This window comes from Taudactylus pleione, unplaced genomic scaffold (assembly GCF_031769625.1).
Source record: "Taudactylus pleione unplaced genomic scaffold, aTauple2 ptg000004l, whole genome shotgun sequence".
NCBI lineage: Eukaryota > Metazoa > Chordata > Amphibia > Anura > Myobatrachidae > Taudactylus > Taudactylus pleione.
Genome location: NW_028284407.1, coordinates 5,863,986 through 5,985,881, shown reverse-complemented (window position 1 = coordinate 5,985,881; position 121,896 = coordinate 5,863,986). Strand labels below are relative to the sequence as shown.

At 44.9% G+C, this 121,896-nt stretch overlaps 1 protein-coding gene across 2 annotated transcripts; it reads left to right on the top strand.

Moving 5' to 3' along the window:
* Positions 1-7,051: 7,051 nt before the first annotated feature.
* Positions 7,052-64,460, top strand: SP3 (Sp3 transcription factor). Of its 2 annotated transcripts, XM_088472117.1 has the most exons (7): positions 7,053-7,344; positions 7,528-7,643; positions 27,034-27,096; positions 28,314-29,646; positions 53,182-53,374; positions 54,600-54,796; positions 63,139-64,460. In XM_088472117.1, exons 1-7 carry the CDS (start codon positions 7,338-7,340, stop codon positions 63,450-63,452), a joined length of 2,223 nt encoding a protein of 740 aa, XP_088328243.1. In that variant the 5' UTR covers positions 7,053-7,337; the 3' UTR covers positions 63,453-64,460. The 2 variants fall into 2 exon arrangements, with proteins under 2 accessions (XP_088328321.1, XP_088328243.1); XM_088472195.1 differs by lacking the exon at positions 27,034-27,096 and having other exon boundaries at positions 7,052-7,344.
* Positions 64,461-121,896: the final 57,436 nt, after the last annotated feature.

Below are 121,896 nucleotides of genomic sequence, written 5' to 3'. Positions count from 1 at the left end.
TATTTATTAATTATTGGGTCTTAGTCCCGATAATATTTTTTTATTGCCGCTATTCGCATGAACACGGATTTATATAGATAGATATTTATGCACCTTATTTATTTTCCCTTTTCTCAGGGGGGGGGGCGCACAACTCTAACTTGCCTCCGGGCGACTGGGATGAACTTACGCCACAGGGGGTAGGTTGGGCAGCCCCCTTTCACTCAGTGCTCTGCTTAGCAAAGTGGTGAATAGAGGCTGTGCACATGTGTGCGGCATCTATTCACTGAAGAGAGGTACTAAGGGCATGCCCTGCAGTTCGCAGAGCGCTGGGCATAGGCCCAGCGTGATTAAAACGGGAGCGTGTCTTGCTTGCGCAGCATTTCCAGCTCGGCCACGCCCCTTTTTGCATGGCCATAACCCATACTTGCCTACTCTCCCGGGAGTCTCCCAATTTTTCAGGTAAAGCCCCGCACCCCCGAAAAAAGTGGCCAAATCTCCCGCATCCCGACCCACTTCTTAGTGAAGTGGGCAGGATGGGGAGATTTTCCGAGAAATTTGCGGGTCCGTAGGGAGGGGACGGGGCTAAATGACGTGAATTGCGCCATTTAGCCCGGCCCTTCCTAACGGACCTGTGAACAGCGGGGTTTTCCAGTAAAGGGGGCAGGGCCTAATTCCAGCTATAGTCAGGCCCTGCCCCCCGAAGATGAGCAGCAGCAGGTCCTCTCCAGCTGCTCCCGGAAAGGTACCCTGAAAAGTTGGTAAGTATTCCATGACCTCCCTCTGTACATTTGATAAAAGTTGGGGAAGGTATGTGGCGCAGTGATACAGCTCTGGGTGATTTGTCCTGTCAGAGAAAGAGGGGCAGAATGACTCCGGTCAGTGAGAAGTTAGGGGACATCTCAGCCGCCTCTCGATCCCCCAGCACCCTAAATTGTAGGAGAGGTAGACACCCCCAGTTATGTTGTGAGGGTGAAATAGCACACAGAGCATGGGCAAAGATCCCGTATATGAAGAGAGGAGATTCACCCATGCAAATAAGCATAAACCCAGTTATGGAGAGATGGAGTATGAGCCCCACATTATAATTAAAGGGGGGGGGTGGAAGTCCCCACATACAAAAGCCCCCGGCAGCCAGTATAGGGAGGGGGTCACTGCAGAGGCAGCGTAGCCAAGCTAAATAGGAAGTTGGAGGCCAAATAATACTATAAAAGAGGTGTTGAATCCCTAAGGGGTCTATTTACTAAGCAGTGTTAGGAGAAGTGAAGAGTGAAAAGTGAAAAGTGATAAGGTGCCAGCCAATCAGCTCCCAACTGCCATCTCACAGGCTGTGTTTGAAAAATGACAGTTGGGAGCTGATTGGCTGGCACCTTATCACTTTTCACTTCTCCTAACACTGCTTAGTAAATAGACCCCTAAGTGAGGGAGGGCTGAGCAGCAGAAGAGCCCCATAGTCTGACGGGGAGTGCTGCAGGCATGTGAGGGCTGGGCCAGAGCAATGATAAATAAAGAGATTGAGAGCTGGGAAAAAGTAAAGTGAAGCTGAGATAAAATCAGAGGCAGACTTATATAATGTCCTATGAGAAGAGCTGCATAATGAGAATGAGAAGCAGCTCTGTGTAAGTGCATACTGTATGTACGTATTGTATGCCTAGTGCCTATAAATCAGTGAGCGCCTGGTAAGAGGGGCAATATGTTTGGAATGGCAGCACTAACGGAGATTTATAGATTTGCGTTTTCATTCTCATAACCCGAGTACTGTACAGATCTAGAGAACGAGGTGTAGATATTTTACCTGTATCATTTAATAAAGAGATCATAGGGCCTGATTCAGCAAGGATCGCTGATGTAATCGCGTACGCACGCCTGCTGCGAAAGTATGCTAAGTTGTGCAATCGCAAATCACTCGCACGGACCGCATGCAGACGCCCATTTCCCCTCTCTTACATCCGTAATACCTTGCAATCCAGCCAAAACATCGGTAACATCAAAGTACATCAGAGCCGCTCGCACACTTACAGCAGGTCAGACCTCACTTATAAATTGCTAACTTTCCTGTACGCTGTGAGCACTCAAGTTGCGTATGCCATTGTAGTGGCTAATTTATGCACGCCCCTGTAACAGCGTTCAAACGCACTGGCACGCCTGCGTTTCTCCGACCACCCTCCCGTCACCACCCCCAAACGGTACTTCCTGTCAATTACTGCGATGGGTCTGTGTAGTCACTGCGATCACATGCGCAGTACACAAGCGGTCATCTGCGTGCGCGATATCATCAGCGATCCTTGCTGAATCAGGCCCATAGTTTGGAACGGAGTCAGTCTGGCACCCAACTTATTGTATTTACACTGCACACACACCATGGGGTAGATGTATTATAGCGGCACTTACCGTGCCGCTATAACACTTCCCGCTTCGCCTCTTTACCGAGGCAAAGCAGAAAGCACTACCGATGAGATAAACATCTCATCGGCCGGAGAGGGGGAGCGTTAACTCCCCCCTCCGGCGCTACCCGCTAGAGACAGCAGCGCATCAGCCTAGTGCTGATGCGCTGTGTCTCTCTCCCGGCCGGCTCCACTGAGCATGCGCGGGATCTCGCAAGTATCGCGAGATCCCCGCGTGGAGCCCTGGAGCCGGTAGCCGCCGCACCAGGGACAGCGCTCTCCCTGCTGTGGGGATAGGCTAGCGCCAGGCTGTAGCTGTCGATAACGACAGCTACAGCCGGCCGAACGGTCAGACGATCTGACCGTTCGTACATAGCCCAGCATAGCACCCCTGTCATTTACCGCCCAGACCCCCATTCATACATCGGGGAAAAGCGGTATCAGCGCACATAACGTGCGCTGATACCGCTTCTGGGCTTCGTACATCTACCCCCATATAACATAACCTGTATCCACACAAGGATAAACTTTGCTGTAAAGCCTGCATGAGCAGGGACCCTTTAGTCATTGATTGCCCGCACCTGTGCTAGCCAGGGTGGAAGCAGGCATTAGCGAGGAGGTGAGCCATGTACTCATATCAGCTACACAGTGACCAGGGGTTACATTACGATTAATCAAAAACAGTTAAGAGGGCGGCATTATGTCTTCTGTACTATTGCCTGGCTATAGGATTTTTGGAGTACTGTAATTTGACACAGTAAATAGCCTCATCTATGGAACTACAAACATGCAGGTTCGTGAGATCATGCACCAATTTTACTGGGGTTTTGATCTGATCTGCAGGAGTACAAAATTTGCACCATTAATGGAAGTAGCAAGTTTATTTACATAAGATACAGTGGTGGAGAAGGTACATTTAGCAGGAGCAAATACAGGTTTTATAAAAGGTGTTTCCAAATGGTTGATTTTGGGAAAAAAGTTTTTTAAGTTATGTGACGCAGCCACCTGCCTAGCTGAGCAAATGTATTCCAGGCTGGCCACAGAGATATAATTAGTTGCAGAATTGGCTAGACTAAAAAAATAAGAGAAAAAAAGCTTTTTCATGGTGTGACGTAGCCGCCTGCGGAGCTGTGCTGAGCGAACAGTCCATTGCCTGCTGCCCAGAGCCGATGAGTGAGTCGCTGTCACACAAAGGCTCATGGGAGCTGGGAGGAGCTCCACTGGACTTTGCCATCTCCAAGAGGAGCTGCTATGCCTGAGCAGCAGCTCCGATCTCTGGGCCTAATTCAGAGACGGACGCATTGCCGATAATTATGCAGTTGAACGATATTTTGCTACTGTGCATGCGCAAAGTCTACAAAATTCTTACTGTGCACGTGCGGACCAATGTGTGCGATGCCTTTTGCAATTGTATACAGTATAGCTAACACTTGGAAGGGGTTTGCAATCCCTAGGCATATCAGGGTGGAGACTGGGAAGTGACCTAAAGTGATTGCATAAAGGGGCCGTTTCATGGGCGAGTTATGGGAGTGTCACAGGCGTGTCTGGGTACACTGCTGCGTTCCCAATAGCAAATCCAATGCTTCAGAGGCCATGTTTATTTGGATTTGCGGAGAACAGCTAGAGTGGACCCTAGGCTGCCGCAAATGTCGATGGTGCGACCGATGTTGCGTCAATGTTGGTGTGTTTACAATGTCCATCGCATGCACAGACCACACATCCTGAAAGTGGGCGTCTCACCGCTCGTACACATCATGGCACAGTGGAGCACAAAGGGAACGCTGAGGTTAGCATTTGCATATTCTTGTTACCGTTATGGCGAGAGCGGCTGCAAGCGCAGTTGCATTAGCATCCATCTCTGAATCAAACCCGCTGCCCGTTCGGAGCTCGGAGCATGAAAAGCATGGTGGCCCAAAGAGACGGAGACAAAGATCTCTATATCGCAAACATTTTTTACTCAGAAACCCCCTCTGCCGGCACCTCTTCCTAGGGAGGCACTCTTCTCTCTTCCTAGGAAGGCACTCTACTTTCTTCCTAGGGAGGGCAACCAACACTTACTGTCCCACAAAAGGATCTGAGTTTCTGGTTTGTGTACCCACTCGCATGTGCAGAACGGGTCTCGCAACCTCCCATGCACAGCATCCCCATCAGGCAGTGGGACATATGCGCAGTGCAACTCGGACTCATATGCAGCCTGAAAAAATTGGGCGCTTGCGTCTGACATCCACACTGCGCCCCCGCCGGCTGGCCCTGAGCGAGTTTTATAATCAACAGTTCTTTGTGATGGAAACTGCTTAGATACCTAAAAGAACCTCCCTGCCACCCAAACCTTTGTGGGTTTGAATTAAGGACGATTACAGTACTATTATATTGGTCAGAGAGTTTAAAGGGGACCTGTCTCCAATTATTTTTTTTTTAATCAACTAGATAGTAATAGGATTCAAATCCAAAATTAAATATATATTTATTCCCCTACTCCACTTAATTTATCCTGTACAGCATCTGACTGGGGAGGGACAAGCATGCTAATTTATGTATGCCAGAACTCCCGACCAGTAAGAATAGCTGTCCGGAGCCATTGCTGGTGACAGCAATGATATGAGAAGGTGGAAAACTCACAAGATCTCTCAGCAAAACCTATTTGCATTCCACTATGCATCAACCACTTTATTCTCACTAGACTTGGTTTAGACATGTTACAAATGCGATCAGCCTAGGTGTGGCCATCGACTGGTTTGCCACCGATGGTCAATGGTTTTGCCACCAATATTTGAGATCCAATGGTTCTCTTCCATCGATGGCTGTCTGTCTTGGTTTTATTCTCTAACGCAGAGGGCACTCAGCTTAGTCTCGCCCCCATGTCACACTGCCCCTGAACCTGATTGGCCTTCAGCCTGCCATGAGGACTGGGATAACCATCGATGGCTCATTGTCGATAGTTTCATGCCATACATGTTAATTACTGATGGCCATCCCTAGATCAGATGACTCCTTCTGTGTAGAAAATAATTTTTGTTGGTGTGAACTTTACTATTAAAAGTAAGGTTACATATTCATGTGTTAGGCCTGATACACATGCAAATAAAAACATGAGTGCAAATGCATGCCAAAGGCAAAAGCATTTGCATGTGTTTATAGGTACTCATTGGGGGATTCTCCAATACATTGTGGGGTGAGGCCTGTCCTCATGAAAAGCACTCTGAGGAAGGAGCAAGTTGTGTGTTCTAATGCTGGGCAGCCACCTGGCTCTCCCTACACTAGAGAACAGATGCCATGTGCATGGCATCTATTCTACATCTGCTTGCCCACTGCTCTGCACCGCGGGACACTGTGTTCCGCAGGGGGGACAGTCCCAGAAAAACGGGCCTGTCCTGTTGAAAGCGGGACAGTTGGGAGGTATGCTTTTGGCCCGGGGGTGCGGTGGACAAAATGCTGATACTCTAGGGCACAGGTTCTCAAACTCGGTCCTCAGGACCCCAAACAGTGCATGTTTTGCAGGTCTCTTCACATAATTACTAGTGAAATAATTAGCTGCATCTGTTGATCTTTTAAAACATGTTAGTGAGTGATGTATACACCTGTGCACCTGCTGGGTGACCTGGAAAACGTGCCCTGTGTGGGGTCCTGAGGGCCGAGTTTGAGAACCACTGCTCTAGGGCGCCACGCTTCAAAAAAGTTTGGGAACCACTGCCCTATTTGCCTCAGGTCTTTCCATTTTCACTGACATCCCAACCCAAGTGCATCACATATGCAGCTCTGCAAAATGTTGGGAGAGCCTCTGGCTTCCAAAGCATGCTGGGACTTGTAGTGCCACGCCAAAGGTTGCTCATGTGTTTTTCTCTGTATATTTTATTGAATTGCATTATGTGCGAGTGGTTACTGTAAAGGTGCGTACACACGGACAGATAAATCGTTAAGATATGAACGATAACGATATATCGTTCATTTTTATTCAGTGAACGACCAACGATGCGCATTCTCGCATGTACGATAACGATATCTAAGATAGTCCGTACATGCAGGCCAATCTGGACGATATCGTCAACTTTGCATGTTCAGAGATGTGGTAGGATGACTCACTGAAAGATATCTTTCATGTCAAGGAAAGATATCTTTCATGTCGTTGGTGACCTACTATAGGCCTGATTGGTGCAGGACAAGGCCTGCTGTGCTGGCTGCTGAGACAGAAGGGGAGATGTACTAAGCCTTGAAAAGTGATAAAGTGGAAATAAAAGTACCAACCAATCAGCTCCTGACATTTTTCAAACACAGCGTGCCAGTTAGGAACTGATTGGTTGGTACTTTATCACTTTTCCAGGCTTAATACATCTCCCCCAGAGAGAGGAGGACTAGGCCGGCGCAGCGGCGGGAAGAGGACGTAGTAGCAGCACCAGAGCCCCAGTGCGGCTGCGTCTCTCTCGCTCATTGTCTGCGAAATACAGCGATCTTGTAAACATGGGGCGGGGGCGCGCGCACGTCACGGATGCGTGAGCCGCCCGCGTGCTCGGGGCCGTGTCGGAGGGAAGGAGGGGGGGGGGGGGGGGGGGGTGAGAGAGGGGGAATAATGGAGAAAAAAAAAAGCAACAGGAAATGACTGCCACTTCCGCTGGCCAATCAGCGTCACCCCAAGATTTCTCCACCTCCAATGGCCTACCGGAGGGGGGGCGGGCCTTTCCGTGCGTCTGACGTCACACGCTTTCCCCGTACTGGCTGCAGGCCCCACCTCTTGTGTTTCCCGCACCGTCAATCAAAAATAGGAAGAAAAAAAAAAAAAAAAAAAAAAAAAAAACGCGCCTGGTCCCGCTCCGTCCGCAGCGCGCCCGTGACGGCCCCACACTCCAACCATGTCACGCGTGTAACACGCCGAGAGCTCGGCCTGCCCCGCCCGCTCGGGCCCGCTCAGCGCTTTCCTGAGGAGAGTCAGTTTTTTTTTTTTTTTTTTCTATCTACCCCTCCAATCCTGCCGCCGACACCATGACCGGTACGTAGCCCACCCACCCCCCGCACCATCAGCGCCGGGGGAGCTCCCCTGGGCAGAGGCAGGAGGGCGACATGACCGTCTGGGTGTGAGGGAAGAGGGGGGGGAGGGAAAGGGAAGCCCCGCAGGGCTCCAGCAATGGCGCTTCCCGTCCGCCTGACTCTCTTGTCCTTTCTCCCCTCCCAGCTCCGGAGCAGCCGGTCAAGAGAGAGGAGATGTCCGCAATGGAGATCGACGGGCAGAACGAGTACCTGCAGCACGGCCACAGCAGCGACGAGAGCGACCAAGGCGGTGGCGGGCAGGTAAGAGCTAGGCCCCAGGCCTCCCGGCCTCCTCCCCGCACACCCCCGCAGCACATACCGGGCACAAATAACACACAAAGCACCCGGGAACCGCACTTCCTGTGCCGGCTCCGGACTAACGGCCACCCACTTTTTTTTCCCCCCTCTGTACCCGCCCATTGTGGGTAGGACGCTCCCGCCGTCAGCGCCCGTTCTGCTGGCTGCCAGCTGCGGCGCGGTCCCCGGGTGGCGGTGCTGGTGCCGGAGCGGTAAGTAATGAGCCCAGGCTGGATCGTAGACAACCCCCCTAGGGGGAGGGAGGGCATCTGTCCTCCTGAACCCCCCCACCTCCTCGGCTCACCCTCCCACCGCTCCTCCTCCCTGGTGGCCGGCTCTGGAGGGGGTCACCCCTTTCGCGACCATCCCTTCGGGCACACGGGGGTAGCTCAAAGGCTCTCCCCGGTCCCCAAAGCCCATCCTGAGCGTGCCCGCTCTCCTGGATGATGGGGTGATGGTGCGATCACCTGCTGCAGGATACCTCTCATCACCCCCCCCCCCCCCCCCCCCCGCTATAACAGGCTCAGGCCCAGGTATTGTGCATGAAGGGCAACAGCAGGGTGATCGCCTGAGGAATCCACCTTGACATTGTTTTGTTTAGATTTGAAAGACCCCTCTCTCCCCCTTTGCATAGAGTAACCCATAAGGTGTGGGCAGTTTTCTGAAACGATGCACAGCAAAGGCTTCCTACAGGTGACATGTTACTGTACCCCTGTCTGATGGGGTGATTGCCCTGAGTAGCAATACTTGCTGTGCTACATTCACCCTTCCAGGTATTTTGTATTGGTTCATACGTGCTGTATATTTCACATTTACTCTACATGACCTACAACAGTTTTGAAAGAAATATAATCAAGTGATGCGACTGTTAATAACCGTCAAGGAATTGGTGGCATATATAGAGTATGTGTATCTTTATGTGCATTATTTTATTACATACATACGCTATTTTATATTTGAATACATTTTAGGCATAAATAAATAATACACAGAGATCTGCTAAACCGTGGGAGGATGCGTGTTGGTTGAGAGCTGTCCAGCTTCTACAGCAGTAATAGTCTCCAATCCTCCATATTCTAGTTGTACTTGCAGCATCTGGCACAGTTTACAGGGCAGATGTCCCTTGGGCATGGCTGAGATTCATTGGCAATTTTTCCAATGAATTTCAACATCTTGCAATTATGCTAAAACATATACATTTGGTACCTGTGCCTCATATCCTGTAGGTGTACCAGAGTCACAGCATGCAATATTGAGTTTTCAGCAGTTTGTGACCATTTTGGTTTTTTTAATCAATTCAGGTTTCAAGTTAAATTATGGTATAGGTCTATTCTTATATATTGCTTGGTGTTTCTATATTTAAAAAAAATATATATACTGTTAATATAAAAGTATTCTAGTTTAACTCAATTGTGTCAATTTAAAGTCACTGAATGAGTGGTTTGGTGTGGACTATGTTTTTTTGGGTCTGTTCGATCAGGGAAATTGCAGTACAATCATCAGCTGCACTTACAGTAGCCCCTAAATCAAGGAATAAGCAGTGTGCAGTAGTACACATAGCGCATGCCTTGCCACAGTTTTGCTGTTAGGACATGCAAAACCTGTGTCATGATATGCTGGAACATATATTTCCACAACATGTGGAGTGCCAAACGTTGCCTTACTCCAGTAATGGGCTATGAACCAAAAAGGAAAGTTTTAGAGGAGAGATCTGGGTAATTTAGGGTGCCATTGCTGGAGTTCCAGCACCTCGCCCACAATTCTCCCCTAATTGATTTTTAGTAAATTTGTTATATTAATGTGTATCTAATATACTTGTTTCAAGAATGAATCAAAACTTTTGACATTTCTAGAGTTCTGTTCTCATGTCATTTTACTGCATGTGAACTGGTTGTAGTGTATGTATGAGGTAAATACCATTTGGATTTATTTATGTATAATCACAACTATAATGTTTTTACTTATGTTTTAAAGGACTGCACTCAGGTTTTTGTTTGACTGTTTTCCAACCACCTGTGCCACAGCCACTTTATATAGAAGTTAGTTGCTGCTCATCAAGTCGCAAATGACACACAAGATGTAATATTTCAGTGAATAATCTTAAGTGCATATATCAGTCAAGGTTCAATTGGTAATCATATCACATTTTATACACATCATAGAATGTCACTATGGAATCCACAAACAAAATTAGTACTGCCCATACTTGGGTGCTGTAGTGTTGATGGAATTCAGTCTCCATTAGATGCAAAAGCTGAACAGTGTATTCTGAACATTGTACTATACCTTTGTACTGAAGCAATACAGATTGTATAATTTTACACTTTTACATTCCTTAATTCACTTGTTTAGTTTTTTTTTCTTTGTATTTTACTATAAAATTTTAAAGTGGCTTAGTAGAAAGAAACTAGCTGTCTGAGAAATAAGCTTGATACCAGGCTTCACGTATAAGGACTAATTCTGTGTGATGTGCTTCCGAGCATTGCCGCAACGCTTGGCCGCAAACATACGGTACCCATGACATCACAAGTTGTCCTATGCACCTCTATTGGCTGCATGAAAAAACTTGTTATGACGATGGTTGATATCAATAAGTGACAGGCCGTCGATGGATCACCTTGGACTTTAACGCACAGGGTTTACATTAAAATGGTTCGCAAAACAAAAAACATCCAGTGAGCTGCAATTCTGTGGGTGTAAACACTTTCTTATTGGGAGAGGCTAGCTTAGAATGGCCAGGCTGGTTAAAGCTGAGTATACATCAAGAATCGATGCATTACAACAGTGGAGTGATTTTTAACTGAGGCACACTACACAAAATGTAAAATTTCCAAGGCGCACTATCCAGCGATGTGGCGTGCGTGACCAATGAAAAAACATATATTGGCTCCAACATAAAAAAAATACACACACATTGGCCTCCACAGTAATAAAACACACTACATTGGCCTCCACAGGAATAAAACGCACTACATTGGCCTCCACAGGAATAAAACGCACTACATTGGCCTCCACAGGAATAAAACGCACTACATTGGCCTCCACAGGAATAAAACGCACTACATTGGCCTCCACAGGAATAAAACGCACTACATTGGCCTCCACAGGAATAAAACGCACTACATTGGCCTCCACAGGAATAAAACGCACTACATTGGCCTCCACAGGAATAAAACAAACTACAGTACAAGTAGTGTGCTGCGGCACAGTGGTTGAAAAACGCTGAAACAGTGGTATGCAGAAGAGCATCTCGGTCACAGTATGTCGAACCTTTGCAGTAGATGGGTTTACTGCAGCAGAAGACCAGCCCAGGTTTAACACCTGTTAGATTAGAACAGGAAACAGGCTACAGTGGGCACAGGCTCACCAATACTGGACATTGGAAGATCGGATTTGTTAACTCAAGCAATATTTTCCAAATTTCAGCTGCAACATGTAAACGGTAGTGTAAGAATATGGCTTAGTCAACATGAATCCATGGTTCATTCTGGTGGTGATGTAGTGGTGTGAGGAATGTTTTCTTGGCACATTAGGCCTCTTAATACCAATAAAGCACAGGTTCTCAAACTCAGTCCTCAGGACCCCAAACAGTTCATGCTTTCCAGGTCTCCTCACAGAATCACAAGTTTGAATAATCAGTTCCACCTGTGAATCTTTTAAAATGTTTCAGTGAGTAATGAATACACCTGTGCACCTGCTGGGTGACTTGAAAAACGTGACCTGTGTGGGGTCCTGAGAACTGAGTTTGAGAACCACTGCAATAGAGCATTGTTTGTGTCCTAGCCTACCTGATTATTGTTACTGACTGTGCATCCCTCTATGGCCACAGTTGCCTGATATTAATCCAATAGCGCACCTTAGGGATGTGGTGCAACGGGGTTTGCAGCGTGAATGTGTCGCTCACAAATCTGTAAGAACTGCGTGATGCTATTGGGTCATCGTTGATCAGAATTTCTCTGAAATATTTCCAGCAGCTTCTTGAATCCGTGCCATAAAGGGGGGAATACAATTGAAGGCGATGTTGAATAGCGCCGGGAATGAGTGACCAGAGCTATTCAATTGTCTGCATCGCGCCCGGCACTTAAGTTTGGAGATGCATTTTACCGCCTAATGCCAGTGGTTTCATCACAATAAATGGCATTCTCCGTCTTAAGGGCTAGGTGCGATGCTTTTAAAGCATGCGGTAAGTTTGTTTCACCTCAGGAGAGTGCAAGCAGAAATCCTCAAGTCGGGGTTTACAGCGCGTCCAATTGCATAGCTCTGGGCACTCTTTCCCGGCGCTATTCAACATTGCATTCAATTGAATTCCCATGGCCACTGTGTGTTCATATAAATGTATGAGCAATCTAGAAATATATGTATATAGTAAGGAGGGTTACAAGCTTCAAAACCAAGCAAATTGTGGCTTAGGTTTGAAACTTAGTTTGTGAAGCCATTTCGCAAATTCAGAGCTGTATCGTGCCTTGTAGTATGTGGCATTTTTTGTACATTGTACGCACTCTGCATTTGGTACTGTTAATGTAAGCCCCTGATCTTATAAAGTCATATAGAGAAGAATAGATTAGATTTCCTGTTATTAGATGTGCCCAAGCGCTGCACTGAGGGCCTGATTCAGAGCCGCTCGCTCTGAATCAGGGCCGGGCTTTTTTTTTTTCTTGAGCGGCCTCTTGGCCGCTCGCATAGCTGTGGTTGACCACCCACCGCTATAGCGAGCGGCCATGATGATGGTCAAGACGAGCCCCTTGTGGTAAGGTCTCGTGGCCGCAAGCCCCAGAGAGATTTCGGCTCTAACAGAGCCGGAATCTCTCCACTAACATCACTCGTGATGTCAGTGGGGCCGCCCCAAACAGCAGGTGTTCTCATGGGAACTCCTCCATTTGGGCAGCCACCCCCCTGGCCCGCCCACCAAAGGGGGCGAGCTGTCACTCAACATCGACAGCTCGCCCCCTTTGGTGCGAGACCCGGAGCGACGGATTGCCCGTCGATAGCCGGGTCTCGCGCATGCGCACAACGGAGCCGGTTCCGTCGTGCGCATGCGCTGTGGGCCACCATCGACCTGGTTGTGAGTGCTCAGCGCTTGCTGAATCAGGCCCTGAATGCTATGCTTGAACTGGTTGGTCGCATTTTGTGCATTTACACAGAATAATTGGGTTTTTGCATCTCTTAATGGACACAATCATTTAAAAAACAAACTTGCAGCTATCCAAAATAAGAGACCATATATTCTACTCCTAAATGCTGTGTCCCATTTGAACCGAAAACAGTGACAGATTAACTTTCTTTAAGTAGGTATCTCTATACACATAGTTTTAAGGTTTACATGTGGGTTAGGATGAAATGTAACGGGCAGCGTCATTGAAGTGCACTTCCCTCATATCCTATTTTATTACCTTTTTTAAGGATATGTTTTTACTAACTGTTAATTATAAATATCCCTGGATTGAACAGAAGTTACTTGGTATGTACCCAACTCACTGCACCATGTTGTGTTACCTTTATTTAGCCGAGAGAGGCACCTTGGACTCAAAGTGGAGCGATGATCAAGATGGTCTGTATTAAACGTTTGGAGCCCACAAATGTTTTCAGAACATTTCTTAAGTCCCCCATACATGGTGCGATATAACCGTGCGAGACGACAGGGGATCCGTCGTCCGACATATCGGGCGGTCTGCACACAGTGTGATCGGGTGGCCGACTGCTGATATGCCGACTCCCCCTGTCTCGCCTGCATAGCAATGAATGGGATCGCACATCGCATCCCCTGATCCTATGGTCCTGCAGAGAGATAAGGGGGTGCCATGCACGACCCCGCGGAGTGTGCTCGACCCAATATTGGGGCCATACACTGTGCGATATAGCAGGCAAATTGCACCAATCAGTCGGATTGCCTGCTATAATTGCCCCGTGTGTGGGGCCTTTAGTTTTCAGTGTAGACTTGATACTAAAGCTTGCAGGATAACCATTTTAGCGGTTCATGAAACATGTTCACGTATACAGAAACTGAGCTAGTTCCTGGCTCCAGGCAGTTTAAGGATCTAGTACTCCTTCTGTAGATATTTATTGTTCCAGGATTTATGTGGTACAGTGCTAGTTCCTCACTCACTGGTGGTTGCAGGCATGGATGTGTACAGATGCGTAATCTTTGATTATGCAAGTTTGTGTAGATTAAGGTATTTTGAGGTAACTTCTTTACAGATACCGATACTGTAAAGCAGACCCCAATTTGGGCTTCTAGAATGTTTTTGGGGTCCCCTTATTACTACCTATGCAATAGATTCAATTAGAAACGGCCTTATTTATTTTTGGCTCCAGAACATTATGCTCCTGGGTTCACACTTGGTCAGGCTTTTGGGCTCACAGGTTTTTCTCGTGCCCATAGCTTCCATCTAATCAGATGTGAGCTATTCAGTTGTTTGTGCGACCAGCCTCATGATGGCCGTCTCCTTGTTCCCAAAATACACGGGATTGGCTGCATAAAGTATAGCAGGCTGTGCCATAAGCAAAGTATTATAGTTTCTTAAAAGGTGTCAAATGACTGCGGTTTACAGTTTTTAAAAAAAAATTTTATTAACAGTAAAAAATTGATAGTAAAGTGGTTTTCTTCATATCAAAGCCTCTAGAATATGATGTTGGTATGGAGAAATGCCTGTATTGTGATTTTTTTTTTTTCTTTCTTTTTTTTAATTGTTGTAAGCAAGCAATTTTCAAAAATATTGGGAGAAACAATTGTGATTCCCCCGTGATCGTGCTGAGCAATAAAAATTGTGGCTGCCAGGGACCCCTCACTTTCAAAAATAGGGGTCCAACTCCACAGTTTCTTGGTTCCATCACATATTAGGGGGGGGGGGGGGATGGCAGTAGTTCGGACAGTGCTGGGGGCAGGTAGTAGTTGGTGTAGAGGGGATTTAGGGCATGCAGCAGTTGAAGTAGAGCTGGAGATCATAGGCAGAGAGAGGTTGGGGTAGAGCTGGGGATAGAGGGGAGTAAGGGCAGGCAGTACTGGGGGTAGAGAGGGGTAAAGTGTAGGCAACAGCTGGCACAGTACTGGGGAGCAATGAGGGGGTTAGGGGTAGGCTGTACTGGGGGTAGGGAGGGGGCAAAGGTAGATGGCAGCTGAGACAGTACTGCAGGCAAGGAGAGGGTTAGGGGCAAGCAGTAGTGGGGTAGGTAGGGACAAAGGTAGATAGCAGCTGGTGGAGTACTGGGGGGGCAAGGAGTGGATTTGGGCAGTCAGTAATGGGGTTTAAAGAGGAGGCAAAGGTAGATAGCAGTTTGGGCAGTAGTGGGGGGCAAGGAGGTCGTTTGATGCAGGCAGCACTGGTGGTAGGGAGGGGGTAAGGGTCGATAGCTGGGGCTGTACTGTGGGTAGGGATGAGGTTAGTGTCAGGTCAGGCAGTGCTTGGGGGGTAGGGAGGGCGTAACTGTAGATAGAAGGGGCACCTTAAAGTAGCAGTAAGCCCCCCACCAGCGCTACTGCTTTGCTAAATGGTGGTACCCCCTTCTAGCAGCCCGCTCCTCTTCACTGTTAGCAGCAGCATCCGTCATAGCACCACTACACCAACCCATTCCCCCACCCACTTAAACTTACCTGAATTATCCACCAGGTCAGTGCAGCCACACGCGCGGACAGTGTCTTCTCCTCACAGCTCCTCGTGTAGCCGGGTGCCTGGCCCACTTTCACAATATGCTGCCCGTGTCCTTGAAGTGCCGGGGACCGTCCTAATGCTGGGTGCCACCTTTTGTGCCTTCCTCACTCCGGGTGCCGCCGTGGTGTGCCTGGAGCTGTCTGGGTCTCTGTGGTGCAAGTAGCCATTCTCGCGCCTGTGCTGCCGGGAACCACTTGTGTGTCTGTGGTGCCAGGGGACACAGCATCCAGGTGGCAAGGCGCTAAAGGTCTGGCTCCACCTCCACTTTGATGTCTCCCTGTCCCGGCCAGGGAGGACTATACAATCATTGATTCAGAAGCAACAAGTTGGTCAGCGAAGCACGTCCCCGGCGACCCACCCAGGCGACCCACCCATTTTCCAAAACTGAGTTCCCCAATCCTCATATTCGGGTAAATTAAGCGCTATAGCGCGTATTTGCGGTCACTGTTCCCAATACATGTCCTACTGTACATAATTCAACTTTTTGCGTTTGTTACAGAAAATCACCTGGAAAATGACATGTCCTTTATTGGCCAAATACCTCTAAGTGCATGATTATTCATTGGGAGGGGTGTACCAAGGGTTCTGACATATTTACTAATAAAAAATAATTTGATTCCCTACTTTTCATCTACTCAGCTGCTGCACACTAAAATCCGCTTTAAATTCAGTTACCACCCGCGACTAGGGGATTTCTGCTCGCTCTCTCCTGAGATGTGAGCACAAATCCGACTTAACTAGTGCCTCGGGGCAGCATCATGTTTGGTAACAGTATTTACTGGCACTTAAGTTAGAAAATGCAGTTTAGCGCGACTAAGTCCCGGGCATTAGTCGTAGTATACTGCATCTCCCGACTTGAGTGCAGGGTGTGATGTGCAGGCAATTGAGCTGTGTTGCCGCGCTGGGAATTGAATTGCTCCCGTAGAGACCAGTGTTTAACTTAATGCAGATTTCTAATTGAATAGGATAACAGAACTTGCAGATAATTGAATTTGGGCCTATGGGGTCAAAGGAAAAGTAGATATGTTTTATTAAGGTTTGAAGTGGTTCTAGGGCAGGAGTAATAGAATGGCATCCCCCTTTAACTAGGCAGTACATAATGAAATAGTTGGGATAGTCTTTCTCTCGTAGTCCTTCAAAGCAGCAAACGTCAGTGCTAAGACAATCTCAGCACTGTGCAATGAGTTACAAGTTTACATTCTGGTCCCTTGTAGCTTGGAGAATAGGGCAAACTGTATCTGCATGGGGGTTGTATATGAAACTAGTTCAAACTACATAATGCTCCATGCCCTATAGAGAGTGGTAGGGTTTGAAATTGTTGTACAAACTGCAGCTTACGGAGCTTGGTTCCACAAATTCATCATGGCTTGAAAAGAAACCTAGTTGAAATACCAATATTTTGCTTAGATTATTTAGTTTAGTGTTTGGGAAAAATAAAGGATGATCTTTTAGAATATCTTTAATGAGTGCTGCCTCCCGAGTGTACATGTTCATCCTGGAAACGATGAGCTGCGTGTGATCCAGGTGCTAAAGTTACCTGCAGAATGTTAATTGGTGAGAAATACTTGTGAATATTGTCATCTGGGTGGATATGTGAAGCTGGCTGTTTCTGCTTTTAAAGCATTTGAAGAGAGGATGGGGTTTGAGAAGTGAAACAGTGACCAGCTGATAATGCTAAGTAAATGTTAATGATGTATGAAACACATCTGTGATCATTTCTTAAGATAGGTATACACTGATATGTGCTGCAATCCTATAAACGCTCCAATCCGACAAAGGCAGTACACCCTGAGTAATTTCTTAAGGTGGCCATACATCAGAGACCGGATTTTGCAATGCAATGGGAAGTGTCTGCGTTTCCGGGTGGAAACGCCGACCTCCCACCATCAATGTTCTGCAATCTGTCGCTGGATCGCAGACATTTTCCATGTTAAATGTTGGCGATTTGACTATGATCGTCAAATCGGGAAAATCCAACATGTTGGATTTCTGCTATGCCGGGTTGCCGCATTGCGGGATCGCGGCATTACATCGCTGATGGATGGGCCCCATTACTCTGTGTGTACTTTTCCTTTGATCTCGGATCGGCTGTGCAGCTCATAAGATGCAACCTCCCGATCCAACAGTTTGCAAAAGCGTTTGAAGCCATTTAACGGCTATTGTTCCTGCATACGCATTATACAATTATCGGGCCGATCATAAGATTATCGACTGGTTGGCCCAATAATTGTGTTGTGTGTACCTAGCTTAAGTCTGATTCTATAGTGTGAAAACTGTTTTTGGCAGCTTTTTTGCATTTGTAGGCAGTTGACTGACAATCTTCAAAAAAGAAAAGTTTGCATGATTTACACTATAGGGTAGTAGAGACTAAACTCTGTCCTGGGGATCCCCGCAGTTCATGTTTTCTAGTCACTGGGGTCCATGATGAGTGAGTTTGGTCACCACTGCTATTAGAGATAAGACTTTTAGATATATCTAGAACACGAGGAGTAATAAGGCCTTTGTGCAACCTTTTTGAAAGAGCCCTGATCTTTAAAGCTGTACTGCTGCTTACACATTGCGCTTTACTAACCTTGTCCCTCTTCTAGCTGAAGCCTTTTGGGCTGCCCCTGGCTGAATAGTGTGTTGAGGAGGGGTGTGAGCGGGAGGGCCAGTCACAAGCTGCAATGATTATATTGTGGTTTGTAAGGTCTTTATTGGGAGGAGTGGGTAAAATGTAACCTGCAGGTTGTAGTGCAGCTTTAAAATAATATCCTCCATACATAGTTATAATGCAGCTTTATGAACAGGCCTTCTCCAAACAGTGAATAAAGCTGGGTACACACTAAATTATTTTTTTGAACGATTTGCCAGATTCTGACTGATCAGAATGACAAATCCTCAAAATTGTCTGGTATTTACCCACTATGTCGTCCATTGTGCGCTCCCGCTGGGTCCTCAGCTACATCGTCAGGTTGGCCCTACATGCTGCGCAATCTGACAATGCGAATGATGACCCGTGGCAGGGGCCGACATATCGTGCAGTCGGGCACCAGGTTGTCTAATGTGTACTAGCCACCTGATATGTTGGGGGGGTCGTCTGTCGCATTGCTGGGTACACACATCGTTTACTCAGCTTAAGAGTTTAGAAATCCCTGGAAATGTGTTCACAGATCTAAAAAACAAAACAAAAATCTCAGCTGCTATGTGTTAGGGTATGCTGGGTCTTGTAGTTTCACAACATCGGGAGAGACAAAAGTTGTACAGACCTAACATCTGTATTCATTATAGCCCAACACAGCAGTCAGGGCCTGATAAGGAAGCACCAGACAGCTGTGAGGTGATTAGGTGCCTTAAGGGTTCAGTATTTTCACCAGTGTATTCACCTCTGCACAGACCAATAAAAAAAAAAAAAGAGATCTAGTGTATGCTGATTTTCTTTTACAATAGTGTGTCTGCTGCTAACTACATATATAGATCTCTATACCATGTATCCACAGCTTGACTTCAGAGATATTACCATCAATTCAATTGTAAATTAATTGGTTTCTTTATTAATATCTAAAACGGGTGGGGAACCTTTTTTCTGGCCAGGGCCATTTTGATATATATAACATTATTCACGGGCCAGGTGCAGGCCACGCGCCTCCATGTGATGTCACCCGGGGGCGGGGCCACAGTTGCTGGTGATTACAGCAATGTAAGGGCAGCGGTGTGACCGTCTGAAGCGTCCTTAGGATGCTGCAGGCGCTACTACTGCATAGATTCTGGCTGCAGGGTGCCATTCTAGGCACCCTACTAGCCAGATGAGGCTAGCAGAAAAAAGCTCAGAGGGCCAGACCAAATAATTCCGCGGGCCTTATACAGCCCTCGGGCCTGAGGTTCCCCATCCCTGATCTAAAAAAAAAAGCATAGATAGCATAGTACAGTACAGGCAAATGAAGATAGTAATGCATACATGCCAAGGGTCCACTAACATTTTCAGTCCTACAAAATCGGCATATAGGATCAGAGTAGCCGTTAGTCACCATTGGAGTTGTGTTAAAAGCAACTTGGAACTTGTTAGTAAATGTCTGTTCACTTTGTCAGACAGGTGGCTGAAACAGTACAGGGTCAAATTCAAATAGATGTGAAGATATTGTGCGGAATTCAATTGTTTCAACCCCCCTTCACGCCTGACTGAGCTATTCAATTGTTGCTCTTATCGGGCGTGGTCAGTTGCCGGCACTGGCATTTCAGCACGCACCCGTGCGAAAAGTGACCCGTTTGGGTGCCCAAACGGCACTTTTCACGATCGCGCCCAGCACATTGGTCCGGTGTAACAGTTTCACATGGCTAAACCTGAGCTCTTTGGGCGCGATCAACGCGAAGATCGACATCAATTGAATAGCACCCCATGATCTCCCGTCACTTTAGACGCGATATCTGGCGTGCTATAACAATTGAATACCGCCCATTGAAAAAAAAAAAAAGATATTTTTGTTCAGCTAAAAGTAAGGTGACAACTTCAAATTAATTTCCAAGATAAAATGTACTTGAAAGGTGCTAACACATTACAACTATACCTGTAAAACCATAAATAAAACACACAATGGGCGGAATTCAATTGTTTTCGCGGCCCGCATCTCCCTTCTAAAGTGACAGGAGATCGCGGGCCGCTATTCAATTGTGCCAGCTTTTCACGCTAATCGCACCCAAAGTGATCGGGTTTAGCCGCGTAAATCGGCTAACCCCGACCAAAGTGCTGGGCGCGATCACGAAAAGTGGTGTTTGGGCGCCCAAACATGTCACTTTTCGCACATTTCAGCTCTCATCCCCCAGGGGCTGCGAGCTGAAATGTAGTGCTTGGCAGCTGATCGCGCCTGACAGGAGCAAGAATAGAATAGCTCCGTCGGGCGCGATAGGGGATGAAAATAATTGAATTCCGCCCAATATATGTGTAATATACAATTGTTAAATATACACAGTCAAGTCACATTATGACCACCAGCTAATAGCCAGTGTAACTGCTGTGTGCAGCACGGACATGAGCTAGATGGACTGGGAGTGACTCAATAAGGTGCTGGTAGGTTGGCACAGGTATCTGGAGCCATGCTGCTACAGTGCATCCTACAGCTGCTGGAGGGTGCGTGGTGGAGTATTCCTAGAGCGAATGCAACGATCAAGGTGGTCCCACAGATGCTCAATTAGGTTAAGTCCAGGGAATTAGGGGCCAGGGAAGTACTTGGAAGTCCTGGTCCTGCTCGTCCAATCACTGTCGGACATTTCTAGCCGTTTGACATGTCACATGGTCTTGCTGGAAGATCCCATCCACCTCAGGGAAGTCAATCAGCATGTTTGGGTGCTCTGCAAGGATGGATTCATAACCAAATCAGTTGTGGGTGCCTACCACATGTATGAGTGGGCCCAGAGAATGCCATGAAAACATTCTCCAGACCATAACTCTGCCACAACCAGCTTGTGTTCTTCCAGCAATGGTTTCAAGGTGTTTGTTCTCCGATGTTTCTCGCTTGACACACCAACATCCATCCGTTCGATGAAGCAAAAAACGTGACTCATCGGAGAAGGCAAGAGGTCCAATTCCGATACAGGCATGAAAATTGAAGTCTTTTCCGCCGATGCACCTTCGTTAGCATAGATGCAGTGACCATCCATTCGCTTCAGAGCCCCATGCACAGCAGGGTTCGCTGAACTGTCGTTTTAGACACACGCCTGGCTGCCCCCAGGTTCATTTTGACAGTGATCTGCTCCACTGTACCGTTTCAGTCGGCCCTCGCGCACCTTCGTAGCCGACGTTCACCTCTTACATCAATGGCACGTGGTTCTCCACAGTTTCCACTTCGGTTATTCGCAATGGTGCCATTTGTCCAGTCACTATACACCAGCAGCACGCGAACAGTTCACAAACTGCGCTGTTTCAGAAATACTGCTACCCTTGGCCCGAAAGCCAATTATCATCCCTTTTTGCAACTCTGACAAATCGCCGCTTTTACCCATGACCGCAATGAGTGATATGTGTGCAGACGGCCTATCGCACACCTTATATACCCACCAAGCCAGCGCATGGCATGTGACTTCTTGGTCTACGCGCTGCCAACATCAAATGTAGGAGGTGGTCATAATAATGTGACTCGACTGTTTATAATACAAATTAACTTTCCTGAAAGCCTTAAATTCTTTTGTATGCAGTTAAATGACAATCGTGGTAATATGAAATAAACCATTTGTGTAATACGGTTTGTGAAATTATATAGCATGAAGTTCAGTTGATAGAATTAGATTATGATCTTTAGATTTTTCCAGTGGGTAATGCCCCTTTGAATTTCCTGATTACTTGAGACAGGAAATCAATATGCAGTGCATGGCTAACTGTATGCTTAGGTAATGGATCATCCTCAACCAGAAATCCTTTAGAGCTCTTGCATGGATATAAAATGGTCAAGCAGAGCTCCAATAACCAATGCATTTTGAGTCCTACATGGACTGTCTTGAAATTAATGGCGGAATTCAATTGTTTCAACCCCCCTTCGCATCCAACGGAGCTATTCAGTTGTTGCTCCTGCCAGGCGCGATCAGCTGCTGGCACCAGCATTTCTGCTTGCGTCCCCCGGGTGCGAAGATTGGCAGATATTAAATAGTACACCACGATCTCCCGTAATTTTAGATGCAAGACCGAACGTGCTATAACAATTTAATATCACCCAAACCGTGTTTGTTATCAGACATGTTTGCCATTTGGACTTTTCAAAAGAAAACTTGTACCCAGCACCGCAGTACTTTAGGTGCCAAGAAGGGTTGATCAGTAGCATCCCTACCTATATTTTCACTAATTCTCTCTCTTATTTTTTTTTTAGAGAGCTGTTCTGGTATGGTTCTGATCTGTTAATTGTTTTTTATTGTGTTATACAGTATAGTATAGCCTGTTATTAAATTCTAGTTTTATCCATAACGATATGCACTATTGTTTGACCATTTTATATCTATGTAACTGCATGAGCTCTTAAGGATTTCTGGTTGGAGGACAATCCATTACCCAAACAAGCAGACACACACACACCTCGCTTTGATTTCCCTTATCAAGTAAACAAAAAAGCATTACACACCGCAAAAATCAAAAGGGCATAATTTTATCCTATCAAAAGTACTTTTTGCTATGTAATTTTACAAACGGTGGGGGCGATTCAATTCAGCGTGATGTTGAATAGCACTGGGAATAAGTTCCCAGACCTATTTAATTGGCTGCGCTAGAGGAAATCCGACTAAACTAGTGCTGCGATGCTGTTAGTGCACAAGCTAAGCCCGAAAACGGCATCGGGCTTAAGTTGGAGAATGCTGGTTACTGCCACTATTACCCAGCTTAAGGCGCGGTAACATGGATTTCCCGATTTAAGTGAGGGGTGCGATGGGGGACAATTTAATAGCTCGGGAACTCATTCCCGGTGCTATTCAAATCACACCAAGTTATATCCCCTCCATAATTACACAATTGTTTGAATGTCTTATTTCATATCACCATGATTTTTGGTGCTCAGCATACAAAAGAATCCCTAAGAAATTTAAGGGAAGTCATTATTATTATTTTTTAGTTGTTCAATATTAAACATCAATTTTACATGTTTATTTGTTTTCACATGCATAGAGCGGTATCCAATTAGCCCTGATTGTCGAAAAACAGGGATTTTTCGCTGATAATCCCCGATTTTCAACGGTTTTCTTTCCACCCTATTCTATTATTTCAGGCGAAATAATAGGATAGTTCTACCGAAAACACATAGGTGCCTCGATAAGCTTGCGGACCCATGTGTTTTCGCCTTTTTACAGGTGGAAAACGGCAATTAACGTGGGTTCTTTTTCAGGACACATCAGCTCCCGAAAAAACCCTCCCCGATAAGTGCCTGCGACAGGCCGACTTTGGAGCTATTTGGATAGCCCCGGGCGAGGTAATTAGCCATGGTAATTTACTGCGGCTAATTGGATACCCCCCTTAGGTTATACTTAAAAGTAGAGATGTGCGGTTTCGGTTTTACTCTGATATGTTTGGATCTCAAAAACTGCATTTTATTGGCTATCGGCTATCAACGTGCTTTGGATAGCCAATAAAATAAATCCGAACTAATTCGAACTTGCGATAATTTTGTCGAAAAGAACAGAGTAAAACCGAACCCGCACATCTCTACTTAAAAGGCACTAACATCGCAACTATTTGGCTGTTTTGTCTATTGTTTGGTTCAAGTGTGGAACCATATTATAATCTGGCTGCTGTACACTAGTGGTGCATACACACGGTCTGATATGTCAGATGAACGATTTTACAAACAATTTGAACGATTTCAGCCTGTATTAAAATTAATGAATGAAATCGACCAAATATGACTGCAAGCACATCAGATGTCCGATATCATTATCTGACAAACGGGAACGCGCATCGTTCATCCTTGCAGGCACACGTCAGATTTTCTTTCAGATAGGAGCGATTTTTTAAATCTTTATCGTTCAAATCTGAAAGAAAATCTGACTGTGTGTATGCACCGTTTTAGAAGCACCAATATGTTGTTTCTCTACTGACTGGTGTCTCAGCTATATAGACACTGTTCCTTTATGGTTCTGGAGCCATCTCTGAAGAATTTTAGATTTTTTTTTTTTTTTTTTTTTCTGGAACAATGATGTTTTCCTTACTTTTTGTACCTGGAGCAGTGATTTATTTATTTTTCTCTGAGTTATTTTCTTAATTGTTAATGGAACTAGCAGACATTATTTCATACACAAGACTACTCTTAAACATAGAACATTTACTGGTTCAATATAGAAAATGTATTACTCCTGTATATACAGAACCCTATTTAATTCAGATATTAGAAATATGTCACTGCTTTACCATGTGCAGGATGTCTGTAAATTGATTTGAAAACAAATTTTAAGTTTGTACTGGACGGTTAGACCTCTTCATGTGATTGCCTAGGATGTGTCATAAGAAGAGGGGGGGGTCTGAACGTGTAGATAATATATCTCACCTGGCCCGCTCACCTGCCTTTTTCTTTTGCATCCACATAGACTAAACGTTTTTTGTTTTTGTTTTTTTCCCTGTGAAGTTTCTACATGTATAGTTTTTTTTTTAATATATTTATTAATTTCTCTTCCCCCTCCCCCCCATCCCAAAAAAAAAGAAACATTATAAACCTATAACTGTAAAGAATGCAGAAATCTTTGGGACTATTGTGTGTTCTATTGGAGAGTGAAATTCAATTGTTTGAGTACCCTCCTGTTTGTACGCTCTAACCAGGACTTTACATTTGGGCACGACAATCGTGATAAGTAAAGGGCGCCTGCGGCCTTTTGGACTGTCTCACACTTGGCACACAGTCACTGCGGAGGAACTTTCCGAACTCCCTCTAAAAGTGTTCAAGATCACTAACAAAATATATATTGCATTTTACATTGCAGTGGACATGCCTTTTTAGTGATTTGTGCACTCGAACTAATGTGTGTTCTGTTCCTTTTTTTAAAATAGCTATAGGTTTTAATTCCAATGCTCACATTACATTACATTTTAATTAGATTAAGTTATTTTTTAATGGTATTTACATTTTTACCGTCTTGGTATTCTGCCTCTAATACAGTATTAAGTCTGAAATCTAGGAACCAATATGAGAAAATTATATTGGCTTCCAACTTGTGCTCAAAACTGCTTTCCATATAAAGCATTTGAGCAATTTGCGTTCATCACATTAAAATGGCTGCTAAGTGGAAATCTGGGTGGGAGGTCCAGTCAGATTCCCATCTATACCCAAAGATCCAGGACAGCGGTCTACGTGGAGCATCCCCCCCTGGAGCTCAATCTGTTCATTTTTTTTTTTTTTTAATTGACTTTTAGATAGTTACTTACAGACTGAAATTATTTTTTTAAATCTGTTTATTAAAGGTTCTCAGAAATTTACACACAAAGATTCCTGAACAGAAGAAATTGTAGGTGGTGATATAACAAAGGATAACTTATGCTGGGCATACACAGCCAGATAAAATGTCTGTCAGACCGACAGACATTTTATCTGGCCGGCTGCCAGCCGCAGATGTCGCCGGCATACACTGTGAGAGAAATCTCAGTGTATAGCCCGACATCCGCGCTCCGCCCCCAGGGGAGGAGACATTTCCCTATTCCTTCCGTAGGAAGGAACACAGGAACTGTCTGTCTGTCGGCCGAGCTGGGCATACACTGCCCAGTGCGGCCGACAGTTACAGAGTAAATATCGCATCGGACGGGCATGCTGGACAATCCTGCATGCCCGACCGAGCAATATTTAACCCTCGGTCGCCCGCACACTTGCTACAATTATCGGGGCGATCCGCCGATATCAGGCGGATCGCCCCGATAATTGTAGCGTGTATGGCCAGCATAAGTGGCTTTATTTATTTATTTTTCTTTTCAATGTGATAAATGATTCCAAGCCAGAGAATGGTGATGGCTTAGAGTAGGCACATTATGAGGCATTTATTTATGTTTTCTTTATTAATGTTGTGGGGTTTTTTTTATGTTTGTTTTTTTTTTAATCCCAAACCTGTGATGCTGTATCATGAGTTTGTTGCTCTCTTTATGGCTATATGCAGATTGTGAGCAATAAGGTTATGGGCCATATCCTATTAGACTCGAAAAACGTTACGGCTTTGCAGATGGAAACTTTTCGCACTATTCGCCCGAATGTCACTTTTCGCATGTATGCGCAACTCCCACTCATCTGGCAATCCTATTGCAAAAGACGCAAGTACACATTCACTCAATAACTCTTGCAGGGATGACAGGCGAAAGTTACTGTAGAAAACGGGGAAATCAGCCTGTACCCCCCAAAAAAGTAAACTAATATAGGCTAACATTATTAATGTTAGTGGCCATAATCAAAGGCTTTGGAGCTCTTAAGTTGTCAAATGGCTGTTCTATGAATTTTTCTCTTAACAGTGAAAAAAGATAGAAAGCAATAATTTTTTGGGGGGCAAAATAAATGCTGTGGTTAAATTCTGGGTACTTTAAAATGGGTCAATGTATGTTTTCAAGTTATAGTGTACTTTTATTAAATGTTCAAAATACACCTGTCACTTGCACCTGCAGTGTTCAAAACACCTGGCACATCCATGAACACCCCCTCCCCCCCTTATACCTGTCCCACTACTTTAAACCCATTTTCCAGCAATTTTTACTTTTTCACCCCCCAAAAATAACATTATTGGCCCAATTAAGCTAATTTAAAAATATATTTTTGCCTAATTAGTCAGGGAGGTGTCCAGGGGGTTCTAGATCAAGTCCCAACATTTTTACATTAAAATAGGGGTTTTGCGCAACTTTTCAAGTGCTTGAAGTGGGACATGATAGCTATGTAGAATTCGCACATGCGTAAACCGCGGCTAATAGGATTGCCTGATAAGTATTTTTTCGATCGATAAGCCGCTTTTTGGCAAAAAAAAATGGTCTATCACGGATAATAGGATATGGACCCATATCTCGACATGACCAGAGGTTACAATGATGCCTATATTATAAATGACTAATGATTACAGCACATACTGTGGTTGTTTTTTTTTGTTTTGTTTTTTTTATTTGCTATTTAAGAGAAACTATCATTTTTATCCCTGTGTTGGTTTAAATCTTAGTGTAAGATAAATCGGATAGGCAAGTTTCCTACAGTTCTCATTATTATTATGTAAAATGTCAGAAGCTTATATAATGCTTTCTTCACTGTTAGATCGGCCTCAGAAAATATGAAAACCTTGTCAGAGCCAACAACATCACACAGCAGTTTGTTTGGGTGAGGATAAGTGCAGCGTTGCTACTACTTTGGTTTTTGGAAAAGCTTTCTTCTCTGCCTCTAATCTGCCATTACGGCTTTTCTTATCTTTGCATATATAACTACAATTCTATACACATGTAATAGATATGCTGGTGACTTCTTGTCAGATTCCAACATTTGAAACTGTTTCAGCTTTTGATTCTATTTGAAGTATCAATGCGTGTGTAAACATTCTGCTTATTCAATTATGTAGCATATTATTTTGGCTTAAAAAATGCATTTGAATTAATTTGATTTATTTGTGTTCCCTGTTCATTAGAAATGTAATGTTTATACCACTAGATGTTGTGCAGGGTCATTTAAGCTGGTTTGGTGACACTAGTTGTCCACCATATAGTATCCAAAAATGAGATTTTTAGCTTCTCTTCTGTGGAAAGAAATTTTTCTTGGCAGGCATCCATAGAGGGAATTCAGTTACTGGCTATGTGCCACCATGCTCATATCCGTACATATCAGCCAATTACGGGAAAACTGTCACTGGATGCAATGTTGCCATTCCAGAACAGCGTCCATCCCGCGAAATTGACTCCTACCCCCCCCATAGTGTGTTTAATAATTTGTGGATTGTAACTAAGACAACTAGATGGGCCAGAATCACAAACATTTAGTCCTTATACATTTTTTTTTTTTTGTATTAAGATCCATTTTACCTCAATTTGTTTACCATACCTTAGTGGTGGCAGATAGTTGAAGGTTCTCTAAAGTCACGTTACTCTAATTCAGCTTGATTTGTTCCTCCTCTCACTAGTTATGGAGTAGAGCAACAGACGCTAGTGCTTGTACTAGTACACATCTTGAAGCTTGTAGTTGTGTAGCATCTAGAAAAGTTTATCTACTCTTTCCTCAAGTACTTATAACAGTGTTTTGAGGCTTTTGGATTATGGACAGATGGATTGCTCAAACTGCCTGGTCTAGTAACTATTCCATATTCTCCCATACCACCTGCTTCAGGGATGGTTTAGGCCAGAGTTCCAAAAAAATATTCTACGATAGTTATGGACAACTAATGACCCTGAAAAAGTTAATATGCAGTGGAATAGCCAATAATGTACACTCCTTGTAAGAATAACTAATCCCTTTTTAAATGTAATACTTTAGCTATTGATGCAAATATTTATCTGATTGCAGATTAACATGGTCTTGCATTGATTTTGTTCCTTACTGTTCTCCTACAGGCTGAAGATTTACAATCAGTGCAGTTAACAGGCGGTCCAAATAGATGGGAAGTGTTGACTCCAGCTCAGGCTGCGCTAAAGGATGAGGCTGGAAACATAGTCCAGCTTCCCAGTGGTGCTACAGTAACATCAAGTGGACAGTATGTTCTGCCCATTCAGACTCTTCAAAATCAGCATCTGTTCTCTGTAGCACAAGGATCAGACACTGCTAATGGTACCCTGTCTAATGTACAGTATCAAGTTATACCGCAGCTTCAAACATCTGATGGTCAGCAGGTCCAACTCGGCTTTGCCACATCTGATAATGGTGGGTTAGACCAAGAATCTGGTCAAATTCAAATTATTCCTGGAAACCATTCTGGTAGCCTTTTGTCATCAAGTCCAAATATATTAACACAAGCTGGTCAACTGCAGCAGATTCAAGGAGTTACAATTGGTGGCTCATCATACGGTGGCCAAACCCAGGTCGTTGCTAATGTCCCACTTGGCCTTCCTGGCAACATCACATTTGTTCCCATAAACAGTGTTGACCTAGATTCATTGGGTCTTTCTGGTAGCTCTGAAGCAATGACGGGCATTACTGCAGACGGACACTTGATAAGTGCGGGGCAAGCCATAGACAGTTCTGATACTTCTGAAAGGACTGCAGAGCATGTTTCTCCTGATGCTGGTGATACAAACTCGGATACAGATTTGTTTGTGCCAACCTCGGCTTCATCTCAGCTTCCTGTTACTATAGATAGTACAGGAATGCTTCAACAGGGTGCAAACAATTTGTCTGACAGTCCATCTGGGCATGTGCAAACATCTGATCTTCAGGGAAACTACATCCAGACTTCAATTTCTGACGAGTCACACAATATTCAGGTGTCCGCGTCACAACCAATGGTACAGCAGATCCAGCTTCAAGATAGCCAGCAGACAACCAGTCAAGCCCAACTTGTGCAAAGCATTGCTCAGCAGGCGATTCAAGCTGTTCAGGCTGGAGGTCAAGGCATATCATCACAAGCATTGCAAAACCTTCAGTTGCAGCTCAATCCAGGAACGTTCTTAATTCAAGCCCAAACGGTGACTCCTTCTGGCCAGATTGCCTGGCAAACATTTCAAGTTCAAGGTGTTCAGAACTTGCAAAACTTGCAGATTCAGAATTCGTCTCCTCAACAAATAACATTGACACCTGTGCAGACGCTGACACTTGGCCAAGTTTCCGGAGGGGGTACTCCAGTTAGTTTAAGTAGTGGTCAGTTGCCAAACCTTCAGACTGTTACAGTAAACTCAGTTGATGCTGCAGGCATCCATCTGCAACACGGAGATCACTCTGACAGCCCAACAGGTATGTTTTGTTTAGTTTTTCTCCATCCTATTAGATTCTTCTGATGTTAGAAAGAGTTATGCAATCACTTCAGCAACACAACACTTTATAACTGGCTCCCAACACAGGCTTTTGGGGACAGTGGCATGACACTGTGTGCTACTTTATTGCAGTAGTCAGCGGCCTTCCTGTAATGGGAACCCAGTGATGTCCAGTGCAGCTCTGGTTGGAAGAGGTATATATTTTACAGTTCCTCTCTAAAAATGGCCCAGGAGCCTGATCAAGGATAGGTGTTGCATTTTCTAGTCTCCGTGGAGACTAGGGGGTAAATTTACTAAAGTGAGAGTTTTTAGAAGTGAGTTTTAGAGATGTTGCCCATAGCAACCAATCAGATTCTAGCTATTATCTTCTAGATTAAGGTGTTAGTTAAATGGTAAGTAAAATCTGATTGGTTGCAGCATCTCTTCTAAACTCACTTCTAAATACTCTCACTTTAGTAAATTTAACTCTAGGAGTCGTCTCCAAGGTGACTAATAAAAACTGCACTCCCTGGACCTGGTCATGTTTTAAGCCAATTGACCTTTATACAGAAGCATGGCACAGAATTAGATGAGTTTTTTTTTTTTTTTATAGCTTACCGTCTTATCTATATACTGGCTCTATATTATGCAGCACTGTATAAAGAGTGTTTGTAATTACGTTTTACCATATAAACGGACAATAGAGTCCATTTTGTCAGCAGCCAATTTACTTACTAGAATGGTGTTTGACTGTTTTTGGACTGTGGTAAGATCCTAGAGGATCACACAAGCTGCACGCAGATAAGGCACTGGTTGGATCATGTCCCCAGCACTGTGAGCAGCTTATGGACTCATTATCACACAGAAATCACTTCTCTGTTGGTGCCTCTTAAAATTTGCTAAAACATTAGATTTTTCCATTTGATACATATAAATATATATCCACTGATAACCCCTACGCTAGGGGTGGGCAATTAGCGGCCCCCCCTGCTGTTGATCTACACATCCCAGCATGCCCTGGCACTGCTACAGTGTTGCTACAGTGTTGCAAGGCATGCTGGGATGTGTAGTTCAGCAACAGCTGGAGGGCTGCTTATTGCCCACCCCTGCCCTATACTATAACTTCTAATATATACAGTTATGTCTTTGGTGTACTTTTGTTTATTTATATTCCTAATCCACACTGAACATTTTAGTGTTGTTGTGAATAGTAAAGTCACACATGTAGTTTACAGTAATAAGATTTATGAATGCTTCTGAATTTGAAAACCATATTTAATGCACCTAAAATTAATCTGAATTTTCCCTGTTATAATAATCACATATGGAATATACCAATATCCCAACGGACGTTTTAGTTCTGTGAATAGTAAAGTCACATGTAGTGGTGAGAGGGGGGTTAGGGTTAGGTGCCACTGCGGGGAGGTTAGGCACCCCCACGGGAGGTTTAAAGTGCGTGAAGGGGAGGTTAGGTTTAGATGCCCCCGGGGGGACTTAGGGGTAGGCGCCACCAAGGGAGGGTTAGCAGGAGGGGGGGGACAGGGGAGGGTTAGGATACCTACCACCTGGCATCAGGATCTCCTCCTGTCTGGCTTCCACTGTCGGGATTTGAACCGGCAGGTTTAGCCGCCGGTATTTCAAACCATTCAATTACATATAGATGTGCATGATTGCTGCATGTACATTGTACTCCGGTTGTTGTCCATTTCCAATCCATGATTGCTTATCTATATTTGGGAAGATCCGCTTTAAGTAAAAAAACAAATGGAATGGTAGTAATCTGTAAGACAGCAGTCATCATCTGGACTGATTTAGTTTTTAGCGCCCGTGCTGGATGCAGACTGAACAGTTAAATTTTTGCTCCATTCGGGCGCGATTAGCCACCTGCGCCAGCATTTCTGCTCTGCCCCCTCCTGAGGAGGCAAGCAGAAATGTGCGAAACGTCCATGGTTTGGCTAAACCCGTCTAAAGTCCGGGTTAGGGTTTCCCAACCTGCCTTATTCGTCAATAAACCCCATCTATTTGCGCACGACAAGCACAATAATTAATGGGTGCCTGTGAACAATTGAATTGCTACATTGGGTGCCCATTAATTATCACAGCGCCCAAAACAATTGAATTGACCCTTGGTTCCTCCGTGCCCAGGAAATTCAGACTGATCTGCTATAATAGGAGACTCTGGGGTGACCTCTTGTTTCTCACTATTTGATCTGCAGTGCATACTGCATTGTCTCTTTTGTTGTCCAGACCATGCTGGCCATTGGGACCCACACCGAGGAGGCTGGTGCAAGGTCCAAGAGGGTGAAGAACGTTTAGGGCTTCATGCCTCCGCCCACTAACCCCAGGAAGATGATCACCCCAGCCAACGCACTCTCCACCATATCACAAACTAGCTTTCAGGACGCATATGGAACACAATAGTCCTGGTAAACAAACGAGGGGCTGTTAAGAAGGAAACTCTTATTTGTAGAGTGCATAATGCAAAACACACTCAATTTGAGATAACGAGTCCCCCTCTGGCATTTTCGAGTAAAAGATGATCACTGACATCGGTATCTATATTTTATACAATATGTAATTCCACACATTCAGGCCGGGTCACTGGAACCATAGGTACAGACAGGAACATGTGCACTTTAAGAAAAATCGAAACTCACTGAAATCTGAAAGCTTTCCCTCTATATCTACTATGTCTTTGGATACCTGTTTATACTATAGGAGTAGGACACTTTTTATTATAGTGCTGCCAATGGTAGTGCTAGTTTACCAGTTTATTTCTTTATTGTTCGGTCCATCCCATCTTCCTTCCACCCCTCCCTCAATACTTTGAGGTACTGAACTAGTTTCGGTGGAGAGGCTTGTTAAGGGTTTGCTCTTCCTTTGAGAGGATTTTAGATTCAACTTCTTCAGCTAGATCCGGGTATACTGTACATCAGAGCCATACAGTGGTCCAGTCCTAGGAGGGGTCAGTCTCTGAACTTTCTCCTCTAGAGGAAGGTAAGAGGCTGATAGAGTTGATGACTATATGGGTACAGGGATCTATTGTTTGCAACAGTTGGGCTCCTACGTCATGGTTTCTGGGTCTCATAGGAACGGTTACGGTCAGGCACATACCCCAACAGTTAGGTTTAGGCACCAGGAGGGAGGGCTAGGGTTAGGCACCAAGGGGAGGGTTAGTGAGAAGATTAGAGTTAGAAAAGAAAAAAAAAGTGTCTGCCTTTTGACACTGTCGACCATTTGTACCTGTCGACCTTTGTCCCTGTCGACCTATTGACTGTCTAACATCTTGTGTCTATCTAGACATTGTCCACCTTTTTACTGTAGATCTTTCAATCCACACCCAATATGCAGTCGGATCGGAAGTCTCCTTATTCAATAAACCAGATTAGCCATACAATGTTAGTGTTGGCAATATCTAGCTGTCCAGATTAAATGGCTCTCAGTGAATGGCTACCAAGGGTCGGAGAATCTTATTGGCTTAATAGCATCCTGCTGGACCAATTTATTATAATTTTTTTTTTCTTTACTTACAATGGGTCCATCTGCACCATTTCAGAGTAAAATATTTTAACGTGAACACTGGATTCCTCTAATACCCCTTTTCCACCTAAATTCCGGGTCTGACCCGGAGTTGGAACAAAGTTCCTATCCGGATCAGACCTGGATTTTTGCCGGCGCCGACTCGGGATATTCCCGAGTCAGCGCCACTCACACCGCAGTCGGGTCTGCATAGACCCGGCTTTTGCGGAGTGAAAGTGGTCGCTTGGAGATGACGTCATCTCCAAGCGCCTCTGAAGCCGGACCAATCGGCCGGCTAGCAGCGCACCCCAGGTCATCGTGACCCGGAGTGCGCTGTTCTCACAGCAGGGTTTCACGAGTTACGCACGTGTTAAACCCTGCTAGTTACCTGGGTTGGATTGCCGGGTCACTCGACCCGGCGATCCAACTCTCTCCCCTTTTACACCAGGGAGCTGCCCGGGTTAACCCTTCAAAAACCCGGGTTTTAGCTCCGGTGTAAAAGGGGTATAAGAAATACGGTGTAGAAGACCTTCATTACCATGAGAAGCCACTCTCTCTTATAATTGTTCAAAAGAAACAGTCTGCATCTTTCCCTTCACTCCTCGGCTAGACCATTTGCTGTGTGAACCAAACAGGATAAAAAGTTTTAAAGTCTTACGCTGACTCTAGTCCTTTTATTTATTCCAGGGGTCATTTAGGAATAAATGAGAGTTAAAACCTAAAGTTTATGCCCCTATTACACTTTTGTCAAAGAACATTATTATTATTTTCCTAATGTTGCAACTCTCAAAGATGGCTTGAATGTAATTTATCTGGACATTCACTTAGATCCATTTTTACATCATCCTGGATAATTAAGTTGTAAAGTAAGATCAGAATTAATGACTGGACGACTACATGGGGATAGCATCAGAATACCTGGGAGAGGCAGGACTTATAGGCACCAAAATCTCTGCTTCAGTGGCCAGGGCATGACATACTATGAATCAAGGCTTGATAAACTGACTTAGAACCCAAGAGGATACTTGAGTCCCTTAAGATAAGATAATCAGTCAGGCCACAATGGGAAAAAGCCCTTTCCTTCCTGTCAATGCTACAATTCTAGGGGCTTATTCATGTTTTAACCGCAAGCCTTCTCTGAGACAAGGTCCTAGCTCTGCTAGATGACTATTCAATATTCAGTCTCCTCTGGAGTGATTTATTCCAGTCCTAGAAAAACAGTGGTTAGGATTCTATTGGAACCTTTTTTTAAGGGCACAGACGTCAAGAATCTATCGACACAATGCTCCGTTTTGCTGATGATTCTACCAGACGATCTGTAAAATCCAACATGTTGGAAATCCTCAAATCGCAGATTCTGACCCAAAAATTATTGGAATCAGCAAGTCAGAGATTTCTAACCTGTTGGATTTTGCCGATCGTTGGAGATCGCCAAATCAGGAGAATCGGCCAGTTGATGTATGGGGCCCTTAAGTTCAGAAACCAGATGGAACTTTTCAGTCGATTCTGAACCCGAAACCTTAAACACTAATCTTCTGGTGGATAGTTTATATTGGAACTCACAAATTGGTCATAAATGGCATGACTGGAAGTATCCTTGATGTCCATGAAAACCAGGAACTCTTTAATCAGTGAAGGTCACCAGTGACTCCTCAAATTTGCAGTCAAGTGCCTAAATATATTTTGATCTTCCAGCTTGGGTAAAACGCAGGTGACATTTACAAAGATCAAGGCAGTTATGTCTGATCTTCTGAGATCCATGGTAGTGACGGTCGTTCCTTTTTTTAATGGCCTGCAGGATCCTCTATTTTGCTCCAGGCACATATGCAAGTGGCACCCTGAATCTTAAGATGGGCATCCACTATATAATTTTCTTTCAGATACTTGTCTAATCTGGCTGGTTGGAAAGAAAACCTGGTAATGTATGGGAGCAAATGACAGTCGTCCATTTGCTCACAAACACTGGAAAATAGCCAAAAATGGTTATTCAGACAAATTGGTTAAAACACACAAATTTAACCAATTTGAAATTTTTTTTTGTCCTTTTTTTCATTGTTTAAAACCATATGATTAACTGTCATTTGCTCCCATACAGTGCATCCGGAACACATTTTGTTATGTTACAGCCTTATTCCAAAATGGCATAAATGCATTTTCGGCCTCACAATACCCCATAATGACAACGTGTAAAGTTTTTTTTTTTTTTTTTTTGAGATTTTTGCAAATTTAATAAAAAAAAAAAAAAAACACTAAGAATCACATGTACATAAGTGTTCACTTCCTTTGCCATAAAGCTCAAAATTGAGCTCAGGTGCATCCTGTTTCCACTGATCATCCTTGAGATGTTCCTACAGCTTAATTGGAGTCCACCCGTGGTAAATTCAGTTGATTGGACATGATTTTGAAAGGCATTCACCTGTCTATATAAGGTCCCACACTTGACAGTGCATGTCAGAGCACAAACCAAGCATGAAGTCCAAGGAATTGTCTGTAGACCTCGGAGACAGGATTGTCTTGAGGCACAAATCTGGGGAAGGGTACAGGAAAATATCTGCTGCTTTGAAGGTCCCAATGAGCACAGTGGCCTCCATCTTCTGTTAATGGAAGAAGTTCGGAACCACCACAACTCTTCCTAGAGTTGGCCGGCTGTCTAAACTGAGCGATCGGGGGAGAAGGGCCCTAGTCAGGGAGGTGACCAAGAACCCGATGGTCACTTTGTCAGAGCTACAGCATTCCTCTGTGGAGAGAAGAGAACCTTCCAGAAGGACAACCATCTCTGCAGCAATCCACCAATCAGGCCTGTATGGTAGAGTTGCCAGACAGAAGCCACTCCTTAGCAAAAAGCACATGGCAGCCTGCCTGGAGTTTGCCAAGATGCACTTGAAGGACTCTGACCATGATGAGACACAGATTGTTCTCTTTGGCGTGAATGCCAGGCGTTATGCTCATCACCAGGCTAATACCATCCCTATAGTGAAGCGTGGTGGCAGCATTATGCTGTGGGAATGTTTTTCAGCGACAGGAACTGGGAGACTAGTCAGGATAGAGGGAAAGATGAATGCAGCAATGTACAGAGACATCCTGGATGAAAACCTGCTCCAGAGCACTCTTGACCTCAGACTGGGGCGACGGTTCGTCTTTCAGCAGGACAACGACCCTAAGCACACAGCCAAGATATCAATGGAGTGGCTTCAGGACAACAGCTGTGGCTGCACATCTGAGTTGTACAGCATGGACAGTCAGTAATAACGTCCATGCTGTCACTCCTACACCCCGCCGGTACCAGAACGCTGGTTCTGATCCGGGGACTCAGGTTGATATCTGGGGTCACAGCTAGCTGTGACCCCAGATACCTGGACTGTGTCCGGATCCAAGGGGGGCAGGTAAGCGGCAGGGTCCCGCGGAGGGTCCCCGCCGGACAATGCAGTCCCAAGTCCCCAGGCAGGGGGCTGGCTGCAGCGTGGAGCCAGGTACTAACCTGCGCTTCCACTATGCCCCCGGGAAACGTCCGGCGTCCTGGGGGTTAAATGCAAGCCAGGGGAGTGCGCCTTCCCTATTTACAACCGGCGCCTCCCCCGCTGCGCACGGCCTTTCCACAGCAGTCTGGTCCCTCTGTCAGCGCTCCTCCCCCGGGCCCGCCTCCTCTCTGCTCCTAGGTGGCAATCTTCCTCTGTGTGACTTGGCAAGCGCTGTTGGACGTTGATCATCGGTGGATGTGTGGTCCGGGTCCCCCCGCATACCTCTCCTCCGCTGTAAGGTCCGTGTATGCAGCGCTGTTTCCTACCAGACTCTGTGTAGTTGACTCAGCGCTGATAGTGCAGGGATTTCTTCTGCATTGTATGTGACTAACTGCTAGCGCTGCTGCCTGTACTTTCACTTTCTGACTGTCAGCCATTTTAACTATCGCTGTCCTCCTCTGATAAAGCCCTTGCGGTGCGGTGTTGCAGGGTGTTCATTGCCTCACTATACAAGTATTTGTCTGTGAGGTGTCACATACACTCTGTTACACTCATCATGTCTGAGAGTGAACTTGATTTTCCTCTCCAGCTAAAGTGTACCACATGTAATGTACCATTAGCGGAGGGTGATGGAAACACTGAGCGGTTATGTAGTGCGTGTTCTCTAATGTCACGCCCAATTTCTGTCACGGCGCCAGTACAGGAACCGCCCTGGGCTTGTTTTGCTAAGGCACTTACAACCCTTGTGGGCCAGCTAGCGACGCCCCCTGCATTCCCCCAGATGAGGTTATCGCAGCAGCCAGTGGTGTCGTCACCCATGCAGGCTTCCCCAGACAGTTGATGGTACCCCAGTGTCTCCCTCTGTCGCCCCCCCAGGTCTCACAAGAGCCTGCGTGGGTTAATTCCTTGTCCACTACGGTGCAACACCTGACGGATGTTTTACAGGGGAGTCGTCATAGCGGCCGCATAAGCGACATTTAGCATCTCGGACAGCTCAATATGATGAGGATGAGCTGTCGTCTGACAACTGTGAGATATTTGACCTTTCTGACCAGGAGCCCCTCTTTAGAGACTGAGTCTAAGGTCTATATACCAGGCCTTATACGTGCAGTCCGTACGGCTTTGGTTATTGAGGATGACTGTCCCCCCATGGCCAAATCCAAATATGCCGCCTTTAAGGATATTAAGGGTGATGCCACTATTTCCTCTGTTTGGTCAGCTAGTGGATCATTTAGAGGAGGCGTGGAAAAATCCGGGTAAACGGTACCAATCTCAAAAACGTTTGGCTTTTGCATACCCCTTTGCGATTAATTATTTCTCTAAGTGGGAATCTCCTCAGCAAGTGGATTCTCATGTAACATGCCTAGTGAGGAGTGCTACATTGCCCATGCCCTCCTTTAAAGGATGCTACGGATCGCAGTTTGAAATATGCCTTAAGTCCATTTATTCCCTTGCTGGAGGGGGCATCCAGACAGGTTATGGCCGTGTGTTGGGTGGCCAGAGCCATGGAGCGCTGGGCTGATAGTTTGGAGGCGTCTCTGGACTCTGACTCTTCTGCGGAGCAGGCGGAGTTAGTTGGCAATCTCAAAGACTCAAACTCTTACATTACTGAGGCACCCTTGGATATCGGTCACCTCACCTCCAGGATCTCCTCTGCGGCTGTGGTTGCACCTTATGGTTGCGCTCTTTGAAAGCGGACGCAGATTCCAAGGAGGGCTTGGAATGCTTGCCATTTAATGGACAGGTCCTGTTTGGCCCTGATCTAGACAAGCTAGTGGCCACTCTGGCAGCAGCCAAGTCTGCGTGTCTCCCATCGGCTACAGTCCCGTCAGTGTCTGGTACTTCGGCCTTACAGGGCCCAGGGTAGGTCCAAGGTGCAGTCTTTTCCAAGACAGGCCGGCCCCAAAAAGTCTACCAAGCTCAAGAAACAAGCTTGGAGTACAAGACGCCCTGCCCCCAAGTCGGACGATAAGCCTTCGGCCTGATGGACCAGGCTTCCCTTTGGGGGATCCCAGAGTGGGAAGCCGCCTGCTTCGGTTCGCCCAGTGTTGGTGTCTGACCACAAAGGACACTTGGGTACACGAGGTTGTCTCTCAGGGGTATGCCCTCTCCTTCCGGCGCAGTCCCCCGAGCAGGTTTTTAACCATAGGCCATCAAGGCCCTGGAACTAAAGAAAGTGTTGCACTCTATGCTCCAGGCTGGAGTTATAGTGTGTGTTCCATTCTCACAAAGGGGCATGGGTTTCTATTCCAATCTCTTTCTGGTGCAAAACCCAATGGGTCCTACCGTCCAATCCTTAACCTCAAATCCCTCAACAAGTCCTTGAGGGTGCCTCGGTTCCGGATGGAGACTCTGCGTTCCATTGTACTGGCGATGGAGCCTGGGGATTTCATGGTGTCGTTGGACATCCAGGACGCTTACTTGCATGTCCCCATTGCCTTAACGCATCAGCAATTCCTCAGGTTTGCAGTGCTTGACAAACATTTCCAGTTCCAAGTCCTGCCCTTTGGTCTGACAACAGTGTCTCGCGCCTTTTCCAAGGTCATGGCGGTCATAGCAGCCCACCTGCAGATGACCTTCTGTGGTTTAGTAGGGTCTCCAGAGGTCCTCCAGCTTCATCTGCAAATGACAATCTCAGTATTGCCGAATCACGGCTGGTGAATAAACTGGAAGAAGTCCACCCTGGTTCCCTCGCAGAGGATTCTCCATTTCGGGGCCTTGTTGGGCTCTCAACAACAGAGGATCTTTGTGACGGAGGAAAAGATCTCTGCGTTTCAGTCAAAGGTACACAGTTGCCTTCAGAGCCGCCAAGTGTCTTTTCACTCGGCGATGAGGTTACTAGGCTCCATGGTGTCACTCTTCGACCTGGTGGAATATGCCTAGTTTCACTCCAGACCTCTGCAGCAGTTGATCCTCTCCAAATAGAATTGGTTGCCTTAGCAGATAAAGACGCTCGGACCATGGTGCTTTCTCCGGAGGTTCGTCTCCCTGGCCTGGTGGTTGCAAACGACTCACCAGACCAGGGGACGTCCCTTTTGGGTAGAGAACTGGGTCCTTTTGACGATGGACGCCAGTCTCAGAGGCTGGGGAGCAGTCATGGGGCCACACTTGTTCCAGGGCAGGTAGACCCTGCCAGAAACGGTGCTTCCAGTTAAAATCTTGGAACTTCTCGCGGTGTTCAATGCTCTCCAGCAGGCAAAACAGGTTCTGCATGGCAAATCTGTGCAGGTCCAATCAGAGAACGCCACCACGGCGTACATAAACCACCAAGGAGGAACCCGACGTCGGACAGCGCTGACGGAGGTGTCCCGCATCCTGACTTGGGCGGAGGGCAATCTCCCTGCCGTCTCAGCGGTGTTCATCCCGGCAGTCCTCAGCTGGGAAGCAGACTTCCTCAGCCGTCAGGACGTACATCCGGGAGAATGGTCTCTTCACCAGGAGGTGTATCAACTCCTGGTGGACAAGTCCAGAAATAGACCTCATGGCATCCCGACACAACAACAAACTGTCGGTGTTACAGGTCAAGAACAAGAGACGTGGAGGCACTTCTGGTAGACGCTCTGTCGGTCCGGTGGACCTTTCAGTTTGCCTATCTCTCCCCGCTGTTCTCCCTTCTTCCTCGGGTAATCCGAAAATTCAAGCAAGAAGGTGGTACGCTCCTGTTGATAGCACCAGCGTGGCCCAGACGTCACTAGTTCTCAGACCTTCGGAGTCTCTCCGTAGACACTCCAATGCGGTTGCCTCTACGTCCGGACCTATTGTCACAGGGTCCTTGTCATTACCCGGACCTGTGTCGTCTGTCTTTGACGGCATGGTTGTTGAGACCGCCCTCTTGAGGTCCAATGGTTTTTCCAGCTCTGTAGTTAACACCATGCTAAGAGCTCGGAAGCCAACGTCTGCAAGAATTTTACCATCGAGTATGGCATACTTTCTTTGAGTGGTGTCGCCCTAGAGGCTATGATCCTCAGGTGTTCCGGATATCCAGAATCTTGGCTTTCCTACAGGTGGGCTTAGATCACAGTCTTCGCCTTGCTTTTTTGAAGGTGCTGGTTTCTGCCCTGTCAGTATGGTTTCAGAGTAAGATTGCTACTCTTCCTGATGTCCGCACCTTTATGCAAGGTGTATTCAGCCTCCCTTTGTCCCACCAGTGGCTCTTTGGGATCTAGCTGTGGTCCTGTGGGCTCTCCAAGGACTGCCATTTGAACCACTGGGCTCAGTGGATTTGAAATGGCTTACAGCTAAGACTGTATTCCTTCTGGCCATTGCTTCAGCCAGAAGAGTCTCAGGATTGGGGGCTTTTTCATGTAGACCTCCCTTTCTCATTTTTCATAGAGACAGGGTGGTGCTTCGCACTCGCCCTAGTTTCCTCCCGAAAGTGGTATCTAGTTTCCACATCAATGAGGAAATCATAGTGCTGGCCTTTAATTCACCGGACCTCTCGGTTGGAGAGGCCGCCTTGGATGTAGTGTGGGCGCTAAATATTTACGTTGACTGCACCAATTCTTTTAGGAAGTCGGACTCTTTGTCCTGTATGGCTTCTCAAGGAAGGGTTGGCCTGCCACTAAACAAACGTTGGCAGGATGGATTCGGGTGGCAATTTCGGAAGCTTCTATTCATGAAGGGCTTCCTGTTCCTTCCTCTGTTAGGGCTCATTCCACTAGGTCAGTGGGTCCTTCGTTCGCAGCTTGACTTGGTTCCTCAGCGGTTCAGCTTTGCAAGGCAGCCACGTGGTCTTCTGTCCACACTTTTGTAAGGTATTATGCTTTTGACACCTTCAACTCTCAGGATGCTTCCTTCGGGCGGCAGATTCTCCTTTCAGCACAGGAGCGTCCCCACCGGTATCCTGTGGATACCCTATGGACCCTGAAGTAGAAAATGAGATATGGTAATAACTTACCCTTGTCGTCTCTATTTCTATGAATTCCATAGGGTTCCACAGGACTCCCGCCCTGTCGTACCTGTACTGCAGATGGGCTTTGATCTGGTCACCGGATTTTCTGTCACCTTCTGGTGAGAATGTGGTTCTTGTGTGTTCCAAATCTTTCTCTTCTCTCTTTCCTCTCCTCCTCCGGCCTGGGGCTTGTTACATAACTGATTTGCCTTGGCTCGGGGGCGGGGTATCGAAGGGAGATCCCAGTGCATCCTGGGAGGCTGAGAAACTTAACTCTGTGGTGCCCATGACTGACGTCATCACCTATATCCCAAGGTATCCTGTGGAACCCTATGGACTTCGTAGAAATAGAGATAACAAGGGTAAGTTCTTACCATATCTCTTTTCTCTTATTTTCACTCTCTGGGCGTGGCTCGCATGGTTCATACTGTGTGGCTTTTGAAGTCAACACTTTCTGATAGTGTGTTGGAGGTCATGTTTAAGGCCTGAAAGCATGTCTCCATTTGAACTATTGGAGTATATGGAATAAAAAAATGTTAAGTGATTTTTATTTTTTATTTTTTTTGTTCTTGAACCATTTCTTCAGAGAGCAGTATTAAGAACAATGGGCCTGATTCAGACCCACTCGCGAGCGGCTGTCCGCTCGCAAGTGGGTCGATGTTCTGGACTGAGCATGCGCACGAAGGAGGGAGCTCCGTCGTGCGCATGCGCCAGACGCGACGAGCGAAGGAAAGTCCTTCGCTCGTTGTGTCTGATCAAAGGGGGCGTGCTGTCGATGTTGATTGACAGCACGCCCTCTTTGGTAGGTGTGCCGGGGGCGTGCCTCCCTGACGGGGGCGTTCCCACGGGAACGCCTACCGTCAGAAGCCGGCCCACTAGTGATGTCAGTGGGAGTGATTTTGGCTCTGATAGAGCCAAAATCACTCCGGAGCTTGCGGTTGAAAACCTCAACCGCAGGCTCCGGCTCGCAGTTTCGATGGTCGCGATGGTCAAGACCATCGCGGCCATCAAAATGCACGCTCGTATAGCCTGTGGGTGGTGACCCACAGCTATACGAGCGTCCAGGAGGACGCTCCATTTTCATGGAGGCCGGCCCTCATTCAGAGCGTGCGCTCTGCTCAGAGCGTACGGCTCTGAATGAGGGCCAATATGCTCTGTCACACAAGTCCCCATCTGTCATATTTCATAACCACCATTCTGTTTTATGAGCAAAGCCATCCTTGCAAGTAAATGTAGCATCAAAATATCACCTAAATTGGGATATAGACCTCACAACATTGGATCAGAGTCTATCCTCTGCAGACGATAAAATATTCTCTTATTGAACGTTCTCAGGTCTCTGATGATTGACTTTTAAGAGGACTTCAGAAATTTGAGACAGATGACATATTGGTCCTCTATGAATCCTGCTTTGGAAAACGTAAGGCTATTCACCAGACCTACTGGTTGGTGCCCTACAGTGCTTCAGCACTGGTCAGCTGCACCTGGTCCTCTGTCCACTCAATCAGTCTTACAGATACAATGTTTAGCTAGCTTTTGAACTTAAGGTTTTGTGCTCAGCAACTTTCATTCCATAGAGGATCTTTAGGAAGTCCCCATGGTTGTAGTGTCCCCAATTGAATATGCCGTTTTCTTGAAATCCAAAAACGCAGCGCATATTTATATTCAAGAGTCCCGGTGCAGGGCTGGGGTGAAATAGTAACAAATAGTTGTTGCCCCTTCCCCCCCCCCCAATTTTTTTTTTTTTTTTTTTTTTGAAAGAACGTGACATAGTCCTTTCCCTATCCATTAGCAGATAAATTGAACGATATATCGTTCAGTCGTTCAATTTATCTGCTAATGGATAGGCCCTGAACGATGACAGCTGCGCACTCCCGCGGACGATAAATTTTGTCTTTCTTCTCTCCAACATGTTGGTCAATTATCGCATATCGCTCCCAGATATTAGAAATATCTGACAGTTTATATGCGGTGAACGATATTAACAGCAGCTACAAAGCACTGGAGAGAAAAAAATCCACTCCCTGAATGATGTCATGTGACATCGTTCGTCTTTTGCAAATATCTGTCATGTACATGACAAATATCTTTCAGCACAGCCACCGGAACTTTCAAGGGATATCTTTTGTCTTTCGTCGCTCAGAAAAACATCTGCTAATGGATAGGCCCCTTTAGTAGAACAGATTTTCATACACATTAAATTCACCAGCTGACACCAAAAAATGGTTCTAGATAGACCAGTAGCAATATTTAATAAAAATGTTGTAAATATAAATTGATTCCATATTTAAAGTAAAACCAGAAGACCCAAGAGTGGTGCTCCTATAGGAGAATTAAAAGCAGCTGTATAAGGAGGGTGTCAGTCACCAAGTCTAAAGTAATAATAGTAGTAAAAAGAAAACAGCGCTAAATATAAATACAATTTAGTAATAATGGCTTGATGGAACACCACAAATTTTATGTATCTATAAATAGTAGAAAATTAAATCCCTGGTAGTCTGTTCGGGCTAATCTCGTGGATGGATTTTGATGCAGTTTTCACAATTCTATAGAGTATTTGTGGAGGAAGGTTTAGGCGTATGACACATTAATGTATGACAAATGGGAACCGAGCAGTGACTATTTTAGTGAAGCAAGTCCATGCAAAATCGAGCGTCCGCGCACTTTCTTGGCTTACGCTGCCTAAACCATTGCGTATATCCCAACGATTTAACTTTATTTTATAACAATGTAGAGATTGATACATCAATTTTAATATGTAAGTTCTGTTTACTGATAGGAACGGTAAAAAAAGGGAAAAACTTAAATTTTCTATTTCATTTATGTAAAAAACTATTCTTTAAACGTTTCCAATTTCCAGTAAGGTCAACTCCAGCCATGCTAAGGGCTCGATCCAATTAGGTGCGAATTGCAAGTATTGAGTTTTTCTTTAAACTTGCACACTTCGATGCGAAGCGCGCTCCCGAGAATTCTCCAATCCAATTAAAAATGCCTATTTGTACTACTCACAGTGGAGGTGTGCGAATTGACGGCCAAATGAGATTTGCGAAAAATGCATGAAAATGTGGGGAGACCATCCTGGACCCCCCAAAATGGATAATTTCGTTAGCAGGACTGTATAGACGGCTGTTTGTGGCCATTAGGAAGTTACTGTAGGTTTTGAAATGGTGACAAATGGCTGTTTTGTGCTTTTAAAAAAAAATGCAAGAAAATGATAAAAAACAAAACTTTTTGTTTAATCTCAAACTAATTAAACGAAAAATGCAAAAAAAAGTCGGAAAAGGTGATTTTGGGGTACTTTTGAGGGCACATTGAAAAATGTAAAAAAAATTATAAGAATTATCTTTCAACTTAAAATATTGTAATTAACTTTGGGGTGCCTAACTAACGAAAAAGTTGATTTTGGGGTAATTTGAGGATTTTTTTTTTTTTTTTACCCCCCAAAAATGACATGTAATTTTTGAAATAATTAAGCTAATTTAAAACTTTCAAATGCCTAACTAGTCATTAGGGTGTGTCAAAAGGGGTTCAGAACAGGGTCCCGACATTTTAACCTTTAAAATAAAGATTTTCCTTTCCAAGGTGCTTGTGGAAAGTTGCGAATTCAGTCTGACTGATTCAGTGCGAGTTGCTAATTGGATACGCGAATTCGAAGTGAAAATCGCACCTCGCAGTTCGCACCTAATTGGTTGACCCCCTATGTGTCTGTCCCTCTAAGTGGAGACTGTTTTTCTTATGGACAACTTTACATGGCCCTTTTGCATGTCACGTCAAAACTAAATATTTTTATGTTGACGTCAGGAGGGCAAAACGACTAATCTCATCTACTAGGCAATTTTATAAGACCTTGGTGAAAGACCACTATTGCCATAAATTCAAAATTGCTCCTATGCGAAGCCATGGTGGATCGCTAATTACAAAAATATGTATATATAATCTAAATACACATAGAGCGGTATCCAATTAGCCCCGAACAGTGTTCGGGCGCTAATTGACCTCCGCGATCGACGAAAGACGGGGATATTTCGCAGGTTTTCGCCAATGTTTTTTTTTCACCCTATTCTATTATTTCGGTCGAAATAATAGGATAATTTTCCCGAAAACACATAGGTCCGCGAGCTTATCACGGCACCTATGTGTTTTCGCCTTTCTTCAGGTGAAAAAACGGAAATTATCGTGGATTCTTTTTCGGGACACAGGTACAGAAAAAAAACTCATAAGTGCTGACGTCAGGCTGACTTCGGGGCTAATTGGATAGCCCCGGGTGAGGTAGTTAGCTGCGGTAATTTACCGCGGCTAATTGGATACCCTCCATATAGGGGAAGCCAGTAATAAAGTCGTAGACAATGTATGTATTAAATATAAAATGTGATTAACCAAAATATATAATGGCGAATACTGGAAATATGTAAACTCAATCAAACATGGCAGTCCTGCTGTAGAGTGATAGATAAAATAATGCACGTATACAATATGTTATTATACTGAAGTACTTGTGAGCTTTGAAACTGTGCACATGCTCAGTTTGTTGTAGGGCGTAATTAAGGAAGAAGACTGGCACTTTATAGCTGTTGGATAAGGGCTATTTCACACACGCTGGTTTTGACCGGCCAGCAAAAAAAAACATTCAAAGCCGGATGTTTTTTTCCCCCCTGCAATTGGTGTCTTTCACGTGTAATGGCTTTAAGCTGTTTTTAATGATGCGGTTTGTTTTTTTTAAAGTAGTAGGCATGCGCAGCAGCAGATGGCGTTGTGGGCGGGTACAAGGTAAAAACCAAGCCAGTGCGTGTGACGGGAAACATTGGAATTTGTGCTTCAGTGACGGCACGGCAGCCATCCTTGTCAGTGGATATTTCCGGCTGTAACAAGGCGACCGTGCTGTCTGAAAGGACCCATCTGTTTCCAAGCATTAGTAAAAATACTACACGGCAAAAAAAGCCTGTTTGTTTTCTTTTTTTTTTGCCGGCTGGTGAAACCCGGCAGGTGTGAAGTAGCCCTAACTGAATTTCTACATCAGGGTCCATAGGGTATCCACAGGATACCTTGGGGTATAGGTGATGACGTCAGGCATCGGGCACCATAGAGTTACGTTTTCAGCCTCCCAGGATGCACAGTTTCGTTGGTGCCCGGCTCGGAGTCGGAGCACATGTTTAGAGGGGGGCTAAGAACAGCCCCTGAAGTTTTCTTCAAGGCAGCCGTGGCTGCACATCTGGGAGTACAGCATGGACAGTCACTGCTGACGTCCATGCTGTCTCCCCTACACCCTGCCGGTACCAGAACCCCGGTACTGATCCGGGGATGCTGGTAAGCATCTGGGGTCACGGCTAGCGGTGCCCCCAGATGTTTCGGACCATAGCCGGATTCAAGGGACAGCAGGTAAGCAGCGTGGGTCCCGCGGTGGGTCCCTGCTGAGCACATGGTCCACAGTCCCCAGGCAGGGGCTGCAGCGTGGAGCCAGGTAACTAACCTGCGCTTCCGCTACCCCCCTGGGACAGCGGACCGCAGCTGAGCGGTAAGCGCTGCGGCGTCCCAGGGGTTAATTGCGTGCCTGGGGAGCGCGCCTTCCCTGTACACAGCCGGCGCCTCCCCCGCTGCACACAGCTCTCTCTGCGCTGCCGATTGGTCCTGTGGCAGCGCTCCTCCCCCAGGCCGGCCTCCTCTCTGCTCCTCAGTGGCCATCTTTGCATGGTGAACGCTGCTGGAGCTGCTGATGGTGGCATCGCGGTCTGGGTCCCCCGGCATACCTCTCCTCCTGAAGTTACAGGTCTGTGTATGCAGCGCTGTGTCCTACCAGACTCTGTCTGTGTAGTTGAGAAACAGCGCTGATAGTGCAGGGATTGATTTATTCTGCATTGTATGTGACTTCTGCTAGCGTCTGCTACCTGTACTTTCACTTTCTACTGTCAGCCATTTTACTGTCCCTGCTCTTCCTCTGTAAAGCCCTTGCAGTGCGGTGATTGCACGGTGGTTCTCCTAACGAGTATCAGTGAGAGGGGTCACATACTTACCATCATGTCTGAGAGTGAATTTCCTCTCCAGCTTATGTGTACTAAGTGCAATGTACCAATAGCGGAGGGGGAGGGTAACGTGGAGGGGATATGTCGGCAGTGTTATTTATTGGCACGGCCAATTACTGTCAAGGCTCCGGTACAGGAACCGCCCTGGGCTTGTTTCGCTAAGGCGCTTACAACCCTAGTGGGCCAGCTAGCTCCGCCACCTGCGTTTTCTCAGATGGGATTGTCCCAGCAGTCAGTGGTGTCGTCACCTATGCAGGGGTTCCCGAGACAACTGATGGTACCCCAGGCAGTCTCCCTTTTTCCCCTCCCCAGGTTTCACAGGAGCCTGCGTGGGTTAATTCACTGACAAGTTCGGTACAGCATTTGTCGGACGTGTTACAAGGGGAGTGTGTGTTGCGGCCTGTGGCGTCTGTCTGCTCCTTATGAGTATGACGACGTGACGTCCGATGGGGAGATTCTGGATCTAGCTGACCAAGAACCTCTTCGTACTAAAGAGTCGGACGCTAAGTCCAAGGTTTATATTCCTGGACTTATTCGGGCAGTCCGCACGGCTTTAGTTATTGAGGATGACGATCATCCGGTGTCCAAGTCCAAATATGCCTTTTTCAAGGATATTAAGGGTGACGCCACAGTGCTTCCTCTTTCGGGTCAGTTAGTTGGCCATTTAGAGGAGGCGTGGAAACACCCCGGTAAACTGTATCAGCCTCAGAGGCGCTTAGCTGTGGCTTATCCGTTTGCGGACAATTATTTTTCTAAATGGGAATCCCCTCCACAAGTGGATTCTCATGTGACACGCCCAGTCCGAAGTGCCACCTTGCCCATGCCCTCCATGTCCTCCTTGAAGGATGCTACGGACCGCAAGGTGGAGATCTGCCTAAAGGCCATTTATTCCCTTGCGGGGGCATCCAGACCGGCTACGGACGTATGTTGGGTAGCCAGAGCTATGGAGCGCTGGGCTGATAGTTTGGAGGCCTCTTTGGATTCCGACTGTTCGGCTGAACAGGCCTAGTTGGTAGGCAATCTCCGGGATTCGGCCACTTATATCAATGAAGCGGCCTTGGATATCAGTATCCTCACATCTAGGATTTCTTCGGCAACTGTTGCTGCTCATTGCACGTTATGGTTGCGATCTTGGAAGGCGGACGCTGATTCCAAAAAGGGCTTAGAAGCTTTGCCCTTTAATGGAGAAGTCCTATTTGGTCCAGATCTGGACAAAATTGTAGCCCTGCTGGCGGCAGCCAAATCTGCATGTCTACCGTCTGCTGCTGTTCCTTCAAGTTCGGGTACGTCGTCCTTGCGGCCTTACAGGGCCCAGGGTAGGCCTAAAGCACAGTCTCTTCCCCGATAGGCTGGGCCCAAGAAATCGGACAAGCCCAGGAAACAGGCCTGGAGTACCAGACGTCCGGCCCCTAAGTCAGATGACAAACCTGCAGCCTGACGGTCCAGGCCTCCCTTTGGGGGGTCCCAAAGTGGGAGGCCGCCTGCTGCAGTTCGCCCAGTGTTGGTCGGTAACCACGACAGACATTTGGGTTCAAGAGGTGGTTTCTCACAGGTATGCCCTCTCCTTTCGGCACAGGCCCCCATCCCGGTTCTTCACCATCGGCCTTCCATTAGACCGGAACAAAGCCTTGGAACTGCGGAAGGTTTTGCACACTATGCTCCAGGCTGGAGTTATAGTGCCTGTTCCATTCTCCCAGTGGGGCCAGGGTTTCTATTCCAATCTATTTTTGGTGCAGAAACCCAATGGGTCGTACCGTCCGATTCTCAACCTCAAGGCCCTCAACAAGTCATTGCGGGTGCCGCGGTTTCGGATGGAGACCCTACGGTCCATCATTCTGGCACTGGAACCTGGGGATTACATGGTGTCATTGGATACTTGCGCTTACCTGCATGTTCCTATTCTTTTGCGCCATCAGCAGTTCCTCAGGTTTGCAATCCGCAACGATCACTTCCAGTTCCGGGCATTACCTTTTGGCCTGGTAACAGCCCCGCGAGTGTTCACCAAGGTCATGGCGGCTTAGCTGCAGGGAGTCCGCATGTTGCCGTACCTGGACGACTTTCTGTTGGTGGCAGGATCTCCAGAGCTCCTTCTATGCCATTTGGACCTGACTATTGCAGTACTGCAACGTCACGGCTGGTTAATAAACTGGCAAAAGTCCACCCTGATCCCGTCTCAGAGGATTCTGCACCTCGGAGCCTTATTGGACTCCAGACAGCAGCAGATCTTTGTGACGGAGGAAAAGATCTCTGCCTTACAGTTGAGGGTGCGCAGTTGTCTGCAGAGTTGCCGAGTGTCTCTGCACTCGGCGATGAGGTTGCTGGGCTCCATGGTGGCAGTATTCGACATGGTGGAATATGCCCAGTTTCACTGCAGACCTCTGCAGCAATTGATCCTGTCCAAATGGAATGGACTGCCTCAGAGTCTAAAATCCCAGACGATGGTGCTCACTCCGAAGGTTCGCCTGTCTCTAGCCTGGTTGCGGACGACCCATCTCAATAGGGGTCGTCCATTTTGGGTGGTGAACTGGGTTCTGTTAACAACGGACGCCAGTCTTCGGGGCTGGGGAGTGATCACGGGTCCACACTTGTTCCAGGGCAGGTGGACTCAGGCAGAACAGGAGCTTCCAATAAACATCTTGGAGCTCCACGCGGTTTTCAATGCTCTCCAGCAGGCACATCGGGTTCTCCAAGGTCACCCCGTGCAGGTCCGGTCGGACAACGCCACCACCGTGGCCTACATAAATCGGCAAGGAGGAACCCGAAGTCGGACGGCACTCGGACGGTAGAGGTGTCCCGCATCCTGGTCTGGGCGGAGCGCAATCTCCCAGCTATATCAGCAGTATTCATCCTGGGAGTCCTCAATTGGGAGGCGGATTTTCTCATTCGCCAGGACGTACATCCGGGGGAATAGTCTCTGCACCAGGACGTCTTTCAACTTCTGGTGGACAGGTGGGGTCTTCCAGAGATAGACCTCATGGCGTCTCGGCACAACAACAAGTTGCCGGTGTACGGGTCTCGAACAAGAGACGAAAAGACGTCTCTGGTGGATGCTCTGTACGTCCAGTGGACGTTCCGGTTTGCTTATCTCTTTCTTCCGTTTTCCCTTCCGCGGGTAATCCGGAGATTCAAACAGGAAGGAGGGACCATCCTATTGATAGCTCCCGCGTGGCCCAGGCGGCACTGGTTCTCAGACCTTCAGAGTCTGTCCGTGGACATTCCTCTGCGGTTGCCGCTGTGACCGGACCTGCTATCACAAGGTCCTTGTCTTCACCCGGACCTGGCTCGGCTGTCTTTGACGGCGTGGCTGTTGAGACGGCCATTTTAAGGTCCAGGGGTTTTTCCAGTTCTGTGGTGCATATCATGCTAAGAGCTCGGAAACCATCTTCTGCAAGAATACACCATCGTGTGTGGCATACGTTCTTCCAGTGGTGTCAACCGAGAGGTTATGCCCCTCGGGAGTTCCGTCTGTCTAGAGTGTTAGCTTTCCTACAGGCGGGGCTAAACCATGGGCTTCACCTTGCTTCTCTGAAGGTGCAGGTGTCTGCCCTGTCCGGGTGGTTCCATCGTAGGATTGCTGCGATCCCTGATGTGCGCTCCTTTATGCAAGGTGTTCTTCGAATTCAGCCACCTTTTGTTCCACCGGTGGCACCTTGGGATTTAGCTGTGGTCCTGAGGGCTCTCCAAGGACCGTCGTTTGAACCACTGGGCTCAGTGGACCATAAATGGCTGACAGCTAAAACAATATTCCTTCTGGCCATTGCTTTGGCCAGATGGGTTTCTGACTTAGGGGCTCTCCTGTAGACCCCGTTTTCTGATTTTTCATAGGAACAGGGCGGTGCTGCGCACTCGTCCTGTATTCCTTCCCACAGTTGTTTCAAGTTTCCATATCAACGAGGAATCGTTATGCCGGCTTTTAACTCTCCTGATCTTTTAGTGGGTGAGGCCACTTTGGACATTGTGCGTGCCTTAAGGATTTATGTTGACCGCACTTCTTAGTTTAGGAAGTCGGACGCCTTGTTTGTCCTCTATGGCTTCCTTAAAAAGGGTTGGCCTGCTTCAAAGCAAACTTTGGCAGGTTGGATTCGTATGGCAATTTCAGAAGCTTATCTTCATGAAGGCCTTCCGGTTCCATCCTCTGTGAGGGCTCATTCCACTAGGTCTGTAGGTCCTTCGTGGGCAGCTAGACGTGGTGCCTCTGCAGTCCATATCTGCAAGGCTGCCACGTGGTCCTCTGTCCATACCTTTGTGGGGTATTATGCGTTTGACACCTTTGCCTCTCAGGATGCTTCCTTCGGGCGGCGGATTCTCCTTTCAGCACAGGAGCGTCCCCGCCCTTAAAGGTTACTGCTTTGGGACATCCCCAAGGTATCTTGTGGATACCCTATGGACCCTGATGTAGAAAATATGAGATGGTAAGAACTTACCTTTGTTATCTCTATTTCTACGAAGTCCATAGGGTTCCACAGGACTCCCGCCCTGTCGCACCTGTGCTGCAGATGGGCTTTATTCTGGTCACCGTTTTTTTCCGTCTCCCTCTGGTGAGAATGTGATTCATGTGTGTGTCCAGATCTTTTTTCTCTCTTCCTTCTCCTCCAGCCTATGGCTTGGTACGTAACTGAGATGCCTTGGCTCGGGGGCAGGGTATAGGAGGGGGACCCTAGTGCATCCTGGGAGGCTGAAAAGTTAACTCTATGGTGCCCGATGCCTGACGTCATCACCTATACCCCAAGGTATCCTGTGGAACCCTATGGACTTCGTAGAAATAGAGATAACAAAGGTAAGTTCTTTCCATATCTCATATTATTTACTAGCTGCTAAGATTTCAAAAGGAAATTTGCTATCACAGGTTCAGAAACCGGCTGTAGATTTAGCATTTATGGGTAGTCTTCAAAAGATCAATGGATAAATTGTCTTTGAAAGAGACCATCCTTTGGTAAGGGGAAGTACACAATCTCCAAATAGGAGTTCATTTACATGTAGAGTGTCGGCTATTCACTATTCCAGGACAAGGCTAGGAACATTTTGTGACTTACAGTAAGTGTTGAATTGTGATTTTTAGGGTACTTTTGGAATCATGGACCCATACACTCCGCCCCCCTCTTTTACCATCTTGGAGTACGACGTTCAGGCCATCCAATTGATTAGTAAAATACAGAACAAGGGAGTGCATATAGAATATCTAAGTATCAATTCTATGCCGGAATCTTGAGACCAATCAGTGGTATTTGTTGTCTATAGACATTGTTTCTATTTTTTTTATTATTGAATAGTGATTTTTCATGTTATATTAAACAAAATTTGTTTTATTCTATATGCACTCCCTTGTTCTGTATTTTACTGGTTATGTATAGCTATATAAGTGTTCCCAGCACTTTAAGTGGGAGCTGCTTTACAGTTGTTAATTAACCATATTTTAATTGTGTTCACTTTGCGCCTGATATATACATAGGTTACCTTTTCTTTTGTTTTTTTTTTCATCTAATTAATTAACTTTTTTAGTAAAATGTGGTAACATGGGATTTCGATCTATACCCTCCCCTCCCATGGTTTTCATTGTGAATTATGTACATGAGAAATAGCCAAGTTTGTAGTTGGTGTGAATAGAAGTTATATAATATGTTACAATGTCTTTTCACTTTCCTCCCAATCAGGTATACGGATTAAGGAGGAAGAACCGGATCCAGAGGAGTGGCAACTTACCAGCGATTCTACAGTCAACACCAATGATTTAACTCACCTGAGAGTCCAAGTTGTTGACGATGAACTCGACCAACCTAATCAAGAGGGAAAAAGACTAAGGAGAGTAGCCTGCACTTGTCCCAACTGTAAAGATGGAGCTGGAAGGTTCGTACACTTGGCAAAGATATTGAAACTGCAATCCAAAAGTGTGTCAGCACTAAGTTTCTTAATAAAGACCTCATATTTATATTTAAATGTATTAACTCTGAGTTTACTTTGCTTTGTTTATTCAACTGTGTGCTAGCACAGCAACTTGGAATTCCTGCTGGATGTAACGCATATATTGAAGAAGTAATTGGTTTACTTTGTAGACCATGTTTGCATGTCTCAAAATGCAGCAGTCCTTGATTACTTTTATCATGCCATCATTTATTTTATTTTATACTATAGTGTAATCGTATCCAACCTTGTGAATAGTGGCATTTCTAATTTTTATCCAATGTGGTAGGAGGCAGCACCCTTGCTCCCCCCTGTGATATTGATCCTATGCCAGTTAGTGTATCTGACCACTTGCATGTACAAGACACTATTACATTTGGGTGCACAAGCTAAATATTGTGAGCTTGTTGGTTTTAAATTGTATTATTCTCTACAAACTGGTGGGTCAATTTACTAAGTCCCTAACTGCCATTTTTCAAATACAGCCTGTGACATGGCAGTTAGGAGCTGATTGGCTGGTACTTTATCTCCGTTCTGTTTATCTCCATCCAAGGCTTAGTAAATAGATCACTATGAGCAAACATTGCTTGCAGTTTTTCGTATTTTAATGTCTCAAATGTATCAACTCCTGTTGGTTGCAGTTATATATTAAGCCTTGAATACACTATATGATTTCTCGGACGATATGCCCGATTCTAACGGATCGAAACAACGTATCGTCCAAATCGTGTAGTATGTACCCACTATGTCGGCTGTTGCGCGCTCCCGTGGGGTAGTCAGCCGCACCGTCCGGTCATCCCTACATGCAGTTCAACCAGACGATGCGACGGACGACCCCATGCAGCAGGATGCGTCAGGGGCCGACAAATCGAGCGGTCGGGGACCGGATCGTCTAATGTGTACCGGCCACCTGATATATCGGCAGGGAGGTCGTTCGTCGTATATCACTGGATACACACATCGTATAGTGTGTACCCAGCTTTAGTCTCTTGATCAGTAAATAATATAAACTGAATATGAAAACATAAGGCTATTTGTTTGTTTGTTTTACAAAAAAAATTAGTATTAACGTTATTCTCGCAGTTTTATGTCACTTTGGGGCACGTCTGTTTACCTGCCACAGAATACATGCAGTGCACGTGGTTTAATTTTATTTCTCCAACTATTTTAGGGGTACCAATCTTGGAAAGAAAAAGCAACACATCTGTCACATCCCAGGATGCGGTAAAGTGTATGGTAAAACTTCTCATCTGAGAGCCCATCTGCGTTGGCATTCGGGGGAGCGTCCCTTTGTTTGTACTTGGATGTTTTGTGGCAAGAGGTTCACTCGAAGTGATGAACTGCAGCGACATAGAAGAACACATACTGGTAAGGACAGGGTATTTGGCATCTAATTTACAGTTGGCATCACTGATATGTAATTTAACCGTCTTGGATAAGTTGAGCTAATGGAGACAATGCTCTTATAGAACCCTTTTTTTTATGTGTTCAGTAAAGTTTAGTATCCCATTAATAAGGCAATGAGGTGTCAGTAATTGAATTGTTAGCAAGGATTTCAGTTATTGGCTGTGCAGATCTGTGCACCTTTATGGGGTGCGAGGGAAAACTGGCGGCATCCATCCTGGAACAACACATCATGCGCATCCCGCCTAATTGAATTTGCCCCAAGTTGTCCTCTTTAATCATATTGTCCTTGATCAGACTATTTTCCAAACTATAGTGAATACATCAATATCATCCCTTGGTAATCTGAGCTGAGCAGTGTTCTCCACATTCAAGTTACTTCCTTTTTATGGAAATGCTTTTCCCTAGTGCTTTGCTGGCCAACCCAGTTCTCAAGGAGCCCTAACGGTTTATATTTTCCAACCCACCTAGTTGGGGCACCGATGTAGTTATTTACTAACTGTCACATTTTAAGATGCAGTACATTCATTTCTAATGCTGGGCATACACTGCCAGGTAAAATGCCTGTCAGACCGACAGACATTTTATCTGGCAGCCCGACACCTGGCAGATAACACGGGCATACACTGTGAGACATTTCCCTGTTCCTTCTCTGTGAAGGACTAGGGAAATGTCTGTCGGTCGGCCGCGGTTGGGAATACACTGTCCAATGAGGCCGCCTTTCACTTTGCAAATATTGTATCGAACTGGCATGCCCGACCGATTGATATCATCTCATTGGTCGTCTGCATACACTGCAATTATCTGGACGTTCCGCTGGATAACTGTATAGCAAATGCCCAACATAACTGACACATTCTACAAATCCACAGGTAGTCTGGGAAACATGAACTGTTAAGATGGGTATACACTTGTCCAATCTGCATTCAGTCTGACCCCAGACCGACCAGTTGGTCTGACATTGGACATGTGTGTACCCTCACCCGACCGATGCCTTTATCCGATCCTGGTCGCAGGGTCTGGTCAAATGCTCTTTAAACATGCTTAAAAATCAGGAAACCCGACTGCTGATCAGCCGACTGATGTAGAAGTGTGTTGGCTGCTAAGACCGGAGGTGACCATCATTCTCTGGAAACGGTGGCTCAGCACATCATCAGCAGCATCTGTCAGCTGGGCACAAACCAGCAGCAGCGGCACTGCCTGGCAGCCGAGAGTTACCTGCTGCAGCTATGTAGTAGGGTCCGGCAGAGGTCCAAGGTGTGGAGGCGGACCGAGATTCGGAGGGATCCCAGCACCATCTGCCGATTCGACATATGCTATGGACAGCCATTACCGCAGAGTTCGGCAGCGGCTGTGGCTGAGGTGGTGGGTTTTTCATCGGTACTCTATGTGCATAATGGCGGCAAGGCCTATTTGAAAAATGAATAATCACGGCTCACCACATTATCACCCCCATGCTGGCTGACATTAACCAGTGTGAGGCAACAGCAGGGAGTCTGTCGGTGTAGAAGGTACGGAGAAGAGCTCCAGAAGATTGAAGCAGAAAGACAACGCCGGCCGTTTCAAAAGGGCTTAAACAGGCCCATCGCTCAACCGGGTTAAGATGTGTTCAATAAAGTACTAAAACTTTCGATGTCCTATATTTATTTTAATATTTTTTTTACAGATATATTACAGGTGCCAGGAGGCCCTTAGTGTTCGGACATGCTTGCACTCTTGGTTTCACAATGCCATCATGCCAAGACAGGCTTGCTGGGACTTGTAGGCCACCTGTAAAGACCAATTTCTACTTCAGGGTCCATAGGGGGTCCACAGGGTTGACCTTGGGGTATAGGTTGGGAACCAAATCCGGGCACCACGCAGTTAAAGCTTTTAGCTCCCAGGATGCACTTGGGTCCACTCTCCCTATAACCCCGCCCCCCAGCCAGAGGCACCTCAGTTTAAGTTGGTGCCCGGCCGGAGTCGGGTCACCGTTACTGCAGGGGGGCTGCTTAGCAGCCTCTAAGCTTAAAAGAGTTTTGTTTTATTATTTTTTTACTACTCTTCAGAGCGGCAGCATCAGACTGTCCAATGGACGTCTGAGCTGCCGCTCCTACACCCCGCCGGCGCTGCGACGCCAGTACAGATCTGGGGATCGCAGCGGGACCCCAGAGTCTGTACTAGCCGGGCTCTGGAGGAATCCCTGGGCTGCTGCCGGATCGACGGGGACAGGTAAGTCGCGTGGTCACCGCTTGCGGTGACCCGCGTGTACATGCAGCCTTATGCCTCCGGTCTCTGGGGACAGACCGGAGGCGCTAGCGGTGGCGGCGGGCTCCCCCTCCATGGAGGCATACCCCGCGTGTCCACAGCCCACCAGGGATTATAGCGGCAGCGGGAGCCGGCATCCCGGGGGGTTAATTGCTAGCCAGGGGAGGAAGCCTTCCCTGTCTAGCGGCTCCTCCCCTCAGCTCAGCGCGCCTTTCAATACTACAGTCTGGCGTCGCTGAGCTGCTTCCTCCGCGGGCCACGCTTCTTCTGAGGTCTCCAGCGGCCATTATCTCTCTGTGGTGCTGCAGAACTCTTAGGATGTCAGTGAGCCCAGTCCCCCTGCGTACCTGGCCATTTGGGTGAGTGTACACAGCGCTATAGCCTTCCCAGACACTGAATCTGGGCAGTTGAATGTAGCGACATTGTGCAGTATATTATATGTCATGCTTATGTATGTATATATATTTTTCTGCATTGTATGTGACTTTTGCTAGTGCTGACTGTCTGCTTTTTCTCTCACCTGTCAGTGTATATCTATCCCTTTTCTTTATCTGCCCTAATACAGGTGTACCTGGGGTGGTTCTGAGACCTCACATATATATATTTGTTAATATCTGTGAGGTTTGTCACATACTGTTGCGTGCTGCACGTTGCCATATTTTAGATGGAACTGTGAGTTGCGTACGCTGATAATGGGTTCCTGCAGCTAATCTTAGCGTCAGTCAGGACCGGTATGGCGCTGCTTAATATTTCCGTCAAGATAGTCAGATATATCTGACCAGGAGATTGCACACGATACTGCACCCATTATTGCTATCCTGCAAGTCATAGCCTGCAGGAATTAGTGCGGAGGATTTTAACTCAGACAGGTTTACGTATGCGGCACCATCTGGTGCCGGGCCCCTTGCACGACCCCCTTAAAGGGCGTTGTTTCTCAGGATCCTCTCCTTTGAGGATCGCCGGGCGGGCCCCATTGTCGTCACTCGCTTGGAGTTACTTCACCATACTGCCCTTTGGAACTCGGGGTATCTCGCAATTTCTTGCAATTTACCCCTGTGTCACAGACTATCGCTCCCTGCCGGGGTTTTTCACAGTACATGAATTACCTCCGATACCACATCGGTCTGTCATTCCCCTTGCAGGGATTACCACAACGGCCACCCTGGTGGATGTCGTTTTATACGAAATACTAATTGGCGTGATATACGCCCTGTGGTTACTGACCAGTGGCTCTGCCGTGAACTGGATGGTATATTCGGCTCTTTCCCTCTCACATGGGGGGAGCCGATCTCAAGTATTATTATCCCTGCTTTGGGGCTGGTAGCCAGGCTCATTCTGGATATAGAGAATGTCGATCCTGCACCAGTATCATACATCTCCCGTTTTCTGCCCAGCGGGTGGATCTCATAGCGGGAGTCTGGCTGTCCCCAGATACGAGGAGTCACAAAGGCCTCCTGTTTCCCATTCCCTGAGGGTCCTCACAAGTAATGGAAATCCCCTTCTCGGATGGATTTGTATGTTAATCATCGGGTTACAGGCATTAATACGCCTCCCATCCCGGCCTGGACGAATTTTACGGATCCGTAGGTGGTAACTTTGCCTGAAATCAATGTACTCGTTTTCAGGGCCTGTTGCCCGTCCTACCATGGCCATCGCATGGTGATGCTTTTGTGACGTTTTTCCCCTCCAACACGTCTGAGGTTCAAATATCTTTTTGCCGCTCACAAAATATGCAGTGGTCATATGTGGGATTACCTCATGGGATGCCGGTCTTCTAACTTTCAGGGTTTCGGCGGCGGCTGTATCCGCCGCAGTACCCTATGGCTGCGTTATGGGAAAGCAGAGGTGCACACTCCTTCCAGGGGGAAGTTCTTGTTTGGTCCTGACCTTGACAAGATCGTTGCATCATTGGCAGTATCACTAATGGGGAGATACCGTCTTTAGCTACTCCCACTACATTCGGACTAACTCTGTTAAGTCTTTTTGTCCTCAGGGTCAGCCTAAAGGCCTGTTTTTTCCTAGGCTGTCGGCCTCCACGGGGGCCACCATATCCAGTACCGAGCAGTCCTGGACTTCCGGACGACCCTGTTTCTACACCTGAGGATATACCCTCAGCCTGACGGGACAGGTCTACATCTGGGGAATTTCCAGAGTGAGGTACTGATTCTCAACGGCCTCTCATTGCTCATGCAGCCTCCTCACAGGCATTGTTACACGGGCCCTTCTTCAGAACTGATCAGGGCCTTACAATCCCAGAAAGCTATACAGTCTTTGTGGTAAGCAGAGCTATTTCGGCCAACCTCACTATCTCAGTGAGGGACTGGTTGTTCTACTTTCTTTTTGGGGCGGTGACCGACTGGTCCTCCTTTGCCTATACTCTGTCTCAAATCCCTGAATCAGATTCCAACGGTGCCTTGACTCAGGTGGAATCGTCCATGCTCCATCATCCGATGTTTGGAACCTGGGGATTTTATGGTATATCCGAGTATTCAGGATACGTACCTACGGGTACATACAGAGCCCTCTCATCAGCATGGGTTCAGGTTTGCTGTGCCACAGCAACACTTGTAAGTTTCGGGCTCTGCCTTTTGGGGCTGTCCTCAACTCCACCGGGGTTTACCAGCTTTATGGATTTTCTGACAGTTCACCTGTTCAGTGTATCCAAATGCTCCTTTCTCTGGACGGTCTCCTGCTTTTAGCAGGATCACCAAGGTACTTTACCGCCAGGTCAGGATAACCGGGGCTTCTTCTCGGCACAGATAATTAGTCAACGGAGGAAAAGTCCTCCCTGCATCCCTCACAGGGTTTTCTTCATCTGGGAGCACTGCTGGATTCTCAGAATCTGAGAATTTTTCTGGCGTAAGACAAGATCTCCACTCTTCAACTTCGAGTGTGCGGATATCTACGCAGTCGACATATGTCATTACTCTTTGTGATGCGCGGTCTACCAGAGTGTCTACCTTTTGGTAGGGTGGAATGTGCTCAGTTCCATTCCAGGCCTTGCCATAATTGACTCCCCTCCAGATGGATCGAGTTTTTTCCATCGGATCGCTGTTCGAACGATGATACTTTCTCCGGAGGCGAGTTGGTCTCTGTCCGGGTGGCTATGGCCATCTCGTCCAGGGTGTTCTTTGCTAAAGACAGTGTCTGGTCCGCATTCATTTCGGGGCAGTTGGACGTCTGTCGCTTCTGCCCTGCCACTTAACTTGTTGATACTTTAAGCTGTCTTGGACTTTCACTCTGGCCTAACCCATTTGTCACGGTAAACCTGAATAGGTTCAGTCCGACAGTGTCACAACAGTGGCTTCCATCTAGGCAACACTGGTAGTTGGGTGGCAATGTTAGGAATGTCACCCATTCTGACATAGTCCAAGGGTCTTCTCCTGGCCAACTCTGCGGTGTTTATTCCCGGAGCTCTCCATTGGGAAGCGGGCTTCCTCAGCCGTCACGGCGTGCATCCCGGGGACTAGTCTCTTCTCCAAGAGAGGTTTCAACTCCTGGTGAGCAGAGGGGGCCTCCCTGAGGGGATTGATCCCCATGGCCTTCTGACTCGATCACACATTACCGGTGTTACAGTCCAGCTCTAGGAGTACTGAGGCTACCTTCAGTGACTCTTTGTCAGTGAAGTGGTCCTTCCACTTTGTGTACCTGTGTCCTCCGGTCTCCCTTCTTCCTCGAGGTCTTCGGAAGTTTAATTCGAGACGGAGGGGCTTTCCTTCTGGGGGCTCCAGGTCGTCCCAGACATCACTGGTACTAAGATTTTCGGAGTCTCCTCCTCGATGCTCCGTTCCTACTGCTTCACTATCTGGACCTGTTGTCTCAGGGTCCTTGTTTTTCCCTGGATCTGGATCGCTTGTCTTTAACTGCGCCCCTACTGTGGTCCTCGGGCTTCCCTGGCTCTGTCTTCATTGAGATGTTTAGAGCAGATAGGCCAGACTTTGCTGGGATCTGCCACGGACTGTGGCGTACATAATTCTTATGATATCGTACCTGTCGATACGATCCTCCGGTGTCCAGGATTTCCAGATATTCTGGCATTCCTTCCAGCTGGCTTGGGTTTCACCCTTGGCCTGGCCTTCCTGACAGTGCGGATCTCTACACTGTCGGTATGGTTAAGATATGGAATTGCTCCGCTCTGGTATCCAGTTCATCCTTTGGAGTGTTTTCTGGATTATGTCTCCACTTGTCCTCCCTAGGGACTCCTGGGGAGTTAGTAGTGGTTCTTTGTTCCCTCCAGGGACAGTCAATGGAACCGCTGGTTGTGATAGCCATTACATGGTCTATTGTTTAAGCTCTCTCTCTCTCTCTCTCTCTCAGGGTGTTTAAATCAACCAGGAGAGTGTCTGAATGGGGAGCGTTCTCATGTGGCTCCCTCTTCTGGAGGGCATCATGTCAGGGTGTGAGTTGCTCTCGCCCTGTGTTTCTTCTTAAAGTGGTTTTTAGGTTCCATATTATTCTGGAACTTATGGTATGGCCATTCAGTTCCCAGTCCTCTCGGCTGTTGTGGCCTCATGGACTGTGGTCCGGCCTCTTTGGCTTTATGTGATCCGTTCAAGTTCCTTATGGTAAGCGGACTCCTTATTGGTGGTCTGCGGTTTCTGGTTTTAACAGGAAACGATGGCCGGCCTATAATGAAATGTTGACTGGATGGCCTCGTATGTCTTCCTCAGGGGCCTACCCATGGGTGGGCATTTCTGTCGTTGAGGCTTGTTTTTTTCTCGGGCCGTGTAACCCTCGTGGGCGGCTCGTCGTGGCGCCTCGGCTGTTTTGCCTTACTAGGTGTCCACGTGGTCTTCTGGCCATACCTTTTTAAGGTTCTAGGCATTGGTTTCCTTTGCCTCTCAGGATGCTTCCTTTTTGGCGACGGATTCTCCTCTCAGCACAGGAGCGTCCCCACCCTTGGTTGAACTGCTTTGGGACATCCCCAAGGTCAACCCTGTGGACCCCCTATGGACCCTGAAGTAGAAAACAAGAGATATGGTAAGAACTTACCTTTGTTATCTCTGTTTCTACGAAGTCCATAGGGTCCACAGGGCGCCCGCCCTGACGCACCTGGCTTCATATGGGCTGTGTTACTGGTCACCGGCTTCCCGTCTCCTTTTCTGTGAGTATGGTTCTAGAGTGTTCCAGTTTTCTCTCTCTTTTTCTCTCCTCCTCCGGCCTTTGGCTACTTACAATCTGAGGTGCCTCTGGCTGGGGGGCGGGGTTATAGGGAGAGTGGACCCAAGTGCATCCTGGGAGCTAAAAGCTTTAACTGCGTGGTGCCCGGATTTGGTTCCCAACCTATACCCCAAGGTCAACCCTGTGGACCCTATGGACTTCGTAGAAACAGAGATAACAAAGGTAAGTTCTTACCATATCTCTTGTTATCGCCATTAATCCCGCACCCACAGTCACCAGTTTGGGGCTGGTTAACGAAATGGTAGGAGGACCCCACGCTGTCTCCCTGCTTCTAGCGTTATCCAGCCTGGTGCTGGTTACTTGAATATAGGGGGGATCCCACATAGTTTTCCCCCCTATTTATCAAATACCAGACCAGACTCAGAGGTCCCCATGGCTGGTTACACGTTTTATTAACTTTTTTCTAAATGAACCGTTTCTTTAGCCTTCACAGATCATGCTGTGCCATGTAGCTCTGGCCATTATTATGTAAAGTTGTGTGAGAGTCGCAGCTGGCCTGCCCCAAATTGGAAGTGTGTGTACGTGATATAATCCTTTCAGCAGATCATGTCAGCAGATGCAGATTGTAGGTCTGCTGAAAATTGGACAAGTGTGTACGCAAAGATTGGAGATTGGATGTATAAACTGCAACCAGGTCTGGAGCTGAATCTCCTGAGGATTGGACAAGTGTGTATCCCGCTTTAGAAATCCTTAGCCACCCCTGCCCTTGTGCCTATGACCTACCCAAGCTCTACTTTTTAGTTGCCTTCAATCAGTTATTTCCAGCATAGTTTTTGTATATTTCTTTGTTAATGCTGTTGATGTATTTATTATGTTGATATTATGTTCTTTAAACTTAATCATAGACCACTTTTTTTTTCCCCCCTTTTATCCAATAGGTGAAAAGAAGTTTGTCTGTCCGGAGTGTTCCAAGCGATTTATGCGTAGTGATCACCTTGCCAAACACATTAAAACCCATCAAAATAAGAAAGGCATACATGCTAGCAGTGCTGTACTGGCATCCATAGAAGCTAAACCAGAAGATACATTGATAACAGCTGAAGGTACAACCCTCATCCTTGCAAACATTCAGCAGGGATCCGTATCCGGCTTAGGAACTGTAAATACCGGCACCAGCGGTCAGGATCTCCTCTCCAATTCTGAGATTCCCTTGCAGCTTGTCACAGTTTCCGGAAATGAGACAATTGAGTAAATATCACACAACACCTATTAATTGTGGTTATTTTTATACAGTAGTGGAAAAAAAAACCTTGTTCTTGAGTTCTTAGATATCTTTTTATTGATGTGCAAACTTTTTTGGATTGACAGTAACTTGGTTATACATGACACTGAAATGCCTTACTTTGTATGCTATTCCATAAGTATGAAGAAATGGTAAAATTGCATGGCTTTTGTAGGTACTTCTGGAATCTAGAATTGATGACATTTTACCATGACACATACAAGTATAAATAATGACAGATGGAGATGGTAGTCTAACCAAAATGCATCAATCCAGTGTGGTTTAGTGTAAAAAAAAAATAAAATAAAAAATTAAATATGAAAAAAAAAAATCAAAATCAAGAAAAAATTAAGAACATGTTGGTATTTATCTATTGTAAGATAACAAAGTTGATGGGTGACAAAGAAATTATGTTATGAAATGAGATTTTGTAATTTTCTTGATGACTGGAATTTTTATTATGCATAACTGACAAATCACGTTTCCCCAGCACACCTGGCTTCGGTTTCACCACAGCTCACCAACTTACCAATTTAACAACCGATTTGTTTTAATTAGGTGAATCTGTGTACACAATTTTAAGCATTTCTCTTGTAAAAAATAAAATTCTACAACAAGGTTTTAACTGGGCAGCAGCCACTGTCTAGACTGTTGATAAAAAAAGCCATGCATGAACATTAATTTGCCAAACCAAATCTTGTTTAAAATTGTTTGAGTCATGAAGGCAATATAACCAATGTTGAAAGACTTTGTAGGTTGAAGCATTTTTGAATGGTAAATGTTATGATTAAGCACCCATGTTATTGAACACTGGTGGACCAAAAACAGTGAACTGTTCGTCATTCAGCACATCTATCAATTTCGAGTACTCTGGCATCAAATCCATTGTTGTAAATTAAGTAGTCTAGCATATGCAAACATGATTTCAGTCATTTCCATAGTGACAATAAAAGGCATACAAATCCTAGTCATGGAGGGTGGGAGGGTGGGGAGAATATACAAGGGGTTTTTTTTTTTCCTTTTTTTAATTTTCCTTTTTAACTTAGTTGGTGAATCAGCATTTAAACAACCTATTTGCTTCTACCCATTAAAAATTGTATGTATCGAATACATGTATCTGATAAATATGTATATGTTTTTTTTATTATGTTGCTGTATTTTCGTTTTATTTTTTAATAATTGTTTATATTTTCAACTATAGAAAGTGTACAAATACAAAGTTACATTGCAGGTATGTAAGGTCTATACCATTTTTCTAAGAAGTAGCAAAATAAAGAATAAACTGCAGCACCTACAACAGTTCACCTATTTACAGGCTTTGTTTTGGGTCTATTTCTTATTGTAATGACCACCTCAGATTTAAAAGCTACCTTTAAAGTGTATGTTTAAAGTGTATTATAACAGTGTGGTAGTTTAATAAAACACTATTTTCTTTCTTTTGACTTTGCTGTTTTCATATTCATTACTTGAAGATATTTCCGCTCCTTAATCATAAATCCATCAAGCAGTTTTATCAGATTCTGTTATCACAAGTAAGATCCACACTTTTTACGAAGGCGAGCCGCCTATAAATGTGTACATTATAGTCATGAACATAAAGTATGGTTCATAGATCTTAGAAAAAAAAAATATTCTGCTAAAAAGCAACCTGTCAACTATTTGATCAGCTTTCTTTTTTTTTTTTTTTTTTTCGTAAAACAGCTGTCTAAGTGGCTAGTTGAATGTTATTTAAGTCACCTGTTTATATTCGAAAAAAGTTTTTTGTCAACTGTTAAGCCATTTTTTAAGAGCCCCAGTGTTGGTAAAACTAATAAGGCTACCAATATAATTCCTATTTAGTTCCAAGCCATAAAAGTATTATCTTGCATTATTTTAATTTTAAAATTTTTTTTGTAGTCTGCATGATTGTTGACCAGTAAATGGCTCTGTAAACAGTCGGCCTCAATCTGGCTTATTTGGCAGTGACAGATTGTGTTCTAATATTTTAAGTTGAATGTTACCCAAAATATTAAATGTCATATTTAGCAAAAATGTAACAATTACTAGGTTTTTTTTTTTTTTTTTTTTTTGCAATGCTCACTTTTGTTTTCATTTTGAAAATGGGGGAGCTTTTTCATTGGACAGTTGAGACAGGGGCCTGTAAGTTTGTTGTAGTTGTGTTTTGCTTCTAAAGAGGAAACTGTTCCCTTTTATATCCTTCGCTTACACGTTTTCTTTACAATAAAGTGATCTAAATTGTTTTCAAATGTTTTAAGTACTATTGGCTATTTCTTCTAAAAACACTTTAAAAGATTATTTTTATTTGGTAATGAAAGTGAAATGTTTTTAATCTTGAACTGTAAACTGTCACACTTGTTATGTCGGCACTTACTGCAATCAAATATCCTCACCCAATTAAACTGTAATAACAACATTTAAAAGTTGTATGTGATGTAAAACACTGTCTTGTACACTCAGCCTGGCATCCTTTTAAGTCTTTTATTTTTTATTCCATGTGTTAATTTCTTGGCTTAAAAGTATACTCCCATGATTTCGCTACCATGAAATAGGTTAAGATTTATGTCTTTGTTTAAAACATGTTGCATTTTTATACTTGCTCCTATGTGTTTCGTTATGGTATATTTCTGTAATATGCATGTAGGTGGAATTTTGCTGCATAGGTAGATTAAAAAAAAAATAAAGTAAAAATCTCTTAATCTGTAAACGGTTTACTTTATATTGGCATTTTTTTTTCTTGTGTTTTTTTTCTCTCCTAAAATATTTTTGAGTAGCTGCATTAGTTTGTGATTTTAAGAATAAACTGGTGATGAACATTGTTTTGGGGTAGATATAATGTGGCTATGTGATGTAGCCCAAAGCTATTTATCACAATTTAAAAAAAAAAATGGCAATGGCATTTTCCTTTTGTAGGGTTAAAATAAAAAAATATTATGGACCGATCACCAAAAAGGAACATGTCTAATGAAGTAATAAACTATGGGTTATATACGCGTTCTTACAGAAAACCTTTTTTTTTTTTTTTCCTTAAATGATTACTTTTGGCACTGGCTTTTATAACTCGTGCAGTACTGTTTTTGTTTTTTTTTCCTGCCTGGGATGTCGCTATCTGCTCTGGTGCTTCTAGCACACTCTGTACTGTATATCAGCAGTTTGTTGCATTAGCTGAGTGTGCTAGAGGCACCAGAGCAGAGAGCGAAACCCCAGGCAGGAAAGAGGAATTGCACGGATTGTGACAAGTGCAGGGTGCTAGAAGGAACACTAGTGCGCTTGGAAGTTGCTAGAGGGCAATGAAACGTGTAGGCTGACTCCACACAATGTTTCAGGTGGTTTAGGTCTCCTTGGTAGAAAAATGCCCTATGGGGCCCCTTCCTTGAATAATTTTGGTCGTGCTTTACTGTATTTATTTATTTTTTATTAGTGCTGCAGTTGCATATGGTCCATTCATGTGCTTAGCTTCGTATTGTGCAACTAACTACATAGAATGCAGTATCTTCTGTTATGTGTGTAGGGATGAGTAGCCGGGGTAGTTTAGACTGTGTACTTCACCTTGGTGTCTGTACTGCCTGTCACACACAATAGCACGGTTAGGACATAACTTATAATTGAAAAAAAAATTAGTAAAGAAGACCTCCACTCATTTTCTGTTTTCCTTTACTTGAATTTGGAGTGTGCATTCCTTGGAAGACCACTGCATATTTGACATTGTACCCAATTTTGCAAGTTGGTTACTGTGTTGACCCCACCCCCTGCTAACATTAATAGTGTACCTTTAAAACCCCTGTTCAAAATCTCTTCTCCAATCGTAAGTTGCAGTGAGGTTGTTTCGTTGCCGGACGAGATGGGGTTGATGTACTCATAAACCTCAAAAGAGAAGGTTGGCAAAATATTTTACGGATTTATATTTTATTTTCCTTTGCATATTAATGTGAAATTATCTCTTATACATACAATTATTCAGTAAACTGTGATACCTTATGTTTTTCATTTTTAGGTATAGAATGTTACCCTGTTAATCTTTTACACACTAGCTACAACCCTTTAATCATTTAGTTGAAACCAACACATGGGTGTTGGGTTGTGGGGGTATTAGCCTTCTAGTCTTTCTACTGGCTGGAGACTCTTCACATAAATGGGTTTAATATATCATGGCTGTTACCTATCTTGTGAACATTCATAAAGTTTTTCTTCTATAGTTTGAAGAGTCTGGCAAGCACTTTGATGGGATCCACGAAGTAGAACATATTTTCCCTGTGCATGAGCTTGCTTAAATGTATCCTTGCATAAATTCACTTGACTAGTATGTACTCCTGTGAGTTTGTGGATATGTATGTGCTAAACAAATTAGCATGGATGTGTCAATGTACACTGATTGTGTGGGATTTGATTGCTGATCATTTAAAATGGGGCTACTCCAGACTCCCAATGAGTAGCACTAAGGGTGAAGGATAGACTTCACCAACATACAATGAACTGAGTGAAAGGGCTAACTAATCGCTTGCGGTTTTCTGGCGCGACGGGGATTTACGCGAGTCTCCCCCTTGTTTTTAAGATGCAAGGTTTTTGAAGGCTTGGTTTAGCCTTTAAAACAACTGCTGCTTTAAAATTGGGGGGAGACTCGCATAAATCCCCGCCGCGTTGGAAAACCGCAAGTTAATACATTTAGCCCTTTGACTCAGATCGCTGTAATAGCTTGCTGTTTTCCGACGCCGCGGGGATTTATGTGAGTCTCTCCGCAATTTTAAAGTGACGGACGTTTTAAAGGCTAAACCAAGCCTTCAATAAGATTGCATTTTAAAAACACGGGGAGACTCGTGTAATTCCCCGCAGCGGCTGAAGTTTGCAAGCTATTACATTTAGCCCAATGTATGAGATTTGCCACACTAGCGATGAAAATCAAACAAAAGCAGTCCTAAAGTAATTAGTGTGGGCAAGTAGAAAGTCACAGTAAGACTAATGTACATAAAACATCACATTTTTGGAAGTGCCTTGTGCTGATAATAAATACCATATGGAATAGTCTGATATATCCAAACGCTGTTATTGGGAGACTAATAGTCTCATTCTCCAGTCTTCCCAGAGTAATTGAAGGATAAACTCAGAATGAGTCTTCTACAACTTGGTGGGTGTTAGATACACTATGGGCTCTATTCAATGCGAATTGAATAGTGCCGGGAAGAAGCTCCCGGAGCTATTCAATGCGGTGTTGAGCACAACTGAAGGATTTATTCTCGCACCCCATCTGACAACTGCTGGAGCGATGCCGTTTTTTCTGTCCTTAGCGAGAACGGGCATTCTCTGACTTAACACCATGCTGAATTGAATAGCTCTGGGAGCTCCTTCACAGCGCTACTCAATTTGCATTGAATTGAGCCCTATATAGATTGTTTACTCAGGTAGTGTACAGTATCCAGTCTTTGGGGCTCAAGTGATATTCTGCAGCCTAGACTGCTACTCTGTTCTGTTTTTAAAATTCCAGTCCTTCCTTGGGAGTGGAATGTTAAATTAATATGCTGTTGAGTTGCCTTTGTTGCAGGCACTAATTTAGTGTGCTGGGCCTTGGAGAGGTGTGCCTCAATAGTCACAATATGCATCAATACCAATGCATTCCATCTAAGCTGATAGAATTCATGTGGCCATGGGAAGTGTCTTAAATAGCGCTGGGTTTGCTGCTGTCAGTCATCAATAAGACAGATAAAACTAATAGGTGTGCTTATAAATAAAAGCTGTCCTGTGTAAATACTTGAAGCTGACTGCTGAGGGATTCTGTCCAAACCCTCATTAAAGGGAACATAAAAAGAAAAATGTATGCGCCAGTATAAACACTGAGGGTTCCCAAAAGCAGTTAGTTAAATGACAATGTATTAATAACCGTATTGAAAATATAGTGATCTGCAGTTTTGATTGAATATACTCAGTAACATTCAACAATACACTATGTAACAGGATATATATACTACTCCAACAGCCCTATAAGCTCACTGTACAGCCGTGGCCAAAAGTTTTGAGGATGACATTGGTATTGGTTTTCACAAAGTTTGCTGCTTGAGTGTTTTTAGACTTTTTTTTGTCAGATTTTACTATGGTATACTGAAGTACAATTACAAGCATTTCATAAGTGTCAAAGGCTTTTATTGACCATTACATTAAGTTTATAGAAAGTCAATATTTGCAGTGTTGACCCTTCTTTTTCAAGACCTCTGCAAATCGTCCTGGCATGCTGTCAAATCAACTTCTGGGCCACATACTGACTGATAGCCGCCCATTCTTGCCTAGTCAATGCTTGGAGTTTGTCAGAATGTGTGAGTTTTCGTTTGTCCACCCGCCCCTTGAGGATTGACCACAAGTTCTCAATAGGATTAAGGTCTGGGGAGTTTCCTGGCCATGGACCCAAAATTTCCATGTTTTGTTCCCCGAGCCATGTTGTTATCACTTTTGCTTTATGGCAAGGTGCTCCATCATGCTGGAAAAGGCATTGTTCCTCACCAAACTTCTTGGATGGTTAGGAGAAGTTGCTCTTGGAGGATGTTTTGGTACCATTCCTTATTCATGGCTGTGTTATTAGGCAAAATTGTGAGTGAGCCCACTCGGCTGAGAAGCAACCCCATACATGAATGGTCTCAGGATGGTTTACTGTTGGCATGACACAGGACTGATGGTAGCGCTCACCTTTCCTTCTCCGGACAAGTTTTTCCAGATGCCCCAAACAATCTGAAAGGGGATTCATCAGAGAAAATAACTTTGCCCCAGTCCTCAGCAGTACAATCCCTGTACATCTTGCAGAATATCAGTCTGTCCCTGATGTTTTTCCTGGAGAGAAGTGGCTTCTTTGCTGCCCTTGACACCAGGCCATCCTCCAAAAGTCTTCATCCTGTGCCATGCCCTTGATCCTAACACACTCTAACTATCTCTCCTCTCTTTTGCTTCCAAGCTCCTTGAGCGTATTGTCTACTCTGTGACTGATCGTGGCACAAATGGGTCCGCGAATCGTGCCATGCTACGGCACGTCCACGATTGCAGGAGATTTGAAAGTGCTTCCCCCATTATATCCTATGGAAACGCGAATGCACATCTCCGATTGCGGGAGCGCGATTCGCTGCACTATGGACAACAATGTAGCTGGGCAGATCTGTACAACTGCCTTACTACCTTTCTTTCCTCCAACTCCCTGCTTGACCCACTTCAGTCTGGCTTACGTTCTCTCCATTCCACTGAAACTGCCCTTACAAAAGTCAGCAATGACCTTGCTGCCAAATCCAAGGGCCACTACTGGCTGCTCATGCTCCTCGATCGCTCTGCTGCTTTTGACACTGTGGACCACCCTCTCATGCAGATCTTCACTCACTTGGTCTACGTGATACTGCCCTCCCCTGGCTGTCCTACCTCTGACCGCTCATTCTGTCTCCTCTCATGTCTCTTCCCCCCCTCCCTGGTTTCCAGTAACAGTAGGTGTTCCCCAAGGTTCTGTTCTTGGACCTCTTCTATTTTCCCTCTATACATCTTTAGGTGAACTCATCAGCTCTTTTGGCCTCCAATATCCTCTCTATGCAGATGATATTCAGATCTACCTTTCCTCCCCCTCTCTCCTCATATCTCCAACTGCCTCTCTAGCTCTTCCAGCACTTTCTTAAACTTAACATATCTAAGACTGAGCTGAGCATCTTCCCACCCTCCTGCATAACCGCACTTCCCACAATTTCATTATCAGCGGCACAACTATCTCCTCTAGCCCCCAAGTGTGATGTCTTAGAGTTATCCTTGTCTTCCTCTCCTTCAAACCACACATTCTGCTGCTTCTTCTTAAAAAATATTTCCATGATCAGACCTTTTCTCATCCTGAGGCAATTAAGACCCTCATCCACTCACTGGTCATCTCAAGATTGGACTACTGTAACCTCTTATCTGGCCTCCCTGATTCTTACCTCTCTCCACTCCAATCTGTTCTCAATGCCGCTGCTCGGCTTATCTTCCTCTCCAAACGTTCTACATCTGCCTCCCCTCTCCTATAATCCCTACACTGGCTCCCCTTCAGAACCCAATTCAAGATTCTTACATTCTCTTACAAAGCCCTCACCCAATCCTCTGCCATTTACATATCTGATCTCATCTCACTTCACACCCCTGCCCGCCCACTTAGCTCAACAAATGCATGCTGCCTCACTTGCCAACTGATTACTTCCTCCCACTCCCGTCTCCAAGACTGCCTGTGCTGCTCCCTACCTCTGGAACTCTCCCTATCTGACTCTCCACCTCTCTACAAATCTTCAAATGGGCTCTCAAAACTCACTACTTCATCAAAGCCTTCCAGCTCTCATCCTAACCTGCTTCTTCCTCACTGTCTACCCCATCTGTGTTACCCATGTCTGTCTGCCCCTCTCCTTTTAGAATGTAAGCTCTCACGAGCAGCGCCATCTTCCCTCATGTGCTTCTCCTTCCCTCACTCATACGATCTACTCCAAACTCCCCACAAGGGCAGCTAACACTTGGTAGCTGATGCCCTGCTGCTTATTCTGAGTGTTATGATCTCTATTGAAGCAATGTTTATAAACTATGTCCTTGTACTGCATTGTTTTGTATTGTAAGTCACTGTTTTTGTGTTTGTTCATTTGTTTATGTACTTTGTGAGGCGCTGCGGAACCCTTGTGGAGCCATATAAATAAAGGATAATGTATACTAACTTGGATTTTTCTGAATAATTTTGTTTCTGGTCCTTGCTTTCCAATAATGTTTGCTAGGCTTTTTTCCAGCAGTTGGGTCTGGCCTGAATGTTGTGTGATAAAAAGTGGGAACAGCTTGTGCTTCAGGTTCTTTTTGCATGTCTTTATCCTTCTGATTCTCAATTTAATATCTTAGGTTCTTCGCTTACACACTTAAATTATTGAGCCTTGGAGCAGTTTGTTTTGAGAGATCTCAACTGTCCTGTGCTTGAGGCATGCAAGTAGCAAATGCTGTCGATGTTCTTTTATAATGTTTTGTGATGCAACTTATTTGTAAATAGTAAGGTCCAAAAAAATCCACCTTCATCCTGCTGTAATTGGCTGTGAATTCTAAATAGACAAAATGTATGAAAAAAACTTTTAAGATCTGTCATTTGTCCACTCTACATAATAAAATAATCAATTTAGCGGGCATACAAGATTAGTGTAGGTATTACTCCAAATGTGTTAATTTTCCCTTTGAGACATGATAAAACTAGCATAGCTGGGTGCATATTTTGTGCCCATTGCTGTCCCCATTAATTTGCTGTTTAAAAGACTCTGCCATTCTGATTGTATGTCTCGCCATTGCCCCAGCAGGTCTTGTTTTGAGCTTTCTGTGGGAACAAGTGAGTTGATTTATGGACTCTGCAAAATTTAAATTTTCCACATGCCTGATCAGGTCCACGAACACTATATTTAAAAAATAACATGAGTTATCAATGACATTCACAAATATATAATAAATGTTCTTGGTGTGAGTAGGAAGTGAAGACATCCAAAATAAAGAGCACCTAAAAAAGAAAAATGGTGCTTCAAGCTCTTGATGGGGATCAGTGACAGACCTGATCTGCTTTTATTTGTGATATGTCAAGAGGAGGGAGGCTGTAAAGAGAACATTTGGAGTATATAAACCCTCACGCTTTAAAAAAAAAAAAAAAAAAAAACCTACTGAGTGAGGCATCTCTGCAATTATGGAATTGTTTTTCTAATGTTATTAGAATTATCTTTTTTGTATAAGGTGCCGCAGTGTTAGGTAGGACCTTAGCAATTGGCAAACATAAATGGACTAGCGAACAGGTCCTCAACCTTGGCCCTCGGGACCCCAAACAGTGCATGTTTTCCAAGTTCCATCACAGAATCACAAGTGAAATAATTAACTCCACCTGTAGACTTTTTAAAATGTGCCAGTGAGTAATGAACACCCCTGTGCCCCTGCCTGGAAAATGTGAACTATGTGGGGTCCTGAGGAACGAGTTTGAGAACCACTGGACTAGCCTACATAAAAGAACATAGAATGTAGACAAAATAAATAGATATGAAAGCTGAGGGTAGGGAAGTACTCATGAAAGCTTATACAATCTAATAGGAAACTTGTTAAGTGGGGTTGAGAGGAACGAGTATAGCTCTAACTATTGGAACAATTATGAGGGGTTGGGTATGAAATACTGGCATTTGGGATGCCAGCTGTCAATATATACCGACAGCAGCATCCCAATGCTTGGTTTCCCGACAGTGGTTGTGTAAGTATGGCAACCCTCCCCCCTTGTCCCCCTAACCCTCTGTTGCTGTATTCTAACCCCTCCCTGATAGTGCCTAAACCTAACCCTCCCCCCCCCCCCCCCATCCGCATTTAAGACCTAACCAGCCTGCTATACTTAAGATCGGGATGCTGGCTGTGGGGATTACGGCGTTGGCATCTCCGCTACTGCACCGGTCTAATGGCCAGCAGTGAGGATTCCGGTCCCGGGATTTCGAGAATCGGCATCCTGGCTGTAGGCATAGTTACTACATCCCATTGTGAGTGTGTATGAGTAGGATAAGCTTTACCAGTTGCATGGCCGCAACGAGGGTGGGGCTGGAGGTGCACCGCTGCACCCGCCACCAGTGTTCCTCAGTCTGACGCCACAGGGAGACTCCAAGCTGGACACCCGCTAAGATTTTATTACCAGTGTGCGCCTGGCTCCTTCCCTGCAGTGCCGCGGTAGCCGGAGGCTGGAGTTCTCTCCTGAACTCCAGCTTCTGGCTCTCCTCATGAGCACTATGGTAGAGATGTCATGACTTCTCTCCCATAGCTCCGATGAGCAGCCTGGCAGACCAGACTGCGGCGGATGTAGGAGTGGGGTTTAAGGTAAGTATTGTTTTTTTTTTTTGTAAGTGGCACTACAAGGGGCATTACCATATGGGTATTACTATAGGGACACTACTATGGGGGAATTACCAGGTCTGTCTTGCCCCGGGTGACAAAAATCCTACTTGCGGCCCTGCCAGTTGGGTTTCTAATGAAACTTTAAAGCTTCAACATGCAGCCCTCCAGCTACTGTGGAACTACACTCTCCCAGCATGCCTGCCACTGTTTTAGCTTGCCCTAATAGCAAAACTGGAAGGGCATGCTGGTATGGGTAGTTCCACAGAAACTGGAGGGCTGAATGTTGAATACCCCTGCTCTAATGTTTTGGGGGCTGTGTTGGCCTGCTTGGGTGTTAGGCAATTCCATAGGTGAGTAGTGGCAGTATTTGAGGTTGAGATTCCAAATGCATGAAGGAGAGTTGTTTGCTTTCTGTAGACTTGGGTGGGTAATTTGATTTAGAGTAGAGGACTTGGGTTGTCAGCGGTGCTGCAGATGTGGAGAGGCATGCAAGGCAGATCAGTTTTGCTGCTGCATTTAGACTGATTAAAGTGGGAATAGATAAGTGGGAGAAATGGCAAATAGGAGGAGGCTGCTGGTAAGACGGGAACTGAGAGAATGGATAAGTGTTTTTGTTGCATCTCGCGGGCACATATTTTAGCAGTATCTCTAATGTGTAGGCAGCAGGGCTGGGAGAGCAGCTAGATAGGAGAAATAAGCAGGATGAGGAGTCCAATGTCCTCCAAGGCCGTGGGTTTGAGAGACTGAGGAAATTGTGGAATGTGTGAGATTTGAGGGGAGGTGGTAGCACTGTTATGTGCTTTTTTTTAATATATTTATTAACTGTTAACAGTTAATATATCAATTATTATTTATAATGCAGTATGTGTAATGTGGAGTTTACAATCTATGTTCCTGATCACATGGACATACATAGGGATTATTCTTTATTTCTTTTTTGTCCATAGCCAATTAAAATACTACGGGCCGTATTCAATTAGTTTTGCATCAGTGAGAAAGTTCCCCCTTCCTGGCTTTTCGCCGCCTTCGCGTATTTTGGACGTGAAAAGTTTTCGTGCGCGCTCCCGATTTATTCCGTATTCCATTGCCAAACAAGCGAAAACGGGACCCGGTGAATGTGAACCAGGTGAAAAGTGCAGGATGAATTGGGGGAATCACTCTGTACTCCTGAAAAAGATGGGCTGACTTCAGAAATCATTATGGTAGTTTAGTATTAGCCCTAATTGCACTAACACTGGTAGAACATACCAACTCCCTCTTGTGAGATTAGTTGCAGTGGAATGTTGGTGCAGTCTAATAGGAGACTGATGAGAGAAAATGAGATCGGATGCTGTACACAAGTCTTTGTAGTAGTTTGGAGGAAAAGAGAAATAGGGTGATTATTGGTTAGAGAGGCTGAGTAGATGTTTTCTTTAGGATTAATGAGATGAGCGCGTATTTAAGGGGAAATGGAAATATGCCAGTGAATGGAGTCCGGTTCTAGAGGTGAGTTAGTATGCATACATGCATTGGTAGAAAGGGCATAACGTAGGGAATCAGTATGTATTACAACTGGCTGGCGGTTCAAATCCCTAGGCTAGAAGCCCGGCAGGGGTGAAGATCCCGACAGCGGATTTCGGTAGTAATACAAACCCTACCTATACCCCCCCAACCCTATCCCTCCCTTAGGTGCCTAAACCTAACCCCCCCCTGTCCCCGCAGCCTAAACCTAAGTCTCCCAGGGGGGTGCCTAACCCCCCCGTACCCTAGCCTGATCCTCCCAGGGGGGTGCCTAACCCTAAGTCCCCCTGGAGCCCTGAAACCTAAAGCTCCCCCCTACAGCTGTCCGTGCCCGGCATACCTTCGTTAGGTATACTGGGCGTTGGGCTCCCGTCGTGGGTCATTAGTACCCTGCCGGGATTTGACAGTTGGGAAGCCGGCAGTCGGTATTTCGACCGTCTGCTTCCTGAGTGCATCCCTAAGGTAGAACGAGCAGCTTGTAGCATGAGATTGACTGCAAAGACTGGGATGTGACTTGTAACATAGAGGGGCTTGTCTAGTGCTCTGGTTACTATAATACTGATAGTACCAATTCACTACAATGTGTCCTATGGCTGTCTGACCATTTCCATTGTAGTAAAAAGAGAAGAGAAGGAATGTAAGGCTCGGTACACGTACAATAGACTCAATAGGCGTTCCAGTCCTTCTTCATCCCAGTACAAACGATTTAGAGCGTACACACTGAAATCCTCCAAATTATGGCATAATATATTGTGTTGTTGGGTCACATACGATTAATCATTGTTCCTGTAAACACTATAGTACAACCATCTCTTCCGGTTCAGCGTACACACTGCCCGATGTGCACTACATTGCTCATGACATCATTCCATCTGATGTGAAGCACATCAGATGGGAAGATGCAATGAACGACGCACAAGAAAGCGCGACTTTGCTCATTTTGTTTTGTTTATAGGTTATAATATATATATATATATATATATATTATACAAATAATATATTACTTATGTTAAACTTACATGGGCTGATTGTTAACTGCGCTGTGCTGTGTCCTCTTCCGTGTCTTTTGCTGTAATTTTATGTTAATGCTAGAGTAAACCCTTACCTGGTGTACAGGTGTGTATCAGAATGTGCAAGGACTGGGACGCTCACTTTCTGCGCAGCAATCCCGCGTAGTGTGTCCTTAGACACTACCATGCTAAGTGCAGATACTCCGTCAGTTTGGCCGCCAAAAGGTTAAGCGCCTGAGTTTAGACAGACCATCTCCGTGCGGCTGAACAGCCACTGCCCAGGGATGCCCAATACATTTTTGTGAACGCGTGTCTCAATCGCAACTGCGCCTTTGTGCGTACACACCATAGGACACGCTGTGCGACTTAATTGTGTATGTGCAGTTGAAAAACATCAACCTTTTGTGACAATATCTGTATTGCGTGAGACTCAGAATCGGGTACATAAGCTCAATTGGAACGGATCCTGTTCCATGTATTGGTAATACACATATGCAGTGGGGGAAGGGATGTGGGCTTGGCGGGTGAGAGCATGTGGGTGTGGTATAAAAGGTCGATCTTCAGAAAGTAGACTGGTTCAGAATGATGACCGTCCTTAGGTCGACCATCATTCAGTAGAAATGTATTTAGGTCAAAAGTTAACATGTTGACACTAAAATGTCAACACTTTTTTTGTTATTTTAGTCTAGCCCCTAACTCTAAAAGTCATTAAAAAAAACAGATTGACATTTTAGGGTCAGCATGTTAAATGTTGACCTTTTGAATGTGTCGACCATTTAATCCTGTCAACCTAAATACATGTCTACAGAATGATGGTCAACTTAATGACTATGCCGATCTTTTGACTGTTGACATTCAGAATGTGTTGACCGTCTGAATGTCAAGCAATCGACGGGATACTGGAGCATGTAAATCTACACCTGAAACAACAAAACAGTTAATACCAATAACACTGTACAACAAATTAATACTTTTAATTTGTTTCCTTACTAAAACTAGTCATACATTAATAATTTGAGGTTTTGAAAAACTAAAATGATTTCAGAATGTTTTTACTAGCTCTATTTTTTGAGCTACACTACTTGCATTATACTGTATGTACTTTAGTAATATAGTCATAGTGAAAAGCTATTTTAAAATAATCTGATATTTTCTTGATAGAAAATAAATAACAGTTGTTTTAATTCAATCAGTCACAAAACGAAACAAACACAAAACGAAACAAACATACAGCATAGGAAACAAACATACAACATACGAAAGTACTATGTAATATAGTGGCCTATACATGGGGGTGCTTTCTCTTTGCTTGTCGCTTGTACTCCTCTTCTGGGGAATCTCTTGTCACTGTCCAACAGTAGTGATCACCTACCCTGATATCTTTGTTCCATTGCTGAAATGTCTTGGTGGAATCGCTCACTATGCTTGTCACTCAGAGCACCACAGTTATGTTGTGTGGGTAATCCCGTGAATCGCATATATTTGAGTAGGGGAGGGGACAAATAACTGATTCATTTAATTGGGTCATTAGGCCACGCCCCCTCTGCATGGAACGCAGATTGCTGGTCAGATTCTCTCCATTCTGCCCACTTCACTAGGAATACCCCTACATCGTCATAAATTAGCTATATCTCAGAACTCAGAGCTGACTGAGAGTTTTAAATGTCATATTCATTCTTTGCATGCTGAAATCAATTAGAAGTAACTATATTCACATCGGAAACATTTTCATTGTTGTGCGGTGTAATTTACAAATTGATGTACCAATGATAGTAGGATATAGTTTGCATACTTAACACAAGTGTAGTTATGAATGTCAAGTTAACATTTCAATAAAACACACAATATTCCACCATTCACCAATCTGTTGTCGGAATTGACTCACCTGCTCCCTCCATTACAATTTCGTTACAACCTGATCCGGATGAACTATGAAGGAATATTGGAGGCCCCTTCTCCTGCCATTCTGTCATTTTCTGACCATAGTCTGGGTTTATGCTGTTAATATATCATTTGTAGTTACTCTACTGTTTGTGCCTGTAGCTCCTAGGTAAACGTTACAACTAACGCACGTGTTCTTATTTCGTACATTTTCTGAACCTATTCTTCCCTCTTACACACAAACAAAAGGCAGCTTCTCATTATATGTCAGTATCTGGTTTCTGCAGGCAGGTGTGAAGCGATCCTGAATGTAAGGGACGGTGCTACACAAAAACATATTGTGTTTCCACAGCCATAAGCCTACCTCCTGAATTATGCCTTTGTCTTTTGTTTCGAAGAGCCTTAGAGGTACTGACTCTAAGTGGTGGCTGATGACTCAGAAAGCTCTTGCAGCAGAGTCGTAGACTATAGGATGTGGAGTTCTAAACATAAAAGAATTGTGTTTTCCTGTAAGGAAAGGGTCTTCCCTGACCTGGGAAATATCTGACTATTGCAAAGCCATTTCCAGATTTTTCTTACATTTGTGCCCATTATCCGGAGTGCTCTTACATTTGTGCCCGTTATTCACAGTGCTCTTACATTTGTGCCCGTTATTCACAGGGCTCTTACATTTGTTCCCGTTATCCAGAGTGCTCTTACATTTGTTCTCGTTATCCAGAGTGCTCTTACATTTGTGCCCGTTATTCACAGGGCTCTTACATTTGTTCCCGTTATCCAGAGTGCTCTTACATTTGTGCCCGTTATCCAGAGTGCTCTTACATTTGTGCCCGTTATCCGGAGTGCTCTTACATTTGTGCCCGTTATCCAGAGTGCTCTTACATTTGTGCCCGTTTTCCAGAGTGCTCTTGCATTTGTGCCCGTTTTCCAGAGTGCTCTTGCATTTGTGCCCGTTATACACAGTGCTCTTACATTTGTGCCCGTTTTCCAGAGTGCTCTTACATTTGTGCCCATTATCCACAGTGCTCTTACATTTGTGCCCGTTATCCACAGTGCTCTTACATTTGTGCCCGTTATCCAGAGTGCTCTTACATTTGTGCCCGTTATCCAGAGTGCTCTTATATATGTGCCAGTTATTCGGAATGCCATTACATCTGTGCATGTTATCCAGAATGAGTTTACATTTGTGCCCGCTAGCCACTAGCACTTGTGCTCGCTCTTTGGAACGCTCCTACACTTGTGCCCACTATTCAGAATGCTATTACATTTGTGCCCATTGTCCAGGATGATCTTACACTTGTAACTTTAATACAGAATGTTTATTTTGTGATTGAGACTGCCCTTGTGCTCTTATATTTGTGTGTAAGCTTTGGCTGGATGTACAAATGCTCGCTCAGGGAAATGGCAAGACCTGACAGATCAGGCTCTTCCTCATAGAGTGCAGAATAGGTGTAATAATATGATGGATTATACCTGTGCAAAACGTACATTTTTTATTGCATGCAGTATGAAGGCGGGTGGGGGAGCTTTCCTGTCATTGGGGGCAACAGCCAATTTCACCAGAGGCTGCAAAGGTTTTTAGATTTAAACATTTGTATCCATCTCGGAGGTGGCAATATACAGTATAATTGGATCTCGCCCAACACTTTCATTTGGTTAATTGTTTTCTCAGTCTATGAGCATTTACAGATGAAGCATGATGGTGAGCATAATCCAATATAATGTCATAGAAAATTAAAAATGTAACACTTGAAATTAATGCTGGTCATGGCCCAAAAACCTGCACAATATCTCACAAAGGACTACGGGCCTGATTCATCATGTATCGCAATAGCAACCGTGTACGGAGAACGGTCGATGGTGCGTACTGCGCATGCTTATATACACCGCAGTGCGCGTGTGCGTGAATTAGCATTGCGATCGCTCTGCGATCACCTACGCAGATACAAAGCCATTGCAGAGTGAGTGACGTCAGGTCTGCGTTTGGAGGAGGTGACGGGAGTGGTCGGAGAAAAGCTGGCGTGCCAGTCCGTTTGAACGCCGCTACTTTGGCGTGCATAAATTAGCCTCTGCTATGGCATGCGCGGCTTGTGTAGTCACTGCGTGCGACGAGGTTAGCAATTTCTGAGTAAGGTCAGACCTGTTGTAATTGTACGTGAGAGGCTGTATACACAGGATTGCAAGCTATTACGGATGTATGAAAGCGGTAGTGGGCGTCTCTATGCTGGATTTGGGCGTTTCTAGGCTGGCTTTGTGATTGCAGTCATTAGCATATTTTCGCAAAACAAACCTGCTTGCGAAATCGCAGCTGCCATAGCGATCCCCAGTGAATCAGGCCCCATGAACATGCAGTATGGGGTTGTACACTTGGAATCGGTATGAAATACTGGAGGACGCGTTCGTTTCCCAGTGCTGGAACACCAGCAGTGAAGATCCTGACAGGTAAGTATATTTTCTATTTACTAACCTAACCCCCCCCCTAACCCTCCCTTAGTGGTGCCTAACCCTAACCTCGACCCCAAGTGCCTAACCCTAAACCCCCCTTCCCCGCAGCCTAACCCCCCCGTGGCTGTCTGTGTCCGCCACCCGGCTTACCTTCGATTGGTATGCCTAGCGGCGGGTTCTCGGCGTAGGTAAAATGACAGGTGTCGGGATTTCAACGCCTGTCATTAGACCCCTGCCGAGATTAGACAGGAAGCCGGCGGTCGGCATTTCGACCATCGGCTTCCTGACTGCCCGTACACTATTATATGTGATATATGGTAAAAGAAGGGTAGGGGACCAGCACAACCACAACTTTTCCAATCTGCAAATGACCTTCAGTTACTATTTTGCTTTCAAGCCACGAAAACCTGTAGACTGAGTGACACAAGTAAGCAAGCCTGTTCCCTGTGTAAATACAAACTACAGACAGGTGATTGGCAAATTACCAGGAGAAAGAGAATCAGCTGTTTTGCTGGAAGAAACAGTCTAAAGCTGCATACACACACAACGATTGAGTTAATGAACGATTTTAGTAAACGATTTTCTACCTTGAAAAAATTAACTAAAATCTTTTACTAAAGTTGTTCATTTACTATGTTCATTTAAATGTAATGAACGATTTTTATGAACTACAAAAGATTTTTGCATATTAACTTAATGAAAATCGTTGAGTTGACAAGTGTGACTGAACTACAAACATGAACGCGCATGAACAATAATCGTTCATCGTTTGACTCAGAAATTGAACGATTTTTTCAAACGATAATCGTTCAAAAAATCGGTGTGTGTGTACGCACCTTTAAAATTCAAGTGACTTGGCCACCAAGCCTGCGTTACACTTACGAAGAAGTCAAAAGTAATTTCATGGTAATTTGCCCATTTAACACGGTAATCCTGCGCCTTCCTTCTAAACATTACTATGCAACTTGTTCATACATAGTGCTTTACTTGTATTTATAATATGAAGATGTACAATAGAAAACAATCCGCTCCCATTTCTTCAACCATTTCCTGAACATCTCTATATTAGATTATAACTGTGTATTGCCACAATGTACAATATTTGAACCCTGGCACATTACGCTGGATCTGCTCCTTGTGATATTGTGATTAGGGCTACAGATGAGAGGGGCAGGTCTCTGTCTCCGGGAAGAGATTGTGTTACAGTAGCTGGCCTGCAGCAAGCATGTGAGAAGTGAGAATTCAGTTACCTCAGGACCTGGGGGCTCCTTATATAATTCATCTGTAATTACACAGCTCGTGGCTGAAGCAGCAGTACTAAGAGCGTCTGCAGCGGATACAGGGAGAAATATGTTGGCTGGGTTATCGCAGCGCAGGGAGAGGTAGGTAGAATATGGGAAGGGGTGACTTGTTGATGGTGGGGTGATTTGATGCAGCCAGCTTGACAAAGTCTCTCCCAGCCCAGGGAGTGAACATGGAACTGACCCTAATGATACCATCCCGCATGAATCGCCCCTCAGCTGCCTGGCAGGGGATGAACGCATAGATTTCATCAAGGAACTTGCTTTTAAGTCCCTGAAACTCAAAGCTGAAAAGTGGAACCGATTTGTGTCATCGGAAGATAACCAGAGGCTGTTACTGACCTTCCTGGAGACTGCGGAGCATCGGAGGCTGCTGTTATTTACTGGGCCAGGGGGCACCCTGCATGCTACTGATGTGCTGGTGAGTGTTCTGTGTAGTCCCGCTCTCATAACAAGTTTTGTACATTTACTTTTCTGGTACCATTAGGCAGCTGCCTAGGGGCGCCGGCTCCTGAGGGGCGCCATTGAGGTGACTGAGATCGCCAACACAAAAATTAAAGAAGTCTCTAAAAGAGACATCCATTTGCTACTTACTACTGACAGCAGGAGCGGATTATATAGACAGTTGCACTGCAGGTAGCAGTGTCCGTCCTCTTCCCCTCTCCCCCTCTTTGAAAGTATACAGGTGACCTGAGGTATTTCTAAACATTTGTGGTATATTCAGCCCATATTTCAGTCAGACACTTTCTGGAGCAGCTCATACATCTTGTGGAATAGACTTATTATTACAGAAGTTGCACTGAATATTGGATGGATCAAACCTTCATGATCAATCTAATATTCAATATGAAGTATGGTGCTAATGCAGTGTTGAATGTACAGCCATGGCCAAAGTTTTGAGAATGACACAAGTATTGGTTTTCACAAAGTTTGCTGCTTCAGTGTTTTTAGACCTTTTTGTCAGATGTTACTCTGGTATACTGAAGTCACATCACAAGCATTTCATAAGTGTCAAAGGCTTTTATTGACCATTACATTAAGTGTAAGCAAAGAGTCAATATTTGCAGTGTTGACCCTTCATTTTCAAGACCTCTGCAATTCGCCCTGGCATGCTGTCAATCAACTTCTGGGCCACATACTGACTGATGGCCGCCCATTCTGCCTAATCAATGCTTGGAGTTTGTCAGAATTTGTGGGTTTTTGTTTGTCCACCCGCCTCTTGAGAATTGACCACAAGTTCTCAATGGGATTAAGGTCTGGGGAGTCTCCTGACCATGGACTCAAAATTTCTATGTTTTGTTCCCTGAGCCACTTAGTTATCACTTTTGCCTTATGGCAAGGTGCTCCATCATGCTGGAAAAGACATTGCTCATCACCAAACTGTTCTTGGATGGTTGGGAGAAGTTGCTCTTGGAGGATGTTTTGGTACCATTCCTTATATGATGTGTTCTTAGGCAAAATTGTGAGTGAAAACAAAAGAAAATGTGTAGGAGCGCTTGTTTGTGAAGAAACACAATATGCTAATAATAAATGTATATTTAATAATAAAATAGGCAATGATAATAATAACAATATAAAAACAACAATGCAATGATTCAGACCGTAATTATAGTGGCTCTATCTGAAGACAGTCTATTGGTAAAGAATTAATTTCATCTGAGAAACACAGTTCCTGAAGTGGATACAATCCTGATGTGCAGAAATTGAAACAATGTTGCTGATATAGGTATACTGTATTTTTTCAGCAGTGATGAAATAGTTATTATTACAAAGAACTGCTTAGTAAATAAAAAATCGATAGTCCCATCGATAGCAGAAATAACTGGTGTTAATAGTCAGGAAAACACTTTGATGACAAAGGTGGGGAAGCAATCGGGAAGCCGACTGCCTAAATACCGGCAGCCGGCTTCCCGACTATCTTATCCCAGCATGGGTGAAATGCCGGGCATCTAGATGTAGACGCCCGCATTTCTCCGATGCCGGGAGACCGGCGCCCGGCATCACGATCGTAGTGATGCCGGGCGCTGCGAGCGGACAGCCGCGGGGGGGAGGGTTAGGTTTAGGGCTCCCGGGGGGACTTAGGGTTAGGCACCCCCCCGGGAGGGTTAGGGTTAGGCTAGGGGGAGGGAGGGTTAGGGTTAGGCACCCCCGGGGGGGACTTAGGGTTAGGCACCCCCCGGGGGACTTAGGGTTAGGCAGCGGGGAAAAGGGTTGTTAGGGTTAGGCACTTAGAGGGGGGATTAGGGTTAGGCACTTGGGGAGGAAGATAGGGTTAGGCACCCCTAAGGAGGGTTAGGGTTAGGGGGGTTAGGTTAAGTTAGTCTATACTTACCTATCCACGATCAGGATTTCCAGCGCTGTCGGGCTTCCGCTGCTTCGCACTCTGCTCCTGTCGGGCTGCCGCTTACGGGAATCGGACCGCCGGCCATGCGGCCGGCGGTATATCATACCCATTCCCAAAGGTGAGACTGGAATATAAATATTTACCAATGATGTCTGTAGTCTCTACAACTCGAAGTGCCAAGATATTGAAGGTCTCTTACATAGAGTGTAGCTCAACCGCTTGTCAGCGGGAGCGTGGATGCCAGCTCTTGAGTCGGAGCGTGACAACAGACAAATTATGCCTTTGGCTCTGTATTCCGTGGCTAACGGGATGCGTCACCTGTGCTGTGGCTGTAGAGCCCAGCGGCTCGCGGCTCACTTCACGGCTGACTTCACAGTAGAAGGGGTATGGGCATCAGCTTACTGTAATTTTCAGCGTCTCATGGTGAATTGCCTGTCCAGGAGATGGCAACTGATTTGCGGTCCTGGCAGCTCATGGTGAATGGCCGGCACGGAGGGAGAGACTGGAGCAGCACTCAGTGGGGGGAATCGGTCTGGTAAGGCACAACGGAAGTTTCTTTAACGCGTTTCTCCAGGTATAAGACTCCCGGTTTCCTCAGAAGGCATGCCATCTCCTGGGCAGGCAATTCGCCGTGAGACGCTGAAAATCACAGTAAGCTGACGCCCATACGAAACTTGTTGGTACCAAGAACTATAATGATACATACTGCTCTAGATGCATTTATTAGATCGACTCATGATATATTGACTTTAGACTAATCATATCCCAGGACTCCAAAATGACTATCACCCAAGTGCAGTTTGGCCCCACCCTATGGAACTCTCTCAGCAATTAGCCAGATAAGTCTTCTTTGTCTTTATGCTTTGTTCATCTTCTACCTTTGTCATATATATTAAAAATGTGTATTAATTACTGCACTATGTAGTTGTTCTTTATCAATATCTCTCTTTGAGACTAATCTATCTGTCTGTCTGTCTATATCATCTATCTGTCTGTCTGTCTGTGTCTGTCTATCTATACGTTTTTACTATAAATACTAGATCATTGTTTTTTTATGTGGTCTATATCTTTCAAATATACACTTCCTATAGAGACTAAGGGGTCTATTTACTAAGCAGTGTTAGGAGACAGAGTGAAAAGTGATAAGGTGCCAGCCAATCAGCTCCCAACTGTCATTTTTCAAACACAGCCTGTGAGATGACAGTTGGGAGCCGATTGGCTGGCACCTTATCACAGACTTATCACTTTTCACTCTGTCTCATAACACTGCTTAGTAAGTAGACCCCTAAGGCCCATACTCAATTGCTGGCGAAAAGTCCCGGACTTTTTGCATGCCGGAGTTTTTGCCGTCATCGCCAGTTTTGGCTCCAGAAAAGTATTGCGCTCGTCACCGCTATTCGCCCTATTCCATTGCAAAGGACGCGGAAACGTGTCCTGGTGAAACTCAAACAGGTAAAAAGTCCTGTCATGGGGGATCACAATGGATACCCTCGAATAGCCCTGCTGGAGGTATTTGAGGTGCTTAAATGCTCCCAATTGGTGCTATTTAGCGTCTTTGCATAAGTGGTGAAGAATAGCATTTAGGAGTTTTTTTTGGCAAAAATAAGTAGTCCCAGCAAATTTGGGGTACATGAAAATGGGTGCAAGCATGGTTGAAAATTGCTAAAGTGTGTTTTTAAAAAATTTAAAAAACACAGCTTCAGCAAGCACCTGCAATCCAAAAAACAGCTTGGGCATACTTGGGAGACCCCCTGGAGTCGATTTCACTACTTTTTAAGTTTGTCCTCCAACTTTGTTTTTTTCATCCCCAAAGCGAAAGCACTTTTTTGGGGTGATCTAAAGTCACTTTTAAACTTTTTTGGACGCAGTTTACCTCTGGGGGACTGTGCCAAGGCTGCTAGGGTGTTGCCGCAACTTTGCACCCCAAACCCCCAAATCTGCACTTTTTTCCACCTCCTTTCAGAGGTGAATCTTTCCCGCTAATTAGAAGGCGCAGACTTTTTGCACTGACAGAAATCGGCTTTTCACCGGCAGTTGAATGCGGCCCTATGTTAATTACTGATCTGTACTTTTTTCAGATATACCACCTAGAAGACTTGACGATTACCACCAGTGAAAGATAACAGATATCCCTGATCCTTACATATTTTAGTACAAACGCATACGGCACTCTTGTATTTATTATTAATTTATTACTACACTAGGAGGTGTATTTTTGTTTTCCAATTCCATAGCTTCATCACACCTGACGCACCATCTGGTATTATACAGGATGGCCACCTATTTGTTCTGTAGGGCTTTTATTACTTTGATTTACTGTATTGTACTATGCATTTATATGCACAGAAAAGTGTTGTATTATCTTTGTAAAGCATTAATCCAGTGGTTCCAAAACTGGGTGCCATTTAAGTAACTGTACTGGTGTTTTTTTTCCTTTCTACACATCACTTAGGTTCCTTTGTCATATGAGTTAAAAGGGGTTGGGTATGGTATGTCGGCACTTGGGATCCCGGCGGTGAGAATCCCAACGCCGACATCCGGACAGGGCCACAATCCCAACAGAAGGAGGTAAGTATACTCCCTACCCATACCTTCCCGTAGCCTAAACCTAACCCTCACTCCTAGTGCCTAACCCAACCTCCCCCTAGTGCCTAACCCTAACTCTTAACCCTCCCCTAACCCCAATACTTACTGTCGGGATGCTGGTGCCAGTATTTTGAGGCTTGGGATCCCGACAGCCGGGATAATAACTACATCCCGCTGAAAAGACATCTAAAGCAATAAATACAGCTTGGCTACTACAAGATTAATAATACATTAGATTTCAGCATAATAACTTGTCATTATTAAATATGCATGAAAATACTCTGTTTGACTCAGCTATACTTGTCATCATTTCCCAGTGTTATATAAATGCAAATTTAACAACTGTATATGATTTTTATATCACACAGTTATCTGTCACATGGAAAACCAAACTTTTCTGCTTGTTGAAAAAAACGCCTAAGAAGATTTCAGCGGGTGACTTTAAGCATGATATTGTCATGAGTGAGGTATCCTACTTGGTGCTAGAACAAGTATCTGTGCTCATCAGCGAGGTAAGGTCCGCCCTATAACATCATTCAATTTTTTTGCTTGTTTTTACAAGTTAACGTTAATAATATGAAATGTAATGTTATGCTGTATAGGTATTTTGTGTGCAGTTGACTTCAAGGTAGCCTGGTATGTTCAGCAGAGGGAAGTCAGCTGACCAGCTGGAGATTCTGGCTTTTCATATTTGAATAATTGGAATGAAAATCAGGTAATGTATGTGAGCAAATGTCAATCTGATGTTTATTCCCAAACACCAAAAAAACCCATGAAAACAGTCGTTAAGACAAGTTGGTTAAATCCCTTTGACGTAACTTGTCTGAATGACCATTTTTGTTTGGATTTCATAGTTTGGGAGCAAATGTCTGGTTGTCATTTGCTCCCATACATTACCAGATTTTCGTTCCACCAGCCAACTAGTTGGCTGGTTGGGAAGAAAATCTTTTAGATGTGTGGCCAGCATTAGAGAGGAGAGTGTGTTTCTCGGGCAGAGGATGTTATTCAGAGATGTCTATGCCAAAGCTGTTAACTGGCAATAAATTATAATTTTTTTAAAATAGATTCTTAATTCCTTACATTTGGTGGCAGCGGTGGGATCACTCAAATATGCAAAATGTAGCAAGTAATTCAGTCTAAGATGGTTTATAAAACAACACAGAAAGCTCACCTTTGTGAGACGTGTTGATTAAGAGGCATAGAGAAAGCAGCTACTGAGGCTAGAGCAAATCTGATCAGGAGATTGGTCCATCAGGACCGGGAAAACCCTCGTATGGAGAGGATGATGAGTACAAAGTGGGATCTGAAGGGGTGACTGTCGAGCCAGCTCCAGTCACAGTGGTGTGCCTACATTTGTAGAAGAAAAAGTGGACAATGATACACAACTGCTTATTTATTAATCATTAATGGTGCTACATGGTGTGTATGATAATAAATGGACAATCTACATGAAGCCAAGTCTGTCTGGAACGGCACTGGAGGCATACCACATTCTGAGTTCCAATGAAGGAGTTAATTACAGATCAATAAAGACTGTACTACTGTCGAGATATGCCATTACCACAGAATCTTACCATGCAACTGTCTGTAATATGGGGCAGTGGTGACTCCTCACGTGTCGTATTTGTTAGGGGTTTGACGAGGAATTGTGACTAGTGTCTGTTGGGCCATCTTGCCAATTCAACTATAGGGGTCTATTTATCATTACAATATTTGCTGGATATTTCCTGAAATAGCTGTTTTCTGGGGGTACCCACAAATATTTAGTATTCCCCAGATATATTATGAAGGTACCGCATATTTCCCTCTATTTCCAACATAGGTTTCTACGGGGCATGTGATGCTATTGGATTTACCAAGTTCCGGAATGGGAAGCATTCCGGAGTTTGGCCCCTGCAGCTACCACAATCTGAAGATGATGTTTTGCTGCTGTATCCTATAGACTCTACTTCATACAATTTACTGAGAGAGGGTTCTCCCAGAACCTCCCCCGGCAATGGCCGCCACGCATGCGTGGTCTGTAGACTGTTCATGAGGAGTCTGGCACAGGAGTGAAGAGATGGTCTCTTCACTCCGAGCACATCAGAGGGACGGACTCCTTTCAGAGCTACTGTTCCTGCATGTGCAATTTCATACATGTCGGCGCTACCATCGCATCCCGCAATGCAATCATGGTGTCAATATCTCTCCTAGATCGCACTGCAAATGCGATTATTGATAAGTGGGTTCTATAGAAATAAAATACATTGTGATTCTGGAGCAATTGTTTACCCAAATGGCCATAGAGATAAAAGAGTGGGTTTCGGACCACAGTCTGCAGACCAAGGCAGAGGCTGCCCACCTCGCAGATGAATTCCTGGTTAACCAAGTAGTTGGTGGAGTAGGGTTAACAAGGACAACAGCAGCTATCAGAGGGTTTAGTGAAGTCTAGATACCACTGCAATGCTGTCACACCCATCTTCACAATGGTTCCAAAGATCACTGACCACCTCACAGAGACATTAACCGAAGCAAGTTCTGAGGCTATAGCTGCTGTCAAATGGAACTTGTTGAACAGGAGTGTCCGAGTCTTCAAAGACAGTTCCCGGATGCCAGAGTCCCAGTACCCCAGATTGTATGTAGGTCTACCACAAAGAGTTAGCTGTGGGAGTGGCGGGAACGGACATTGAGCGGTATCCAAACAGCCACGAACATTGTTCAGGCGCAAATTGACCTCCACGATCGGCGAAAAACAGGGATTTTTTGCTGATTATCCCTGATTTTCACCAAAGTTTTTATTTTCACCCTATCCTATTATTTTGGTCGAAATAATAGGATAGTTCTCCCAAAAACACCTAGGTGCTGCGATAACCTCATGGACCTACGTGTTTTCACCTTTTTCCAGGTGAAAAAAACGGCAATTATCATGTTTTTTTTTTTGGGACACATCAGGTCCCGAAACCCCCCCCCCCCGATAAGTGCCGGAGTCAGGCTGACTTCGGGGCTAATTGGATAGCCCCGGGCGAGGTAATTAGCCTCGGTAATTTCCCGCTGCTAATTGGATACCCTCCATTGCCTCTAATTCACAGGGGTGGGGGAAGTTATCTATCAGGCAGAAGTGTTGGCTGCTTTAGGTAAGGGTTATACCTGAACATGAAGGGACTTATACAGCCAACAAAATTGAAAGCCCTGTCAATGACTGTGCGACTATGGGCCATCTATTACACTGGTTCGCCCCACTTTAGTACCACAACACCAAATGCTAAAAAATAAGATAGTCCATATTGCCACAGCTGGAGGTAAATTCACTGATATTCCCATAACCTGGGTGCATCTCAGTTGTGAGTGCAGGGTAGGGGAAGTGAAAGTTGGGTTGTTGTATGCCATTCCAACACATGGGCTTCTATGTAATGATTCAGGCAACTATTTTCTATGTAATGATTCAGGCAACTACTTATCTGTTCTACCAGCCGCCAGTATGACAGCTGCTGTGCCCCCGCCAGTATAAGGTGACATTGTTAGAGATAGCCCATGACACCCCTGTACCAGGATACTTAGGAGTGTACTAGGTTCGTGCCTGGCTACTGCGTAACTTTTACTGGCCTGGCGAGTACCCTCTCTACCTGTATTTCTATGTATCTGTGGACTTGGTCGCACCATTGATACTTGCACCAGCCCTATGGTACAGTAGTTGTAGATTTTCCATCTGAATTTGCAACCACTCCCATAACATAGCCATAAGACGGACCATCTCTGTGCGTCCGCATAGCCACCTCCCAGTCTGTGCGCACAGATTCTGTTGGCATGCGCAGTGCGTCTTAAACACATACGTAGTAGAAAAAAATTGCTCAACATGGACTCAGAACGTGACTCAGAATCCAGTCCCATGTTGGTGCACAGTCAGTGTGTGGTGGGTCCGGCCATGCAGCATCAGTAGAAGTAGTCACTGACTAGTTCATGATTACCTGCGAATCCTCATAATGCGATGTAAATCATGATGCAGAGTAAGGTCATCACACTATAATAACATTTATATATCAATTTACAGCTGGTAAACAAGTTACCACTTGGGTAGATTCCCATACATTTTCAATGAACAATAATTACACATGTGCGACCTTAAGTTTAAAAAATCCAATCTGTACTCTTTTTGAGGATTCACAGAAGGTAAATATATTTCTTCTGATACTGAGCCTGATTCAGAGCTGAACGCTATGCCGATGTTTATGCAATTGAGCGATTATCGGTGGTCTGCGCGTACAATTGATCTGCACTGCACATGCACCAAGTTTCATTACCGCTGTCGCTGCAGTGAAAGTTTATTCGCAAAGTGATTGATAGACAGGGTCCATTTACGGGCAGCAACTGGGTGGCTGGAGTAGAAAACGTAGGCTTGTCGTGGCCATTTTCGGGGTGTTTTTGTCTGGCTCTGCGATCCTGTACGCATTAAAAATTACTCTGGCATCTCAGTTACGGCGGCCATTTTGCGTGACCGTAGGGTTCCTCATAAGTCTGCTAATTGACAGATGTCATAATAGATGCTGCGTCCTTGTATGCAGTGGCTTGGAATTGCGCAGCTGGTGGTGAGCATCTCAATACAAATCCACGCGACTGCGACATCTGCATATTTACGCACAGCTGCTGCATAGAAATTCGCAGCAACGGTGACATTAGCGCACATCTCTGAATCAGGCCTCCTGTTAACTTTGGAAGTATCGACTCTAAAGGTCAAATAAGCATTGTCAGGATGATTTTGAGTGGCCAACCTACTATGGCGCAAGACTTTCTCCCTGGATCCTTGTTTGCAATCGCAATGACGTTGCAGCCTAACATAAGGACGCCCACATCCCCTTATACACATCAGTAATACTGGCAATAATAATAATAGCAAAATAGCGAAACGATCGGTAACATCGAGTACCATCGCAGCCTCATGCACAGTTGCAAGGTCTGACCCTACTTAGATATTGATAAGCTCGTCGCACGCAGTGGGAGCTCAAGCTGCGAATGCCATCGCAGTGGCTAATTTATGCACGCCCCTGTAACGGCGTCCAAACGCACTGACACGCCTGCATTTCCCTGACTACCCTCTCGTCACCACCTCCAAACAGTCACTTCCTGGCAATCACTCTGCGATGGATCTGCGTAGTCACTGCGATCACAGTCCGATCACAGTGAGACCTTCGTGCATGCGCATTGCAATGCATACGCATGCGTAGAACGCAACAATCGTCCGACTGCATGCGTAATCGCAGTTGCGATCGGTAATGAAGCAGACCCTTTGTGTGGACATGAAAGGGTATGGCTATCTGCACCTGGCAGACCCCCAACAACTCCACTCCCATCTGTACCATTAATGCAGCGAATACTTGTGCAGGACCCTACACGATTTACTAGCTATGGGAGGTTGGGGTAACTGTTTGCTCTTTTTCACTTCTCTTCACATTAGTACAGTTTGGTGTCTCATAGCTGAATCTGCAACATGTTTCCCAGGTGCTGCTTGGAATTCTTTCAAATCCACTGATCTATAAGGACTGGCCGAAAGACTATGTCAAAGATATAAAGAGCCATGTTGATAGACTGCAGTGTAAAATACTGAACTTGCAAGGACTCATATCAGGGAGAACCTTCTTAACGCTGCCCACGTTTCCAGAAGATGAAGGAGGGAACATGTGAGTATGTGGAATCTTTTCATTATTCTGTGTCGGTAGATAATAATAATAATAATAATAATAATAGTAATTCACTGTCTTTTATTGAATGGGGAAACTGTGTTAAACAGGAGGAGCTATCATGGGTGCAGGGGAGTTATTGTGAGTCCAGAGAAGAGAGGGGCCCTTCATTGCCTGGCCACTACTCCACCTCCCCCAAGGCCCCCCTTCTGAGTGACAGAAGGCCCCCCTTCTCAGAAAACACCACCTCTCTTTGCAGAGCAGGATCAGGGGCCCGGAGGAGCTGCTTACACTTAGCTATGGAGCCTGTTTCACTGTTCTGCCCCTGCTTTGCTATATCAATGTTTGGATGTCTCTTCTATGTGACATTATCAATGATACCAGTAAAATGTCTTCAGAAAATCCTTGGTCTGTGAGTAATACAGAAAATATTTGAGGCTGGAAATAAGTCAGGTCTTCAGCAATCTTCAAAACCAAAGTTTCTTGTTGTGTCATATATACCGGTCTATGTACTAAGCCTTGGCGAGAGATAAAGTGGACAGAGATAAAGTACCAACCAATCAGCTCCTAACTGTAATTTTCCAAACACAGCCTGCATACTGACAGTTAGGAGATGATTGACTGGTACTTAAGGCCTGATTCATTACGGATTGCTACTGCGAATGCAGAAGCGATTACGCACGCAGTCTTACTGCGGTGATATGCTAATCCACTGAGATCGCTATGCCGTCGCAGCACAACATAAGGATGAGGACGCCCACCTTACCTTACACACATCTTTAATAACCCGTCCGCTGCGAGAATATGCTAATCAATGCACCGCAGCACAAGATGCAGCCGCCCATCTCCCTTTACTCACAGCCTGATCAGCACGCAAGATAGCGTAAACATCGGTAACACTGAGAACCATCGGCCCATTAGCATAATAGTGGTTGACCTGACCTGCCGCAGGATTTTGCCCGCTTCCTGTGTACAGCCTACGATATGGCTGCATATGCCGCCACACTGCCTTAATTATGCACGACTCTATAACAGCGTTATAATGCCTGCGTTCACCTGACCACCCCCTGTCACCACCCACAAACAGAACATCCTGTCATTCAATATCGTAAGGGTCTGCGAACACACTGCGTGTATTCTGCGTGCCATTACCCAATCGCACTGGCTAGTTCGCACACGCGCAGTGCTATGCATGCGCAGAGCAAATACATCGGCCAAGTGCGTACGCTCTCTCCTGTGTGTTCCTTGCTGAATCAGACCCTGAGTCCTTAGGCTGCATACGGCTCTGCACTGCCGTTCAAACGCACTGGCACGCCTGCGTTTCACCGACCACCCCCACATCACCACCCCCAATGGTACCTCCTGTCAATCAATCTGCAATGGGTCTGCGTAGTCACGGCTGATTGCGTGCATAATCGCAACTGCAATTCTTGCTGAATCAGGTCCTTTATCTCCATCCACTTTCTCTCTAAGGCTTAGTACATAGACCCCTTAGTTTTGCATTTTTATTTATTTTGACTAACAAAGGTGTTTCTCTTAATTTAACTGCATGTTAGTGTGAGCAGCAATGAGAGGATCACTCTGCACTACATAGAGACGATGATAATCCAATGGTCCCATCAAATAACCGAGATCCTAAACCGCGACTCGGCGCAGAAGATTTTACAGGGTGAGCATCCTGGACCATCCACTGAACTGGAATTTTGGATGATGCAGAAAGAAAATTTACTGAGCGTTCGTTACCAGGTGAAAATCACATATCATTAAATATGTCCATAAATTGGTAGTGATTCAGTTCTACACAATACGCAAACAGCTGCCATTAAAGTAAATAACATAACTTTAGCAGACACAAAGGGACTGATTTTGAGTCGGATTGATAGATGTTCACTGGACCCTCACCCATTTGGCACTTATCAAACTTTACAATCATAGAGGTGGTACAGGGGAGGGAAGTGACTTTACCACGCAGGCAAAGGGGCGCTCACACTGTCAGTAATGGTGTGTTGGCAGGCTAGCCAGCACAGTTTTTTTTATTTAAAACACGTCTGAATATTAGTTTTGTATGTTGGCCACACTGAAGTGAAGGCATCATAACGTCATTTGCCCTCAGTATGGTAATTGTGTTTGGGCTGTACTCACCTCTCTGAGTAAAATGATAGTGACCTGTTAATAATTCCAAGCATATTTACCTATTTCATCATTTAGTCTACTGTTACTCTAACCTCTGCGCTCAGCATTTGTATGCATAATGTCTAAACCAATGTGTTTTCACTGCATAGATAAGTGGTAAGAATACAACTTGCAGGCAGACTGTTATACTCTGTTTGGGGCTCATCATTGTAGAGTGTTTGATCTGCTGCTCAGCATGTGAATTCCATATAGATAAACGCATAAAAAATGCCTAGGAATACTCTTATGCTCCTTCCTATTGTCTATGCGCCTGATTCAGCAGTGCACACAAATGCACTACTGATGGCAGATTCCCGATTATCGGCAATCTGCGCATGTACAGGACTCGTTCTGTGCATGTGCAGAATGGGTCCTCCTGCGTGATCGTATGCAGGCCCCCTTTTGCCTCAGGCCCTCGTTTTCCTGGAGTGGCAAGGCCAGGATCTGCATCCATGGACGCAGATTCCTGGCCTTGCATGCCTGCGTAAGCTGAGGCCTACTCAACCGGCTGGCGCCGTCCAAAAACATGACCGATAGTCGTGATGATCCCAGGCTGTCACCTTGGTCGCAGTGCTGGGATCGCAGATGCAGCAGGAGGTGTAAGACGATTCCTGCTGCAATTGTGTGCAGCTTTGCAATTCCGTCTTCTGCTGAATCAGGCCTGATGTGTAAGTAAGTATATCCATTGTAGCAATTATAGATTTACATTATGTTAAATATTTTTTTTCTTTTATGAAAATGCAAAAAAAAAAATCAATGAGCAATTTTAAGTACTGGCGCTACTAATAGTGGTAATGACTTATTTAATTATATATTTAATGCAAAGTAGATGGGTATAGTTGGGGCAGCAACAAAGAAGTCTCAACCCGGTTATTCCCTTACCAAGTAATGGCTATTTTGTAATTTGCATTTCATCAATCTTCCAATTTGTCTATTTTTAAATATTGTCGTCTGCAAAAACGTTTCACTTTGCACAGTGTAGCACATCAGCATAAGACACAATGTGAAATACTCACATGTAGATATCGCCCCTTATTTGTCCACAGCTCCAGACTCCCGAATTCCAAAACGTTATTGAGAAGTTGCAGAAAAAAAGGAGCAGTTATTACACTGGTTTCATGGAACTCATTACAAAAGTGGATGAAGGTAGGAAAAATACCCTTTCTGACAAAAAAGACTGGAAAGGTTGCCAAGGGAAGATATGTTTGCAGGGCCAGATTATCAATGGGGCAAATGGAGCTAGAGCCCCAGGCCTCCACATAAAAATAGGCCCATTATCATGGCAGCATGACGTTGATGGGTAATGTAATTTGTATACTTATACATATTACTCAGACATTGGGGCTGATAGCGTAAAGGTGTACACACCCACATGGCACTGGTCACACCCACACAGCACTGGCCACACCACCTCTGCTTCTCATAATAGGACCCTTGATCTTTTTCAGCCCTAGGCCCATGTTACCTTTTATATATGCCTCCAGTTTATAGCTTCTGACTAGTAGATAGAAGCTGATTATCATCCTTAATTCCCAGACAACCTGTGAGAGGCTGATAAAGAGTGTGTCAGTCTCTATAGTCAGTCTCCCACTGCCTGGACAACTAGGTAGAGGCCTGTTGAGAGACACTGTGATTACTAAATGTAAGTGATGTGCTAAAGACTTCTGTTTTGTGAGAGGAACTTTAGGTTCTTCCACTTTGAATGGAAATCATTTTGTTTAGTTAGAGCCAGGATTTACTTTTATTTTTTGTATATTTTTGGTCTGATAATAAAACTAGCGGAATGCTTGTACCAAGACTCTGGAATAGTGTACTACTACTTGGCTGCTGCATGATAAGTGCAACCATTCACCCTAGGAAACGACACCCTTACTCTGATCTTGCCATACATTATTGTGTTTGAACTTTATCAGTGTTATTTTTCTCTGTAATTTTTATTTTGTTCTGATCTATGAGATTTATTTACGTGGAAGATGATCCCAAAATAAAACTTTGGGTATTTATTAACAACAGTATGAACATAGGCCCTCATTCAGACCCACTCGCGAGCGGCTGTCCGCTCGCAAGTGGGTCGATGGTCCCCACTGCGCATGCGCACAACAGAGGGAGCTCCGTCGTGCGCATGCGCGAGACCCGACGAGCGAAGGACTTTCCTTCGCTCGGAGTGTCTCATTAAAGGGGGCGTGCAGTCGATGATGACTGACAGCACGCCCCCTTTGCTGGGCATGCCGGGGAGTGTGCCTGCCAGACGGAGGCGTTCCCAAGGGAACGCCTACCGTCTGAAGCCGGCCCCACTGACATCACTAGTGATGTCAATGGGAGTGATTTTGGCTCTGAAATCACTCCTGGCCTTGCGGTTGAAAACCCCAACTGCAGGCTTTTGCTCGCAGTTTCGATGGTCGCGATGGTCAAGGCCATCGCGACCATCATTTTGCATGCTCGTATATGCTGTGGGTGGTGACGCTCCATATTAATGGAGGTGGGCCCTGATTCAGAGCGAGCGCTCTGGTCAGAGCGTCCGGCTCTGAATCAGGGCCATTGTTTGATATTTTTTTTTATTTTTTAGCAAAATTGGCTTCTTTTATAGAAAATCAAAATATTGATTTTGAAAATTTTACTTTTTTCATTTTTATTGAGACAGACTGCTGTGATTTATATCATATAAAAGTGCATTAAAAGAGGTTTAAAATGAGACCTTTAAAATGAGACCTTGCCCAGGTAAGCTGCAAAAGCAATTTAAAAAAAACTGTTAAAAGCTAATTTTTCGTTAAAAATTTATCCCAGGAGACTGCACCCTTACCCTGATCTTGCCACACATTATTGTGTTTGAATTTTACCAGTGTTATTTTTCTCTGTTCTTTTTATTTTGTTCTGATCTATGAGATTCACTAACTTAGCAGATGATCCCAAAATAAAACTTTGAGAATTTATTAACAACAGTATGAACAATTTTTGAGAATTTTTTTAAAAAAATGAAAAAATTGGCTTTTTGAAAAAAAAAAAAATTGATTTTGAAAATTTTTAATTTTTATTGAAACATACTGCTGTGTTGTATATCATATCAAAGGACATAAAAAAAGGTTTAAAATGAGACCTCGCCCAACTCTCTGGCTCAATTAGGTAAGCTGTAAAAGCAATTTAAATAACTGTTAAAAGCAACTTTTTCGTTAAAAATTGCAGCTTTAAAAGCATATAACTTCAAAACCAGTGTACTTATCAGCCTAAATTTTTAATTTATCTTCACATCCAAGGTATCAATTAATATACCAAATTTCATTACAATCTGAAATGGTCAGGTTGAAACCCTGTGTTGAAATGGTGTGGAACCCACCTCTGTTCCCCACCACACACTTCCCCCGTCTCTCTCTCGTCTCTGTCCCTCCTTCCCTAATCCCCCTTTCTATTTTCTCTATCTTTCATCTCTGTCCCTCTCCCCCATCCCTGTCCTTCTCCTCTCCCATTCTCTACCCTTTTTCTCCGCAATCTCTTACATCTCCATGAGTGGGGTGGTTGCCGACCTTATGCTGGTGAGGACTTGGGAACAGTTTTGTGCATTGTACAGTGCTGGTTGGGGGATAAGTGAGGGTGTGGCCAGGGGCACCAAGAGGGGGGGAACTAATTACCCAGACCCTGGTCTGTTGATGGTGCCCAGTGGGGGCCCAGGCTAGCTGCTGAGGGGCACAAATATTCCTCTTTGTAGAGGCACCAAACATTGAGGTAGAGGTAATAAGCCTTGGATAGAGATAAAGTGAAGAGAGTTACAGGCTGTGTTTCTGGAGGGGGCATGGCCATGACTCCCAGAGTTGACCACGCTCCCTTCAGCACCTGAGGCCCCATGGCTGTCTCAGCCGCCCTGGGTGTGGCTGTGCAGGGCTGTAACTAGGGGTGTGCAAGCTCTGCCACCGCTCAGAGCCCTGTGAGTGGCACTGTCACTGCCCCTCTGTCTCTGCATCTGGCTGGCAGGGCGTCTGGAGCCGCACCTTGCAGCCAGAATCGGCAGTGCCACCTGCAGCACTATCAGTTACTATATCTTTCTGATGGTCTGATATAGACAGAGATGCTACACACAGGGTGACACACACCACTTTTAAACTATTGTATTAAATAATCATGCATAAATATCATAAATATACAATTAAAATATAGTTTATACAAAATATAATATATAGTCTATAAAACAAAAATCCACAGATTTTATGGTTCATAAATATTCCCTGGAGACTCCAATGGATATCTGCCCCCAGTTACAACATTATTATGAGCATTGCAGAACAATAACTTGGCTATACCAGGCCATTAACTTGTCAATAACGCATCTGTCATACATGGACAAGCTCTTCTTAAGTAACTAAAAAGTTTTCTGAATTCAAAATAAGATAATTTTTCATAATGTTACTTTGCTCATATTTCCACAAATCTGGGCTGATTCTGAGTCGCACGAAACGCAGATGTTCATGTAAATTAGCGATTTTTTTGTGACCGTGCTTGCGTCTAAATGTCTAAAAAGTCGCATAGCTCATGCTTCCCACGGGGTCTTCTTACTAAGTCGTAGGACCCATTGAGCCGGAGGGACCTCTGGAATGTGTTGGTGGTTCCTGGTAGCGATGAGAGGTTTGGTTCTACCCAGTTACTTTGGGATCTGAAACTGGCATATTATTGGCTCTGCGGCTCTCGCAGGGTTTGGATAGTCAATAACATAAATCTGAACTTGCACTAATTTGGCGAAAAGAACCAAGTAGAACTGAACCACTCATCCATAGTTCCTGGGCGGTGACTGGGAGGTGGCTAAACAGGCACGTGAAGATATTCCATCTGATGGGCGTGTTATGGGAGTACTATGGTCATATCATAGGAGTGGTTTCGAACTCAGATGCTTAATTGCGTACACTGGAGGCCATTCTCTGACGGAGATTCTGCTCCTAGAATGGGGATGGTGCAAGTGCCATTGGTGCTTCTGATGGTTGCGACTGCAAACACACAAAATGGGCGTCCCATCCCTTGCACATTCAGACGGCTCACTTGTACACCAGGGGAGGGGCTTTTTACTAGCATTAACTGATGCAACTACGGTCGCAGCAGCGTGCAAAGCAGAATCAGTCCATGATGTTGTTATTTTCAATGCGTTGTTTTCCAGAAAGTTAACCTATTCTGTCTCTGTATTTCTGTAGCTCTGTTTGAAGCACAAGAAATTGACCTGCATCTTCGATCTTTAAAATTTTACATTGCTCATTTGGAGGAATCAAACTTCGCAGACATAGAAGGTTTCTTCAGGCCTCTGTTTCACACCATATTTCTCATATGGACCAATTCCTGCTATTATTGCTGCCCTCAGCGCATCATTGTGCTCTTACAAGAGTTCTGCAATCTCCTCATCGACCGAGTAAGAAAACATTGTTCAATAGGCTTCCATTAAGTTTATCTTAACGTATTACTGTATATATCATTTTAACTTATTTTGAGATATCAAAAAATAGAATTGAATCAATCACATCTATCAAATAAAAATCATAACATCTAGCATTATCCCATAGAGTGAGAATGATATCATTTAGGGGCATAGTTAACAAAAGGAATTTGGGGGATATTCCCAGAAAACACCTGTATGTGGAAGTATCGGGGATGCATTTTCGACTGCACAAGCGGTCCCCAGAGGTTTCTATGAGGTCTGCTATATCGTGAGCAGTAGTGGCACCAGGCACGGGCAAACAGGGCCGTCGCCCGGAGCGCCATAGCTTAAATAGCGCAGCCCTACACCCTGCCTCAACAGAGGCACTCACCACGGCCCATCTCTGGAAAAACCCAACCCCCACCCTCTCGCTGGTGTTATTGGGTATATGCTTAGGGGGAGGGAGCAGAGGAGGGAAGGGACGCGGCAGTGCAGCACAGGATGGCGCTGACTGTGAGATTTACCAATGGTCTACTCTTTTGCAATTTTTAACGGAGAGGGATCCTTTAAAACCCTCCCAGCCCCCACTGACGCATGTGCAGTTTGGTGGCAGTGCATGGGCATTAGGTTGGCTTGGTTCAGAAGCAAAATGATAGTGTAAGCACCAGGTTCTCAAACTCGGCCCTCAGGACCCCAAACAGTTCAAGATAATTGAGATAATTAGCTCCACCCGTGGATCTTTTAACATGTGTCATTGAGTAATGGCTACACCTGTGCACCTGCTGGGAGACCTGGAAAACGTGACCTGTTTGGGGTCCTGAGGACAGAGTTTAAGAGCCACTGGTGTAAGCAATTACTCTGCTTCTAGATCTAGCTCTTCACCCAGATGGGTAAATATTGTAAACTGTGTCCCGACGAGAGATGATTGCTAAATTCAGGCAGAAATCTTAATTAAGCTTTGCAAATTTATTTTATATTTTTATATCCAAACTGCAGCTATTTCATTTTTACTTGTCTATTCAAATCTAAAACCTTTGTGGATAGCATATATGCAACAGGAACTGTATAGAAATAAATACAACTGTATTATTCTTGTTAGATCTCATCAGTGCAAGATGTGGATCAATGACATTGTAATGTAGGGCTTGTAGAGTACCTAAACATTGAGTTTATTAGGATTATATTGAAGTGAGCAAAAAATAATCCTAAATATCCTTCATTATGCAATAATAGGTGTTCATAGCAGTTAGTTTCTTCTTTTTGAAGTAGGTATTCACATTCTCACAGTTAGTACATAGCAGCCACCATTAGTATTAAATTCATAGCTGAATATCAGGTTAATATTCAGTGGTGCTTGAAAGTTTGTGAACCCTTCAGAATTTTCTATGCCCAGAGTCTATAATGAATGCACAGGTCACCAGGAAAATGGCAGTGGTGGCCATTTTCTCTGTACTACGCATGCGCAAACGACAGGAAAATGGCCGCCGCGGCCATTTTCCAGTCGTTTTACAGCGCCGAACCCCAGCGCCGACGTGTGACTCCGGAGAAGTAAGTAATATTATGGGTGCAGGGTGAGCAGTGCGGGGCCCCCCTGGATCCAGGTACCTGTATTCCCCGCACACCCTGCACCCATTATAGATACGCCCCTGGGGCTGCCGCTGCTGCTGCTGGCCTGGGTCCCAGCACCGGCTCAATGCATCTGGCAGGTGTTGGGTCCGGCGCATGCACATGAGCAGCGTTGGCGCTGCGCATGTGCACGCCTAACACTAGCTTCTCGAGGCTGCATTTTTTGCAACCCCGAGGAGTACTGTAGGGCCGCCCAAAAGGTAGAGCAGTGGCTTCCACTGGAAGCTGCTCTCTGCTGATCGCAGCCTGAACTGGCAGTCCCAGGGGGAGGAGACACCTCCCCCTGGCTTCCTATCTTCAGCGTGACTGGCAGGTGGCGCTTCCAATAGGAAGCCACCTACATTTAAAGTGAAGCCAGTGCAGTCACGGACTGCACTGGCTCACTGAACAGTGGAGGATTTTACTGGGGTGGCTGCCAGCCTCTCAGCCCCTAGGTAAGATCCGGCACTGCGTTATGTCCATTAAAGCTCACTACAATGGAGAAGAAGGTGTTAGATCACAGCCATGCTTGTAGTTCTAAAAATGTGTCCTTTTAAGAAGCATATTGAAAAAGTAAAGACATGACCAACCATTATGTCTTTGATAAGATAAGATAAGATTAGCTAAAATAAGATTAGATAAGAAGTCTATATTCCCTGACATACGTTGTAATATTGTATCACTGAAAATTCTTTCTCACAGATTTACTTACATAAGTGTATTTTATACTCACTCTTTTTACATTTATTTTCTTCCTATTTGAAATTATCAATGGAAATTAATAAAAGTCTCAGAACTTCTTAATTCCTGAGGAGATATTCAAAATGGAGCTAGAAGAAGGCTTGGAAAGAGTCCAAATGACCGTGGCGATGTTTCAGTGTTTCAAGAAAACTTACACATTTTACGTGGACAAAGTGGCTCTAAGTTCTGCAAATTCTGATAGTATCAAAGAATGGGACTTCCCATGCAACCTTGTGTTCTTCAGGTTTGATCGTGTTTTGGAAAGACTGGTGTACATTGAGGTGAGATATGTCTTTTGTTTTGCGCCGAATACCACCGATTTCAAAAGCAGAATATTTGCTAACAGAGTTTATTGCTAATTTCTAATAAGATTGGTCTGTTGTAGAAGTACCCTTAGTATGGTCGGTGGAGTAGTACAGGGGCCAAGTAGAGACTGTAAGTGGTCCAACATCTATGTTAATTAAATATTCAGATTTGGGTTGAGGGACCCCCTTTTGCCTTCATCTTCCTTTTTATTATTCCTTTTAACCTCAAAGTATAAAAAAAACCCAGGGGGGTTATGTAATATGTTCTGAGATGAAGGAACCGGTAATGATTTTGATCAAGGTCGCCACTGCATTTAAATCTGCAATTAGTTATAAGGCTGGTTTTGCTTTGTAACTGATTGCCCCTTTAAATTTTGCGCCAAGCTAACTGAAATCACTCCGGTTCCTTCATCTTGGAAATTATTACATAACCCCTCAGGTTTCTTCTGAATATCCCTGGAGGACAGTCAGAATACTAAATTGGTATCTTCTTATGCTTTGGTCAACCATGTAATAGCCACATCTGTGTTATAAGCAGTAGTTTGTAGGCTGCACTGAATTATGGCGCAAATTACTTAGCAGACACTGTGGGTTTTGCTTACAGTTGCCCAGAAATCTGTTTTTATTTTTTTAGAAGATGCGTAGCTCCACACTGCATGCACACCAAAAATGTGTCTGCATTGTCCGCATATGGGGCCTGATTCATTACGGATTGCTATTGCAACCGCTTATGCAGATGAGTTGGTGGTGCGTAATGCGCATATTGCAGTGCGCGAATGAGCATTGTGATCGCTCTGCGCTCACCCACGCAGATACAAAGCCATCGCAGACAGAGGGACGGAACATCAGCATTTGGGGGTGGCGACAGGGGAGTGGTCAGAGAAATGTAGGCGTGCCAGTCCGCTTGAACGCTGTTGCATGAGCGTGCATAAATTAGCCACTTTGACAGCATACACAGTTTATATGCTCACTGTGTGCGACAAGGTTAGCAATTTCTGAGTAAGGACAGACCTGTTGTAATTGTGTGTGAGGGTTCGATGTTACTTGTTGTTCCCTATGTATACGTGGGACTGCAAGGTATTACGTATATGCAAAAGTGGTAGTGGGCGTCTCTATGCTGATTTTGGGTGTCTCTATACTAGCTTTGCGATTGCAGTCATTAGCATATTTCTGCAGCAGGCCTGCGTGCGTAATCGCAGCTGCTATCAAGATAGCGTTCCGTAATGAATCAGGCCCACAATCTTTTGAATACTGAAGACCTACTCCCCTTATGCCTAGAGAAGCTAAATGAGGAAGCCAAGTGTAGATCATGCTCAGTAAGGGGATGGTCACGGGACGGGATGATTTTCTTTAACGATATCGTTCAGCGATTAATCGTTCATATCATTAATTTTTATGCAGTGACCGATCGACCAACGACGCGCGTGCCCTCATGAACGATAACGATATCTATGGTCTTTCATGCATGCAGGCCAACTTGGACGATTTTGTAAAGATTTGCCTTTAAAAAGATAGATATCTATGGGCTCGATTCTATTCAGCGCGATGTAAATAGCTCCGGGAGTGAGCTCCCGGAGCTATTCAATACACCGCGCTGACAAGTCCGACTAATGATTTCTTCTCTCATCCCTCCTGGGATGAGAGAAGAAATCCGACAAAAGTCCCGGCGCGAGGCTGTTTTCTGCCCTTAGCGCCGGGAAAACAGCCTCGCGCCGGGAAGTTAGGTCGGGGAATGCCCGTTATCGCGCCTAAACACCCTGTTTAAGGCGCGATAACGAGCCTTCCCCGACCTAACAGCGCGATGAATTGAATAGCTCTGGGACCTATCTCCCGGCGCTATTTACATCGCACTGAATTGAATCGTGCCCTATGATAGATATATCAGTGAAGCTATCAGTGTGTACAACCAAAATCATTTCCCCTGCACTACAGAAAGTTGGAGGGAAATCTATCAACGATATCTATGGTTGTTCAAGTTGTACCGTGTGTATGCACCATTAGCCATGGTCATATATAGATTCACTGTTGCTCAAGTCACGGCCAATAGCCCTTCTCGGCAAACCAGGTCTTGGGCATCTTCGCTGTGCCGAGTGTCTTTTTCTCTCCAAACGTGCTTATTGCATAAATAAAACAACTGGAAGTGACAAAACTACTCTGCTAGATTACACTGATCAATTTGATGTGCGACATTTGTTTATCTGTGTACGAATGAGCCTGAATCTGCATAGGAAGTGCTGCTAAGTTCCGTTGTGCTTCTGTCACTTTGTGCGTGTTTAGAACTAATTCCTGTGCCGTTAAAGTTGCAGCCCAGCGCCTCTGGTACACTCTAGGTTGTGTTTCGCTGCATCTGTGATGGGAATACAATGCAAAATTGAAAGAAAACTATGCTACACTAATCCTCTTGGAGCGTCTCAGTCATGCCGGGCATCTTGTGCCGTATGGCATACAGACGCTAGGTGTATGAGGACACATCTCTATCTATATGTCCTTTTTAGGAGGCATACTGTAGTGTTAGAAAGTTTGTGAAACCTTTAGAGTTTTTTTTTATTTCTGCACAAATGTGACCTTAAATGTGTTCAGGTCTTCATCAAAGTCATAAAAATAGATAAAGAGATCAAGGGCGTATCTAGGTGCAGGGTGTGCGATGCACACGGGCCACTGGGTCCAGGGGGGCCCACACCGCACACCCTGCACCCATATGTAGTTATACTTACCTCTCCGCAGTCTTCACAGTGCTGGTCTGTAGGGAACATAGCGGTGGCCATTTTCCCGGTGACTTGTGCATGCACAGTAAAGAGGTTCCCTGGAATAAGGCGTGGGCCCCATTTTCCCGGAGATCCGCGCATACACTGTAGATTCTGGCACTAAGTTAGAATCTACTGCACTGCCAGAGTGGGGGGGGCCCGCACTGAGTCTGTACACGGGCCCTCTCCTCTCTTAAAATGCCCCTGAAAGAGATTAAAATAAATCTTGGATCCCTCAATGAATTTCTTTATTCATACCCGCTCATCAGCTTTGAGAAACTTTGACCCATGGATGTAGGTGGGCTTTCTTGTATGGACGCCCTGCTTCAGGACCTGCCAGAACATTTCTATTGGATTAAGGTCTGAACTTTGACTTGTCCATTTCAAAACATGAGATTTCTTCTGATTCAACCATTGTTTTGTAGACTGGTTTCTGTGTTTAGGGTCATTGTCTTCCTCCAAGACCTATCTCTTGTAGAGCTTCAGTTCATGAACATATATTCTGACATTCCCCTGTAAAATTTGAGATAAAATCCAGAATTCATAGTTGTATCACTGATTGCAAGGGGTCCTGGTTCCATGGCAGCAAATCATCCCCAAACCATGATACTACCACCACTGTGTTTCACAGTTGGGATGAAGTTCTTGTTTTTGGAATGCAGTCAATCATAACATTTCTCATTTAAGCCAACAATTATTTTAGTATCATTCGCCCACAGAACATTCTGGCAGTAGTCTTCTGGCTCATCCAGATTGCCATTATCAAACCTTAGAAGCATCAATGTTCTTCTTGGATTGTATTGGTCTCCTCCTTGCCATCTTCCCACGTACACTATTCATTGTTCAGGGTTTGCCTGATGGTGGACTCATGAAAAATGACATTATCCAATGCAAGTGAGGCCTGCAGATCCTTTGACGTTACACTGGTCTTCTTTGTGATCTCTCAGAATATTATACTGTATGTTTTGCTCTTGGGGTGTTTCTTGTGGATGACCACTGATGAGGACAGATACAATGGTGTTGAATTTCCTCCGTTTGTTAATTATCTGACAGTAGGTTGGTGAAGGCCAAAGTCATTAGAAAATCTTTTGTAACCTTTTCCAGACTGATGAGCATATAAAACTCTCTTTCTGAGCTCCTAAGAATTCTCTCTTGATCAAGGCATGACATGTGTTCACAATGTCCTACCGGAGCCTAATGGACATTATTTCCCCTACCCGATCATCACTATATTCTCTCTAAAAAGACCCTATAAACATTCTTTATTATTATAAGCGCTAATCTTCTTTTATAGGTGCCTTTAATACTTTAGCACTCATTCTAACTTTATTTATTGTATACTCTTTACTGAGCAGCTTTCTACACTATCAGACCGCCCCTAACTTTTTGACTGCCTGTATTTTACAACCGTGAAATACGTGATGGCTGTTTCAGAAGGAATCGGTATGTAATACTGACAGACGGGATCCAGGTGGTCAGAATCTCGACGCCGGGATCCCGATAGGGTTAACATACCTACACTTGGTGGTCAGTATGTTAACCTTGCCCCTCTCCCTACTCTAACCCTCCATTTATGGTGCTTAACCCTAACCTCCTCCCCTAGTGCCTAAACCTAACCTACCTCTCCCTGCACTCTAAACCTAACCCTCCCACATTAATGCCTAACCCAAACCCTCCCCATAATGCCTAACCCTAACCCCTAAACCTAACCCCCCCCCCACCCTGCTACTTACCTTCGGCATCCCGGCAGTCGGGATTTTGGCACTGGTAAGGTAAGCATCAGCAACCAGACTGCCGGGATGCCGAACCATACCCTTTAGAAATATGAGTGGAATTGCAAAATATATTATTTCTGCATGGGTGGGGTATATGTAATGTGATTGCAAATGTATAGTAAAGGGCAGTTTTATAGGACATCATAATATTTCTACCATTACATGAAAAAACATTATAGCAATGCCAGTGTCTAATCGCTAGTGTTTTTGGAAACAGTAATGCATTTTATTAATATATTCTCTGAGTCCCCTGCCTGAGCTGGTAATACCTATTAACATGACTATCAGAAAGCTATCTCTAAATCCCAGGATGACATTGCGCGCCTGCTGCATATTCATATTGAGGCGTTCACACCCATTGAATATTCATATATGAAAATGGAGGCATTTCTGACTGTGCTAATGATGCTTAGCACGTCTATTAAGCCAGAGACATCAGCCAGAAATGATGGAGCTCCAGGACAGTTTTGTAATTATTGTAAGTGTGGTTGATTTTCATGCCTGCGCGCGTTATACGAAGTTCGTCGGCCAGTCTAATGCCCATAGGACTGCTGATTTTGTGATGCCCAGGTCAATAGGATTAATTTCTAACATCTATTTCCTGTGCCATTATCTGCAAATATGTTATGTTCTATTCGAATGTAGGTGTCTGCCCAGTTACGATAGTGAAAGCTTTGATATATAAATATATTACAGAGGACCATTTTTCTCTGCATATATTGTAAAGTATGATAATCGTTAATTCATTATATGACCACCGAACAACTTATCTTATCTATTATACATGGACACAAATAGTTGTATCCATTGCAGAATTTGTCACTTGACGACTAAAGGTGCCCATCCACTAGACGATTAAGTTGAGTGATTGAACCATAATGATCATTCAATCGTTTGCGAATGTGTCTAAAACGACCAGCGATGCGCGTTCCCGCTGGTCGTTTATACATCTATCATCTTGCAAACATGCTTGTCAACCTGACGATAACATCAGGTTGAGCATGTTTGCAGATGATGGATGAGCCTGTACTGAACGACTGCTCGTTCAGTGCAGGCTCATCACTGACAAACGACTGCACGATTACAATGTCGTAATGGTGCAGTCGTTTTCATGTCTGCTAGTGGATGGGCACCTTAAAGTTCCTTGAGACAATTTTTAGATGTCATGAGCATGAAATGGGCAAGAGCCGATTTCACCATTATTCGGACTCATCAGTGTAGAATAGGGGTTTTCTGCAAGATCAACGATCTCACTTAGAAAGAGGGAACAGGTTTGGCATACTTAACCGTATAAACATTGTAAACCCATGTTTTCCGCATTCTGTGTTTAAGGAAATGTTCACAGCAGCCATCGACTTTTTGAAGTTGGAAAAAGTTGAAATTGGAGGATTTAGAGGTAAAATTCTCAGTGAAGAAGTTCATCTCATGAGCGAAGAGACTAATGAAATTTGGCGTATGCTGCAGGAAGGCAAATATGATCCTTTAGATTATAAACATACGGTAAGCATTTTTGTACAATTAAGCCAAACAGCTGAAAAACACTGTTTTATTCCCTGATGCAGAAAAATGGAAACCCTAAGTTAGTACCCAATTCTAGAGGTGCTTATAGGTTTGGAAGTAGCCTTAAATTTAGCATTATCAAAGTCATTGGCTCTTTAGTACATTATAAAAGTAGTACAATTATATAAACTCTGCTCATTACATTTCAGTGCATCAAATGCATGTTACTGCAATTGAAAAAAGTCAATATATCTCTATGGGAGCACATTGTGCACAAAATCAGTTTAAAAACCATTGTTCTGTCATTTTCCCATTGATTTCTCCGGCCAATTAATTTCTATGTCCCATTCATTTCAGTAGATTTGTGCACTATTTGTAGAAATTCAGTTAAAAGGCCACCAAATGACTGTCCAATATACATCAGTTTAGCTACATAGCATGGGTAATTGTTTATCCAACATCAAGACAGTCACAACATTGAGTCCCTGGGACTCCCCTTCCCACCAGCCAATCACATCAATGCTAGGGGAATCGCATGGATCAGTTGTGTTTGTTTATTTATGTATTATTAGCATATTGTGCAGCGCTTTATAGAGAATATTTCAGTCATTTACATCAGTCCATGCCCCAGTGGAGCTTACAATCTATATTCCGTATCGCATGGAAACATTCACACACACTACGGTTATTTGTTTAGCCAGAAGTCAATGAACCTTATCAGTATATTTTTAGCGTGTGGGAGGAAAATGGAAAACCCAGAGGAAACCCATGCAAATATGGTGAAAACATGCAAACTCCACACTTGGTCAACTATGTGTATCCTGTATTCATTTTAATTGTGTAATCATGTAGTCTGCATTTTCAATCGAAAAAACGCTAATGTTCCGTTCTTCAGAGGTTTTCATTTTTCGTTCTGGAACCTAACCCTTGTACTGGAAACACCATTGAACTGAATAATCTATTGAAATGAATGGGGGAAGTTTACTGCATAAGATAATTCCATATTAAACGCATAATATATGTGCTTTCAAATGAGTTTTGCCCACGTGTTTTTACACAAACATAACTGGGTAAGTTACCTAAGTAGTATCTTCATTCCAAGCATTCATACTTAACCAACGAATTATGGCCCTCATTCAGAGTCGATCGCAAGAAGCGATCGCTCACTCTGAATGAGGGTGGGCACTTCTTGTTTTGAAGTGCTGCCTCCAGGTCGCAAGCTAAGCTGTGGGTTACCACCCACAGCTTAGCTTGCGATCAGGGTGATGGTCGCGATGGTCATTACCATCGCGACCATTGGGGCTTACGACCAGACCCTAAGGTTGGGTCTGGGCTCTCGTAAACCTCAGGGAACTTCCTGCTCTGTTTGAGCAGGATGTTTCCCACTGACATCATCAATGATGTCAGTGGGGCCGCCCCCAAATGGCAAGCGTTCCGACTGGAACGCCTCCGTTTGGCCGGGCACACCCCCAGCCCGCCCAGCAAACGGGGCGAGCTGTCACCAGCTCGCCCCGTCTGCTACGAGACCCCTAGCGACCGAGCGCCCGTCGCTAGCCGGGTCTCACGCATGCGCACAATGGAGCCGGCTCTGTCTTTGGGGACCATCAACCCGGTTGCGAGCGCATCGGCGTTTGCGACCAGGTCTGAATGAGACCCTATATCTCCTGTTTTCAGCAAAGACAGTAGCCTGCTTTAACCAATAGTAATCTTCCAAGCATGCATGGTGCTTATGCTGCTAGATTATAATGAGAATGGGTTGCCCCTTGACGACGGGCTGGAATCAAATGTTTTGATCAAAATATGAAAAAACATCCCCCATGCTTGTATTTGCTAGATACACACAGGTTTGCATTATATTATTGTTAGCGCCGATAACAACTGTCTCTATTGGGAAAGAATTGATCTCAACTTTCACATGCTAATTTGGTGTGTGGCGTGGTAGTTTAAGGGTAAGGGCTGGTTTTGATGGGATTATAATCCTATTTTGAGAATCAGCATTCTATTCTATTACGATAATAGGGGGGAGATGCATCACACCGTCGAGGGAGATAAGGTGGAGAACTTGCCGATAGTAACAAATCAGCTTGTAGCTATCATTTGTCTAGCACAGCCTATAAAATGACAGAAGCTGATTGATTACTATGGGGAACTTCTCCACATTATGGGTTTTATTTAAGAAGTTCTTGTTCATGCCGATATTCCAAAGTTCTGTGTTTTTACTAGAAAGACACGACTAGTAAAAACATTGCCCTTCTAAATATCAGGTAAAAACACAAACATAAGTGTTGGATTTTACAACCCAACACTTCGTAAATAAATCTCTTTTTTCTAATCCTAAAATCTCCAGGTCCCTGAAATTCCCATAAATTTCACTATATTGTAAACTAGCTGGGATATCCGGCATTTCCTGGGTTGAAGAATGGGCCTTGAAGTACATCTGCAGCCTTCATTTTTTACATTGTCCATGCATATAACCCCATTCCATTGTTCCTGAAATGGACCCCACTGTTTGCTAACATGGTTTGAGCCCTGAAAAGGACCTCTCTATCCATTTATATGTGCTTGGAGGAAATTAGTAACTGTCAGTGCAGGTGCAGTGTGACAGTTGATCCTCCGACTCACTGCTCTTCTGTTGGAGCTCTGCCTGCCCCCCACTGGTACATATTAGCCTGTGCCTTCAGATCTGTGCAGTTTTAGGCACTGGGAGACATCCTGAGTGAACTTGCTTAAACAAAAATTTCAAATCAGAGACTCCACTGCCTGCTTGGTGGGTAACATGTAGACCTTCATGGCCCTGATGAACTTCAGACATAGCCAAAAACCTAATCCTGGTCAAACAGCACCATCATGCCAAACTTGGTGGACTAGGTACAAAACTCTGGGCCTGATTCAGAGCCGCTCGTAAGTGGCCGCTCGTTCGCTCCGAGCGATGTTCGCACATACGCCAACCAGTCATTGCGGTCGGAAATCGAGCGCTCGCAAAATAGCGAGTGCCTGCTAATTTGAGTGACAGGATGAGGCGTTTGTGAGTGGTAACAGGGGAAGGTGCTTGAAAATGGGGAGTGGTGGTCCGAACGCAGGCGTGCCAAAAGGTCAAAACGGGCATTTTAAGGGTGTGCATAATTAACAAAGCAGCGTCATTGACCACGTCACTTGGTTGTTTCTTAGCCTGAACTGTTCGCATGATTGCGGTAGGAAAATCCTACCACAAGCACTGCGAGCAGTTCAGATGCCTTTCGATGTACTCAATTAATCAAATAAATAGCGGAGATGACGTAGGATGCGAGCGGCCAGGGGGCGTCTTTACAAAATAGCGAGCGCATGTTTCGTTCGCTCGCTCAGACATAGAGGCGTCAACAGACCGCAAAGAGCGAGCGCTCAATTTAAATAGCAGGCCCCTTTTTCTGAACGAGCGAGCACAAATAGCGTCCGGCTCTGAATCAGGCCCTCTGGCCATTCATAAAAGACAGAGAGACACATATCCATATCAAAAAGAAAGATTACAGATAAACCTACAATAATTGAAGGTAACTATTATGTCCTTATTATTTTAAGTCTCTCTCTCTTATTTATAATATGTAGATGCAGCATTTTCCAGTTTTAGCTATTATTTTATATCTGCAGATCATAACTTTACTATATAGAGGGGGCAATATGGATTAGTAAAAAGCAACAGATTATAAAGTATCCCTTCATAGTGAAATTCTGCTTTATTCTCCCAGGAATGTAGCAGCGAGATATTCTGCCCTGTGCCGACCTCACCACATGAACATGTGATACCATGATGGCACAAAGATGGGGCAGGGTGTCTAGGACCAGGTAGGAGACAGCTCTGTGGCGGCGACCGGGTCTCTAGGCTGCATGGTGCCAATCCAGATGCCCTGCAAGCCAAATGCTGATGCCACAGGGGAAAAGTTCCAACCCTGGATTCTCCTACCACAGATTATATAAACATAGCCACCTATGCAGTGAGGATGCAGCCATTTTGTGAGCTGGACCAATATTGAGGGTTCTATTTACTAAGCAGTGTTAGGAGACAGAGTGGAAAGTGATAAGAAAGTGATAAGGTGCCAGCCAATCAGCTCCCAACTGTCACCTCAAAGGCTGTGTTTGAAACCATCGACAGCACACCCCCTTTGGTGCAAGACCCCGAGCGACGGCTACCCTGTCGCTCGCCGGGCCTCGCGCATGCGCACGACGGAGCTCCCTCCGTCGTGCGCATGCGCATTTGGGTACCATCGACTCGCTTGTGAGCGTCCTGCGCTTGCGAGCGGGTTTCAGTGAGACCCTCTGGTCAAACTTTTTGCGTTCTGTGCATGCCTATGCATCGCAGTGCGAGGAGGTCTTTCTGAGATCGGGAGCTTGGGCTTTCACTGCGTGCGATGAGGTTAGCAATTGCTGAGTAAGGTCAGAGCTTGTGCAAGTGTGCGGGAGGCTGCGATGGTATTCGATGTTACCGATGGTTTCGCAGACTTGCTAAGTATTATGGATGTGTGTAAGGTAAAAGGGGCGTCCTTATGTGGTGCTGCGAAGGCATTGTGATAGCAATCATTAGCATATTTTTTGCAGTGAGACTGCGTGCGTAATTGCAGCTGCGATCCGTAATGAATCAGGGCCTGATATGCAGGGCCAGATTAACAATGGGGCAGATGGAGCTACAGCTCCAGGCCTCCACATAAAAATAGGCCCATCATCATGGCAGGATGATGATGATGATGACCAGCTGCCCACACAGTTTCCATGAATCATAAGTATTAAACAATTATTTCTGAGTAACTCACAAATTATGCAATTTTTTCTGTATTTAGGGAGACAGTGGGGCTGTACTTGGCTCTGGTCACACCCAAAGAACATTGGTCACAGCTACCCGGCTTCTTATAATAGGCCCTCGAACATTTTCAGCTCCAGGCCCATGTGGTCCTTAATCCGGCCCTGCTGATATGGGAAAATTAGCATTAGTGCATTAGTGAAATGTACTCCTGTATGTAACAAAGCTCATGCATCCAACTTAACTGTGGTTACTTTTATGTTTGTAATATGAACGGATTTTTTTTAAAAAAGATAATAAAAGTGACGCAGGGCCTGATTCAGCAAGGAACGCAATGCTGCGTTCGCACGCACTCGACCGATGTTTGCAATCTGCGCATACGTATAAGATGCAGTGCGCGTGCCCAAACCAACTGCTGCAAAGGGGAATGCGAGTGCAGACAGCGCGCAGACCTACCACCTACTATTTGACAGGAAGTACTGTTTGTGGGTGGTGACGGGGTGTGGTGGTGCAAACGCAGGCGTGTCAGTGCTTTTCAATGCCGTTGCAGAGGCGTGCATAAATTAGGCAGCCTGAGCTCTCACTGCGTGCAGGAGATGTAGCAGACTGCGGGAGGGTCAGGTCAACCACTAATTGTGCATATGGTCCCGATGGCTCTCGATATTACCGATGTTTCCGCTGTTTTGCCAGGTATGGAGGACGCAAGTTAAGGGAAGTGGGTGGTATTGTGTAGTGCTGGGCATCTGCTTATTCTGCTGCGATTGCCGTGCGTATGCATTCATTAGCATATTCTCGCAGCGGCCGGGTGCGTGCGTGCGCACGCTTGCGTTCCTTGCTGAATCAGGCCCACAGAGCGCAGATACAAGTTGAAAGAACACAATAGTAAATTGCACAATACAAATATTCTGCAATTATTAATTTAGAAAAGCTAAATAAAGAATAGATGGGACTTGAGTATTTGTATTCCCACTACAAGAAAACCTGCGCTGTGCCCATACCCTTGTGCCACCTGCACTGTGCCCATACTCATGTGCCACCTGCACTGTGCCCACGCCCCTGTGCCACCTGCTCTATTTTCACACCCCTCTGCCATTTTTACAGTGGACTAAAAAACATATTATTAAAAATATAATCATGCTCACAGAAAGGGCAAATGTTTAAATACAGTAGGGAAAATGCATTTCTGTAACTATGGAAAACCCCGTTTTCTATTTTGTGACACTAAGTAACAGATCAGATGTTTAGATTTAGTAGTCAGTTCTAAACTATTATTGATTCCTATTGGTTGCATTGCATGGAAACAATTTGTGTCTCCTACTTGTTGCAGAATTGTACTTTTTAAAGGAGAACACCCGTATTTTAAATATATATGTCTGCGGCCGCGATCCATCATCCCCCGTTCTCGGCGCATGTGATGTCATGATGTCACAGAACTGCCACCGGCAGCTGGAAAATGTTTGTCAGGCATGTCCTAAGGATGCTTCCAGCGCCCCGTAAGCTGGAAAAGTTTGGCATCAGGGCAACAACCGTGTTGCCCCCTTGGCCATGCGCCTTGTGAGGCGGCACCGTCAGATGGCGTTACCCAATAGAGGCATATGGGCTTCTTTTCGGGACGCCCCCTGAGAAGGTTCCAATTGGATCCCTCCCAGCTTCCCCCGTGGCACGCACATCCTGCTATCGCAAAGGACAGCTCTTACCGGGAGAGCTGTCCGTTGCGATTTTCTAGGTACATAGCGGCGATATTATCGCTGGTATTTACCCGATAATGGGCGTTATGTATGGCAATGCAGATGCGTTGCTTAGTACATCCTGCCCACTGTGAGATATATCACAGTGTATGGCCACACGATATCTGGCATCCTCCCCTGGGGAGGAAACATTTCTCCCATTCATGTGAAGGAACAGGGGAAATGCCGTTGGACGGCCGTGGCAGTGCATACACTACCAGATGCGGCCAACTTGCAGTTTCAAAAATACTGCTACGAACGGACCAGATAATTGTATAATGTATGCCGAGCATCACATATAGAGGGAAGACTCTCACTGATTCCCCAAACACAGCTTCAGGTGACTGCTCTGAGTAATGTCAGTAATTCATTTGTTAATAAATGTCCTTTTTTATTGTAGTGTCAGAAAATACCTAATAATATGGAAAGGAAACATCTGCGATGTCGTCTTTTAAATTGTCGACATATAGTTATGTCGACATATATTGTATGTTGACAGAGTATATGTATGATTTAGTCTTGTAACATGTCGAAATTGCCATAATATTGACAAGTTCGCAATGTCAACATATAACCCTAACAACTAACCCTAACCCCTAAACCTAACCCTCATGTCGACATTTTAACCATGTTGATTGATTGTCGACATAGCGAATTGAATGGTCAAAAAGCTGAAATGTGATGAGTTGTATCCATTAGTTCCACTTTCTACTAATTTGACACAAAATTATATTTTACAGGGCTTTTTGACTGATTACATGAGATACCGTCAACAAATAAACGGCTTTGACCATCATTTAGGCCGGATTTTGAACTTGGCATTCAATGAGTCCAATGGGCTGGAATCTGCATTTAAGGTAAGTGAATTACTAAAAGGTACTAAAGCAGTCCGTCGTCATCTGAGCGTCTGGAAGTAGAACGTCAGTAAATTGTACAGCAGACGTGAAGATTCTGTAGGATTCGTTGCGTGGAGTTGAAGCAAGATCGCTGTTCATTGTCTACACATTTTAAAAGAGTTGAATAGTTTTTTTTATACAACTCCAAAAACAGATGCAGAGGACATAGTAAAAAATACAATGTCAACATAATAAAAGGGACTCACTAGGGGTAAAAAGAGGAGTATAAGGAAAATAAAAAGGATGACAGCAGGGAAAATTGCTGCCAGGGACAATATCCCACTGTGTGAAAAACAGTTTTACCAGCGACGCTGTAAGAATTCAGCTGAAGAAGTAGCAGAGACATTTTAAAATCATCATTAAATTGTAGACGGGACAGTGGCTGTCCAGGTGGTATGACCACAGAGCTAGGTATACTTATAATGAAGGCTGGGGTTCCGCGCTATCCACGCTACCAGACATACAGTCTGATAAAGTTAAGTAACCTTTTACCTGGTGTGGGGGCATCGGAAACAAAATGGAAAAAATGATTGTCTCTCAAATGCAGCAATTGCAGTAGAATTATGCGGCAGCACCCACTAATTCCGCTGCCAATCATTTGGGAGAATTATGAGCATTTTAAAGAAACCATCACCGACCGGCAATAGTTATAGGCTAGCACTGTGGTTATGTAATCAACTTTATAACATCCTGTTGCTAAAACTTTTATCCCACCCTCTTCCCCTTGACGAAAATCCTTTGATTCCTTTTCATTGTTCTTGAATTTTCAGTTCCAGTTTATTAATTTCAATGTATAAAAGTAAAGAACATCAAAAAATTCTGGGCCCGATTCGGTGTTGGAGGCTGCTGCGTCCACTGGTGCGTCTGTTGCCGGACTCGCAACTGCGATAATATGTAAATGCTGGTATCAGTCTTGCCCTGGTGCATTAACCGGCGTCTTAACGAGCGAGCACTGAGACATCCATTTTCAGCGTTTCTGCACGCAGTAACACCACCGGTGATTCTTGACACGCCACCATTGGAGCACCATCGCCCGCCCCATTGACATGTGCACCACCACTATGGCAGGTGTAGTTTCTCCATTTGAACCTGGTCTATGTGGTTGCAATTGTGCATCTGAGAATGCGGCTGCTTTCAATGACACGACTGCGACACTCCCATAATGTCCATGAGACGCCCTTTTTTTATGTGTTCACTACAGGTCACCTCCCACAAGCCCCTGGCGCAGAATTTAAGGGGGCGCGCGTGCCGCCGAGGGGGGCCAAGTGGCAGCAGGTGTGGATTTGAAGCTGCACACCCGCACCTGTGGCCAGCTGCCCGCAGCTCTTGAGAGACACAACGCCCCCTGCTGTCACTCTAATGTGGTCTGCTGCCAGTCCACAAGCTTTGATTGGCTTGTGACCGGCACCACATTAGAATGACTGCAGCAGGCGTTGGGTCTCTCTCAAGGCAGGGCTGCGGGGCAGGCACGCGGCTTCAAATTCACATCTTCTGGGCTGCTGTGGGAGGAGGGGTCGAGATTAGAGGCTGTGGGGTGGTGGGCCCATAATAGAGTGAAGAGCATTACTGTGTGCCATAATGGTGTGAGGGGCATTACTGTGTGCCATAATGGTGTGAGGGGCATTACTGTGTGTGGCTTAATGTATAAGGGGCATTACTGTGTGTGTGTGGCATAATGGCAGGGGGGCATTACTGTTGTGTCATAATGGGAGGGGACATTACTGTGTGTGGCATAATGGTATAAGGGACATTACTGTACGTGGCATAATGGGGGAGGGCGCCAAATTACTGCCTTGCCGCGGGAGACAAAACTCCTAGGTGCAGCCCTGCTTTACCGCCCCATCTCTTATACGGTCTGTCCCATTCGCACCAGCACCTTTGAGAGCGTACACTCTGTGTAAAGCAAGTGTCATAGGGGTTTTCATCATTTCTCGCGCATGCGGATTTGCAAATAATTGCTCAGCTCTGGGAACATCGGCACTGCTCTTAAATTGCGGCCACCTCTGAATCATGCCCTATGTGTGCGATGAACAATCAGTTTTATGCTCTTGCTGATCATCTTTACAATATATTACATTTATGGTGGGAAGTTTACTGTAAATACAGTCAGGGTTTGGAAATTTTTATACAATGTTAATATCTACTAATGTAGAAAGTATAAAATATATATTTCATTCAACTGTATAACAATAAACCCCAGTAACTAATACAGGCACTGCTGCCTTATGTGGATTTGCTCAGGATGTGCACTACTGTATCTTAGCTATCATGGAGCTGTAATAAGTAGGAAAAGGGTAGGATAACACAGTTTTGCTAGGGGTAAAAGTACTGTATGAGGTGCTTAGTAAATTAAGGTTTAAATTATCTTTACTTGCTGCACAAAAAAAAAGATATTTCTTATGTGCATTTCAGTAGCATCATTCAGAAATACCTAGCATTTCAGCATGGCAAAAAAAACATGGAAACTGAACATGGAACTGGACAGGACCTTCCATACTTGGATTGTCCAAGGGAAACTGGGCTGACGACATTCGTCGTAAAAAAGGGGCATTTAGCTTGAGCAAAGAGCCCACTGTTAGACTTCCTACAAATAGGAGCCCTAGCAACTCCTCTCTCATTCCCCCACAGATGTTTTAGGAAGACAAGAAATCCCTTGTTGTAAACAGTGAAGTTTAACCTTTAAGTTGTTGCTTGATCAAGATGATTCCAGTACCTAAACTGAATCCATACTTTTACCTAAAATTAATCCATACTTTGTAAGAAAAAAAAAATCCCCCAAGCTTCGCTCCTGCCAGTCTTTTCTAAACAAACTATGGTATATTTATTAGAGATGTGCACAGACTCAAGTGTTTTGGTTCTTTTTGGTTTTGGATTTCTTTAAAAATGTATAAAAACAGCTACAATCATGTAACCTGGACCTGTTTTTGTTCCTATAGTATTGTTAACATCAATAACTCATTTACATTTATTTCCAGTGAATTTTGACCACCTCATAGCACCAGAGAGGGTCTTAAATGCAATCCAAAATACGCAAGATACAGTTTTTAAATCCGAGTTCCAAATTGCGAGTAGACCTGAGTTGGCACTCGGTTCTACTCGGAACCCCAAAGTGATTCCAAACTGGGATTAGGGCTCTGATTCAGACCCGCTCGCAGCCGCTGGCCGCTCGCTGGGTCTGTGGGCATTTTTTTTTTCTCCGGCCGCTCGCAAAGCTGTGGGAGACCACCTACAGCTTGTGCGAGCGGCCAGGAGTCCGTTCGCGATAATCGCGACCATCGGCCTTGCGACGAGACCCTGGGGCAGGGTCTAGCTGCCGCAAGGCCGAGTGGACTTCCTGCTCTTAGAGCAGGAAGTCCACTACTGACATCAATAGTGATGTCAGTAGGTCCGCCCAACAAACGCCAGGCGTTCCTAAGGGAACGCCTGCGTTTGTCCAGCCACCCCCCTACCCACCCTCAAAATGGGGCGAGCTGTCAATCACCATCGACAGCCGCCCCGTTCTTTTTGCGAGCCCTGTAGCGTCATAGCCTCGCCTCAGCGGGGCTCGCTCATGCCGGATGCGGCGCATGCGCAGGTCATTAACGTCGAGCCGCTTGCGATTGGCTCTGAATCGGGCCCTAGGTTCGGCTCGGAACACCAAAGTTCGGGTGTGTTCGGTTTTCTCAAAAAACAATATTTATATTATTCATATTTATATTTACAGTATATTAATGTAATATGTATATTTACTACACAGAATATCGAATGCACCCTTGACAATACAGCTCGGGTCTTTTACAAAATTTTGGAAACAATAGCTCCACTCTTCAATCTGAGACTGCTCATTTGCATTCAATACTTTCCCTTTACATTCAACGACCTGGCGTAGCAGGGGTTCTCCTGAATCGTTCATTCTTTTATCCCTCTTTATGTTTAATAGATTTTCTACCTCACTTACCACCCAACTTTCCCACCCTCTCCTAAATTCCATTTCCCACACCCCAGGTAATTTTAAAAATAAAAGAAACAAACACTCGTTTTTAAGTTTACTACACTTTTCTTTATAGAGTAAAGGTAAGTGTTGGTATTATTATTATTATTATTATTATTATTACTACTAACAATTTAAAGACAATTTACCTGATTCTGATTCCCTAACTCTATAGAATTCCACCCCCATTTTCTAAATGCAAGCCTACCATAAACTCTAACCTTGGATGCGTAATTTCTCACTTCCTCAAGTCCTAATGCAAGGCTATTTACAAACCAAAACTGGTGCACAATCTCTCTGCTGGACCCTAAATGACTGTTCTGGCACCAGCATTTTAAACAAAGATAAGTTAGAATACACTGGGGGCGGGATGTACTAACAGTACGGCGATGGCCTTGCATTCGCAATAGGACTCCTGGGTCATCATCGGAATTCCCTGACAGTTCCTATCTACTTCACCGCCGTTGAGGGGAGTGACATACCTTGAGGCATCACAACCCATCAAACTCCACCTCTTAAGCTTCTAGTGTGAGTTTTACATTAGGAAACCATCTCATTCCATGTCATCCCCAATACCTCAAATGCTTTGGTGCTTGTGCTTCCATGGATTCAGGAACATAAACCATATATTGATTGGTCTCTGCCCAAGTTCTATCCTGGGGAACCAACTGCAAAGATATTTAACTCCAGCAAGTATTACTGCATCAGACTCTGAAGCTAATTCCCTTTAGTCCCTTCCCGTGAATACCTTGATATCTTTAACATGCAGACTGTGGAATCCCTGGCACCTCATCGTGATTGGGACTGTCCTATTGATTTAATCCCTGATAAATTTCCGTATCTACGTATTTTTCTCTTCCAGAGACCCAAGTGATGTCCGACTACATAAAAAAAATCTCAAAAGAGATTTCATCTCCAGCGGGTCTTGGGTTTTTCTTTGTCAAAAAGAAGTATGGAGGTCTGCGACCCTACATAGACTACAGAGTGCTCATTGAGATTACTGTAACGCAACATTACCCTCTGCCTTTCATTTATCAATTATTTGGGAATTAATTAAAATTTTTATGAGGAGCTTCCATCACTCCACTCACGCACCAGCCAACCCTACAGTCTCGGAACCGAGTTCACTCAAATCCTAGTGCCCTGACACCATTTGAGTGATGGTGCTTGCTCTGGGCCTTGTGCCCTGGACCTTGGCACCACTTGCACAAACCTAGTCAAGGCCCAAATTCTACTTATATCACCTTAAGTGAGCCGGACAGGGTCTG

What these genes read in the sequence shown, in the direction of transcription:
- SP3 (XM_088472117.1), top strand. An exon ending in TCACACAGCAGTTTGTTTGG is followed by an intron (nt 27,097 to 28,313) that starts GTGAGGATAAGT and finishes GTTCTCCTACAG; the next exon opens with GCTGAAGATTTACAATCAGT. An exon ending in TGTAAAGATGGAGCTGGAAG is followed by an intron (nt 53,375 to 54,599) that starts GTTCGTACACTT and finishes CAACTATTTTAG; the next exon opens with GGGTACCAATCTTGGAAAGA.